The sequence below is a fragment of the Pezoporus occidentalis genome, unplaced genomic scaffold, assembly GCF_034315485.1.
Source record: "Pezoporus occidentalis ecotype Australia unplaced genomic scaffold, CSIRO_AGI_Poc_V1 ctg69, whole genome shotgun sequence".
Lineage (NCBI taxonomy): Eukaryota > Metazoa > Chordata > Aves > Psittaciformes > Psittacidae > Pezoporus > Pezoporus occidentalis.
Genome location: NW_026916041.1, coordinates 1,290,602 through 1,410,253, shown reverse-complemented (window position 1 = coordinate 1,410,253; position 119,652 = coordinate 1,290,602). Strand labels below are relative to the sequence as shown.

Sequence of the window (119,652 nt, the reverse complement as noted above, 5' to 3'; positions counted from 1 at the left end):
GAGGCATAAGCATGTAAAATGCATGAAATTAGTAATTGACAACAGCCAAAATCTGGGGAGAGCCTTTAAAAAAGCTGTGCAGTTCCAATTGATGTTTGTTTTCTCACAGTCCAAGGATGGACTACCCAGAACTCCTTTCCATACCAGTAAGATTATTCAGAACTAGCCAATGCTTTGGAGCAGTAACTTGTCAGAGTCATAGAATCATAGAACAGTTAGAGTTGGAAAGGACCTTAAGATCATCTAGTTCTAACCCCCTGCCATGGGCTGGGACACCTCACACTAAAATACATAATGGCTGATTAATTTTTATGCTTCATTCCATTGCATGGCTGGCACCAGAGCTTCCTTCAAGCAGAAGACATAGCCTTATCTGCAGGGTAGCATGTCACTGCACAACAGCCAGACGCAGAAGTGACCTTGTGCTCCCCGATCAGTTGATGAGCAGGGCAGAGGCATGTAGCAGAATGGATGATGTTGCTCACTGAGAAGGGGGTCAGGAGTTTGCCACCTCTCCTTTTGAACAGCATCTGGTAGACAATTTTCTGTTTAATATTGTCAATCATTCCCTTGTTCTTGAAGGTGCCTGGCTGTCCTCCCAGCTGGAGTGAGAACTTCAGCGATCACTATAAAGCAAAACAAATGCGAAGTTTACAAAGGGGGTGTGGAGAAGGCAGGTCCCCAAATAAAGAAGTTGGCAGGGACTCAAATGCCTGGGATTATGAGAGAAGTGGAACACACACACGGTTAGTGCACATGCTGGATTGAATACTAAAGCTCAAACAAATACATTTGTTGCACTCTGAAAAGTGAAAAGTGAAGGGCTACTCAAGCAGGTTGTGTTTAAAAAAAAGATGGTGATTGAATGTGCAGAAAATTGAGGGTTTCTTTGCTTCCTTTTGTTGCTAGACTTTTTTTAAAGCCATGGAACTGCAGCATAGCATCAGTCTGGGAGGAGGTAGGAGCAGAGGGCATCTTGCCTCTAGTGATAAAAAGCTGGCATTCATGGACAAGGGGAAAAAATATTCAGAGATGAAACAAAATAAATCAGGAAATGTATTTTTTTTGCAGGCACATCAGAAACAAAAAGAAGTGGAAAGAAAAAGCAGGGCTAGCCAAGGCAGGATTCTGGCTGGTCCAGAAAACTGCACACAGCTATGTATCTGCAGGCTTGTGTGAGGCAAACTACAGCACACCCCTACCAGCGCGTGGTAGCCATGGCTAGTGCTTGTTGCTGGCAGCTGCACTGTTGATAGATCAGGTCATCCCTGCTGGAAGCAGTTGTGGGACCAGAAAGCAGGATGGTTATGGAGTAATGCCTGCCTGAACGTTATGGAAGAATCTCTGCTTTCCACAGCAAAAGGAACTCTCCCCAGTGTGGTGTCAGGCAAGCTGTGCCTGCAGTCATGATCACAGTACAAAGGAGCAGTAGCTGAATAGAACAAAATGTCAAACGGATCAGTGAATAATTATATTAAAATGAGAGGAATGCTTAACTGAGAGATGGACTGTATAAAATGTTTGGAGAAAGTATGTATCATAAGAAAACTCTACCAGATTTTAATCAGGAGAAGTCAATGCCAGGGAAAGTTACATTTTTTCAGTGGCTAGCGGCATGGAACTTCCCAGTAGGTTTCCTGAAAGAAGTTAGACAATAATTATTCAAGATGAACTGCAAAGCTGTCACTGTAATTCACCTTTACAGAATGTTCTAGAAAAACTTCTGTAGGGGGATATATACTTACATATAATTATCAGTAGAATTGTCTTGTATGTCTTAGAGACATTTCTTGTTTGGAAATATGAACTGATTGCTAAGGTTAGAGGTGAAGAAGCATCTGAAACACTTGTGCTGTGTTGGAAAGCTGTGTACACGAAGGAAGTGTGAATGTGCACATTAACTTTTAATAAGCTTGGAAATCATTGACATGTGAACAGCTATTACTACAGCCAGAGTGTGTACTTTCATTAGACGTATTATGCTGTAGCACAATCAGGAGCTATCTCTGTTGAGTGAAGTGATACCATATTACTCACACAAGTTTACTTGATGTCAGGATGTGGCTGTGGGCCAGAATTGTTCAGCAGTTCACCCCAAGAGTGCTAAGACTGAGTCTCAGGGAAAAAATGTTGACAGGTACGAGTGGATTATGGCTTGTATTTGTCTCTTCGCTATTTGTGAATGTAAAGACACTGAGGAGAACTGTATCTAGGACTCCCTGACCATCCTTAGAAAAATTCCTCCATAACTTGTCTGGGAATCACTGAGAGGGAAATGGGTTCAGCTTCAGCTCCATTCATACTGCAAGTCAGACAGACTGGAAGAAATGGAGCAAAGTCATTTCTATCTTCTGTGTGTATCAAATATTGTGAGAGAAGCTATTCTTACTACAGCTCCAATCTGGCTCGCCTTAGAAGTGCTAGAAATCTTTAACCAGTCTGTTGTAGAGTTGTCAACACGGGCATCTCATTGCATTTGATAACCCAGCGGAAATAAAAAGCATTAGCAGCTCAGATTACTGATCAAAAGTCAGTATTCCTCTCTGAACCCCTTCCCAGGATTGCCCTGCCTGTTAGTGAACTCTGGACTGCCTTTCCTTATCCCTACTGCCCCCAAAACTCTTTTGCCACCTCTCCCTCCACCAGAATTCAGATGCGCTATTCCTCATCCACGCTGTCCAACTTTTCCAGGGCTCACCTACTCTCCTGCTCTGCTTTGAGAGCTGAGGGGCCATGATCTGCTGGAGCCTTACGGAAGGACAAGAGACAGCATCCCTGAGGAGGGGGCAGCCTCCTGCTGGCCAGCAGGCAGGACTGGGATGTTTTGCATGTCCCTAAGAACCTGCCTGAGCCTCTCTGCCTCCTGCCACCATGCTCCCAAAACAGAGCCCAGCTAGGAGTTTTTGAAACGATTGTTGCTGAACTGACAACTGAAAGCCTGATGATTATTGGTTAACAGTCTCTTTTTATGTTCACCCAGCAAAACCTCAGGGCAAGAGGTGTCAAGTCAGCTGTATTTTACACAGGGTTCCTGGAACCAATGTGATGGAATGGCTGAATACAGAGTTCAAACAGAGGTTGAAATGTGAGCAGTGCTGGAAGTCAACAGACATGTCTGTGCAAGCCCAGCTACTCTTTATCATCACTACTTTCCACAAGAGATCCTTTGGTCTCCATTGTGTCATTTGTGGTGTTCATGCTAGAAAATATAATCCAATCCAGTGATTAGGTGCATAGAATTTCTAAGGCTGGTTCTGGTTTTGCTACAATTAAAACATGCAGAGCTTTGAGAAAGTCAAGGAGTCTCTTCATGCGCATCCCAGTATGTGGCTGATAGGAGTGGGACCTTCAGTAACAGGATTATAATCACATATCACAGATAACTGTGAACACAGGCCTCTACAGATGATCACCATTGGGTTGAAGTGATATTCAAATGACATGAAGTATTTCAAATAATTTTAATACTAGGACGTATCTGAATGATTCAGTTTCTGTACCTTTGAGGTACAAGTCTGAGGGAACTGAGAATACCATTTAAATTCATGGCAGAATTCATGTTTAAGGCAAAACATAAGCATAACTTCACTGTCAAACTGGAAATCTTGGAAGAACAAATGAAAACAACTGGTTTGTGGGGTTGGGTTGACATGTAAAGTAACATATCTTTAAGAATGGGTACTGTATTATCCATCATTTCTCACATAGAACATGCTGCATGCTATATTCTGAAATGAATAAATACCATTACTTTTTGACAGGAACAAGTTAACCCAGCTTTAGAGGTGAAGCATGGCCCCATGCTGTTATGTGTACATTTGGCCTACTGGCACCTCTCTCAAATAGAATGTGTGTGGAGAAAGGCACTGAGCACTGAAAAGGGAATTACTGTCCTTCACTGGTAAATAGAAAAGAATATATATGGCTCAAAAATAACATGTAAATACAGACTTAAAGCTTATATGTAGAGGAACAGGTTAGAAAAAGCATGTGACAAACTGAAGTCTCAGTTAACTCGGTCTCAGGAGGCTTTAATAAATGGTATAGAAGCCGATAATAAATTTAAATAGTGACTGCAGTAACTTAAAACTCTGGAAACTATTAATTTAAAAACACTTTTCAGAAAGGTATTTTAAAGCTTAAAGTGCATAAGTACTACAACTTCAACAGGAAATTATTTCCCTAGCTATTGCGGGTAGTGTTCTCCTCAACAGGGTGTTAATTGTTCTGCTTTTTCGTATTGAACCTCCCTAACCCCCCAGCTCCTTCTCAGCTTTTCCCCCCAAAAGTTCTATTTCTCCCATTCATGTTTTCTGGGGAGAGGTGAAACCATTTCATGCCACCCAGGCCCGGGACACCTGCCCGTCCCGCTTCCCAGCCCTCCTGCCGTTCGCGCTGACTAAACGCGGCGGGGTGCAGGAAGGGACGCGCCGGCGAGTACGGACCTGCACCCTGCTCCCACCAGGGCCGAAGCCGGCGGTCGGCGCAGCCGTTGGCACTCCGCAGGAAAACCGGCCCGCGGTTGCGGGCGGAAGCAGTGCGGCCCCGGCGCTCCGCACAGCGCCTGGCGGAGCCGCGGCCGGCGGGAATCCAGTCCGGGTTTTGGTGCCGGGGACCGGCGGCGGATAGGAAGGGCGAGCGGGAGCAGACCCCGTACCGCGCCCGACAGCCGGACCGAGCCGGGAGGGCAGGCCGGCGGAGGAAGAGGAAGGCGGCTGGAGCAGGTGGGCGAGCGGCGGGGCGGCAGCGCCGCCACCGGGCCCGCCTCGCCGCGCCCGCGGGCCCCCATGGCCTCGCCGCGCCCGCCGCACACACCCACCGCCGCCCCCCGGTGAGCGCCGCCGTCGCCCCTGGGGCTCGGCGTTGCCGCTGCGTGCCCGCGGCGGGGCCGCTACCCGCAACCGGGGCTGAGCGCGGCGGGAGGCGAGGCGGGCAGGGCCAGGCCGGGCCGGGCCGGGCCGGACCGGGCGGAGGAGGAGGCACCATGCAGGCGCGGCGCTTGGCCAAGCGCTCCAGCATGGGCAGCCGGCGGCTGAGCGCCGGGCCGGTCGCCGCGCAGGCGGACGCGGGCCGGCTCCCCAAGCCCGAGAGCGCCTGGAGGCCGCCCCGGCGGGAGGGCTCCGCTGCGGCGCTGGAGGAGGAGGACGAAGACGAGGATGTGGTGGTGGAGGTAGAGGAGGAGGAGGAAGAAGAAGAGGGCGGCCTGGGGAGTCCCCCCCCAGCGGTGACCGGACACGGCAAGGGTCCCCTCCGCGGGAGCCTCAAGGTGCGTCCCCGTTGGGGGGTGAGGCGGGAGTGCGACTGTAGCGGCAGCCGCCCGGCCCGACTCATCTTAGTGCCGGTGGAGGGGTCCGGACAGGGGTGCCGGGCTGGCGGGGCGGGGCAGGCGGGTTCCCTGAGCCGGGATGGGGGCAGTCTCTGTCCCACCGCGGCTGGGTGGCTTGCGGCTGTCCGCGGGGCTGTGAGGGGGTGTGAGCCGGCTGTCGGCGAGGCGGTCCCCGGCGCGGCCGGGTGCTGTGGAGGGGGGCCGGTGAGGACAGGCCTGCGCCCAACAAGTCCCCGGGGAAGCGGGTGTCCGGTGCGGCCCGCGGGAAGCCGCGGCGGGTCGGCCCGTCAGCTCCGGAGCCCGGCGGGGCGTGGGGGGGGAGGGCGGTGCGGGCAGCTGGGCTCAGAGGCGGCGTGCGTAGGGAGTCACTGGTGTCTGGAGTAGTTTGAGTACCGGACGTAAAGACTTTAACTGGGCAAAGTGCGGGGCTGCTGGGGGGGGGATGTGCAACCTGGCCTTTTGCCATGGGGGAGGTTTTCTAGACTCGAGTCGTGCCCACCGGGTGTGTGGTGTACGGGGAGGGTGGCCGTGGTGAGGAGACATGGATGGGCGGCGAGTGAGAAGTTTCTAAATGCAGCAGCACTGTGCGGAGGCCCGAGTGTTATCAGGCTGTCCTCTTGAGTTCGGTGCGTTTTGGAGGACCCTGCTGAGCACAGTCGCCGGCTGAGATCCTGCAGACTAGGCCTTATTTTATCATGATGGGTTTCCTGTAATTATTTTTCTCTTGGGATAACCTGGATAGTAGGGTTAAATTTGTGTGTAGGTAGGTCTGTGGAGGATTTATGTGATAGTTGTTCACTGGGTTATGGAAAATAAATGTGCATAGAAGTTTAAAGGGTGTCCATGTGGATTTAATTTTCTTTTTTTTTAAAGATAGATGCTGATCCTTACTTAACAAGAACTAGGTTTGTTCAGCCTTGAGAAAAAAAGGCTCGGGGAGACCTTATCAAAATGTTCCATTTTTTAAAGGGTGGCTACAAAGAAGACAAGAGACTCCTTTTTTACAAGAAGTCACATAGAAAAGATGGGTAATGGGCACAAGTTACTCCTGGGGAGAGTCTAGCTGGGGACAGGTGGAAAATTTTTTAACAGTGAGAACAACCAGCCACTGGAATAATCTCCCCAGGGACATGGTGGATTCCCCAACGCTGGACACTTCTAAGATTCGGCTGCATAGGGAGCTGGGACATCTAGTTTAGGTCATGCTGTGCTTAGACAGGTTGGACCAGATGATCCTTGTGGTCCCTTTCAACCTGGTATTCTATGTTTCTTTGGTTCTATGAAGAGATCAGGGTTGACCTAGTAGTACTGCTATCTCATAAAAAAAAAACAAACAAAACTGGAACCAACCAACCAACAGAAAAATCCCTAAATTAAAGCAGCAGCAGAAGTACAAGTTATCCCCATATTGTTTCAGAACAAGTTTGTCCTGACAGTGGCAGGATAAATCTGCCCTAGTTGGGTTGCCGTAACCTGTGCATGTAGCTCTTCAGTGAGTCTGTCAAAGGCCATGAGATGTGGTTATGGTCTGGCAGTGTCAAACTGTCCATGCTGAGGCCTGACAGGCTGGGACAATTTTGTTGCTACAAAACCTTTTGACACTTTATTGTTAGCCTAAGGATGAAGGGCACCACAATGGGCTTCTCGTTCCATCAGTCTTCCCATTGCGTGGAAACTCTAGGTGGTAAAGGAGGCTCAGAGACACTTCCCATGTGTACCTAATAGGAAAAAAGTATGAAATTATCAAATGGAGCACAATAATCTGAAATAGCAACTGGATTACATTGGTATAATCTGCATTTAACATGGATTATTGGAGTATACTGTTCTCTTTGTCAGCCCTCAACATGCCTTTGAAGAGTTTTATATATATATGTATATATATCCTGCCACTGCTATAACAAACTTTTTCTGAAGCAGTATGGGGATAACTTGTACTTTCACTGCTGCTTTACTTTACGGAATTTTCTGTTGGTTGTTTGGTTTCAGTTTTGTTTGGTTTTGGTTTTTTTGTTCCTTTTTATGAGATTACAGGGAAGACCCCAGCGGGACCATAGCAGTACTACTAGGCCAACCTTGATCTCTGTTAATACTTACATTAAAGGTTGCTGGTGTTTCTGCTTTGCACTTAAGACTATATGTGCATATAAGAACATCATGCTTGCATGTATTTACTTCCCTGGACAGTGAATCTGCCTCATAGATGAGTAATGTATATTAAGATACTTCTAGTGTACCTAATAAAAAGTCATCTTTGGTTAACAGGTGCAGGTATTTACCCTCTTTAGGTGAATATTTCTAATCATCATGACCTGCTTGGGTTTTGTTTTCACTCTGTATACTTTTCAGTACTATAAAATAAGAAAACTGTTAAAATTTAATATTTTAAAGAAATTGTCTTTGGTTTCTGTATGTTTCTCTAGGGGTTGTTGGTGTAGGAATACATAAAGTTTAAGGGTTCTTCCAAGTAATTTTAAAGCAGCAGATTAATCTTGATTGAAGTTGGCATAAAATGAATGCAGAGGTCCACCTGCAGAGCTACAGGAGAGTAATAGGACTAGCATGATCTGGCTGTGGTTTGTCAAACAGGATTACTTTCAAATGGAGAGCTGGCATAGAGTTAGCAGCACTTGACTCTTGCGCCTGGCCTTCCAAGTTGGGGTCTGGGTGCAAAGGGAAATGACAGTGTGTCCACTGCTGAGAGAGGGCATAAATGATTGCAGCATTCAGTAACCTTCAGAACAAGAGACATCCTGAAGAGCTTCAGAATTTAATCACACGTGAAAGCAATATGGTCTGTGTGCTGGTTTTGCACTATATGCTATCCAGATAATGCAATTAAAAACCAGCACACAATGATTTGGGGTCTGGTATTTTTACAGGTGATGCACACATGCACTAAATGTCTGTGCCCTTGGGTGGAATAGAATTTTAAAGCTAGAGGTTTCATGGGCTCCCCACAAAATCACTTCCATGAAGTGCCCATATGTGGATGAATGCATCATAGGGCCTGCAAGGGAATTAATATGTTTTTAAAGTACCTGAGAATAGTTAAGATGAAGAAAGTACCAGCACCATCAGGTCACAGCTGTGTTGCCTCCACCAGAAAGAAGTCCACGGTGTTGGTTGCACCACTGGTAGTCTGGTTTTGACCCTCACTTTTAAGCATGGGGATAGAGAGGAAGAAGTACTTTATAAAGACAAATCTTACTTCTCCAATATCTACAGTCTTGGAAGGAGAGAACAGATGCAACATAAAAGTGGGTAAGAGAGACTGCTGGTCATGGGAAAGATGCAAAAATTGCTTCTTTATATTGCTGTAAACACATAGATGTCCAGGTGGAGGACACTGAAGAAAACTTTTCTTGCTCTCCTTCCCCCTGCTATTCTAACACGATGCTGGAAGAAGCATGAGCATGCTGTGTGTAGCTGGTGAGCAATGGCAGAAGATAGCCAGAGAGTCTTTCAGAGCCTGTAAAGCCTTGTTGAGATGTGCTGGGATTTCTTACTGCGTCAGATACTAGTTAATTCATCTGCATAGGGAAACAACACTAACGTGCTGATTATACAGACTTATTGTGCACATGAAACTCTATCTGTATAACCCATATTGCTGCTTTAGCTACAGCTAAATTTCCAGCCATTTGAAATTATATGAAAAAGAGTAAATAGCCTAATTACCAGTACTTAGTCTTGAAACGTGGATTAATTTGCAGTCCTGTTTATTTCATCTTTTGTATGGAGCTTGATTTAGATACCACAAGCAGTCACATTAATACCGTGCTGGGGTTAATTCATTCCATGGAAACTGCTGGGTTTGGTGATATGGAGAGAAGGTTTTGAAGTAGGGTCCATCAGTGGTCTGCGATGCTGAGTTTATCTGGTACTTACACACAAACCCCGGTGCAAGTAGCAGAATTACACTAATTTGCCCGTAAACCACTGGAGTGCTGTGATTGAGGATTTGGGCCAGTAATGGCACGGGCTTGTGATAACTTGCCACCATGTTGCAGTGTTTTCTTTACCGTTGTAAATAGTAAAGGAATTCATGCTTTCTTCTGTTTAGCCCAGGTGAGCTGCCACTTTATGTCCAGTGCAGTTGCTGTACGCAGTTTCAGAGTATGGATGCAAGATGTTTCTAACCTAGCTGACTATGGGGACTGCTCATGTTCCTCAGGCATTATGTTGCCATGGTCTCTGCTCTTACCTTAGCATATGCACCCATGAAATTACCCATTCTAGATATTGTCTTGTGTGAGAGCACCTCTTGGTAGTTCAGAAGGATGAATTTCCTGCAAATGGATTTGTTCCTGCAGATATGCAGCTCCCAGAATCATGGGAAATTAGCAGATGAAGAGTCTGGAAACTAAAGGCCCAGAGAGCTGTGCTGCGATGGCAGGAGGAATATGAAAGCCCAGGCTGCATAAGCAAGATATCAATTTCATGAACATTGGGTTCCGTTTTTCCCACCTTGCTAAGAGGAATTTGCAACAAGTACAAAGTACAGAGTGCATGCAAGTCTGTGCCAGAGGTTTCATAAGGGGGTGGTAGGTACTGGTAGGGGTCTAGGTTAATCCAGGAAAAAATATGCTTTTGGACATTTTTGTGGCTTGATTTGTTTTGGGTTGGATTTTTTTTTTTTTATTTATTTTTTTAAGATAGAGACATCTGTGTAATATATAGGATGTAGAAGAATCATCAGGGTTTGTCTGGTAGAAATGAGTTGCCTATTACTTACATGAGTTCTTTGGCTGGATTGAATTCACTCTGCTCCTTTGCTCTTTTTCTCTGCATTCTAAAGCCAGGTGTGAATTCATTGTTGTCCTTTCAATCAGACTTTCAGCTTCAGCTTTACTGTTTGAATGGACTACAGACTTGTCTTGGGCAAAACATACTTTTTGTTTTTTGCTTGATTATCAAAGTGCTATTTAATTTAGCTTGTGTGTGTGTGTGCAAATACATTTTAACAGGCAACTTGCAAAATGCAAACTTCAAGTACCAGATTTGTTTAGTGGTAGAGAGATCTCTAAGGCACATTAGGATCTTGCATGCTAACCTAAGAGTAAACTGAAATGTTTCCTCTCAGACTAATAATGGTATATTTCTATAAATACTGCTAGTTATTAGAACACCAGCACTCATGTTCTCATCTTGGATCCTGTTAGTCTAGGCTGTTAGTCTAGGCTGCATACAAACTCAGAGCAAGCATGATCTTGCTCTACCCTCTTCTGCAAAGTTGAAGAGTAGCACAAGAGATAATAAATGGATACTGGTGGACTCTGGGGAACAACTAAAGGGGGAGACAAGAGAAGTAGATGAATACCAGCAGTTTAGCCATGGTTTTGTAAGTAGATAAACTGAATTAATTTTTAAGTTTCAGACTTCATTTTGTTTCTTATAGACCTTGAGTGAAAACCTGGCTGGTGGAGTTCTTATGGAAACTGCACAACTAGACTTGGGATTTTTTTTTTCTTATTAAAATTTAAAAAAGTTGATATGTAGTGTGGATTACTGGGGGTAGAGCTGAGGGTCTTGGGCTTGCAAGATGTTTTTTTTTCTTAACTCTCCTGTAATAATGAATGGGAGTAATTTGCAGATGATCTTTGATGTAATTTGTTGTTGTTGTTTGTTAGAGCAAGCATAACCACTTTTCCCTTAAAAGGAATTGTATTACAAAACTGTAACTATGTGAGAATAAAGAGGTGCAGTGTAGCCATGAACAGTTTTGATCCTTATTTGCTAGACTGTTTTCAGTCTAGGATGAGTTCAGTTGAGAATGATCAGTTGGCTGCCTTCAGATATGCAGTCCGTACTGGTGGGTGGAGATGTGCTGCTCAGTATTTATCACAGAATGGTTGAGGTGAGAAGAGACCTCTGGGGGTTACCTAGTCTAGCCCTCCTGCCTAAGCAGGACCACCAAGAGCCAGTTGCACAGGAACATGTCCACTTGGTTTTGGAATATTTCCAAGGTTGGAGACTCCACAACCTGAGACAGTGCTTGGTCACCCTCACAGTGAGAAAGTGTTTCCTGATGTTCGGAGGGAACCTCCTGTGTTTTATTGTGTGTCTGTTGCCTCTGGTCCTGTCACTGGGCACCATTGAGAAGAACCCAGTCCTGTCTTCTTTGTACCCTCCCTTCAGGTATTTGTAGACATTTGTAAGATCCCCCTGCGCTGCCTTTTCTCTTGGCTAAACAGTCCCAGCTCACTCAGCCTCTCCTCATAGGACTGGTGTTTCAGCCCTTTCATCATCCTGGTGGCTCTTTACTGTCCTCTCTCCAGTATGTTCCTGTCTCTCCTGTGTTGGGATCTCAGTACTGGATGCAGCAGTCCAGATGTGGCCTCACTAGTGCTGAGCAGAATCACCTCCCTCCACTTCCTGTCAGAAGCTTTTTGTGGTGCAGCCATTCACCGTCTTGCTACAAGTGCAGATTGCTGGCTCAAGTTCAACTTGGTGTCTACTAGGACCTCAGGGCCTTTTCTGCGAAACTGCTTTCCACCTGGGTGGTCCCTAGCATATACTGGTGCCTAGGATTGTTCCTCCGCAGGTACAGGACTTTACATTTCTACTTGTTGAACTTTATGAGGTTCATGTTGGCTTACCTGTCAAGGCTTCTCTTGATGGCAGTGTGACTGTCTGGTGTATCAGTCACTCCTCCCAGTTTTGTGTCATGTGCATACTTGCTGAGGATGCACTCTTCCTCATCATCCAGATCAGTAACAGAGATTTTGAACAGGACTGAATGCAGTTTTGACTCTTGAGATATACCACCATTTACCATTTACTACTTTGTGCTGCTGATCAGAATCCTCTTGGCCTGTCCATTCAGCCAGGTTCCAACCTATTTCACTGCCTGCTTGTTCAGTCCATACATCAACACCTGATATATAAAAATGTTTTGGGAGATGGCATCAAAAGCCTTCCTGAAGTCTAGATAGAAAATGTCCACTGCTCTTGCTTCATCTACCAGACCATTCATTTTGTCCTAGAAGTTCATCAGGCTGGCCAAGCATGAGTTCCCCTTGGTGAAGCCATGCTGACTACTCATGATGCCTTTCTTGTCCTTCATGTGCCTGGAAATGGTGTGTTGGATTAGCAGCTCAGTCATGTTCCTGGGAGTCAAGGTGAGGCTGACCAGCCTGTAGATCCCTGGGTCCTCCTTCTTGAAGATAGAAGTGACATTGTTTTGCATCTGAAAACTAAGTATTGAGAAAGTGCTTTTCATGGTCTGGTAACTAACATTTGTAACGTGTCTTATGACAAGTGTGGACGAACAGATCATCTGTGCCTTTTCTGACCCTGTGCTCTTTCAGCCTCGCTTTTGACCCAAGATTACAGAGAAGCCTAACAGTCCTCTGGGACTCTTGGGTCCTACTTTGTGTTTTCCCAATGCTAGATTAGCAGTTTCAGTGGTATGAGAGCACCAAAGAGATCTTAGCAGACTGTGAGATAAATCTGTGCTTCAAGCTGTGCCACTTGGCCATCTCAAAAGTGGGACCTTTGCTGCTTGGGCATGCACTGGTCCTTGTTGGTGTCTGCTCTGTAAACACTGCTGTAGATTGAGCAATGATGCTTTTTTCTATTGTTTATTTTTCCCTCAGAATGAGAGTGGTTTATAGTTGGCTTTATAATACTTCCAAGCAACTTACTGAATTGCTTATTTCTAAAAATGACAAGCAGCTTGACCATTCCTGCTGCTTGAGGCCAGCCCAAAGACTACAGAAGGGTGGTAGGCTAAGAGAGAAACTCTTATTACTGTTGTTGTTTATTTGATGAAATTGAACAGGAAATACAGATTGAGTAAAAAGAGCTCCTATGGTGACCAGCTTCAATTTCATGAACTTGTACTGCTGTTTTTCACTGTAGTATGTTGCTGAACAGAGCATGTAGGAATTTAATGTTATTGCTGTTACTGAACAGTCTGTGATGGGATCACTTTCACTGCTCTGGCACCTTGCCAAACTTTCAAAAATGATGATTGCATTGACATTTGTCTCATTGTATTGAAAAGTACATGTGTGGGTGGTATTTGTTGTTTGACAACAAAACTAATGAAGACAGGAAACTGAACAACTTCTGTTGCCTGAACTTTGCATAAAAATACAGATTTTTATTTTTTTTTATGCTTTTGCAAAACATAAAGAATCAGATTTCCATGAAATCCTGGCCCAGCTGAAGTTGCAGTGCTCCTCTGGCTTACAGAGCTGTATAGAAAAAGCAGAAAAATGAGAAACAGTGGGAAACACTTGCAGCAAAGAGTCTGTAGAACCTGTAACTTCAGTAAGGTGACCCAAGGAAGGGCTTGTCAATCATCTTAATAGTGCAGAGGAAAAGATGGGATATCACAGCTAAGGCATGCATAGAGAGGAAAAGGAAGGCGAGAAAAGGAGCAAGCCTTCCTCCTTTGGAGGATAGCAGCCATTTGGTTGTTCGGGTTCTTTGTGAAGGCCCTTCTGCCATGCAATGTGGTTGCATCCCTATAGTGGTTTAATAGAGGGCTGGTTTCGGGAGTGGCTGAGGAGAAAGAGATCATGTTTGGCCTCTGCAGGTTTCTGCTAGTGTTACTCCATTGCTTCCAGGGGATAAGGAGATGAAACTCTGTGGTATTACTCTGCTTAGTCAGATCCCAAAATAAACTCTTTTTTTGGCATCTCTCCCACTCTGAACAGGAAAACTGTTAAATGTTTTTGTCTGGAGCCAAACATAGACTTGGGAGAATCTCTTGTCTGAGTGCAACACTCCTTGCTTGTTCATCTCCTCTGGAGGACCATGCTTTCTACTTCCAGGCTTGGAATCAATTAGAGGAGATAAGGATGTGTGCTTGATTCTGATCTTGTAATAGTTCCCCTAGGCTCTCAGCTTCAGGGATCAGCACTGCCCCTTCAAGCTGTCATTCACAGTGCCTATTTAATTCCAAAGTTACAACAGTTGGATACGTCTGTGAACTGCCTTGGTATAATTTCAGTGAAATCCAATCATGAAAAAGAAAACAAAAACAAATGAAAAAGAGCAAAGTCTCTTTATTCCCAGGATGTTAAGGTTTACATTTCAATAACCTTTTAAGAGATGTAGGATATTCAGCATCTTATCTCAGCTGTCTGCTTCCAAAGTCAGACAATTGCTTCTGACCTTAGAAATCTCACACCCGTCTGTACCTTATTTGCAAGAAGTCTTGAAAGTAAAGCTAATATGTTTTTCTTTTCACTGGACATACTTCACTATATGTCTCTGTATAGGCAGAGGAGGGGGGCTTTCAAATGCAGATGAAGTGATCAAGTGTTTCTTACTGAGGAACAGTGAGTCAGCATTTCCAAAATCTTCAAAGTGTGGGGAGTTCCCCACTGCCTCTTGCATGGTCTGTTTTTTGGGAAACTCTGCTTGCTTGATCCTGAATAAGATGATAGAAGTGATGGTATTTCTCCATTCTGCTTTGAGCTGCTGCTGTCCTTACTGTTCCCAACCCCCTGAGCAAAGGAAAAGAGAAACAAGTAGATCTTCAGCAATGAACTCAAAATAGTAGAAATGAAAGATATTTTATTTGCACATGAAATTTGGTAAATAAAGAATAGATCGATATTTCTGTTTGTTTGGTATGTCCATGAGATAGTCCATACACAAGGACAGTAGAGTAGAACACCTGATTTGATGGCACGTATTAATTACAGCTTGTAATTAGAATAGAATCATAGAATAATTAGGGTTGTAAAGGACCTTAAGATCATCTAGTTCAACCCCTCCTGCTGTGGGCAGGGACACCTTATGCTAAATCATGTCACCCAGGGCCTCGTCCAACCTGGTCTTGGACACTGCCAGGGATGGAGCATTCACAACCTCCCTGGGCAACCTATTCCAGTGCCTCACCACCCTAACAGTAAAGAATTTCCTCCTTATATCCAATCTAAACTTCCCCTGTTTAAGTTTTAACCCGTTACCCCTTGTCCTGTCACTACAGTCCCTAATGAAGAGTCCCTCCCCAGCATCCCTATAGGCCCCCTTTCAGATGCTGGAAGGCTGCTGTGAGGTCTCCACACAGCCATCTCTTCTCCAGGTTGAACAGCCCCAACTTCCTCAGCCTGTCTTCATACGGGAGGTGCTCCAGTCCCCTGATCATCCTCGTGCCCTTCTCTGGACTTGTTCCAACAGTTCCATGTCCTTTTTTATGCTGAGGACACCAGAACTGCACACAATACTCCAAGTGAGGTCTCACGAGGGCAGAGTAGAGGGGCAGGATCACCTCCTTCGACCTGCTGGTCTCGCTCCTTTTGATGCAGCCCAGGATACGGTTGCCTTTCTGGGCTGCAAGCGCACGCTGCCAGCTCATGTTCATTTTCTCATCAACCAACACCCCCAAGTCCTTCTCTGCAGGACTGCTCTGAATCTCTTCTCTGCCCAGTCTGTAGCTGTGCCTGGGATTGCTCCGACGGAGGTGTAGGACCTTGCACTTGTCATGGTTAAACTTCATGAGGTTGGCATCAGCCCACCTCACAAGTGTGTCGAGGTCCCTCTGGATGGCATTCTTTTCCTTCCAGCATATCAACCGAACTACACTGCTTGGTGTCATCGGCAAACTTGCTGAGGGCGCACTCAATCCCACTGTCCATGTCGCCGACAAAGGTGTTGAACAAGACCTGTCACAACACCGATCCCTGAGGGACACCACTCGTTACTGGTCTCCAGCTGGATATTGAGCCATTGACCACAGCTCTTTGTGTGCAGCCATCCAGCCAGTTCTTTATCCACCGAGGGGTCCACCTATCAAACTGATGTTTCTCCAATTTAGAGACAAGGATGTTGTGTGGGACAGTGTCGAATGCTTCACACAAGTCCAGGTAGATGACATCAACTGCTCTACCCCTGTCCATAAGTTCTGTAGCCCCATCATAGAAGGCCATTAATTACAACCATTAATGTGGTAGAAATAAGAACAAAAAAGTTTGTTTGAACTTCCCTGCTACCCTGCATTAGCATGCTTGTTTTTATTTCCAATTCCAGGTTTTTTAAGTTTTACCAGAGGTGGCCAGCAATCTCCAGGTGTACCTCCCAACTTCTGGCATTCAGTGCTTGTTGTCCAGCCCAGAGCACATTTCCAGTCTCTCTCATGTGCTGTGCATGGCTGCAGCTAGCCTCAGTGGCACTGGGCACACTTCACACTGCTTTTGCTGCAGGAGAGGTGAGGGAAGCTACCTTCCTGGCAGTTCCCTTCCTGCTTGCACAGCCAGGCATGTAGGTTGCTGCAAGAAAATGTGATAATTGTTTTAGTTCATTCTAAACTCACTGTTTGTGAAATCAGTAGTTGGGAAGGCAATTACGGGTGCCCATTCCTGGCCAGCAAAGCCCTTTTTAGCCTGGTGGAGTACCTGAGTTCTTGATGGTGAGTGTGTTTAGAAAACCTTGAAATGCAGCAACAGAACTGCTAAATGAAAAATGAACCCGTTTTTTTTGCAACTATGAACCTCCACTTTTCTTCTGTTTAAGGCTCTCCAAGATGGTTTCTTAATTTTTATGTTTCTAGGCATTGTGTTTCTCAGGAGCTTCTTTTATTTAAGAAAATGAAAACAGGGCTGAAGCACTTCTGCTGAGATCCTTACAGAGATGCCATGACTGTGGGCTGTTGTCCATTTGAACCAGCTAGCCAGTTTCGCCGAGCAGTGACTGCAAGTTATCCACTTGCATGTGCAGCATATACAGAACACAGAGCAAGGATTTATTTCTGTGAGACTTAAACATTGCAAGCAAATTTTGAAGATGCACACATTCACTAAGTAATATTAATATTTCTAATTGCTACTGATTGGTGTCTGATTATCTTAGAAGTCATGTCATGTACTTTTCTGCAAGGAACTTGCTATGGGTATATATGGGATGAGAAAGGGAGTTGCCATACTTTCACATCTTTATCCCTTCATGTTCATGTTGTAGAGAGAGAAAGGCTCAAATATCTCTGAATCATTTTTGTTTAGATCCGACAACAGTGTATGGGAAGTACTGTAGCTTCCCAGTGTTCCTCACTGTCTCCCCCTCTAATATGAGTAACACCTCTCTGTCCAGTTTTAATAACACATATGCTTCTTGTGCCAGTTAGTGCAGAATTTCGGATGTCACAAGTTGGTTATTGTTTTATTTGGCATTCAACAGGTATCTCTATGGGTACTGAATTTCACATGTGGGACTGAAAGTTTCTGTCATTTATCTGGATAGATGCTCTATATTTCAGTAGCACCTTAGGCTGGTACTGGGGCACATGGTTTTTTGGAGATAAGTTGTATTTGGCTTCATAAACACTGACATACACCTGATGATGAAAAAGGTTGAAGTTTTTTGTTAACATCTTTGTTGCTGACATGGACAGTGGGATTGAGTGCGCCCTCAGCAAGTTTGCCGATGACACCAAGCTGCGTGGTTCGGTTGATACCCTGGAGGGAAGGAATGCCATCCAGAGGGACCTCAACATGCTTGTGGGACCTCACCTGGAGTATTGTGTGCAGTTCTGGTGTCCTCAGCATAAAAAAGGACATGGAACTGTTGGAACAAGTCCAGAGAAGGGCACGAGGATGATCAGGGGACTGGAGCACCTCCCCTATGAAGACAGGCTGAGGAAGTTGGGGCTGTTCAGCCTGGAGAAGAGAAGGCTGCGTGGAGACCTCCTAGCAGCCTTCCAGTATCTGAAAGGGGTCTATAGGCGTGCTGGGGAGGGACTCTTCATTAGGGACTGTAGTGACAGGATAAGGGGTCACGGGTTAGAACTTAAACAGGGGAAGTTTAGATTGGATATAAGAAGGAAATTCTTTACTGTTAGGGTGGTGAGGCACTTGAATGGGTTGCCCAGGGAGGTTGTGAATGCTTCATCCCTGGCAGTGTTTAAGGCCAGGTTGGATGAAGCCTTGGGTGATACAGTTTAGTGTGAGGTGTCCCTGCCCACGGCAGGGGGGTTGGAACTAGATGATCTTGAGGTCCTTTCCAACCCTAACTATTCTATGATTCTGTGATTCTAGCTGACTCCAGTTCTTGGCGCCTTACACTGTATTTTGGATCCAGGCAACATATATGTTTAAATTTGTATTTTAATAACTAGAAAATATATTCTATGGGTAGTTTTGTATACTCAGTCAAATGGTGAAGATAGGGACTTTGTCCTAGCCTGGTTGAAAATAAATACTACATTACTGTAGAATAGTGCATATTATACATTATAAAGATGTCTTACAGTGACCTTAAAATGAATTATCTTCCATATTGTTAGAGAGCAGCAGTTTACAAATGCTTAGAGTGATTAGATTGACATGGTTTATGCGTAATAAGCAACTGCCGGTGAAGCGAGTAATTAAATGCAAAGTATACTCGAAAATGTAATAATACATTGAAATTCAGGGCATATTATTTCCAAGCATCATTACGAGAATCTGTCTTATCTCTTTGTATTCCAGTATGAATAGGGATTTCTGGCAAAATGGAAATTCAGTGCATTCTTTCCGTCCAGTGAGGACGCTGTTTTGGGATGGCAAAAATTAGAGCCATTTTACAGAAAAAAGCTCTGTTACGGGAACTTGAACTGGAAATACTGTACAAAGTAGTAAGAATAAACAAAACCATTTGTCCGTCTGTGGATTTAATTTAAATACTTTTTACTTGTGTGATGTTATCTTGGTAATAAGTTCAGTCTTTCTCATTGCTGCTTGTCATATTTTGCTGTGAACTTTACTCCTGATTTCTTTCTTGTTCAGAAACATGGCTTATCTCTGTCCCTAGAGCATAGCCTAGCTGTTCAGGCTGGCCTGAAAAGAGCCTTGCAGTTATTAAGCTCTTGTTTTGGCTGAAGATTTAAAATGTGTATCATGTTAAATAGACGCATTTAATTCTTGTTTTACATTAATACACTAGGCTGGAATATGTTGATTCCTTCTTTTGCTTTTTTTTGAGCTGCATGTTTGTTCTGTAGTGGATAAAAACATTGCAAAAGCCTTGTTTAAGAAGAAAAAAAAATAAAATCCTGTGACTTTTGTTTTCTTAACAGATGGAAGGTTTATTGGCAGTCCCTAACATTTAGCATGCTTACATCTATTTCAGAAAATGGAAAGAGTTGGTCACAAAGTCAGAAAGAAAAAAATGTTTATACAAACCAGCAGTTATCCAGCACGTTGGCTGGTGCTAAACTGGCTTGTAGCTATTGGTGTTTTTTTAATTGGTGTTTAATCAAAAGAGTTTTTTGGATAGAATTAGACCAACTGGTTACATAGTAAATCAGATGGAAATCTTAAATCCTTATCCTGAACTGTGTCTTTTTTAACAGTTGCATGGTGTCAATAGTGTACATTGGCCAAGGACTCACAATTCATAGAATGGTTTGGGCTGCAAGTGACCTTAAGATCATCTAGTTCTGACCCCCTTGCCATGGGCAGGGACACCTTCCACTAGACCAGATCGCTCCAAGCCCTGTCCAACCTGGCCTTGAACACTGCCAGGGATGGGGCAGCCACAGCTTCTCTGGGCAACCTGTTCCAATACCTCACCACCCTCACAGTGAAGAATTTCTTCCTAATATCTAATCTAAATCTCCCCTCTGTCAGTTTAAAGGCATTCCCCCTTGTCCTATCACTACATACTCTTGTGAAAAGTCCTTCTCCAGCTTTCTTGTAGGCCTCTTTAGGTACTGGAAGGATGCTTATAGGGTCTCCCCGGAGCCACTTCTCCAGGCTGAACAAGCAGAACTCTCTCAGCCTGTCTTCACAGGAGATGTGCTCCAGCCCTCTCATCATCTTCATGGCTCTCCATTCTGTGACCCAGCTTGTGCCTTTGAAGAAGTTTTTGACATGTTTGCACTATTAGGTGTTGAAAAGTCAGAGGAGAGCGGGTGGGAAGGCTGGTGGTGGCTGAAAAGCAGTGGAACAAGTAAAGCCAGATCAGCCCCCAGGTGTGGGGCAGTGCCAGAGCAGAGCTCCAGCAGGGAAGGTGCATGTAATACTGAGCTGTTGTTTCCAAGCAGAGACATATCAAAAGTTTCCCTTGCACAGGTGGTTATGGAGAGAAGTTGTCAAAGGCAGATGAGGGTATCTGCAGACAGGAACAAAGCTAGTTTTTAAAATCTGGACGTGGTTTGTAACTCCTGTTTCTGTGACTGAACTTCCAAGTGATGTCAGTTGCCTGTGGCCAGGTTGCAAATGACTCGGTTGAAATTAAGTTGAAGGTTGCTGATGGCTTAAGGGTGAAAATATGCAATGAATTGCATAGAAAAACTGTTAGCCTATTACAGAATGGTTTATATGAGTGACAATCTAAGTGTCTGGAAAAAACTGGATGTGTTTTTATCAGCAGTTGATGCTGAAGGCAGTAAGGTGGCAAATACAGAGATGTAAGAAAAGCCAAACCAGAAGCACACAGGATAAAAGTGGAGTTTGAGAACAACAAGGGAGAGAAATGTGAAGTATTTGAAGTAAGCTGAATTAAATTGAAGTTACAGTGTTAACATCTGGCTGTCTGCAAGACAGGCTGCTTCTCTTTGGACTAGACCTTCCACAAAATTTCTGATGAAACATGCTATGGACTTACAACACCACAAGCCTCAAAGTGGTTAAAAGAGTGTGAAGGATCTGTCAGGGGAAAAATAATAATTCCTGCTTGGTTATTGTAGAACAGTTACAGGAAAAATATACTGGAAATTGTCCATGTTTTTCAGAACTGTAAGTGATGTTGAAGCAGAGCTTGAAAGCAGCAGGGTCCTGATGGTTAATCAGTGTGTTTGCCAAGAAATGATCAGTCTGTGGCCTTTGGCACTCTGCACATCAATGTCGGCTTGTGTAGGTGATTGGGTTTTCAGCAAAAGACCCTGTATCCTTCAGTTTAGGGCAGGTGTCTCAAGTGGAAATGGCTCCTGTAGACATGGATGAATTAAAACAGAAAAATTGCCTGTACAGCAGGAGAATGCCACAAGAGAGTGGCCCCCAAGGGAAGCTCATGGCTTTCTCTCGTGATCACCTGCTTTTGAAGCAGAAAAGATTCTTTATCTGCAGTTGCTCTCAAGGGAAAGTTTAGAAGGAGATTAATATTTCCAAACATCTGTTGAAAACTGAAGGACTAGAGGAGAGTTAGTCTGAGCATTGGATTTGGTCTTCTGCTATTTTTGGCCATTTTAGCCAGTGGACCTGGGACTGTTTGGCTTTGACTAAGCACTTGCTTCTGTGGTTATAGTCACTTCCGTATGCTTGCATGGGGCTGGCTGTTAATTATGGCATATTGACATATGAAAACGAAGCTGTTATTTGACTATATTTGAACTGTATGTGAATAGGTTATATGGTATCACAGTACAAGTATTCTGCTCTTTACGGTTAGGTTTTATTTGTACAGCTGCAGTCTGAGCCTGCGACCTTTTGTCATCACTGTTTAGGTCTGTAAAGAAAACTTGATAGTGTATGGCACAATATGTTTGCTGAAACTGAATAAGATATTATAGTTCCATAAATTGAAGGGGTTTTGGTTGTTTTGTTGTTTGGTTTTTTTTCGGATTGTTTTTTTTTTTTCCTTTGGTAAAATCATGGATCTATTGGGTTAAAAAAAAATCAAATCATCCTGATGAATACTGTGTTCAGTTTAGCATTGGAGAGTAGGAAATAAGGGAGGCTGCCCCTGTGCTCTCAGGGCTTTCTCCACTATGGGCTGTGCAGAGCAAGGAGGAAACTGCTGGGTCCTGCCTCATACATGCGCACACCAGCACCCTGCCAAGCACAGCACATGTAGCTGCTCATGCCCTGCTCAGCACCATCCTCTGCACTGGATAAGGTGGAAACCCTAGGGAGGGAGGAAATGATGCGTGGTTATGCAATGCAAGACCATATGGCAACGGAATGGATAGAATTCGAGTCTTGTAGGTACCTTCATTTGCATTATATCATTTCTAAGGGCTTGATATCAGAATGTGGCTATTTTCAGGTTTTGGGGGGTGTTTTTTGCTTTAGTGTGTCACTTCTAAGTCAATTCTGTTGAAAATTGAAGGGAACTCAGCATCTGCTAAGATCCTCAGACCCTAAAAAACAGGCTTACTGTAAACCTAAGAATATTTTTATAAAATAATCCTTAAATCAGAATTAAATTTATGTTGTTTATAAGTTTTCTCCTAATTTTGTGTGATCACATGGTGATTGTTTTGTCTTCCAGGCAGATTTTCTTGGTAATGTGTCATCTATTTGTGTGTGAAGATGTGTAAAATGACTAATTCTTTCTACTGTTTACATTCATAAAGGAACAGTTCTAGTTTTGTTCTTTAAGCAATGTCTAAAATGTTTCTGTGGAAACACTAGAATAAGACAATTGGTCTGAAGTATTTATAAGTTAGCAATGTTACATACTTTACCGAACAAAACAAAATTACCTTGGCAAGGTTGTCTTTCCTGTGAACTTAAAATTGCTTGTGCTGTTTCTATACCTGCCAAGGTCTGAAAGCTAGAAACAGGGAGGTATGTGGAGAGAGGACCATATTTTTATACATTTTTATGTGTAAACATATACACATATATTGGTAAACTTTTTGGATGATGAAAAGGAGTACAGGGAAAGAGTATACACAGGGAATTTCAGCTTATTGGTGGGGGTACTTTCTGAGGGCAACACATCCTCGATCTCTCCACTGTAAAGATCAGCAATAATGTACAGGCATCTACAAGTCCAGTTTGCCAGTCCTAGGTGTCTGGACTTCTCCAAGATGGTGCATGTGTCATGGAAGTACCTCTGCTCACAGTGGGACAAGCATCTATTTTGTTGGGTCGTATTGTGTGTGGCTGTTCGGGTTGCCTCCCTGGTACATCTCTTGGACTTACCACAAGTTAGCAGTTAAAGCTCCTGATCTTAAAAGCACAGATATCTAGAAATAACTCTGTTAGCGGGTGTTTCTGGCAGGCAGGGGCATGAGGAAGCTAGCAAGCTGAGGGTCTGGAGGAGTTTGGTTGCTGTACAGCAGAATGAGCGACTCATGACAGTCTGCAAGATAGTCTGTTCCTGTGACCTATCTCAGCATAGTTGGCCAGGGAATGGCATTCCAGAGAAGAGTTTAGGTCCTGGGCTTTGTTTTGCTTTTTGGGAAGACGGAGTGGCTTGGTTCTGTTGGTTTTCCATGCTCTTCACTGCAACCTTGCAAGAGTTTAGTTTATAAACACCAATGCGTAGTATTCCAGAGAGGTAGTGTATTTGTTAAGAGACCTGTTTGCTAAGGAAGTCTCTGTTTATGGGAAGCAGCAGACCTGAAGATCTGGGAAGTGCTGGCAGCCGAAGAGACAACCTGACACTGCTCTTGTCTGTGTCGGTGCTCCTCATTGCTGGATGGGCTCCTCCAGCTGGTGTATCTTCCTCCCCCTTGCCTTCTGGCACCTGAGTTGGATCATAGTGAACAATTTTTCTGCTCCTGGAGAAACCTGTATTTACAAATGCAGCTGTTAAAGAATCCAGTAAGTGACTGGCAGAAGAGCTTTGCTTTCTTTATTGCCTTTTATCTGGATTCTGACTTTTCCTGGAGTTTTAGGAGGAGGGCAGCCGGCATTTATTTTGTGTAGTTATGCAGCACAGATGTGTATACATTCAATGTATATATTCTGGGGTTTCTGATACTTCAAATACCTTTTTGATTTAACAATAAGAGGTAACTGCTTGCTTTATCAAATGGAAAATAATTGCTTATTTTTCTGCTTAGTCTTCAACACTGTTGAGAAATTAATGGCAGGTTTAGACTTTATGAAGGGCAAAGAAATGGTATTCTCTGATTCAAAGAACTAATTAGAAGTAAATGCCTGTGGGTATTGAGTTGTGTGTCGTGTCCATCCCATTGTGTCACACACACACCCCACCCCCCCCCCCCCTTATATTTTTGGAGAATTAGAGGAAAATTTACTAATTGCTTTCAATTTTACAGGCAGCCAGCATCAAGCGTGAAATGACCTTTCCTGCATTTCAGCAGGAGGATGTAAAATATGACGTCAGTCAAAAACTGCCAGACCAGCAGTTTCTCCTGTTCACCACAAAGGAGGAAGATTTAAAAACAGCAGAGACCAAAAAACCAAACAGAGCTCATGAGTATGAGAAGGAAAACACTCGTTCTGTTTGCCTTCTGGAACAGAAGCGCAAGGTTGTTTCTTCAAATATTGATGTGCCTCCAGCAAGGTAAGGACAGTTGGCTTTTTTGTGTGTTTTCTTTAATCTTTTTTTCTGCTTGCTGTTTTAATGTTTTATTTTTAATGGGATGTTAGAGGTAAGTTTGGTAAGCAATACTGTGAAATGATAAGACAAGTATTTGTGTAGAGGCAGTCCAAAATCAATCACAGCTCCACTATTTGAGAGGTGAGCTAGAAAACTGAAAGCAGTACTAGCAGAAACTGAGGCCATCTGCAGTGTAGGACTTTGTATTGCTTTTGCAATGTTTGTGCCTTTAGAATGTGATGCAGCCAAGTTACTCTCAGAAGAGGGCATGTCTTAACAGAACGAGATTGTTGACCCAGCTTAACCCCAAGATGTAATCTTCTAAATTAGACACAGAATCATCCTACCTGATACCATTTTTTAATTATTATTTTTTAGTGTCATACCTGCAACCACTTTATAGTCGTGAATGTGACTTACACTGCATAGAGGGAATGTAGTATCTTAAGTTCCATTACATCCTGGTATAGGCATACAGCTGGGTCATAATCTTGAGAATCTCAGTAATCTAAAGAATCTTGCATTTTGGGCAAGGACTTCACTGCTTTGAGAAAGAAAAGGAATGACTCCTCTAGGAAATGCTGAACATTAATATAAAATAACCCATGTCCAGTAATGCTAAACAGACTCACTTCTATTCACGGTGGGGAAAATGACCACAAATTGGGTATTCTATGTTGCAAGATGACAAGTGCTGTTTCTTTTTGTTGTTCATGATTTGGTGTTGCCATCAGTCTATCTGAAGAGATTTTTTTTCCTTAACCTGCCTGGTAAATTGACTTGCACATAGTATTCAGTGAAACACCTTCTGAGTTTATATTGTCACTTAAAAAATACTGGATGCTTTGTTGTTTTTTGGTTTGCTTGCTATCTAAAAACCAACATAAACCAGCAAGTTCTGCTACATTACCCAGAACAGGATGACCATCGTTTTCCTCTTGCTCTCATAGATGACACTTGTGAAAACCACAGAGTTCATGAGCATTTTGACACCATTTTTTCCCCCATATATATCTAGTAAAAAGCTGTACATTAAAAACTTGAAAATGTTAGATACTTCCTTGAGATTTTCACCAGTAATTAACCCTGTAATGGCTGAGTGCCTTTCACAGTTATCCTTATGTGTCTCTAAGCAAGTAGAAATGTCAGAAAATTCAGGTTAGCGGGGACCTCAGGAAATCACCTAGTCCAACTTCCTGCTCAAACTGAATATTCAAATTTCCATTTTACAATTCAGGTGGCTGAAGCACGGGATTTAAGTGCCTTTTTGTGTTGCTTCATGCAGATAATCCACTTCAAGAAGTGCTGATCTCCCCTTTCCTGTAACTGTAAAATATCTGTCCTTGGAGGGATGGATATTTTTTCCCAAACAAGTTGAAAAATAGGATGAATAAACATCTTTAATGCCTTTTTAAGACTAATTGTGACACCAGTTGTGAGCACAGTATGCTTAAGATTTTAGGAAATAACTTAATTTCACATGTAAAGTTGTCTTCTAAGATTGTTCTTTGTTTCCATATTTTGTTTGGAACAGAAAAGTGAACATATTATGTTGTTGCATATTTTCAGACATACAGGTTGAGCTGCTACATTAGCAGAATTAGAAAATGAAGTAGAAAACAAACCTGGAGTCCAGATTGAATAGCATGATAAACATTTCTGTTACTCTTGCCACAGTTCTGCAGACAAGTTTCACTTTTAATCTGAGGTGAGATATTGGGCCATTTGTCCACATATTCAACACATTCGATGTTCTCCTGCCTCCTTAGAAGCCGCTTCCAGTCTTCTGTCTAGGACTGTTTTGATGGAGTTATGTGTTCCCTAGAGGTGAATTCCTTCTCCCTTTGCCTCCTGGCAGGACTCGTTGGGTCGGCTGTCCTCTGCTCTGATGAGAACATCCATATGCCTTCTCAGATTTTTCATATCCAATTGTGGAAGGTCATCTTGAATTAATTAGATGATGTTTACAAAAACAGGGAAGAAATAAGGGGTTTAATATGACTTTCAGTTTCTTATTGCTGCATTTGCCCTTTTATTAAAAAAAAACCTCTCCCAGCTATTGTTAATGAAGTAGAAAAATGCTGTGAAATGAAGCTTGCTGTTTATTGTTTTAAATCCTTAGCAGAGCTCAGGTTACCCACTTCTCTTCAGATGCCAAAGTAAAGGGTAACATTAAATTCTGCAGTATCCTGCTAAACCCAGGACAATATGTGATTTTGAGACAGAAGGTTATCATACTGCAGAATCCTTATTAGCAAGGGCATATGAGTATCTCTATAAGACTGCTGAAAAACGGACTGCAAGAGACTTGGTAGCATGGATGAGTATACTTCGTTGACCACAAAATGAGACAAAGCCCATCATACCTTATCTGTTTTTTAAGGATCTCAGTGAATAAGAATGAAAATCATTGTGAGGAACTCTATCCAAAATAACAGTTCAAAAAGCGCCAGCATAATAAATGTTCTTCTGAGGCATTCAGCCACAGGGCTTTCATTATTGCTTGCAGATTCTGAAATTTTAGAAATGTGAAAATACCTTAACCAAGTACCTGGTGTTTCAGGTGTGCTGAAATTACAGTAGGTGGAACTGTAGAGCATGGACAGACTCGTGGCCCTCTTGTGTTTTCATGCAGGAGAAGAGAACACTAACGGGAGCATGGACAGTTTAAAATGTGTGTCAGTGATATCTGAAGAGAAGGGGTAGGTCCATACTTGGTAATAGCCCAGCAGTTAACGTGCTTGCCTGGGGTGTGGTGTGTGTTCAGGTTCTTCTGTTGTTGCATTTGGAGCAAGGATCTGAACAGGGGTCTTTGGTGTTCAGAGGTATCTTAGCCGTCAAAGTCCTGATGTATTCAAGGTGCTTCATAGGGCAGCTCTTTACAGTATCAGGCAGAATGTGACAGACCTGAAATAAATATTTTATTGCATGCAGGAGAATTTTAACATCAGAATTAAATTGCTTTTTAAAGTTCATTGTTTACATTTTCTATTTAATTTTGAGAAAGTATTGCAGACCTTTCTCTCTGCATTGTGTCCTGTTCTGGAAGTGTCTTTTGGAGTAAAATAGGAGACGGTGACTTTTCTGTTTGCTGATTTTTATGTTTTGGAATGCAAAAATGAAATGAGAGATTAACAGCATTAAGTCTTTTCAGATTTCTTCATTTGGGCATTTTGAACAAAATTCATAGGAGTTCAATAGCTTTCCTACTTCTGAAACTCAGCATAAATGAAACTGTTCAGCTTGAGTAGACAAATTATTTAATATCATAATAAAATTTAAATTCCTTACTTCCCTTCTAAAGTTTTAATCTGTTGGTAGTTTTGGTGCATGAAGGACTGCTGTCTTGGAGAAGGGGGTCTGACCACTCGACTATAAACTGCAATTCTCACTTGAGAGTTGAGATGTTATCTGTACAACAGAGGAGAGTACGCTTTCGACTGACCTCCAGTTCAAACATGAGTGATCAAACACAGCCCAAGTCCCTAGGATCTGAGTAGTGAAAGGTCATTTACTAAAATGAGAGTGGTATCCCACAGGGACTAATCGCCTTGTCTTGTGGGCAGAAGCAAGCACACGCCTACCAGTGTTCTGGGTAGCTACATCTGTAGAGGTCAGATGTAACCAAAGATTATGTTCCCAGTAGGCAGCGGCGTGGAGTTCACAGACCTGTTTGCTCATTTGTATTTTCATCAGTTACTTACCATAACACACACTTACTCCCAAAGCAAGACAGCAAGATGGGGTGGGCTGCTGAAGAGGTCCTTGCAGGGAATGACTTCTGCCTCTTGGAGGATGAGGTTGTAAGGGTGGGAGAGGGAGAGCAAGGGGTGAAATTTCCTTTTTTTTTTTTTTTTTAAGTAAAATATAAGGATAATTGTCAGGAAATGGTGATGGGGTTAAAGGTCCTTTTAGACAGAAGTGTTTTGACCACTCTTCAAAACTTTTATGCATTAGTGTCAGATGTGTTGTCCTTTCTGGGACTGGAAACACCTGAAAGGTTGTAAGAATTAAAAAAGGAGCTAGGCAGGCATCACTTCTACCTCTCTGATGGGTGGAAGTATTTGAACAGTTGTGCTTCTGTTAAGTTTTTGCTAGATGACCTCAAAATATTGTGAATTTTTTTATTATCCCCTTGCCACATCATTTTCCTTTCCCCCAGTCCTCCTGTGCCCTATCTCCTCTGAACAAAAACCTCCTCTGAAAAAGAAATACAAACTCCGCCTTTTTCTACATTAAGTTTTTGTTCTTAAAGGACAAGCCAAAGCTAAACCTGAGCTGCTTAAGCACTTCCTATAGGGTGAAAGCAGCTGTTGTGCAATAAAACCTTCTAGTTCCTGTGCTCTTCTGGTTCACTGCTATTAAGCTGCGACATTTACCATGGCAGTAATATATTGGATATTGCTGTCTTCTGTTTCTTTTATACATATAGAAAGTTGCTTATTGTGGTGAAATTAATTTTTATTCACTTAACCTATACTTTATCTATTTATATATAATTTAATGAAAGAGTATGTGAAGTAATTGAGCTAGAGTAAATGAAACATCTCTAGGAATTCTCTCCCCCATTGCCTGTTTAGGTCCTTCTACAATAGCTACAGATAACAGGGGCAAAATTAATTGCAGCTGTGTTGTCTGACCATCATTGTAAAGAAACAGTGTAAGCAGTGCTGCATTTTCAGCCCTAAATGATTTTCTTGCCTGGTCTCTCCAGGAACGCAGCTCTGGGCAGCCTTCTGATTAGAGAGTGGTTTGTTGATCTGTAAGGCCTGCTGGGCATGATTGATTATGCGCTGGGCATGATTGATTATGTACTGTGCATTTCAGTGGAAACATTTGCCTATTTTTATAGGCAAAACTCTCCACAAGCCTGACTGCAAGATCAGAAGCAGTATTTGCTTGACTGTGATACCCTCACTAGGATTTCCCTATCTGCTTGCAGAGGGAGGGACGTGATCAAGTTGTGCATTTCTGTTTATCCAGAGGTGGTGTTTATTCAGAGATCGTATTCTGTTATTCTTCTCCATCTGTTTTAGAAGCCTCATCAGTTCTCCTTGGGAGAGCTCCTCTTTGTATCTCTCAAATTTTGGCAGAGAGGATTGATGGGGTAGCTTTAGAAGGCATCAACTATTTGTTGGCTGCTGAGGCTTTTCAGTCAAACTGGATGCAAACAAAATGCTGAGAAACCAGGCTGTGCTTCACATTTAGTGACTGTAGCTCTGCAAGCTTCTGGGCTCTCCAGCTTTTCCTTCTAGTCCAAAAGCACTTAATTGGGGTGTGAGGTTTTCTCCAAATTTTTTCACCATCCTATAGGTTGAGTGCTCCTGTTTCTTAAATTTCATTTTCTGTGCATCCAAGATAGTTAGAAACTTCGAAAACAGATGTTCATCATGTAATGAGAGTTACTTCCAGGGTCATTCCATATTTCAGGGCTTCTGTAGAAATGGTGGTGGTCGGCAATATCATGCATCTAAAAGCAGCTTCTCCAAATATCCACACGAGCTAATTATTGAAGTAGTAAATTGTTGCTTTGTTATGCTAAACTTTAGCTAAATATGTGTGCAGCTTGATTGGATTTCATCCAAGCACTCATTACAGCTTCATTATGTTTCATGTTGCTCATCATGGCCTGCTGCAAAAAGGTGTGGTGCCTTCTGGGATCTGACTGTTCATGGGAAAAAGAGGCTTCCCCGAAGAGCAGTGAGAGAATCTGTTGACACATTTTGAAGTAAAAAACCTGTATTTCTTGATGCTGTTTTTTAATAATAAATTTTCTTTGTGATCTAGAAGGACTGTATATGTGCTTTAAACTTGAGATGCCTTCCATCTGCCTGCAGCATGCAAAAGTATTGTAGCAGAAGCTTATTTGGAAAATGTAGATTAAATTGCAGATTAAAAGCTTTGCAGGTAGCTACCGCAGAACCAAACTAGAACTCCAAAAGTCACCTTGTTCATTTAACTGGACTGTCATCTTCCAGATTACTTGGCTGGGTATGCACAGTGGTTACTGCCATGATAGCTGAAACAGCTTCTCATGATGCTGAGACAGATGACAGCTTGCAGACTGTTGGAAACTCACTTTTCAAGTGGTGAGATGGATCAGGTCTCAAATTCTGGGGAACAGGGGACACACTCAGCGGGATTGTCCCATTCAAAGAAAGCATCCTGACCATAGGGATGGCTGAGTTTGCTGTAAGATTGAATTTCATGGTTGGTGGTACAAACTTGGGCATTAGCATTCAGAAGTCTGCACTGCCAGAGAGCCACAGTGATATCTTGGATTGGATCATTTGTTGGAAAAGGGGTAACATACCCAGCTGTAGAAAAATTTACTCTGAAAGTGTGCATAATATATTTTTATTTTCCAGTGGACTTTTGTCTTCTGATGTGTGCAGTAGTATTACTGGTGGAGGTGGCTGATCTGTTCTCCAAAGTAACAAGTGATAACACAAGAGGAAATGGCCTCAAGCTGTGCCAGGGTTAGACTTCTTCATCAAAAGGGTTGTCAAGTGTTGGAACAGGCTGCCCAGGGAAGTGGAGTCACCATACCTGGAAGTGTTCACAAACCGTATAGATGAGGCCCTTAGTGACAGGTTGACAGTCCTGGGGTAATGGTTGGGCTTGATGATCTTAAAAGGTCTTTTCCAACCTAGTTGATGCAGTGATTAATATTAGGAGAGGGAACTTCTAACGCCAGCTGGTGACTTCAGGCATCTGGATTTTGGCCAGTGTTTTTGTCCAGTTTTTTAACTGTGGACTTGTAATGGCATTTCCAGGGAATGAAATTCCAGTGAAAACAAAGCATGAAAATTTAATTGTGTAATAAATAGTTGTAGTTGTCCTACTGCCTGACATTGCTGTCTGTATTATTTTAGGTAATTATTATTTTCAAGATTTTGCTTGTTCATGTGTACATATATATGCACAAACATACATGTATATATACATAGAATTAAATTTGAATTTCTTTAGAAAATCTCCAGAGCGCTGCTGAGAAATGTTTGTCTTCATCTATAGAAGATGCTCCTCTTTAAAATCATCTTCCACTGGTGGCCAAGACAGAAGGCTAAATAATTTTATCTGTTGCCAATGGACAGTGATCTCATTTCCAGGCAAATTTCAATGAATTCCTCTAATGTCGCACAGAGGAAATATGTGTCCTTAATGTGCAGCGACCATTAGGCGCTGGTTCTTGAAGAGCTGCATTCAGTCAGCATTGCAGTTTTATCTGTTAGCCATTGCTGTGAATACATAGCTTGTTCTCAGCTCTTCAGTTCCCTTAAAAAATGGAGTGTAATTTCAAAACACTCTTCAACAGCAGGCAATATTCAATAAGAGTAATTTCTTTGTGGTTTGTGTTAGCTGTGGCACAAAAAAAATCCTCTTGAAATGCCATCTGTGCTGAGAAAAGAAAAAAAGTCAATGGGTACATGGTTTATAACTTGTGTATCTGAAATGTGCAAGCATGGGCTACTGTGTGTATGGTTACATAGATTACATACATTGTAGCTGTTTTATTTAGATGCTATAGAATGAAAATATTCTAGTTTATGCAGTGGTATTCAATGTTGCATCGTTGATGTCAGCAAAGACGTGAAACTTGCCTCTCTGATAGAAGTTGCGTCATTGATTGTTACATGTAAAATATTTTAGACATTTCCATCTTAACTCCTTAAGTATCATCTCCATGAAAACCTTCATTTTTCACATTTAAAAAAGGGGAGGTAGAAAGAGTGACTTTTCCCTATTTATAGTAATATACTTGTCTTATATGTACAAGAATTTTTCAGTGTTTTGTTTGTATCCCTAAGACCACTACACTACAATGAAAATCAGCTAACCCTATGTTTTTATGTGGTATGTAAAGTGTGTAATTGGTTTGTATAGGTAAAAGGCTATTTTTAAGGTGCCTTTTATTAATTTCTGTAAGAAAGATTTTCTGATCTCTGTTATATGATAGTTTATATACATCAAATACCCTCTGCCTATTACTGCTTCAATTTTTGTGACAAGGGGAGAATTGTCAAAGGATGGCACACTTCATCACTTTCAAATATCAATGTCTAGATTAGGATATGTTTGTAAATTAGGTTTTTCTAATGGGTTATTTTTATTTGAGGCAGAACTGCATCTCCTTGTGGTTTTAGTAATCTGCATGCTTTAATGTAAGTTCCAGGTCTTCTGTTTTTACTCCCTAATCATTTTGGGTAATGGTGGAACAGAAGTGTTGCTATATATACAAGGTCTGCATGAAGCAACTGTGATTTTTGATAAATTGCTAGTCTTTCCAAATAAAATATCCTTTGACTTTTTTACCGGAGCAGTGCTTGATGGCAATGTGTTGCATTGGACATGTGCTGTGCATGACCTGCAGTGTGGCTTTTGTTCCCTGTGGAAAGCCTGGTTCCATACCTGAGGACACTTTCTGGAAGCTTCTAAGAGTTAAGCTGTTGTGTTCAATATATTTGTAACACATACTGAATGACTAGTTCACAGTTTTCTTGAGCCGGCACTAAGAGATAGGTTTTGTTCTGCAAGTACGCTCGTTAAGCTCACTACGTAAGGAGTTTTGTGATTTTGTACTGCTCTGTATTTTAAATTCTGCTGTGGGAATTCCTGCAGGTGATCTGGTACTGTGTCTGACAAGTGACCCTTAGCCCGTCTGTGCTTGGTATCCAGTGAACAGTGCAGTGGTAGTCGCAACTTCAGTGGGCCACAAGGAAGCTGTGCATGAAATAGGAACTTCTGCTATTAGTGGCCCTAGCAGAGAAGGTACATCCCAAAGTACTTTGCTCTTCCATCCATACAGTAAAGATGAAATGAGACATTTTGCTAAAACTATTTAAAATTCCTAAGCAAATGTATGTTTACACTTTGCATAGAACCAACATTTAGAAACAACTTTGTTCTCAATTTGGGGTAAAACATTCACTGTTAGTGGCTGTGTATGTGAAATGGTTTGTTGGATAACCATATCTTCAATATAGCCTCCCTGGAGAACTGACGGAAGAAGTAGAGAATAACTTTACCAGAATAGAGTAGCAGGGTGTTTCTTTTTTTTAATTATACATTATACTAAATTCTAGGTATCTGAGAGTTGTGCTCCCTTCTCTCCAGGGGCATGTCAGAAGCCCACATGGTGCTGGGCATCCCAGCTGACAGTGTTGATGCTGCAGAGGACAGCTGTTTCCATAGGACAGCTGTCATACTGTATTAGAGGCAGCTGCATTCTTCATGCTATACTGTGTTCCCAAACTTGAGCTCCCTGTTTTCTGCTGTTCTCCTTAACTTGGATCGTCTGTTCTGTTTTCACTGTGAAGGTCCATTCAGTTCCTCCCATGAAACCGAGGCAGGCAGTGAAGGAAGGTTTAAAAAAAAAAGGCATTTAGGACTTTTCCATAAACACACACAGTGCCACATGTGGCAGCATGGAGCAGAAAGCACTGTGTGCTTGGTGGCTTGGTGTGAGGAGATTCCACACCTGGCTCAATGAGGAGGGAAAAGATGATGATGATGAGCTGGGCCTATTTTGATATTTCCTTCTAATGAAAAGTGCCTATAAAAAAAAGGTTCAGTGCCACTTCCTGATAAGTCTGCGCTGATGGTTTAGAAAGAATGTTTCGGCTGCTTTTTCAGCGCTTGTTAACTCTTGAGAAGTCATGGACATTTGTTTCATTAATGTCTTCTTGAATGAAATTACTTGCCTTCTCTCTTCTCTCCTCTCTGAATTGGCAATAGCAGGGCTGTTAATATGGGGCATGCTCATGCTATCTCTTGCTTCTCAGTGTTGCTTAGTTTATTTTATATACTGATGGCTGCTTTTATAGGGTTCGTTGGGCCTTTGGCACCAAGAATACAGATGTGTAATTCTCATAGTAAGTGCTGACTAGCTATTAAATATTGATTTTTATTTATATATATATACATATAGATATAATCAGAGGGTAAGAATGTGTTTGTGTGACATACTTGTGCCCTCATCCCTAATACCCTGAGAAATATCTTGCTGATTATTTAACCTTTCTAAACTAGTGTTTCTACTTTTAGTACCTAGCTATATCTTTTAGTACTTTTAGATCACAGGAATAACAACAGCAATAGTAAAAATCTAGTTGATGTTGAAAGCCCTTTAAAATATGTCACATTAAAAGGCTTGTGGTTACAATTACTTGTATTTTTTGGTATATGTTTTCTGATTATGTTGACAGAAATTCAAAGTATTGCAGAGGAAGATGCAGTACAATCTCTTGCTAATCTCTGAAGTAAATATCTTCGGGGAATGCAGCAATTTTGTCATTATTTTTTGATCTGATGAAGAAGCTTGGGGTCAATATCTACATTGAATGTATAATACAGGTCTTACCAAATTGGAATATGCTACACTTATAATAAATCAATAACATTAAACCAGTGCAAAACCTAGATTTCGCATCACAATTTAAGACATAATGTGTAACATTAATAAACAGGGCTTGTATTGATCCTACAGATAGAAGCTTTGGATTTCATTATGCAGCAAATGTTCTTAGTTATCTTTCAGGGTTTTTTTTCTTGGGATTTTTTTTTTTCTGGCAACCTTCTTGTGCAGACATCCAAACTGTTCACAGTATTAATTGAGTTTCCCTGTCATTATTATGGCAGAGGAATTGGAAAGGCAACATGTCTGCAGTAGGGACTTGCATTTACATGCTAGAGAAAAATGTAGTTGCTGTGAAGGAAGCCACGAGGGGTAGGTCAGTAGGTGCCAGCACTGCCCAGCATGACTGAGGCTTCCTTCTGTGGGACAAGGATTGAGGTCTCAGCAGAACTGTTGCCCCTCAGTGTGATGGTTGCAACTGAACTTCCACAGCAATCGATGCTGTCCTCTTTTCACCCATGAGATCCCCCTGAGATGGAGGAGACTGCTTGGGTACCGCTGAGGAGACCCTGGCTTGCACGGAGTTTTTATTGTATGTATTGGTAAAATACAGCTCTTGTAAAGAAGCTCAGATTTATCACATTCCTTCAGTGCCATCTGTGTCTTTTAAAGTACTTTTGGCTCTATCAGTATTTGCCTTTCTGTGATCCTAGAAGTGTGGCTTGTTTACCTGCTATCAACTATGCCCCTCTACTCTGCTCTTGTGAGACCTCACCTGGAGTACTGTGTACAGTTCTGGTGCCCTTAGCATAAAAAGGACATGGAACTGTTGGAACAAGTCCAGAGAAGGGCCGCGAGGATGATCAGGGGACTGGAGCACTTCCCGTATGAAGACAGGCTGAGAAAGTTTGGGCTGTTCAGCCTGGAGAAGAGAAGGCTGTGTGGAGACCTCATAGCAGCCTTCCAGCATCTGAAAGGGGGCCTATAGGGATGCTGGGGAGGGACTCTTCATTAGGGACTGTAGTGACAGGACAAGGGGTAACGGGTTAAAACTTAAACAGGGGAAGTTTAGATTGGATATAAGGAGGAAATTCTTTCCTGTTAGGGTGGTGAGGCACTTGAATGGGTTGCCCAGGGAGGTTGTGAATGCTCCATCCCTGGCAGTATTTCAGGCCAGGTTGGACGAAGCCTTGAGTGAGATGGTTTAGTGTGAGGTGTCCCTGCCCACGGCAGGGGGGTTGGAACTAGATGATCTTGAGGTCTTTTTCCAACCCTAACCATTCTATGATTCTGTGTCAGGAACAGGAAACGCAGAAGATAAAATCTTTAGTCAGACTTCAAAACAGAGAACAACCTGTCTGCCTGTCCATCCCTACATCGAGGAGCAAATATTCAACCACTCTATGTGTTTCTGCCTTCCTTACCTACTTTTTTAAGTTACACCTTGTCTGAGCTACATTTATCCCTTGATGCCATGGGAACTACAAAGCATCTGGCCTAGACTGCCCTCCTGCTTTGTAAAATCTCCTATTGACTCACTGTGCAATACAACCTCCCACCTATTGCTGCGTATTCTCTTCCTCCCACTTGTTCTCCCCATGCTGTTCCTTCTGTGAGAAAATCACCTGCAACTCTCCAAACCTCACCTTCTTTCAAATACTTCACATTTTTCACAGTTGGACTACTGAAACCTTCCCTTCAGTTCCAATGAGGAATGTTTTTTTCTTCCCCTCCAAAAGATGTATTTCCAGATCCTCTGGAATGACTGTCTTCATGCTTCTATGATGTGCTTCATGAAAAATGTTTGGGATAACTTGTATTATACCGAATTGAGGATTTACATAGTTCAAAGCTCCTGTTTACATATTATGCACTGAGTGTATGTGTGTGCCTGGAAGATATCTGGATGACCTCTGCCTGCCCTGCTGCATTGGGAAGAAAGGCTCCTGAGACCAGTGCAAGCTCATGAAGGAAAGGAAGTATCTGGAAGAAAGCAAATCTGGCTAATTAAATGCGTGAACCCAATTGTCATTTTTTTGCTACTATATTTGTGAGGTTATCAGCATTTATATCCATTTATATCTGATTATATTCAATTTTTGTTTGTGGGGGAGCAGTGAACAAGAGTCTGAAGTTCAAATCTGCTTTATTTGGTGGCAAGTATCTTCATTTCTGTGGTCCAGCCAGCAGTAACAAACTTTAATAAGCAAGGGCAGGTGTGTATACATGCTAGGATATGTTTCTGTACAGTACTAAATCACCAACAAGGTAGTTAAAATTTGCTGAGTAATGCCTGTGGTGAGACCACAAACAACATGTATATTATTTCCTTTATATAAAGCAGTGACAGACAAGTTGTTACCAATTTCTGTAAACAGTGCAACCTAAAGAAAACCCTAGGCTTTGATAAGCTTCTCTGGCTAGTTTAAAGAGCAACGTCAAACAAACAGACCAGGAAAAAAAAAAACCTAAAAAACAACCCAACCAAACCAAAAAAACACCAGCCAATTGAAAGGTAGACAACAAAAAGCCAGAAGAAGAACCATTATGAGCAGATGGCTGATTTCCTCTGTTCCTAAACCAATTTTGTCACTACATATTACTAAGTTTAATGAGTGGATTTCTGTTTGCACTATACTTGAGCCCAAAATGTGCATAGTTATCCCTTGACCATTACAGGAGCCCTTTCATAGCAATATGGGAACCCTGTTCTGTCAGTTCTGCACAGTGAGTGCCTGTTACATAAATAATGTTTTACGGGGTTTTAGAGTACCTTGTTTCCTCCCTGTGTACAAAGCTAGGCCCTTTGAAAGCTTTGTTCGTTATTCAGCGGGGGCTGCTACCTCTAGAGGACAGGAACTGGAGGTGGAGTGGGCAATGCCAAGTTGCACATGCAGTGGGCTGCTCTTGCAAATAGTGTAGCTCTGCTGGAGCAAATTGGCTCTGGTACCATACATCTTCCCTAATTGATTTCAATGAAAACAAGGTCTGACCATCATCTGCAGTATCCAACATGCACAGAAAAATTGGTGGGATTTATAAAAGGCATTACAGAAAGCTACTCTGTGATTCGCAAAGATTTATTTCCTCAAAACATCTGTGTATGTATGTACATAGAGTAAATTCTTATTTTATGTTAGAGATTTTCTTAATTGGAAAACTGGATATAATGTCATTACCTCAGGGCCTTGTCCTGTTGATAGAGAGAATTGTTGCAGTTTTAATGGAAAATATTTGAGCAGATTTTAAGAACCTTAAACTCATACAGTGTTCTGTTTAAAAATGTGCTGAATGCTTTCCCAAACTCTGTCTTTTAGGAGATGCATGACTGCGTGTTTTATTTCTGATATATTGCCAGATTTCCGGTATCATCTGTGCCAAATAATTACTCACTTCTTATACTGGTAGCCTAAATACTGTTGAGGTGTGTTTGAAGATATGATGGATGTTGGCATATTTTGATTTATAACATTGGAACAGCAAAAATTCAGGTAGAAAGTCCTCTACAGGTCATACAGTTAGAATCACAGATTCATAGAATAATTAGGGTTGGAAAGGACCTTAAGATCATTTAGTTCCAACCCCCCTGCCGTGGGCAGGGATACCTTATGCTAAATCATATCACCCAAGGCCTCGTCCAGCCTGGTCTTGAACACTGCCAGGGATGGAGCATTCACAGCCTCCCTGGGCAACCTATTCCAGTGCCTCACCACCCTAACAGGAAAGAATTTCCTTCTTATATCCAATCTAAACTTCCCCTGTTTAAGTTTTAACCCGTTACCCTTTGTCCTGTCACTACAGTCCCTAATGAAGAGTCCCTCTCCAGCATCCCAATTCTTCACTTGCCCCCAGCAAGATCAGTGGTGTGTATCCCTTTTGGTAACTGTTTGTCTCATCTGTTCTTAACAATCGATGCCTGTTGAAAGGTCATCGTTCAGAATATCATCAATCGGTTCCAGGGCTTAGATGTTTTCACTGCTAGATTTTTTTCCAGTTGCAGCTAAATCCCCCCTCAGTATTTTGCATCCATTGCTTCTTCCCCATCCCCCGTGGGCATAGAGAACAATATAGCCCCCCCCCCCCCTTTTTTTTTTTAAATTTGCCCCCCCATCATTTTACATAGTGGAAACCAATCTCTTTCTTGTGAATGGAAGTGACTCCTTTTACCCACTTGATGTTTAATGCAGGTTGCATGAATCAAGTTGAAAATCAATATTCTGTGGGTGAATATCGCATTTTATGGTGGCACAGATGTTGAGGCTGTGGTCTTTTGCCAGGGCAAGGGATTGAGGCACCCTCTAGGTAACTGGGTAGTCAGGTTGGAGAAGGGAAGAGAAGGGGACAGGACTCGGGCAAGTCATCAGCGATGCACAGTGGCAGAAACCCTTGAGCACATCGCAAGCAGGAGCCAAAGAAGCCACTTGCAAGTGGCTTCTGTGTTGCTCATAACGAATTTGTGGTCATGCCCTTGTCGTGGTTTAAACCCAGTCAAGCAACTCGTTCACTCACTCCCCCCCCCCCCCCCCCCCTTCTTTTCCTCCCCCTGCTCCCGGAGGGATGGAGAGGAGAATCAAAAGAATGCAACTCCCACAGGTTGAGATAAGAACAGTTTAGTAACTAAGGTATAACACAAATCACTACTGCTACCACCAATGATAATAATGATAAAGGAAATAACAAGGGAAGAGAATACATCACCTCACCACCAGCCGACCGATAACTTGCACCCCCCAGCCCAACCAAGCACTGACCCATACCTCCTCCAACCCTGCAGTCTCCCAGCCCTTCCGGGTAACTCTCAGTTACATCCTGGGCATGATGTGCTGTGGTATGGAATACCTCTTTGGCTAGCTTAGGTCAGGTGTCCTGTCTCTGCTTCCTCCTGGCTTCCCTCCTCCCTGGCAGAGCATGAGGCTCACAAAGTCCTTGGCCAAACCAAAACATCGCTATCAGCTCTGTTCCCGAGCCGAAAGTCAAAACGCAGCACTGCACCAGCTACCAAGGAGGAGAAAAAATGACTGCTACTGCTGAACCCAGGACATTATTAAGCATCAGCATTTTCTGTGGCTTTATTGTTTTTCCCCTTCTGCCTCTGTTCTCTAATTTTAGCACAGAAGGTAAACTAGTGGTGAGGAAGGTGAGAGGATCTCCATAGCTGGTCAAGTTGAATTACCTCTGTGAGGTTAGTGAGTAGACTAACTGGGTGAGACTCCTGGCATTTTCACGTAGTAATAGCAGTAACAGGTTCTGAAAACCGAATCCAGAATTTGATTTCTGGGAAAGGGAGCATAACATTTTCCACATTAATGCGTTGTATGTGCTGAGTGTTGGACCTGGCCCAATCTGCTGTAGCTCATGCATGGCTGAAAGCCCAGAAATGCCTCTTTTGTCCACGAAAGGATGGCACTAAAACTAGTTTAGAGAAGGCGTGTCTGTTGTTCACTTGTAAAAGCAATAGTCTTATCACTGCTGTTAGCTCTGCGATTTAAACTGAGACGTATACTTCAGCTGCTCCTTCTGCTCACTTCTCCTTCCCTCTGTGACCCCCAAAATATACATAGGTTCCCAACAGCAGAGTGCTGCTGGTGATAGGGAGGCTTGGTTTGAGGATTCAGTGCTTCAAAAGTGGCTTGTTTACAGCAGGTATAAAGCAGATGCATCGTTTTATTCTGTAAAGAAGGGGGAGGGTTGGCAACCATCCATCTGTGCAGCTCTGAAACTTGATCACTATTCATTTGAACAGTGATGCTCTAGATAGGTTTTGACAAACTCCAGATTGCAAAACAGTGGTGATGGAGCATTTATTTTGTGTAAGTGTACGTATACATACATATAGTATATATAAAATATATATGTGTATCTGTAGGGTCTTGTGAACATGAATTCCAAAAGACTGTGGTTTAGATGAGTCTCAGTGGTCATTTCTATTTTACTTTACCCTCCCAAGGATACTTTGTTTTCTGTGGGAACTGGATTGAATTTAGACCTGAGAATAGTTGAACAGATGACCTTCTGTTGAAAGTGAATGACCGTTTCCTACTGAGTGTTTTCCGGTACATTATCCAGTTGAAATGTGTGGTGTCCAAAAACTTAATCACTCTGAGAATAACTGCTTTGTCGACTACATTTGATACAAATGGTTTCCCATGTACATTCCCTCATCCATGTATGTGCACTGTTACGTACTGATGTACTGCAGCACTTCTTACTAGTGTGCTGTATAATGTCGAAGAGAAGATGCTTTCTGCTTTTTAACTGAATTTCATGCATGCACAGGAAGATAATTTATTTTGGGGGAAAAGATAAAGAACTACTCAAATGGTGATGTAACTTCAAAAAGTATTAAGTCTGCTTCAATCTGTGCAGGATAGCAACTGTGCTGACAATAAAAATAATAATGCTTAGTGTAGCATTTTTATGATTCAGTGCTCTACAGGCACTAATGTTATAAAATAACAGAGAGCAGTAAGCAAGACCCCTTTAAAGATGCTCAAGAAGTGATTGAGCAGGAGGAAGTGGCCTCCCAGCAAGGCAGGAGCTGTACCAGGATTAGAAGTAGAGACTTCCTGCCAGCCCTGCCTTCCTTCTTCTGACTCCCAACAGCCAGCTCCTGTTTCTGACTTTGATGCACCTTTTATACTTACCATGTAAGGCCCCCCATTCAAAATTGTGCCTCAAAGTTGAGTTGAAAAATAGGGAGAAACCTCTGATCCAAACACAAAACAAAATTCCTTCCATTCCATAGAAAAGCTTACATTGCTCAAAAAATCTGTCATTCCTGCCTTGTATGCCTGATGACCTAAAAAAAAAAAAAAGGCATGATTTCTCTTAGATATTAGAATGCTTTTTCTTTTCTCATGTTTGGATTCAAAGGACGGTCAAAAATATGCATTCTTAAAATGTCATTTATTTATTTAAAACCTTTCACCTTTGGGTGATTAACTCATGTAAAACATGGCTTTTAAAGGTGCTGAGTACCCAGACTTGCAGTTGTCCACGATGGTTTGTGGTGAGACCTGGGCATGAGTTTGTAAAACTCTATCAAAATTTTGGGGTAAGTGAACTTTCTAGATGGACACAATGGAGTTGTTAACCTTAGTAGTGGATTCTGACTATCTGTCCCACTGTACATAGAAGTTTTAGTTCATTGCCAGTCTCTTATCAGTTCAGATGAGCTGTTAAACAGTGCCGTTCATGCACCTTGCACATGCCTCTTCATCCAATGACGAATTTTGGTCTGTGGTCTCGTCCTCCATCACTGGGTTCCCGTGGGAATGTAAATTTCTTATCCTTACAGATGTTGCTCCTTGTTAAGGGATACAGCCCCCATTATCTTCCAGTTTGCATTGGTCTCAAGGCTTCCATTTACATAACTAAGTACAGGTTGTAAATTAAGGTCAGCTTTATCTAGGTGGTAGTTAGCTGCTTGAGGCCTAAGCCTCCAGCAACTTCAGCTTCCCATGCTAAGAGGCTACTGATGCTAAGCAAAACCACCCAGTCACAAGAACTCAGTTAAAGGAGTTCAGCTAACTAACCTTAACTCACAACACCTTGCTTACCTCAAATATAAAAGTGAATAGCAGAAGGGTACAATTTTGGGGTAAGAAAATACATGTTTGTATGTTTGATGTTCCGTACAGGTCAGGCCACAGGAATGAGCTGGATGACTCCTTTGACACTAGATGCTGGTCGTTCAAAGCACCTGTATGTTGCTTTCAGCAGTTACATCCTTATCAGCCTCAGTTTCATGAAGAATTACCAAAAATGGGATTTAGGCTCCCAGGTCACTCTAGCTCCTGAGGAAAACCTCAAGGGAGCAGATTCCACATATCTTTTAGCTGCAGTGATTAATTACATTTAGTTTCTTTGCTTTCAATTAAATAAAAAATAACAAAGGAAACACCTGTGGACATTGATAGCCTTTGAAGTCTGAGGGTGTTTGTAGAAGAGGTGACAGCTGCCAGAGCCTACTTCAGCTGTGTTAGCACTGCATATTGTGACAAGCGTGCAACAGAAGCGAGGTGCAGGCAGTCTGCTGGGGGGACATGCATGGGATCACCTCCAAGGAGCACGAGAGGCTGGCCACTTCCTACAGCAGATAGTCCACAGCCTTTGAAGAATCCGTCTTGTGTTCTCCTAGGAGGAAGGTGGGTGCTCAGACTTCACAAGTTTCTTTCAAACACATTTATTCTCAATGCGATCTTTAAGGCAGAGTAAGTTATATTTATTCACTGTGGGTTTTACATGCGTGTAAATTTTTTTAGTGTAACATGGAAAAAAAAGGTTTGTTTTTATAGATGAAGAGCTCAAACTGCTGAACAGATTTAGCTAAAATGTTCCAGAAAATAACCTGCGTGTCCCTCTGGCTCGAATGCAATCTCACAGAAGCGGCAGTGTTCAAGGCCAGGTTGGATGGGTCTTTAGCAACCTGGTGTAGTAGAAGGTGTCCCTGCTTGTGGCAGGGCGGTTGGAACTAGGTGATCTTTAAGGTCCGTTGCAACCCACATCATTCTGTGATTCTATGTTAAGGGTGCAGTGAATTTGAGAGGGTTTTTAAGAGGAGCTTAAAAAGGCAGGGGACCTTTTAAACTTTGAGATGAGTTTGTGTTTCACAAATAATTGTTACCAATCATCTATTAAGTAAATTGTGGTTCTAGGAGTGTTGTCACTGAGGGATGGGCAATACCTGGGCAGGGAGAAGGAGGAGGAGGCAGTGCCTGCAGTGAGTGGTCTGGTTAGGTCATTAGTCATGCAGCCATTATGTCCAGCTGGACAGAAGACCAAAAGGTGCAGAGTTACTAACCCCACACCCCCAGATCTTATTTAAAAACCAGTGTAACTGGTTCGGAAGCAAAAATTGGTTTGGAAGTGCTCTTGGAAGGTGGTTGCAAGGACTTGCTGTGCAGCTCTGTCTAGGTCGCTCTGCCCTGCCAGCCCAATCGTGAGATGCACAAGTGCACTGGAGGTCTGGGGTGATTGGGTAGTTGAAACTGGGTGAAGGGCTTGATAACTGAGATCCGCTGCATCACATGTAATTTTTCTCTTACTGTTCACCCTTAGAAGGTGAAGAAGTTCTCAAAGCTATATGGACAATATGAATTTTTGCAGAGCAGGCCATTTCTCAGCTGTGTAATGTTCAAACTCTTGTTTTAAATTTGCCATCTTTCAGCTTATTCAGATCTTCCTTCCTCCATTTGTGATACAGCTGCAAATTTGCTCATGCTTTAAATGTCCATCAAAGAAGCACCAACAAGAATGCTTCGGTAGATAATTTTTTTTAGGTTATTTTGCTGAAAAATAACCCAAAACCTTCTGGGAGACTTAAAATATGCTATAAAGTATGTGTGCATATTTTGTAAGTACATATAAATAAATTAAGCAATACTACAGATGATACATGTCAATCACAGTTACAGTAGTAAAATGACTCTGTACAGTGTCAGTGGTTCCCACACCTTACTTTACCAGTCTCTCGCAGGGCTTCACTTTTGGTCAGCAGGGCTCTCCAAACTAAGCACCCTGTCACAAGGATAGAATAGTGTGGAGATGCTTACAAGACTGATCTCATTCTTATAAAGTCCTTTTTCTTGTTCCATACAGTGGAAACCTCTGAGTCCAAAGAAACGAAATTGTATTTGAAATGTGACAGTCTGCTGTTAGTGGAGGGAAGCAGAGCTAAATAAATGGTTATTTAAGTGCATAGTTCAGCTAAAGAAAACGTTGTGTTTAATGATTAATATGAGGATCTGAAGTAGTGCATCGGTGCCCTGCAGTTTTTGTTGCATCATATTAGTTGAAGTTTGGAATAATGAAGCTCCCCAAAATACAGGGTTGCCTTATCTTGTTGAAACCAGAAAATCTGGTTTTGACCTAAGTAAACCTCTTTTTGCAGCAGGTGTTAGGGACAGGCAGAGCTTTGAAGAGCAGAGTTAGCATTCTCCTGATCATGCCAGTGCTATTTAATTGGAGAATAAGCATTTTTAGAAGAGACAGTAACTTGACTTGACTTGACTTTAAAGCCTTTTTTTTTTTATATTGATTAGAGCTGTGCTTTGCTGAGTTCATAGAATCATAGACTCATAGAATGGTTTAGGTTGAAAAGGACCTTAAAATTATCAAGTTCCAACCACCCTGCCATGGGCAGGGACACCTCACACTAAACCATGTCACCTGAATTGATGGTTTTTCCTCTCTAACCAGGCCAGCACAAGACCTGAGCTGATTTTCTCTTTGCTCTTTTATTAGCAGTATTTTATAATGCCTCACTGGCACATCAAAGAGGAGCCATATGAGTGGAGAAATTAAATAGATGGTGAGGAAGAGTGATTTTGTCTTTGCTGGTTTCCAAAATCCTGCGCTGACAGGGAGCTTTTCCACTCTGCCCACGGGCATTTCAGCACCTCTGCTGGTGCCTCCACATCACTGAGCTTTGTCCAACAGATTGCCTGTTTTGTTCCTTGGGGATCTGTTCTGTCTCATTTTCACCTCTGGGTGTGTTTCCTGTTCCACTGGTACCTATGTCAGTGGTGAAGTCTCTGTTCTCTGCTGGGATTTAACTTCTACGTCTCACCTGGTACATAGTCCTCTCCTTGCCAGTTATCCTTCTGCATTGTCCAATTCCTTTTATTTCTGACCATCTTAGCTTTTGAACCTTTCTAGTTATTTGATCCAAAAGTCCCTTTATTGCTTATTCTCCATATACTTTCCCAGCTGCGTGTTTTGTGTGGCTTGCACAACCTGATTTGCTCCATGGGTCTTCAGATATACCTTAAAGTGCCCCTTCTTCCTAGTGTTACAAATTGATCACCTCTATCTGTTTTGGGGGATCCACTTTCTTTTGTAGCTGGAGGCGGTGCCCATAGTTTAGATCTCTGCCTGCAAGAAACTGGCAGAGGTCCTTGGTTCCAATCTTCTGTTATGCAGATCAAATAAATGTAAATTAATACATACTATTATGAAAAAGCCACATAAGCAGTTCTTGCATGCAGTTATGGTACTTCTGTGAGGTTTTTTTTAAATCACCCTTTGAAAAGTTGAAAACAATTTATGCTTGCGGTAGATATATCTATAGTAGTATCATTGAAATGATCTCCGGAAAATACATGTTTTGTATTCCATAGATTTTCAGAATAACTTCTACAGAATTAGATTGTGTAAAAAGAACATTAATAATAAGTAATCAAAGTGAGCCAAACACTTTGACTGTCCAAGTGGGAATCATTTTTTGCATCTTTTGAAAGCAGCAGAAATTCAAGTCTTCTATGTCAATAGTGCTTTTCCATTATTTCCATTTACATATTTTCTGCTTGGAGAGGCTTATCAAGCACTAAAGACTAAGATTATGTGCCATTAGTCACTAAATTACATTAAATCTTTCTGCTGCTGTGTGCGTACGGAAAGAAGATGGGGAAGAGCTTAGGTAAAAAGTAATTTTTCTAAATTACTAATCTAAAATTACTTTTTTTAAGCAGAAGCATTACTGACGTGTTTTGTTAGCATCTTCTGGGGCACAGTAATAGTGCAGAGAAATGAAACAATCTGTTGTTTCATCTGCATTTTCTCTTTTTCCTTAGCCTTTGTCCAGATTATTTCAAAGCATCTCATTTTGGGCGGGAGAAGAGAGAGGTTCTAGTTGTTTGATATTATAAGAAGAGTAAATATTGAAGGATAAGTATGTACCCTCAAACTGGTAGAATGAAGCTACAGAGTTTGGATCTGGGGGCTAATTTCCAAACTCTTTGAAGCTGAGATGGGAAACTTCCAAACAATTCTTTGTCATACAAAGTCTGTTTACAAGATTCAAAATCTGCATTTGGATCAGAAGGGATGCTTTTGCTTGTTTTCCTCTGCTGCAGTTTTATTTTCTGAAATCTTGAGCATATCAATGTGCAATCATTTACATAGGAAAGCTAGGCAGGATTCCTCAGAGTGGAAGGAGGTTCAAGGAAGAGGCAGAGCATTTGTGCAGGCGTTGCTTTACTGTATTCTGTGTTCATACAGGTCCCAAAGTGCCACAGAAATTCCCTGTCTGAGAGGTTCAGGCCTTGCCTTACTGTGCCCTCCTGTGATATGAACCTCTGCTGTTCCACTTGCTGCTCACCAGAAGGACTTTGAACTGTTCCACCCCAGTGGGATATCATAGACTCATAGAATGCCTGCAGTCCTTTGCTTTGGTCTTGGTGTTTTGTCGTAGCTCTGCTTGTACAACGCTATGGCTAAAGTGTGGTTTTGTTGATACATTTATTCTTTTCTGGGCATAAGTATTTTTATTTTTTTTTAAATCTCATGCCTGAAAATGTGTCTGGGACTTGTATTAGTTTGAAATAATGAGGCTTCGTGCTTGTTCATGGAAAAGTTACTTCATGGTTCAGTGGGCAACGACTGTTATTGTCTGAAAAAGGTCCTAGTCAAGGAATGACACCACTAGATACTAAAAATGTTATGCAAAGTCATTGTCCTAAAGTCCTCAAACCTAAAAAGATCTTTTGACCTAAGAGTATGGCTTCTTCTGCTGCTGCCACTCTGGGCAGGTCATGTCAGCTGTAGTGATCCTTTGCCCCTCTGCAACCCCTCTACTTGTGTCCTCCTACCAATTGCTTTCTTTTGGTGTTTTTTGTAAGTGCTCCCCAGACATTTCTAATGCTTTCAAACCACCCTGGTTGTGTTCCCCTCTGAGGTGAGCAGCCATGCCTTCTTGGCAGTTGTAAAATCCCTCTTGCTAACCCCTCTTGCTGTGATGCACATTTTATCTTGGCTTAGGCCACATGGTGCTGACTTCTGAAGTCATCCTGCTGTCCCACATCCTTTATCGCTGTCAAGGGCACCGCTTCTGTGTCTTGTCTGTGGTTTCTTCTTAGTTTCTATTTTTACTGTGCATCTAAAAAGCTATAATAATTTTCTTCAGAGGCCTGTATGTTGCTGTCTGCAGAGGTCTTCAGCCACTACGAAGAACTCACTGTGTGTCTATTTTTGCTCCAGACTGTACATTTTAGATAGCACAGTTCAACAGGCAACATGAAGCCAGGCAGTTTGGAATCCAGCAGTTTGGAATTACGACTGGCAGCTCCATAAACACCTGCAGCGGTATTGTGCCACTCTCACCTGGAGTAGAAATCTGGTCCCTTGGTTTTGATCTGAACCACAAAGAGGTGACACTGCACATTAAAACTACATTACTTAGCTTTGGGTATTTTAACATAGGTTGTTTATATATAAAGGCTTTTACAAGTGGACAGGAAAAAAAGTATCTAAAATGTCAAAAGTTGCAGAAAGCATTTATTTTGTTTTATGAGGAGTACATAGTGATACAATTTCAGACTTTTCTTAGATTATATTTCTTCCCCATTACATTCTCATATGGGGGTTTATATAGTATGCTCTTACTCAATATGAAGAACGAAACCTGATCTTTGTGTGGGCTGTTTACCAGACCCATAGATGCTATGAGGCTGAGAGGTGTTTCCAATTTCGTTTCATTGAGTGGCATGCTGACTGCATTGGGCAACTGAGATCTGCTTTCTGCTGCAGTCAGGAATTTTATGAACTTCTCCAGTAAAATGATAACTTTAGTTACTGAAGAGTATGAAATAGACTTAAATGAGCTTGTTAATATTAATGCTTACTGTAATTACTGAAGTTACGGAGCTTGTTATGGACCTGAGCGAGCATATTCATAACAGTAAACAGATGCAGCTGCCCTTTTTGTTCATGGAGAATTAGCAAAACACCTTGGATTTCTGAAGGTTAGTATCAGAATTCTTCTCAGCATTTCACTCCCATACATTATTTCTATCTGTGACTTCTTACGAACTGTTAAGTTTATCTGTTAAGTTACCTATTATTAATAGGTTCTGACTGTTGACCTGTGTTGCATATTTTTGTGTCTGCCTTGAGTGTCTGATGGCTAACTGGAACAGGTGTAAAGAAATTAAAGGTTTCAACCTTCCTTTAGCATGGCTATATAAAGACTTTCTTTTACAAACACATCTGTTTGAGCCCTGGTTTTGCAAGCTAAAGATTGTGAAGCTGCATGCTTGGTGAAGATCAAGTAAAAGCATTGACCGGCGCTTTGAAAAGTACTTGAGGGTCTTATTCAAAACCACATCTTCAGTGCTTTTTGTAAGTGTTTTTTTTTGAGCTGGACTGATAACGCAGTTTCATTCTTTTCCAAATAGAAAGCTGTGTCTTTTGTGTCTGTGCTGGAGCTGTGACAGATCTAACAGGGCAAACCACATGGTTTTAATGGCAGGTCCTCCAGCTTCTGTTGCTGCTGCCCAGGTGTATCTGTATATAACAGTATTTTTTGGAAAAAAGCTATGTAAAAAACATATCAGAAACCCTGTGTGGGGAGGGGGAGACAGGGAGTAAGTGTGAGCGCAAGGCTTGGCAAGCATGATGTCATTCTAATCTGCACTGCTAGGGGATGAGCTCATCTGGGAGGGGTCTTGCACATTACAGCTGTGCCAATTCATCTCTGGTTTGATTAACATTCTCCCAGCTCCCTCCTTGAACTAAACAACAGGCGCTGCTTTATGAATTATTTAAAGACCTGTGAGAGCTGCTACTAAATAAAAACAAGCATCAGCGTAAAACAAAAAAGAGTGCACTCTAGTTTGCTTCCATGGTGTTAGAAAATGGCATGTCTGCCATCCCCAAAAGGATAGTTAGGTTTGTTTTTTTTCTCCCTCTATTCCTGCTCCTTAACATTTTTGTGCTGTTAGTTTTCAATTACAGTCTGAGTTGCCTTTTTGTGGAAGGTGGGTATGTACACCTAATATCTATATATCTCTATGTTTGTTGTTTAGGTAGCAGTGTAGCATTGACAAGGCTGTACTCTGCCATTCTAAAACTGGGTTTTTATTTCTAATAGGAATTTTAATATAAAACTTGGACTGTTAGGAAAAAAACTAGCAAATTTTTGTATTTCTAGAGGCCACATTTAGACTTATTACTGATTTTTTTTAAATAATCCATGAGGAAATATCTAAGTATTAAACAGGTTTTCCCTGGTTTCAGGGTTTGACTGCATTTAATGTAAGATAGTTAGGATTTTCCCTACACAAATTTTAAGTTCTGCTTCCACTGTGAAGGAAGTTGGCCTCCTAAAACAGCCAAGCATCCATTCTTGGCTTTTGGTTTTGGTTTGCTTCGTGGTTTTTGGAAGGATGTGGGAACTGGTGCTGCTGGAGTCTGCCTCCTGCGTTGCCACAGGCTAGAGGTGTTAGTGGATTTGTATACTTACATTCAGTGAAATTCTGCTCAGAAAGGCGCTTGACAGATTTTCCCAAAGGTTAAGATGCTAAGTTGAGTTGTTGGGTGGAAATGGTGAGAGCAGAATTGTGCCTAGCCTCTGGAATATACTTTGGGACCTCTCTAAAAGGCATAACAGAGGATAAATGTTCATCATTATAGGTAACTGGTACCTTCCCCTTCAGTGCATCACTTAACCTCCTCAGATGAGTGAGAATAAGGCAAACTTCTCAGTTTCTAAAGCCCTAATTATCTCTACTATCTGTAACAGCTTAATAGCATTATTCACTCCTCATGTAAAGTACTTTAACCAATTCCTTTAGATGCATCTGTCTTGGTAATTGTAGTACAGCAAGAGATACAAATACAGGGAAATTTGAGATTAAGTAGAGGTGGGGTTTGAGTTACGACACTCAGTTACTCTACTATCACTGTGTCCCCCTTTCAGATACAGGTTTGGAGGAGAGTGGCTAAATACCCCAAAAGTGAACAAACAGCTGCATATTTTGCTGAGAAGTAAAACTAAAAAGGCTTGTTGCTGGCAGAAGTGCCTCAACCCAGAGGTCAATCTGGTTTAATCAGTAAGTTCACAAAAATGTGGCCCAGTAAGAAAATCATTGTCTAAAAATCACTGCAGCCAGTTAGAGGATGGAAATTCTGCACTAACTGTCCTCTTAGGGAAAAAAGAAGAAGGTTTTTAATACTGTTACTGAAGGTGTAGAAGGACTTAATGTAATTCTTGTAGTCTCTGTAATTCAGACAGATAAGAAATAGGGGTTTATCTTCATTAAAATATTCTAAAAGCGTGGGCAGCAGGTAACAGCTCTTCAGCGCCTATGAAATGCTTCAGCTGGGAGCCTGCTAATGCTCCCTGTCCTTCTCCCAGAGCATTAGGAAAGTCTGGAGTAAAGCACATAGACTTGCAGTTTTAATGCCTACTTCCGTACAATCAGCTTTATCTGCAACAGACAAATTGCATACCATGCTAGTTTCAAAATAGTAATCGTTTAATTTCACACCGTGAATGGGAGTGGTGCCAAAATACGCTTAACCAGAGGTGAACTCAAAATGCCTTCAGCATTTAACAGTGCAGTGTGTTCCATGGAACAAAATGCATGCTGGATAAACACCATTTAGTTTCCAGTATTTTACAGTGCTTTAAGTACAGCTGTGCTCAAGGATGAGCTTAATCTTCAAGATGGCAAGCAGTTTTTCAGAGACAAAAGCAAAAATAAGCCTGCTACCCAAATTTAGAGGTCTTGAGGCAAACCCACACCTTGGTTTTCTTGAAGTAAAACTCGGTTGTTTTGGAAAGTTGCCTTGAAATGTTTCTGGGGATGCTGCTGGTTCCAGGAGTAATGACAAGAGTGGAATCTGGTCTGGGGTTCACTGCTGAATTGGTAGCACTAGCTGATAGTGATGATGTATTTTGAGATTCTGGGCAAACTCCTTCCCTCTTTGACCTTTCTATATGTAAAATTGGGACTATACTATTGCACTTATGGGGATTTCCTGTAAAGAGCTAAATACTGCAGGGTAGTAGGGTATATCTTAATTTTAGGAATGTAGTTATGATTAAGCCTGTCAGTCAACAGCAGGTACCTTGCTTGGTAGAAGCTGTTGATTAAATACAAGAGATTTCTTGTTTTTATTTAGCAAGAATGAGATTTTCCCATGAATGGGAATTTCAGACTGTGGAATTTCACAGTGAGGAATTTGATATGGTGGAATGTAGGTATCTCATGTAAGCTGTCATTGTGGTTGGGATGTCTCCTCAATACAGAAGCCAGTTGACTCCTATCAGTTCATGTTACTCTGATGGAAGCGCTGAGTGGGAGATGGAGCTGTCTAGACATAAGCATCCAGTGCTGTGTTACCTGCCATCAGGTATTTGACATGCCTGTAAAGAGGTCTGGATGTGACTTGTGAAGTGCCAGAGACCTTGCTCTGGGAGTAGCAGCTAATTGCCAGGGGTACATGCTAAGGCATCTCAAAGATGATGGATGCCTAAGTTTAAGCAAGCCCAATCTTTATCGTGCCGGTAATGGCTATTCTCTGTGCTCAGCTAATGATTGTTCTGTAGACCGGGTTTCTGTTTACAGTGGTGGGAGCATGGACATGTAGTCCACTTGTGCACGCAAGTATAAATGTGCTGAACTGGAGGTAAATTCCACCCTGTGTCAGCCAGCTTTGCATATATGTATAACATGTTCTCTAACTGAAGCTCAGTGTTGGGTATCCCAAATTTTTGTTTTAAAAATCCTCAAAAGGAGTGTTTTAAAAACACATTTCTTGTGTATGACAGTGATTTCTTATGACTTACTGATACTTTAAAGACAATTTGTTTTAAAATGCAAAAGGCTTCTGTGAGAGAAGTGCTTCTTGACAGGAACCTGTACTTCCCTTTGTCGGTCCAGCAGATGGAGTAGCACTGGTATTGCACCGATGAGCACACAGTTCTAGGCGTTGAGGTTATGTAGGTTTTTGATCAGGGGGACTGGTAAGGACATGTAGTGCTGCTTACCTGCTAGCCCTGGTGAGGGTACAAAATGGGTTTCAGAGCTGCAACCAAAAAGTATCCTTCTGTTATGGTAGTTACAGAAGCATATTGCATGTGGCTTGTGGGAGAGTGAGAATAATCAGTGCTATCAACTACACCCTTTTTGTTCCCAGGAAACTGAATTAATGTAGCTGGAGGCAATATTTTACTACATTTAAAAGCTTAAATAAAGGCATGGGTGTCCTATATTTGTTACCAAAGCCTTCTGAATATTTTTTTGGTTTTTTGCTGTATTGTTTAAGATACTGCTGTCTATAGGTGTGGTGGGAGAAGATGGGTCTGAGAGTGGAAGGAGGGAAACCACCTCTTAGTTTCATATATTAGCAAACTCAATAGAATATGGGTTTTAAATTCAGAGCTGTTTTTTTATTTCCTGGGGTGCAGCTGAGATTTCCAGGTTCCTGCAGGTGTAAGAGCTTTGCCTGGGAGATGGGGGGATGCAGGTTTGAACTTCCTTAGCTGGCACTGGCATCATTGCCTGGACCTAATCCTGAGATGTCACACTAAGGATGAGCAGCAGTGCCATTGTGTGTATATATTTATTTATATTTATATTATTTCTATTTCTTTATATGTATATTTGTATCCATATCTCTATTCTCTATATATAAACATATTTTATGTTTATATAAAATATATATAATATATATAAAATATAAACATATTTTATATGTTTATATCTGCGCCCACATTTATATACATAGACTATAAATGCATATATATTATATGTCATGTAACCTTCTTGTGCTGTGCTGTACAGATGTATTTTAGGTTGTACTGTTTAGTTACTGAGAATTTCAGGAGCTCGTATTGAAAACGATTATTTACAAGTGACCTGACACATACATTTTCATGTGGCCTTTTCTAGCATGCAGTTTCCAGAACTGAGTTTTAAATGAATGTTTTTTCCTGTTTTGGAAATGTTTTGCTTGGTTTGGAAATGTAAAGCAATTTATCCACTGAGCTACTGCATAATCCTGCATTTCATTTTCCTAAATAAATAAATAAAACTGAAGTAATTCATCACACTCCCTTTTATAAGGCTAAAGTCATAATGCAGCTGCATTTAAGTCCTGTAATAAATGCCGAACAGGCATTTTCTGGGTGGATGGAGGTTCTATTTTAGAGAGAAAAGCAAAACACAACAACTGTGAGGTTTGGTAAGGTTTTTGGCATGAACTCAATTTTACAAGATTAGGCCCTTGATATTTATGGCAAATATAATAAAAAGTAAATTATTTGGAAAAAATATATAGCTCTCATTAGTTGCTCATTCGAGTTTTCTAATCTGAGAAGTTCTCCAAGCATTTCATGCAATGCGCTGGTGGTCCTCTGCTTTCTGGTTGTGTCCACAAGGTTTGGAATAGCCATTCATGCATAAAAACATTGATTTTAGCACATTCAGCTTAACAACAGCAAAGGGAAAAGGATCACTTGGCTAAAGGAAACAAGTATTTGCAGAAACTTCTTGTTGAGTCTTTTGTGTTCCCTGCTGCGAGTTTCTCCAGTGGAAAATTAATGGAAATTAAATCAAGTAGCAGCTCACCAGGACTGTCAGCTGATTGAGCAGAGCAGGTATTTACTTTCTCTTTCTACCAATAACAGCATTCTTGTCACCACTACAGATGATTTTTAAAAGCGTTACATGATCAATTGCTATTGCACATTAACAAGCTGTGGTTCAATCTGTTAAACTTCTCTCATCAAATTACATCTTAACTAAGAGAAGAAAAAGGCAGCATTTCACTTCTGGAGTGAAAATATAAAGGGGGGAAAAAGGGTACCCCTTTTATCATGTCTGCTTTTTGGTAAGTAGAAAGGACTGTGGGCTACTGAAACAAAATTTCAGTTATGAGTTCTGGCAGAAGTCTAACATTGGGAAAATGTGGTCTGTAAGTGCTGAAATCCTCTGGTCTATACATACAGCTTTGCTATGTCATGTTCTAAGGCATGGCTTGAGGGTGCATGATTTTCATCTGAGAAGGTAGTAAATTGGAAAAGTAGTGGAAAATAGGTACTCTAATGTTTGATTTAAGAGTGTAGTTCAAATTCTGGCTGCAAAAAAGCTTCTCTAAGTGTTTGGTTTTTAGAGACTTCTGCTCATAGAAATTGAAGCTGAAGTGAGGTTTAAGTTAACAAAGATAAATGTTTACTGCACAGGTTTTGTTACTGTGATTTAGTTTTGGGAACTGGCCTTAGTCAGGTCACTGCCAGAATTCATTGAAGTCTCTCTCATAGCTGTCGCTCTTCTCAGTTTTTGAAGCAAATATCCCTTTTCAGAACTGACATTGTAATAACCCACAGCCCACTCCTAACAGCTCAGAAAAACTGGATATTACACTTGCAAACATTCTGCAGTGTTAGAGAACATATTGCATATACTATAGAAGTATTGTTCCATGTTGTATTTGGTTGAGAAAATAGCCCTGGCTTGCTGGATTATATTCTAACTGGAGTTACTCCTGAAAATTTTTGTGAAGCAGCTTTTAAAACATCCCAGATTTCTCTGACTCTGGTGAGTCTGCTCTGAATTTTTTAGTTGATGAAAAAATCAACTGAGAAAAACCTGCTTATTCTTGAGAAATAAAAAAAGAATCAAAAACTGAAAGTTGCAATTACTTTTTTGGTTATCCAAAATCCTGACTGTTTACTACATTAATAATATCGCAGCAAGGTTGCACTAGACATTGGGGCTTCCCTGTATAACTCAGCTGCCCTCTAGGCTAAAATGCGAAATCAGTTTTACTTCTACACATCTCTGATTCCAGAGTGGTGCATGAGGCTGGGTTGATCACGTTGTCCGATTGCAACAGCTGATTACAGTAACTTCTTTTTTTACTTGTTTTTCTTTTTGGAAAGTTGCCACCTTAACACTTTCTGAAAAACTGGACCTTACCAGTTGCCAGGTAGCGTGTCCCGAATTACTGGTTATTCCAGAAACAGCATGACCTGAACACACATGCAGCAACATGGTTTTATTTTGGTTTAGATTTTCATGAAATGTTTGGGAAGATGATTATTTTTGACAGGTGTTCCAACATTAAGTGATTAAGGTGGCTCAGCTGTGCTCCTCTGAATCTGGGTACCAAATAACATCTGTCTCCTGGAGTTTACAGTACACGGATGCGTTTAAACAGCCTTTATACATTTAGCCTTACTGTCTGTAGATACGATTGTCTGTTCTCACATCAATAGATAAATGTTTAAATTTGTTGCTTGGGAGGGAGGTATGCTGAAGGAAGGTGTGAATTACAGAAGCTGGCCACAGCTTTTTTCTTTCCTTCTTTCTCCCCACCTCCCCCCAGTATATTTGAGTGTGTGCTTGCACCCAGCACTATCCAATTGAAAATCTGTGTTCTCTAATTACTCATTTTTGGCTAAGGTTACTTAGGTGTGTGTTTATCTAAACACCATTAAATTGGGGGCAGACCTTTGCAGTTACCAACAGTATCATTATCCAGGCAGAAGCACAGAAACCAGTCCAGTTCAAACTAGTGAGAGACTTGTACATTCCAGTACCGAGGTACTCAGGATGCTGATGGACCAGTGGGAGCGGGAGGGAGCAGCTTTCCTTTTCCCCTCCTGGGCTGGGGTCTTTGCTTCAGCTCCACCATAAACATACTTGGTCATCAAATGTGAGCCTGGATGGAGAGTTAGGCAAAATAAAATGGTTAAGGATGAGGCCATTGCATTTTTACCTCCCATCCTGTTTTGTTGGGTTGGGGACTTTTTGCTGGATTTCTGCTGCAGAAAGATGGGATTTTCCCGGTTCTTTATGTTGCAGTCCCGAAAGGCCAGTGTTGTACTGCCAGCGCTCCATGTGCTGCTCTTCGTGAGCTAGGAACAGCAGTGAGGAGTCACACAAACATTGTCCTTAGAGTTATTTAAAGAAAAAGGAGAGCCTTTTAAATACAAAGCAAGGGTGCTGACACACTTGGCTCTCCGAAGGAAGGCAGTCTGAGCTGCCGGAGGAGCCACAGATGGACACGTTGTGTAACAGCCTTGCTGGTCAGGGTTCATGCATCTCTTGTGACAGAGCATCCCTTCAGCATGGCGCAGAGCAGGCAGGGCAGGTGGGAGAGTGGGGGTATGGAAACCGTCAGTCTAAATCTGCCCTTCAAAAAATCCCTCCTAAAGCATATGTTTTCGTAATATTTTGCTTGTGAAATGTTTTTTTGGAGGCTATGACACTACAGGTGCTTGCTTCAAAGTGTTTTATCATGCTCTGCATATTGCTGTTTATAGCTGAATACCTTTTGTTAGGAAATCCCATTTTTGGATCTCATACACAAGTGTGTGACTTGTGATTTTTTTTTTTTAAGTTAATGAATCTCTTTCTAAGATAGTCCTTTAAAATGATAAACAAATATGCATCTGGTATGTGGTTCTTTAACTATAAGGTCCTATGCAGGAATGTGAAAGATGAGATGTAGAACAAAACAAAAGAGTCATTTTGAATTATGCTTTTCTCATAATCTATGTGAATGCACACATGCTCTTTCTCTCTCTTCCCACTTACTGCAGTTTAATTATGTACATTATCAAAACATGAGTAGAATTTCCAGGCATTGCAGTTAATGCACGCTCTGTAACAGGCTCTGTCCTGTGACAGGCTCTGTCGTGTATTTCTTCACCATTAGAAGTAATCCCTGAAGCACAGAAGTTGCACTTTCCTGTCCAAACTGCTTGTCATGAATGTTAGTTTATTCAGTTGGCCAAGTTTTGAGTCCCGCAGTTCATAAAGTCCCAAGTCAAACAGTTCAGGGTCCTTTTCTTCCCCCCGCCTTTCCCTTCTCTATGGAGTAATGCCTGAAGCACACTGGTACTTTTTGTGAAGTCTCTCTGTTGTCAATGATCAGTAACTTTCTGATAATGCAAACCAGTGGGTGACTTGAACCTAATACTGCAACTGCAATGATCTGGGCTGTAAGAATATCATCTTCTTTCCCTGAAAAAAAAACCAGAGATTTGGATAATTCACAAAACTTTTGCCGTCATCATCAGGACACTGCTGGTGGGATTGGGGGTTGGGAGGGAGAAAGAGGGGGGTTTAAAAGTAGGAGGAGATGGGATGAGTAGTGCATCCAGGAGAACTATCCTACCTACATCTTTTCCTTAATGTCGAATTGTATGCAGACTTGCCTGGAGGTGAAATAAGGTAAAGATTATGCTAAGCAAGCCGGGGAAATTGGTGACTTGCTGAATTGTGCTTAGGAGGGGAAGAGAGTCAATGTTGTATGTGTGCAAGAGGAGACTGCTGATGGGAAGTAAGAGAGAAATAATATGATCTATCTATTCTGAAAAGCCAAAGGAGAAGGGACTGCAGTTAGGCTGTGCTCTCAGCTCCACTGGGGACTTGCAGCTACACTGCATTATTTTATGTCTGTTCTGAGATGTGCAAAGGAGATAGAATTAGTTCAGTCCTCTTACTTTTTCTGGAGGAAGAAAAAAAAGTCAGAAATTACAGATAAGGCTTATTCCTTAAATAAAAATGGTAAATTTCCAAAACCCAGTAATGCCCTGCAGAGATAGCATTTAGTTGCAGTGCTGGAGGTTGCAGAAAACTTAGCGTATCTACAAGATAGTAATGTAACCTGTCTCTGGAAGTGGTCATGTTCATATTAAAATCATACTAAAAAGTATCATATTAAAAGCTGCTGTGAGGTGCATTATGCTTTCAGACTGAGACTCGTGGAGAAGTAACTCATTCTCTGTGAAAGCCACATCTCTTTTGTCTGAAGTAGCTAACGTACTTGGGACCTCCCAGGAGAGCAGCAAGGAGGATGGCTGTCGGAAAAGGTAGATGTGCTAGGGGAAGTCCAGCATCAAGAAGAAAAGGGAGTATAGGAAAAATGGGGCAGAGCATCACAAGGCAGAGGGACTAAGATAACAAACACAAATATATGTATTACCAAGAACAGAACAAACTGGAGAACGAGATGGACCTAGCCAGAGGCAGGGCAGTGTATGCTCAATTTCCCTTTGATACCTGCTGGCCACAGTTCAGGTTGTATCTTGTAATGAAAAAGGTTGAATTTAAGACAACACTAAAGCTGACAGTAGGTTTAAGCCAGATGTGTTTTTCTGCTACCGCATACTACGTCAGTGGTTTCATTCTTTTAAATGGAAAGCATTCAAGTAATTAAAAACAAATGAAAAAACACCCATGGACTCATAGAGCAAGCTTACTATAGAGCACAGTGAATGTTTAATGTTAAAAGCATCTTGGAAAAATATTTAGATCAAGACTGCTTTTAAATATTCCTGATACCTCCTTTCAGTTTTAATCCATCTAAATTGACCATCTTGTATGTTTACAGTGTTTTATCAAAAACCCAAACAAGTTTCATAGGACTTCCTAGTCCATTTTTGTTAGCTGTAAACAAGTGATGAAGAGAATAGAAGTGGGCTCATATTGTTCACTGCAGGTAACTGAGCTATCCTTGTGAGCCAAATCAGAGAGATTTTATCAGGGACAGGGAAACAACACTGTCCTTACAGACATGGGTAAGATCATATCAATAACAGCCACAAGAGATGAACACGGATTTGCAGGATGATCATGGAAATGGGAAAAAAAAAAAGCCCATCTGAAGAGGTGTACTTGGGTGTTCTCCATGGAACATGTATGAATAGACAAAATAGCTGTGAGCTAGCTATCCCAGGTACTGTTGTCAGTGTAACCCTGCAGAACTAGTCCAAGAAAATGAAGATGTAGGGGAGGCAGGAGTGAACAGGATGGCCTAGCTCTGCGCCTTCCTTGTTCTGAAGCAGGTTTCTAATGGATTGAGAGGGGCAAAAACTCAACCAGTTGTGAGGTGCACCGAAGTGCGAGTCTCCTGGTATGCTACAATAGCAAGGTTGACCTGGAAGATACTTTACAGTGCTGTGACCTGTTGCCTATGTATGCAGTAGCAACAACGGTTTAATTTTTGGAAATTCCACTTTTGGGGATATAGTATCTCACCTTGGTGGGAAGCAGAGGGTAATCTCAGAGGTGTTTCTGCCTCTAGTCTGCAGATCTCTTTCAGCAGGACTGGTGGCCGGTGGAGAGCCTTGTCCAGAATCTTGAATGTGGCTTTTTTTGTTTTCAATGCTGTTTGCTTCTAGCTTGGGAAAAAAAAAAAAAAAAGGAACTGGAAAGCTCGGAAAGACCGACATATAAATAGTAACAATAAACTGAAACTGACCCTGAGGGTCAGTTTTGAGACTGATTTGATTTCAGCAAACTGCTCACCATTTTGTTCACATTAGTAGCTGTACATAGCAACAGGACACCATGCTTGTGGCTCTTTGATTTGGTGAGAGGAAAACTTGTAGGCTGTTTCAAGAGGTTCATTAATGTATACTTTATCAGAAAAAATTATTTTAATATAAATATTAATGCAGTTACATATTGTTTTGAAGTAGACTTACAGCAGCTTTTTAGAAGTAAATTGTGCTAAACAAGTTACCCATGTAGATGTGTTAGGACTGTATATAGGTATTGATATTATAAAACATATTTGAGAATATTAGAATTAAATTCATACAAGGTGGGAATCACAATGGATAAGAGGAAAGAAGAAGGAAGAGCAAAACATTTCTGGCCTTGTATTTAGTATTTTACTTTGGAAAAAAGACATCTGCTAAAAGGATATTTTCACCCAATCACTGGTAAAACAATTCTTCTCAAAAGTTAAGGAAGATTTACAGAGAAAACAGTTTTGTAAAAGGCTCAGTGAGAGCATTCTGAAAAAGAGATACTAAGGCGTAGAAGTGTTTGAGTGGCTCTGACTGTGGGTTGGGTGAGGGTGGCAAAACGTGCTGCTCTTTGGCAGCAGACTTTGTAGTGGGAACGCCAGCTACCTGGAGGCAAGGTAGCATCAGGAGGCATCAGCTGTCCTCTTAGCGCATCACAGAGCATCTTGTTACATTTGATGAGCTTGGACCACTGGGTTTAGTTGGTTGGGTGTTTTTTTACTTTTCCACCTTTAACCATTTTCAGCATGACAACTTGTGTTGCACTGGGCTGCACAGGACCTCTTTGGGCAGTGTAGCAAGTGGTCTAGCCCTTTTCTCTGAGGACGGCATTGGAACTGTGAAATTTTCTCCTGCGGATAGTACCCCATCAAAGCAATCCCATTTATGAGAGGGAATATGCCTGTGAACAGGCTAGAACAATAGCATCAGGCAAAGGCAGGAAAGGGGATGAACAGTAATAATTTGGGTAATGTTTGGAATGTCTGTTGCTTCAGGGTGCTATTGAGACCTGGTTTGAAGAGACTGAATTATTTACTCCATCAGCAAGTGGCCTTTAAAGTAGAGGAGATGGAAGAGAATATATTCCTATAAAGTCTTCAAGGTTTGTCCATAAGGGATAACCATTCTCTGCAGGGTTCTGTTATTCCTTTCTGAATTTAATTTTTGCCTTGCACTCATAATCTGTCAAGTGATTACCATTTATTTGATTGCTGTGTTTTGAAGCAGACGATTTCTATGTCATATCCTACTTCAGCCTCTGTGGTTGCCTCGAGGGCTCTTTGCCAGATCAGTTCTCCTGATATGTCACAGCTGTTTGAAAAGTAAAAGTTATTCATTGAATCTACGTTTTCAATATATAGAATAAATTGTTCCTGTGCACTGCAGCTTATCTCCCAGTGTTGAATTTGGCTTGCTTAACTGCTCCTGTTTATGCAGAGCATTTGAAAACTATAGATCATATCACCAGCCAGTAATGAGAGCAGTGTTTTACTTACCCATCCTCTCCCTACTCATCCCCCATGCACTGCATCCTGTATCCTCTGGTTTTACATCAGAGAGCAAGACCTAGAGTTCAGTCCTGTTCCCATTTGGATAGGTTTGAAATTTCAGTTGCCGTTAAGGAAGTCAGATGAGTTGCTTAAGAAGCAGTGATAAAAAGGCTGCTATGAAAAAGGCATTTTCCATCTGTTTTGCAGGCTTTGCCTTAAACTTTTCTGGGGAGTCTTGGAGGGCAGAGAATCTATTGCAGCCATTGGGCTGCAGAGAGGACAGCAGCAGCACAGCACATCCATGAGCTGTGTTTACACCAGACCACAGAAATCACAGTAATTTGGCATTCAACTTGTTACTGGTGCAGCTCTGCCAACACCCCTGAAGGAGAGGTCTGGTGTGGTTGTAGCAGCCTGCAGAGGTGCCAGGGACATCACTAGGTTGTAACCCATAGGGAGGAGAGGGACACTGGGAAAGGGTGCTTCTGAGGACATGCCTGGCTTGGGAAGCCATCTGTCCAGTGGTTTGAGGAGCAGGCAGGGATGGCAGAGGGAGAGACATGCTACAGCCCTGTATGGGAGAGCACATCAGCCAGCCTTTAGAACCTAAGTACTGCATTTTCTTGGTTTTCTAAATCTATAAAATGGTTGTGAAAATGAATTTATTATTATCCATCAAGTTTTAGTGCTTTTAGTGATAATGGCTGGAAAAATACCTGTTTTTACAGAGTCCTCTTTTTGTGGAGCAGTGAAAAGTGATGCATGGACTGATGCAAATTAAAATAATACTTTGAGAATCACACTTGCATTACACATCCCTTTCTCTTCAGTTCTGTTAAAAGTATGTTCTGTTCCAGGATGCTGAGAACCACTCTGTGAATGTCTCCCATCATCTCAGCTGATATGACTAATTTGCAGAGATTTTTTTGTTGTCTTTAAACCATTATGGTCCAGATCTGAAGTCAGTACCTGCGTCACTGATGACTCTATGGTCTCTTCTTGGGCTCTAATACACCAGCCAGACTTCCAAAGGTCCTTTGAATGAGGAAATTGCAAAATCTGTCATCTTGGCCAGGAGGAAGTGGAGAGCTTTGAGGTGGCCTTTGATGCATTTTTCCTTTATAGTTCAAGTTTAGTTCCTCTTTAGTTCAGGTATATGTGGTTTTTAGAAGAAAATTTCCTGTATTTGTGTAATAAGGGTTTTGATCACAATTAATTTCTAGCAACTGTTGGTATCCAAAAAAATTGCTTGTGTATAACAAGGACAGCAGAGACCAACAAAGAAAGGTCAGTTATTCTGTATGTGAATTAGTCTGCAAATACCACAAAGTGTGGAAAATGTTAATTTTCTGTTTTGCTGCAATGAGCAAAGGCAGAAAATCCCTAGCTTCTAATTAGTTCATTGTATCATTGTAGCCCAGTTCTCTCTTTAGATGTGTAAATAGTAATGCTTTCCTCAATACCACTTGAAGCAGCTCTGTTCTGCCTTGTCCACACTCATGCTGTGTTAGGGCAGCTCGGGAGCATAGGAGAGCACTTTCTATAGGATGAACCTCAGTGCTTTGAGAATCGCTGCACTGGAGTTAGAGGCTTCTGGTCAGTGGATAAACTGAAAGCTTTTGAGTTGCTGGCAGGGAAAATAAATTTGTCTGGGTTTTAATTTGCTTAAAATAGACTTAGTTGTCCTTTTGAATAAGGTCAGTTTTGTCAAAAACACCTGCTACCACTGTGAGTGTGTCTGCTCTAAGAATATTCTCTAGAAGCCTTAAAATATGCTTCAGTAAAGTACTGACCTAAGTATTTCCACTAGGAAGACCTGCAGGCTTTCTGATCTAAGGCAGGCAAATAATAAAAAATAGACTAAAGACTTCAAAACTAGAAAAAAAAATTACATATTTCTAAGGATTTTTTGAGAAACAGTTGAAAAAAAAAAGTTACAACCATAGATGATGGTGTAGCTGATAGAATAAAACCAGAAGTGTGGTATAGGTGTGTCCAGGTGGGAATAACACTTAGAAGGAGTGTGAAGGTGACAGTGGCCAGAGGAGGACCTGTGTGTCTTTCCCAAAGGGAGGACAGGAAGACATCCACTCACCAGGAGGTTGCTAGGAGGGAGGAATTGCATCAAGAGCTTTAACCATGGGTTCAGTCCCATAAGGAAACACAGGTTCTAGAGTGAGTATGCTGGCTGAGGAAACAGGACAGTGGGAGACTGGACGTTGTGTTGGTTTGGAGTTGCATAGCCTTGGAGTCATCTTGGGTCCTCTTCTGCTCATCCTTTGGAGCTTAAACCCAGCTTTTCTTCACAGAGAGCTCAGATTGAGAAAGATGGGCTAGTTTCTTAAATGATTATCAAAAAAACAGTGAATTCATCAGTCAAACCAAGGAAAGGATTGGGGCAGAGTGAAGGTAGTAACCAAGTTTAATTGGAGCTTGGCTATTAAAGCAAATGACAATTTTAATTGTCAGGCTAGCTAGGTTAGGGTGTTGCAGGGATCAAGCGAAACTGTTCTCCCTGCTGAGGAAGCAGGGAGACATGAAGTTGAGAGACATGAAGTGGTGGTAAAAGATCTGTCCCCAGGGTTCCCTAACTTCTGCTGCTTATGCCTCAGCTATTTCGCTACAATTCAGCTGTTGGCTTGGGTTTGGATTTACAAAGACTTGGAAATAAAGGATCCAGACATGCTTGGTCTCACATGGAGACTGGGCTGACACAAATATATCTGTCCAGGAGCTGGGAGATGGCATTTTGAGCCTGGGGTGTGGAACAGAGGAGAGAATAATCTTCATAGCTGATGTAGTAGATGATCTTACAACTGATTTAGATTTCATTACACCTAATAACAGTATAAGCAACTTCAGTCTGCAGAAAGTCACCTTAGCAATGGTGGATCAAATGGTTTGTGAATAGTCAGAATCAAGTAGGTTGGAAAAGACCTTTAACTTAAAGTCCAACTGTTACCCCAGGACTGCCAAGTCCACCACTAAACCATGTCACGAAGGGCCCATCTACATGGTTTGTGAACACTTCCAGGATGTGTAACAAACAAGTTGTTCTCCCCTCTGAGTGCAAGTACTGTTGAACAGTTGTGTACACGTTCAGCTTTCCAGCAAAGAAGGCTGGAAAAGACTGGAGTAGTCTTAAGGCATCAACTTTCATGTGATGCTGACTAAATGCAGATGGCTTAAGTGGTTCCTGTCTTCAGTTTTATGCTTTGCCTCTGTCTTGAAGGCTGCTGCTGCTGCAGTGGTGCTGGCTGAGTGATATATGAAGTATGTAAACATACATATTTCATATATCACATATTTATGAGCCAAACTGTAAAAACGTGTTTGGGAGCAGTTGCATGAGCCAGCTCTTGTAGCGGCTGAAATTCTTGTGGCTGGGAAGTACGAGCAGAGCATTCATTATTTGCTGGATGCAGCTGAGGAGCAGCAAGTAGTAAAAGTTACTGTGATTCAAAATGGGCAGAGAAAAAGCCCAAAGCTTTATTTACTTGGGCTTTCCATATTAAAAATCTGTTAAGTTGGATCAAGTAGAAAAAAGGGATCCAGTAACTGCAAGAGTGTGGTTTAGCATGGCTAGAAATGGCAGGGATTTTCATGATTTTTCTTGTCCTTTGCCAGCCTGTGAAGACTTCCATTTTGGGCGCGGATGCCAGTGCTGGCAATTATGGGGCATTATTGACAAAATTATTTGGAGCAAAGTTTAGTTTTTCAGAGCAGCAGTCTGAGTCATGGTAGAGGGGGAAAAAAACATCAATACAGAAGAGCTAGAATAAGTTAAAATTATAGACTCCTTGAAGGAACTTTGGAATTAGCTCTAGGTCTGCACTCTGACATCTTGACGCTAACTTCACAAATGCTTACAACTGCTGTAGTGTGATTTTGCAGCTCTGCAGAGCCCTGGCCAGGAGGGTGTTGGTCCTGTTGCCACACACACATAAGAGCTTTGTCGGAAAGATGATTGCAAGTGCTAAGAATCAGCTTCTCCAGCGGATCAGGAGCCTGTGGTCATTTTGTCCCCATACGTTGCAAAAGAGCAGATATTAGTGCCTCATCCACAGCTGGATAAGGGAGAAGGAACAGTTGGTGTAGTCTTGCAGGAGTGCGCTACAGAACAGCTGAATCCTTCTCACAGCAGATTTTCATACTGGGATATTAGGTAATTGGAAAATGATCCGGCAGCATTGATCTCTAAGAAATGTAGCTTCTTTATGTCATCCCTGAGGAAAGGTCTTCTGAGCCCAGAGGAATTAGGCATTCTGAGAGAAATACTCTGCAGGCGACAGGACCTGATAGGTGACACATTCAGGTATTAGCTGATTACAGCAGATATCCAAGACCTTTCCAGTACTTGATGATGACCATACGGCTGCTGTGCTTTTTTGCAAAACACTTGGCTGAAGGAAAGGAGGGTTTCCATGGATATAATTAGAATGCAGCAGGAACCATCATCAGTGTTTCAGTTCCAGGCACTGATGTGTTGCAGAAGACAGTCATGAGAACTAAGCTGTTGTGCGGCATGTAATATTCATTGTATCTGCATGGGTCCTTGCAGCCGCCAGATAGCAGCTGTGAACCATTTCATGGACAAATTCAAGGTTTGTTTGCTAAAATATCAAGAGGCTTTGACTGTTGAAGTTTGCAGTTAATGAGCCTTCCATCAGGTGGGTGAAATGAGATTCTGGAAAGGGGACTACAACCAGCACGTCCTAATCCTCATGGTGACTTACCAATCAATAGCCAATAGAAGACATCAGGTAGCTGAACACTTCTCATATTGGGCTGTAAAGACAGAACCCGATGGTTAAATAGAACTCCTGGCAAGCCACAGTGGAAATTTTAGAAACCCCTCAATGCAGAATAGAGGGAGGGAAAGCATCCTTTTGTAAGAACAAATTTAGTTTCATCTCTAGTAAAGAGCAGATGGTCTTGGATAATCAGTCATATGTCTGAAAGCAAATGTTTGTAAGAAACTATCTACTTTGATTCCAGTGTCCTGCAAGGATGGAGAGCAAAAGTTTGCTGAAACTAGTGGATTTAGTAGTTTTATTTTGGTATGTTCCCCCTTCAGAAATTTTACATTCCCTGTGCCTTCTCCTCTGACTTAGAGCTGGTTCCCAACAAGACCAAGCTAAGGCAGCGATGGATTCTTCTCTTTCCACCATCCTGCTTGCTGAGGGGCCCATTACACCTGCAAAAAAACCCTTCTCTCTGTCTCTATTTCAATTCCCCTGCATGGGTTTTCTGCCACTTTGATAGTTATTTTAAATAATTGGTTTATAATCTGACCAGGGAAAATTAGGATCAGCGTTTCAGAGAGTACGAGAAGGTTATTAGTGTTAAGCAGGAGCAACAAAGAAAAAATTGCATCCCTTAGCTCCAGTTCATAGTTATTCCTCACCACGGTGTAGTGTATGCTGTTAATTCTACTAGTAATCTTACCTGGTTTTGCATCTTTATGTCTTCATCCAGTAATTAAAAAACAACCCTTAAGTACACACTTAGCTCTAAGGATGTGAATAGCTGGAATTCTGAAGTAAAAAAAAAAAAAGAGGGGGGAGCAGAGTTGACCTTATAGGAAGATGCATTCTCTTTAGCCACAGCTTTTCCTATTTACCTTGAGCTGGTTTGCTTAAAGTAGCCACTTGCTATGCTCAGGTTGCCAGAAAACAAAAGCTTTGAGAACTCTGCTTGGTAGCTTGCTTCCACTACTGCACTGTTCTGGCTTAGGGTTTGGGCTGGTGTTAAAAAGAAAAAACAAAAATCACCACTTAGAAAAAGTTAAATATTTGCTAATGTGTTTCCTGCGCCCCGTTCACTGTGTTTCAGAAAATCATCTGAAGAGCTGGACATGGATAAAGTAACAGCAGCCATGGTACTCACCAGTTTATCCACCAGCCCCTTGGTCCGCAGCCCTCCTGTCCGACCCAACGGTAAGCCTGCAGAGCTGGCCAGAACAGGGGCTGCAGGGAGGGTGCAAGGGCTCTGTATGTGGGGGCTTGTTCCCAGCAGCTTTAGCCATGGTGGAGGACAGAGGGTGAGTGGCTGTCTTTTGGCAATCCCCTTGCATGCTGAGAGCCATACTGAGCTGTTCTCCAACCTAGTTAAGGTCTTTGGTGAAGCATTAGCAGAAATAAGAAGAAGCCTTTTCTGTAACTGTAGAGCAGCTCCAGTTTATAAAATGGGAGATGCCCCATTTCATAAGTGGGAGATGAGTGCTGCGGAAATTCTCCTAAACAATTGAAGTGCTAATTTTTCTAACAGTTTATTTGCAATTGCACATAGAAAATCATAGAATCATAGAACGGTTGGAAGGGACCTTAAAAGATCATCCATTTCCAACCCCCCTGCCATGGGCCGGGACACTTTCCACTAGACCAGGTTGATCAAGGCCCCATCCAGCCTGGCCTTGAATACTACCAGGGATGGCTCATCCACAGCTTCTCTGGGCAACCTGTTCCAGTGCCTCACCACTCTCACAGTAAAGAACTTCTTTGTTATATCTAATCTAAACTTTACCTGTTTAACCCATTACCTCTTGTCTGATCACTACAGTTCCTAATGAATAGTCCCTCCCCAGCATCCTTATAGCCCCCCTTCAGATAATGTAAGGCTGCTATGAGGTCTCCACGCAGCCTTCTCTTCTCCAGGCTGAACAGCTCCAACTTCCTCAGCCTGTCTTCATACGGGAGGTGCTCCAATCCCCTGATCATCCTCGTGGCCCTCCTCTGGACTTGTTCCAACAGTTCCATGTGCTTTTTATGTTGAGGACACCAGAACTGCACACAACACTCCAAGTGAGGTCTCACGAGAACAGAGTAGAGGGGCAGGATCACCTCCTTCAACCTGCTGGTCACGCTCCTTTTGATGCAGCCCAGGATACGGTTGCCTTTCTGGGCTGTGAGTGCTCACTGCCAGCTCATGTTCATTTTCTCATCAGCCAACACCCCCAAGTCCTTCTGTGCAGGGCTGCTCTGAATCTCTTCTCTGCGCAACCTGTAGCTGTGCCTGGGATTGCTCTGACCCAGGTGTAGGACCTTGCACTTGGCATGGTTAAACTTCATGAGGTTGGCATCAGCCCACCTCACAAGGGTGTCAAGGTCCCTCTGGATGGCATTCCTTCCCTCCAGGGTATCAACCGAACCACACAGCTTGGTGTCATCGGCAAACTTGCTGAGGGCGCACTCAATCCCACTGTCCATGTCAGCGATGAAGATGTTGAACAAGACGGGTCACAACACCCATCCCTGAGGGACGCCACTCGTTGCTGGTCTCCAGCCGGACATTGAGCCACTGACCACAATTCTTTGCGCGCGGCCGCCCAGCCAGATCCTTATCCACCGACTGGTCCATCCATCAAATTGATGTCTCTCCAATTTAGAGACAAGGATGTTGTGCGGGACAGTGTCGAATGCTTTACACAAGTCCAGGTAGATGAAATCAACTGCTCTACCCCTGTCCATCAGTTCTGTAGCCCCATCATAGAAGGCCACCAAATTGGTCAGGCAGGATTTCCCCTTAGTGAAGCCATGCTGGCTGTCACCAAGCACCTTGTTGTTTTTCATGTGCCTTAGCATGCCTTCCAGGAGAATCTGCTCCAAGATTTTGCAAGGCACAGAGGTGAGACTGACTGGTCTGTAATTCCCCGGGTCATCCATTTTCCCCTTCTTGAAAATGGGGGTTATATTTCCTTTTTTCCAGTCATTGGGAACTTCACCTGACTGCCATGATTTTTCAAATATGATGGACAATGGCTTAGCAACTTCATTTGCCAGCTCCTTCAGGACCCGTGGATGGATTTCATCAGGTCCCATGAACCTGTGCACGTTCAGGTTCTTAAGATAGTCTTGAACCAGATCCTCTCCTACAGTGGGCATAGGGTCTTCTTTCTCACAGTCCCTGCATCTGCCTTCCAGGGCTTGGGTGGTGTGGTCAGAGCATTTGCCAGTAAAGACCAAGGCAAAGAAGTCATTCAGAACCTCAGCCTTCTCCAAATCCAGGGTAGCCAGTTCTTCTGATAGCTTCTGGAGAGGGCCCACATTGTCCCTAGTCTGTCTTTTATTCACAGTGTACCTATAGAATCCCTTCCTGTTATCTTTCACATCCCTAGCCAAGTTTAATTCTAACAGGGCCTTAGCTTTCCTAACCAGGTTCCTAGCTTCCCAGACAACATCCCTGTATTCTTCCCAGGCCGCCTGTACTTGCTTCCACCTTTTTTAAGCCTCTTTTTTCCTTCAAATTTTCCTCAGCAGCTCCTTATCCATCCAAGGAGGTCTCCTGGCCCTCCTGCTGCACTTCCTTCTGGTCGGGATGCAACACTCCTGAGCTTGTAGCAGGTGACCCTTGAATATCAACCAGCAGTCTTTGGCCCCCCTGCCCTCTAGGCTGTATCCCATGGAACCTTACTAAGCAGGTTCCTGAAGAGGCCAAAGTCTGCTCTGTTGAAGTCTAGGGCAGTAAGCTTGCTGCACGCTCTTCTCACTGTCCTGAGGATCTCAAATTCGAGCATCTCATGATCGCTTCATCCAAGGCTGCCCTGGAGCGTCACATTTCCAACAAGCCCCTCCCTGTTGGTGAGCACGAGGTCAATTACAGATCACATCCATAATTTCTTAAAAGACTACTCATGGTATAGCAGAAGACACACAAAAAAGAAAAAATCTAAAAAGTTAGTGGTAATAATGTGATTGGTAATCAAATATAATGAATCTGGCAAGCCTGGCTGGAGTTACAAAAAATGTTTAAAATGTTATATTTTAGGAAATAGTTTAAATTAGGACACCCTTGTTAGGATGTCTCAGCATTATGTGGCTCTTGCTTTTCTTACTCACATGTAACTCTTAAGTAGACACTATATGCCCTCCAACTGTAAATAATCAGAGGACTTTAAGGAATACTTACAGATACAAACTAATAGGGAAGTAGTCTTTACTGTTCTTCATGGAAGCAGAGGCAATCCAGTGAGTAGTGTTCTTACAAGGTATTCATACCAAATGTCCCAGATTTAAAGATTTTTGGACAAATTGTGTGTTTTTTCCATTTCTTTCCACAAAACATTTAGCTTGAATTATAGCCATGAACACCCACGGCTCCTGTTTGTGTGCTTTTCAGTGCTGAAAACAAGACGTATTTAAGGAGTGCCACTGCTCAGAGGAGCCCTGGGAAGCTTCCAGTAGTGACATCCCCAGTGACCATCCTGCCTCAGGGCTGGAGGTTGCCAGCCCGGAGGGAAGGCCGGTGGAAGGGTAAAACAAACCTGTTCTCCAGATGCTCCGCCACAGCCAGAGCCACAGACAAAGGTGGATCTGTGCTGATGTGCCAGGCAGGGATTTGGAGTGGCAGAGGCACGCGCATGTCCCATGTTGCATCTTTGTTCAGAGGGAGCTGCTCTGCTGTGGGGCAAGGCAGTATCTGCCGCTGTAGACAGTTTGAGCAGACAACACTTGTCAGGAGCAGCAGTGCACATTAGCTAGCACCTGTTGGTTGGAAAGATGTTCCAAACAAGTCCTTTTGAATTGATAATAGGTAAATGGTAGCTGTTAACTGCCTTTGATACTTCTTCATGCAGTCTGAGGCTCTTTGATATGTCTTCACATAGTTTGTCTGTTTCTCTGAATCTGGGAAGACTAGCCTGAGAAAGTAACACATGTGTTTTCAGTAGTCGCAGGCAAGATTTTGAAGCTGTTTCTGGGCACCTTCTCCCTGAATATCCTGAGTGAAGACTTAATAGAAGACTTAAAGTGTAAAGATTTGATAATTTAAAGCTCATGTGGTGTTGCAAGGGTAGGCTCTGATCTTAGTAATATGAGCTACAAATGCACTAATGATTAATTCTGTCTACGTCCTTTTCTAAAAAGGGGCAGTAAGTAGCAGTGAAATTAAAGGAATATTTGTTTAAACAAATGGAATTTTGCCTAAAAGTATAAAGAGATAACATTAGCATATAGTATTAAAGTCTGATCTGTGCTGGAATTACTGGGGATGATCACCCATGTAAACTGTATCAGAGTTTGGCCCGTGTTTCCCTGCAGCTGAGTAATATTTGGTCTGGTTCTCTTTCACGCAACTCCAGCAAAGTGAAAAGAGCCCCCAAATAAGAGTAAGTTACATTTATTTATATTTTAAATTTATTTATATTGATAGATTTGTTAGTATTAATGAGAACCAGTGTTTGTTTTTTCCTGTTGTCAGCTGTATTCAGTCTTTTGTGTACTACTTTAAACATATTCTTGATTTACATCTCTTTCTCAGCAAGTTGAGGAGAAGCTGTAAACCCTGAGAATATGAAATATCACCATAAATGTGTCAGAAAGTAGTAGTTGAAGGAGTGCTGGTTCCTTTGCTTTTCTGAAGAAATGGACATTTTGACCTAGGCTAAGGTCACAAGTTGATACCAGATGTACTGCTTGGCTTTGGCACAAGACTCAAGTACAAATACTTACAAAACCAAAACCCACCACCATTACAGTCACATGAATGCTGTAATCATGAAACAAAGTGTGACATTTTCATGCGTTAACTCAGTAGGTACCAGAAATATTTATGTCCTTTTCCAAAGTGGAATCTGGGAGGGCAGGAGGAGATTGTATTTATGCTCTGTGTAAGTACGGGGCCATTTTTATGCATGTGTTTAGATGATGGAGCACTGTGTTCTGTTTTGTTAGCAGCTGATGTTAATGATTAAGGGTTTAAACCAAAATCAACTGAACTAGGAGAAAGGAAAAAAATAAAAATCATTGGTTTGGGTTAAGCTTTTGGTAGCAGGTGGTAGAAATTATTTTCTTGCTGATGTCATGAGTTAAATTTGTAAGAAACTGAGAAGGAATGAAGGAGTGACTTCTGCAGAACTCTTCAAGGCAGGTGCTGGCTTGAAAAGACTCCTGTCTCACACTTAAATAATGTTTCACAAAGAGATAAGATGTTATTTGCCTGCCAAGTCCAAAGTCGGGTATTGCACAATATGGTGTCATTGGGAAAAGTTTCCAGTGCCTGAGTTAGGGAGAAGCTGCACCTAAGCTATCCTTGCACATGTGCCCGAGCCCTGTAAGAACCTGAAGCTTCAGGCAGAGCCACCCGTGGTTGCACTTCTGGACACATTCCAGCCATGCCTTTGCTGAGCTGATGATCTACATAATCCTTTCCTGGCAAAACCCCTTTAGGGATTGGGAAGAGTGACATGCAAATGTTACTGTCACCCACCATGTTGTAGAGTAGCATGTTAGTTGAAGTGTCTGCTTGCCACCTAATGTCAGGGGAACGGCTGCATGGAGGAGGGGGTTCCTCCAGCAAGTAGGTGTGGAGGTGATCCAGCATCTGTGTCTGCTACTTCTGAAACCACATTCTTAATGATGCACCTGTATGAAGACAAAGGGATATCCATCTAAGGATACTTTCCACCTCATTTAGGCATTCAAGTTATGCAGAGGTGTGTGCAATGGGGGATTATGAACAGAGTGTTAATTATGGTTTTCTTTGGTGTCTACTGGGGTGTTGTATCATGGTTTTGCAGATCTACTTAGTGCCCTGGAACTCAGAGTGTATGTCCCCTTCCCAGGGGATCTCCTGTTGTCCATGCAGTGGCTTAGAGCTTGCTCTGATGCCCCACCAGCGTCCCATGTTCCTGTTGAAAGTTGAGGATGTATTTGAATGTTTTTCCTTGAGGGTGCTTGCAGTATCTGACTGCTTAGTGCAGTTTATGCTCCAGAATAGGTTATTTTTCCAAACCCAGCATTTCTTTTGGGGAAAATGTTGCTTGGTTTTAGTTTTGTTATTTCACTTTTTATGAAAGATCAAGTGTGGAATATATAATTTATATGCAGTAGGACAGATGTCGTTCCCCTCTCTACTTCCAACACTTTTGCTTTTCTTTATTGAACATACAGTTAATTACCAATATGGCATCTAAGCGTAAGTTAAGAGTTCCTTAGCCCTAACACATACTGTTGTAATGATGGCTGTTGTTGTCCTTGACAGAATCCATAAATGGATCTTGGAAGGAAGGAGGATTTGTGCCTTCTAGTACCAGCAGCAGTGGATACTGGAGCTGGAATGCTCCCAGTGACCAGTCCAACCCATCCACCCCATCTCCACCTCTGTCAGCTGATAGCTTCAAAGCTTTTCGGACACCTTCCCAGACAGATGATGGTATTGACGAAGCCGAAACAAGCAACCTTCTCTTTGATGAACCCATTCCTAGGAAGAGAAAGGTTAGCCTCATATTAAATTCCATACCCATGGGGAGATAGGATGTTGGTAGACTTATTTTGCTGTGAGAAAAGAACCAGTCACCCTAACAACTCTGTATTCGTGTCCCTCGTGGCATCCAGTTGGTGTAGATACTTGGTTTAGTCACTCTGTCTTGTTCAACCTTGTCACCTCTACACACATATAGTGCCATCAGTACTGCATACTTGCTGGCAGATGGTGAGGTTGTACAGATCCTCCTGTTCAGAAAGCACTAGAGTGATTTCCAGGTGTTGCCTCTGGCCGTCCAAGGGATTTCTGTCCTGTTTTGGCAAATCCTTTGTATGCAGGATGCAACAGGCAGACTTTACATGTTAATGTTATCACAAAAATGGGATATGGCCTTAATATTTCTTGTTCCCTGGAAGTGCTGTTTGTCTGATAGCATGTCAGATACCTTAATACTGTGGAGCTTTCTCTGCACAAACATATGGAGTGAAAAAAGGAAAGAGGTCAAACCTGATGGCTTTTGATACTGGTCAAGTTTATCCTTGGTAGGAGTGCAAAAGCAGATTAAATGAACCACAGCATAAAAACTAACCCCCCAAAAGAACTGTTCCACTAGCAAGCAAGCTCTTCTCAAAGAAAAAGAAAACAGATGGCACTAGTCCAAGTTTCCTTCCCTCCCAACACAATAGGACTGAATTTACATAGCAAGATGTAAAAGGGCTTTTTGTAAGGAGACCAAGCAGAGAATTTATTCTCCTTAGTGGCTGTTTCTGGCTCAGTCTGAGACAGTTAATTGCTTCATCACCAGCAGGAAGTTTTAGTGATTGTTTAAACCTGTTCAGATTTATCCTTCTGCTCCAGAAGCTGCTTGTTTGCTGACCCACAGTGTTCTGCCCTTGTCTGTGGGAGAGGAGTGGGAAATGTTTGTGTTTCTTGCTAAAGAGGAAAAAAAAAACAAAACTATTTTGGAGGACATTTTGTTATAATTAATTAGAAGTTAGAGCTGATTGTTAAAATAAAGAGATGATTCTTGGGGGTTGTGAGACAGGAGGAGTAGGAATGCAGAAGTGTGCTGGTTTGCCTCATACTTCTCAGTTAAAGTTCAGCTTGCTAGCATCACTTACTGCTCGGCTGTGATGAGACAGATGGGTTTGCAGCTGCCATCTTCATTGTTTTCTAAGTTGTCTTATAATATTTCTATTTATGTACCCACCACAGATCTATTACACTGTCTGTTCTGGTTGGCAGGGATTTTGCTCTGTATTGCAAATGTTTGAATTAGATAAATAATGACATTACCTGCCAAACTTTGTTTTATAAATGAACTGTGTTTCCTGCAGGTTTTTTTATTCTGTCCCCAGCATGGTACTTTATCTGAGTACAGCTTTACACGTTTAGAAGCTGAAATAAAAATGTTCAGGTTATTTCTTCTTCAGGGCTGCAAAAGTCATCAGGAATAAACCTGGAAACAGAGCAATTGATAACCTCACTTTTCCTCATTAAAGTTTCTTCCATTTCATGTTTGGAAAATGTCATGTTTGCAAGCACTTCCTGTGAAGAAATTTGTTTGCTTAGAAGTTTCCACTAATGTAGTTGTTCCTCACCAAAACATTTGTGTTCCATTGTTTTCTTAAGTAAAACCTTAAGCCAGATTAGGCTATTTTTGGACTAGTCAGAAATGGAAGCATAGTTTATGTTCTGTATTTCTACTGAGTGAGATTTCATTTGGTTACATTAAAAACCATGGGGTTTTGCAGACTTGTAGCACTGACAGTAAAACCAGAAACACAGTGCAGCTAGGAGACAGGTTTTGCCTTCAAACTGGAGACGGATGTTAAGCCACTCTGTGTTCATAAAGATGCACATGGTGTTCACAAGGTGATATGGGATTCTCAAGATGTAAATGATAAGTGTAGTCTTCATCTTGTCACTGTGGCTGGTGGTTGGTTGTAAGGTTTTGAGATGATGATAGTATTTAGTATTATATTATAAAAGTAAGAAATGTATTTATGAAGATTGCTAGATAGGTTATATTTAGGGAAAAAAAAGGAGTTCTGTATCTATTTGAATGGCACTTGTATTGTTAGATTAAAAAATTACAGAGGGGATTCACGTGCAACTTATTCCAGGGTAGAAGGTTTTCATACAAAGAGTATGATCAGGTGCCTCAAATCTTAAAGCCCTTAGCATCTGTACTTCCAAAGAGGTGTTAGACTGCCAAGAAACAATGAGAACATGCTGCTACAGTCAGCTTAAAGTCCATCAGCTAAGGTTTGTTACAATTATTTTCTTATCATCATCTTTCTAGCAAATGCTGAAACTACCATGCGGTTCCAATGGTCCAAAGTGTCCAAACTAAACAACTTTTGTTCAAGACACAGTGAAGCCATATATTTAACTCTTCAGGATATGCTTGTTCCCTCCTTGTTTTTCTCAATTGAGCATTATATGAAAACGTTCATTTAATCTTACATGTAATTAAAATTGTAAGACAGTAATAAATATTTTGAAGCTCTTCCTCTTTTTAATAATGTGTTCTGTAATAATAGAGAAAATTATTTTTGAGAAGTAAAAATAATTATTTTCTTAAAATTCATAAAGTATGATTTTGTGGTAGAAATAGCTTTAAAAAAATCTATACAGTTCTGCAACATCTTCATTGTTTGTTACCACATACTGGGCTTTAAATTAAGACTGGTTTTCTCTAGAGTCTTCAAAATATTGAAGATGGGGCTGCTTACATCCTTGTTGGCTGTGCTCCAAATCAGTGATAACTCAGTTTAGGCCAATGAAGTTATATTAAATAATATAAGAAGAATATTAAAATTACATTATACATGTATTCTGTTTAAAACGTTGAACACTGCCAGATGGCTTCTCACTCTCTTGTCCAAGTAAGGGTCACAGCAGCTTCTGAATGAAATCAGAGCAGGTTTTTGCCAACTCATGGGTGAATATTGTCACAGCAGAAGCTACAGTTTCCTGGCACAGTATTTTTTATGTGTTGCAAAATTCACAAGCAGAAATATTCATAAGAGTTTGCTTTAGGAAGATCTTAATTTAAGAAGATGCTTTGCATGAAGTGAGAAGTCCTCATCAGCTGTTCTTTGAAAGGCTCCAAAGAAGTGTTGGAAGTTTTTATATCATCTGTCTCCTTTAGTGGGTAGACAGAAACTGGAACTTGCAAATGAAAACGCTGTGCCAAAGAGTAGAGAGAGATGAAGTTTTCTCACAAGCTGCTCCTGCAGCTTTTCACTGGGATTCTGCTGAGTTCAGTAGGATGAGCCTATTGACAGAGACTCTTACATCATTACAGATTTGGAATTAGAGACTCTGAACCTTCACAGTGTTTTGTAACTGTGTATCTGTTTGGGGTGGTTTGGGTTTTGTTCTATATTCCATATGACTAACGTTGCTTTACTCATAATTTTCAGAACTCCATGAAGGTGATGTTCAAATGCCTGTGGAAAAACTGTGGGAAGGTACTGAGCACAGCTGCAGGGATTCAGAAACACATACGGACCATTCACCTTGGGTAAGAAAGCAGTCTCTTCAGAAAGATTTGATATAGAAGGGGGGCAGTCACACTTGGCTGGGGAGATGATCTAGATTGCCCTTGGCTATTCTGTCTCAGATCCCTAGGTTCCTGAGGAAATTGTGGAGTGGCACATCAAGATGAGCAAGACCTTACTCTACAGTGAGGCACTTTCTTTCCTGAACTTTTGTGACCTTTGCTAGATCACATACAGCTCTAAGTCACTGCACTGCCCTAATAATGGCCACACAACTCAGTGGCATTTACTGCGTATCAAGTGCCGCTCTCTGCACGTCATGTCCAGGCTGATGTGGTGTGAAAAACAGCAAGTTTCAGGGTCTTGCACTAATACTTTCCATCCACATCACATCAGATCAGGTGCTTGAGCTAGTTCTGAGTCAAATACCAAAAGAACCTCCAAACAAGCCACCTAAGAAACACAAGGAAAAGAAACTGAATTGCAATTCCGTGTGTATGTTACTTGTACTAGGAGCAAAAGCAGACAAATCTTGTATGACACAAGCTTGTTTCAGAGGTTTAGTTTGCAACTGAAATCTCCAGCACAGTTTGCTGAGTGACCTAGCTGTCTCGTCTGTATTTATAGTGGGGACTCATGGTCTTCAGCTGTTAGGTACGTGAAAATGCATCTCTGTTGTGTAGTCTGTTACCCAGTGCTTAAAACTTAAGTGACTGTGAGGAAGTAGTCTAGTGCAGAGCTCAGGAGAGTCTTGCAAAGGGCATAGTAATTGCTGATGTGATCTGAAGAGTGAAGTAATCAGAAACACAAAATGTCTCTCAAAATGGCATTATGGGTGTTGCTTTGTCCTGTGTATTATGGGGAGATCGTTTTTGGGGCACAGAAGATGGAGAAGTAAACAGCAGAACTTCTCTGGAATTTAGAGTTTGTAACTTTGCCTGAAAGAGGAGCTTTGGTGAATGTGACTGCAGTTTGATGTATAGTACTTCTGGTAGAGCCTTTCAAACTGGTGAACACATGCTCTCTCAACAAGTTCTGCTGGGTAAGGTGGTGAGAGAACCACAGAGAGAGGTATTGGAGCAAGCAGGCTAAACAACTGGTTAGGCGCTGGTTTTGTGGTGCTTGCCTGGAGAAGGAGAGGACCAGTGTTCAGCCCTGATATGGATATGCAGCCTGGAGGATTTTTAGGGCTCTCAGATTTCCCATATGGAAGATTCAGGAGAAAATACGGATGTATGAGCTGTGAGTTACCTCTGTATAGCTTGTGGGTTATTAATGTGCTAAGAGAGTGGTTTGTTTTGAACTTCGAAATGGACATGTAGCCTACTGAGAGCTATTGCTTCTAGCACTTGCACTCAAATACACAACAGATAGTGCCAGGGATGCAGGGGCAATTAAACCTTTTACATTTCCTTCTTCAGTAATTCTGCTTCTGGAGAGCAGGACCAGAAAGTCTTACACTGGCAAGCAAACTGATATATGTCCCTTTTCTGCCTGTGTCTGAAGGAGTTGCATGGTGAGACTGCTAGCAGCTTCTTCTGTTATGCCAGAAGGGTTATGGTGAACCACAGCCATGGCTATATGTGGTTTAATTAAGTAACCTATGATAAGATTACATACTGTATGCTATGACATTAGTGAAGTATATCTTGTCCATGTTTTTTATCTTTTCCTGTCCTTCTGTGACTGCTTTGTCTTTCTGAAGTCAAAGTACACTGAGATTCTTGTTAACTTCAGTAGTTAGGAATGAGAAGCTGATATTCAAGCTGAAGCACAGAAGTTAAACATCTACTTTAAGGTCAAAAAATTAGTCATGAAGAACACAGAGGGGAAAAAATCTAATTCTTCTTTCCCCTCAGACAAGATGATTTTCTCTTCCTCTTCCCCTCTCCTGCAGTCAGATTGCTGATAAAGTAGGTAGTGTTGAAACTGGGAATAGTAGTTTATTGACAGTATGAATATATTTGCTCATGTATCTAGATCTTAAAATTTACCGTGGGGTTCTTGCTTTCATTTAATCAGTCTTTCATTCTTTGTCTTGATACAGACGTGTAGGAGAGTCTGACTACAGTGATGGAGAGGAGGATTTTTACTACACAGAAATCAGGCTCAATACGGACTCAGTAGCTGATGGTTTAAGCAGTCTTTCCCCAGTCTCTCCATCTTTAGCATCTCCTCCTGCCTTTCCTACCCAAGATGCAGTCCGTCCCGAAACTTCCTGTGCCAAAACTGAGACTAAATTGATGACACCTCTGAGCCGCTCAGCTCCTACCAACCTCTACCTCGTACACACGGACCATGCTTACCAGGTAACGCCAGTGAGAGCAAACTCAGCTGATTACACTAATGCCATTAATGCATAAAGAAATGTCAGATCACAGTGTTCGGAATTTAAAAAGCCAAGTCTAGTTTTAGGTCAAAAATTTGAAAGGTTTTCAGGGCAGTTCAAGAGGTTTGTCTCATTTAAATTTAGATGTCTGCTTCTGAGCTAGTTGTTTGTGCTCCCACCATAGCCAGTGGGTATTGGGGTGCTATTTATCCAGCCACACTCAGATGCATACTTAAGGCTGAAAAGAGCTGCTCTGTCATTGCCTACCTCAGTTAATTCTTCACTGACGATAAGGAGAGCCCAAGGTGACGTGCTCAGATGTGGTGTCATGCATTGTAAAAACTCTTAGTCAGCTGAATCCCTCCCAGAGTCTTCATTTCAGCTCTGCTTGTGCTGTTGGCAAGTACTCAAGGGATGCCAGGAAATTAGTTTCCTTTATTTGTACAGTGTGAGATGTCAGTTTTCATATATGAAGCAGGGAAGGATGAATGAAAAGGCATATATCGTATCCTCCTACTCTTAGAGCTAATGCTTTGCAAATGGCAAAAATCCAATCAGATTCAAAACCTGTTGTTCCCAAAACTTCCAAGTTCAGACAGAAAACATTAATTTTAAAAGTGCACTAAAACTTGACACATTTTCGTCTGGATACCATATGAGAAAAGACAAAAAAAGGCTTTGAAGTAGTGTGGTCTGTGACCTGTGTATGCACTGGAGAACTGGACTCTGTTAAATTTATCAGAAGGACTAATTCTTTATATACAGCATTGTACAGCTGAAACCTTTTTGTTGTGTGTCTGAAGCAGACCCACTAAAAAAGGCACCACAGAGAGGGAACCACACAGAACTCTCAGGGTTGTTTCAGGCTCTCTTGCATGGCAGAAAGCATAGGTGGAAGCTTGGCATCTCAGGTGGGAGTTGCATCAGGTATCACACCAACTTGGGGACTGATCAAGCCAGCTAGGAGAAAGACTTTAAGTCTAGCTTAAGCCCTGCAAGTCTAAGCTGCTGAGAAGAGTCTTACTTCATTTGGGATGTGCAGTAGCGACAGTCTCCCCTGCAACTTGGAGGCTTACTTGATTCTTTTTTATAAGCAGCCTTTGAGTAAAGCACTTGTGTAAGGAAATTGCAGTTCAAATAGGACTTAATGGACTAGAAGAGAAGGTGATAACATACCATCGTATTTCCTGCAGTTTGCTTGCTGGGGTGAGCCATTGTGCAGAATTTCAAAACTTTTTTTTACTTCTTGTATTATCCGTATCAAACCTGAAAATATCGAATGGGAATGTAGCGGTGAAGGTCATATCTCATGGGAATGAGAGCATGAAAGTGGCTATTACTTCATTGGGAGTGAAAAGGCAAAATTCACAGCTCAATGAACTCAGATAAAGGAGGCTGAATTATGTTAACAGGAATCCCAGTATTCCTGTTAAAAAAGGGAAAAAAACGCAGAATCCAAAGCTGGGTCACAAGAATCCAAACCAGATCTGTTAATTGCTATTTCCTGTACGACATGAGAATGTACTATCTGTAGTAAGAAAAAGTATAAAGCGAAAGCGAGCAGGCACGTCCTGACTTTCTTCTCTGACCCACTTCTATGGAGGAGGAAGGATTTAGAATAAATGAAGAAAATGTGGAAAGTACAGCAAATGGGGTGAACTGCAATGGAGGAACCCCAAAGAAAGATTATGCGAGAAGAGTCTAACATCTTCTTTGAACAAGGTAGCTTTGTAAACAACAAAGAGGCAGTACAGAAGAACAAATCCCTGTGGATTTGAGGAGAGCATTTTATCTTACAGCATCTAAGCAGTATTTTTTAGGGTAGAGATTAAATGTAGTGTAGGGGAGAGAGCTGGGGAGTCAGGGAGAACAGCACTGAGTTATTTTGAAGGAGCTATTGAATGTTATTAGTGGAGCTGAATAAAAAGCTGTTTTGGTGCCTGATCTCATTTTCATTAAATCACTTGGGTACTACACAAATACTGTAATAAACTTGGGAGATGTCAACAGTACAAAGATATGCTTACATGACTGGGTGATCTTAACAATAGGTAACAGATCAAAAGGTTTGAGCACCATGGCATTTTAGGAAACAAATTATGGCAGTTTTAAACTTCCTGACGTGTCATTATGAAACTACTGCCCGTACCTGTTAGATTTTGCTACAGAGGAACTACAGCTGGGCTCTTCCAGCATCTAGGGTTTCCCTTGCAGGTCTTATTCAAATAGGTGAGGAAGGCACTTTGCTGATCACAGCTTTGAGCTGACAACCCAAAGGGTGATGAGCGGAGGCAGTGCCACCTCGCTGTCCACCAAGCACCCTCCAGTTCTTTCTGGTGGGAGCGCTGTGGTCAGTCACTGCTTCCCATTTGATCAAGGTTGTGATGCAGCGCTACTGCGCTACTGGTACCATTTGGAGTTGCCAGATTTTTCTTGATGCCTTTCAGCAGAGTTTTTGTGTATTATGGAGCTCAGTTGATGTTTGTTCCATATGTCTGTGTGGATTCTCTTGGAGATGTCAGCAGGCTCAGCAGCCTGCAGAGCATCGCTGCCACAGACAGAGGCATCCAGTGGTCTTAGTTTCTCTGCCCTGGGGAGACTGCAGGGATTGCATCAACACTTGTTTACTCTGAAGATTATCTTTAATGGCTACTAGGAGGCTGTGGTTTGTCATCACTCCTCTCTGCCTGGTGGTGGCTCAGGGAAGCACTCTTCCCTGAAGTGGTGAGATAATTTCAGCAGCCCCAAACACAAACACTTCTGAAGTGTATTGCATTATTGTCAGGCACAGGCAACCTGAAGGCAGAAGTAAAACTCATTTTTAAGAGCGGATTCTGTGGAAGTTTAAAGCAAGGAGCCTTTTCTGTGGTGACAGCTTGAAATTCAAGAGTCAAAGGGAGGCTATGTTTATGGTGGCTGCTAATGCTACTGCTACCGTTACCCAGGGTAGCTGCAAAGGTATTAATTTTCTGACTCTGTAGATTAAAGGGGATTCAGAAATTGGCAGGGAAGAATTCCTGAGGGCTCACAGCCCAGTGAGAAAACCAGAGGGAAGGCCCAAGATGAAAGATGCTCAGCAGTCTGAGCACCCCAGATGGGAAGAACGTAATTGTTCAAGGGGCCCAGGCATCCGTCAAGTATTTACTTTAGCTTAGTTGTGTAAGAGCTGTTTTCTGAATCCCAAGGGTGATTTTTAGCTCTGTGTTTTTAATAGGAAAGACTGTTTTAATTGAGATGATTCTTAATTGCATTTATCTAATAAACAAGCCCTTACTGCTGATCATTACCCCTGTTGTCCAGAAAACCTCACTATCCAGTCTTCCGTTTAAACTGGCTGCCATCAGTTTAAACCCTGCCTTGCTTATTGATGCTACCTGGCATTATTTTAAGTTATTTGTAGATGATGTTTGATTTTGAATGGGTTTTCATCAGATCAGGCTTTAAAGGGTTGTGCGTGGATTCTTCTGAGAGCTATCGTGTTTCTGTAAAAAAAAATTTAAGATGTAATTATGTCTTTTCCATACTGGCTTGTCCATGATTTTCCCTCTCAGAAGGGTAAAATGCTTGTTGCCATGCAGGTTTTTTCTGCCTTGGAAAGTCTCTTGTAGATTTACAGGTTCAAGGAGCAAAAGACCCCTTGAAATGCTTTGGGAGAGAAGTGGTTCTTCTTACTGGAATAATATTTTCTTTCCACACAGGCAACTCCTCCAGTGAACATTCCAGGGTCAGCAAAATTCACTCCCAATGGCAGTAGCTTTAGCATCTCTTGGCAGTCGCCTCCAGTTACCTTCACCGGCATTCCAGTAAGTGAATGACAGAAAAAGAAAGACATTAAAAGAATAAGTTTTTTAGGCTTTGTTTTGTTTCACAGTGCCTCATGATAAAAGTAAATTTGACATAGCAGATACCAAAAAGAAACCAATTAAATATATTTGGGTCTCTACAAGCAGAGAATTGGATATATGGTATCTCGTCTTTTAACAGTATGTTGACAAAAGAACATTGTGGTAGGTGCAGAGCCTGGCACTATGTGTTCTTTTTTGTGCCACTAAGGTTCCTTACAAAACTAGATGTAAAGTCAGCTAGGTGATGGTTATGTTAACAGGCCAACTGGATTCAAGCAGTAGAGCTGTTACCTCAATGAACTCTTGACAATGAAGCATATTTGAAAGGCAACTGAAAGAATAAGAAGAAATGCAAAGTCTGATTCTAGGAGGCTACATATATATAAACCCTATTGATAGCAGAAAATTTATACATAATATAGGTTCAGTTCATACTGCATTTTTATATTAATATGTATTTCAGTTTGACAGCTTTCTAATGAAGATGTATTAGATGCATGTATTAGAGGTAAAGTCAGCTCTGACTCTTTTTTAAATTCAAAAAAGTTGGTGTACAAAGCCTCATTTCATAACTGGGACTGCAGAAATACGATGTTTGCTTGTCCCAAACAATGCAATACAGGTGTGTATACTGTAAGGAGAGTTAGAAACCTTTATGGAGAGTTCAAAGGGATTGGGCCTTCTAGTGCCTAGCATGTGAATACTGAAAGTAAATGTAAATCACTATGAGTAGTGGAAGATCTTCTGTATAATGAGTAGAAATAAATATTAATGTAATGTATCCTAATTCTTATTGGAAAGCATTTTTCAGTATAAATTGAAACTCAGTAATCAAAAACCTTTTTGCTATCATAACATCTCATTTACTATTACACTTCATGAATTTATGAATTTTTAAAGTGTGATATATAAAGCGCATTGCTCATCTAGAGAACCATATAGCTTTTTTAATCCTGACAGCGACTATTAGACATGGCAATAAGAGATGCTATTTCCCTCCCTTCTCTTCACCAAGTAAATCTCCAAAGCTTCTTACTGTCAACTTTTGGCAAACCTTGGAGATTTTCTGCAGAGGCTGTGGCACCCTGCAGGGCTGATAAAAATGACAGTGGCTGAATCAATTACATTGCACTCTGCCAATGAATATTTATTCAATTCCATCAAGGAGCAACTAACACTAAAAGACATCACGCTGGCAGCAATTTCAGCAAGGGTGCCTTGACAGAGCGTGCTATCCGTAAAGTTCCTCGAGAATTTGATTTCACAACAGTGGGGTTGATACAGAGCAATTATGAAGCTGGCTCCTTCTGTGGAGTAGCAGAAATTGGTACCAGGAGTGTTGAGAATCTAAAAATGCAATTAGGCACATTGTAAATCAGACTCTTAAGAGGACAGGATTAGACACTTACGTGTTCAGTTTACTTGTTCAAGCAATAACTTTGATCTGTGGCTGTAGAGTTGAGAGTTTTCAAAAGAATTTAAGAAATGCCAGATCACTCTCTGAGAACTGTATGGAGATGCCAATGATTTAAGTACAATTTCAAAATAATCTCAATACAAAAGCCTGGGGAAGCAGTGGTGATGGCAGCATTATAAACCACTCAAGGAACCGATGAACTGCCTTTATATCTCTTGTGTAACAACATTTATAGGCTGTTTACCAAAAAAAAGGGGAAGAAGAAAAAGCCTTCTAGGTCGGCACACACTTGACTCTTCTGTCATCAGTGAGATTATATATGAATTACTAAGACTTGCCTGCAGTGAAGAATCACGTGCAGTATGTGAGGGTGCGAATGCAAGGTGATGTTAAATAACTGTACATTAAATGAAAGTTTTGTTTTTCTTGTTTCAGAGTAAATTTGATATTGCTTTATAAAAAAAGGTCTCTCTCAATTCCCACCCTTACACTGGATGTAACTACTTTAGGAAAGCTATAGGTCAGGGGACTTCTTCCTTCTCTTACGAGGTTCATTTAAGCCTAGACCATGTGAAAGAGCCAGCATACTATAAACTCATGCAGTTATATATGTACGTTGTCCCTGAGATTAGATGCACGTCTGTAGCACCCAAAGGAACTTCAGAGAGTAAGTCTAAACTTTTACTTTTTGCCTGACCCTTAATATTTATTCAAGCAGTTTCCTACAGTGGCTTTTTTCCTACAACACTTTTTTGGCCTGGCCAAACCACTGAGGAGCAAAGGATTAATTACAGATTTGCAAAAGTGCATAGGTCTACACATTTCTTGATGTTATTGATGATATGGGAATGGGGCCATTCTGTCCCTGATTCCTGAGAAAGCTGTTGCATCCTGGTTTTGAACAGGCTTCTTTCTAGACCTCTATGTCAGAAGCTGAGTCCACAAGACAGACAAAATAGTCTTCTTTTTTGATTGGGGTTTTTTTGACACCTACCGTAGGTGTCTTCCCATTCATTTCAGTGACACTGACCACTCACACCATAGGCATTTATCTAGAAGTCTTGTAGTCATAAAGGAGGAGAATAAGGGGAGCCTCCAAAGTCCTTATGCTTTGTGCTCTGAATCATGCATAAGTTAGATTCCCAAGGCAAATGGAAAATACCCTTTTTCTTACCATTTTCCTAAGATAACTTTGAAGGTGCAAGAGAAGGTTGAATGTTGGCACAGCTATTAGTTGTTGGGTGTACTTCTCTGTAGCAGTAAGGACAAGTTCATGTCTGCTGTACCACTTGAGACTGAACTAGAAGAAAAAATACAGCACAGCATGGAGATATAGAAGGAGGGTGAATTAAATGATGTGAGTGGGATGAGTGGCAGTGGGTTCTGTATCTCTTGGTACTGGAGGAGTTAACCACCATATAGTTCCACTTTTATGTCATGTAGGATGGAAGTCGTCTTTAATGCCAGTGTGATCTCTGCTGTGTGATACTGTTTTACCTGCCCATAAGACCCCAAAAGGTTGAACAGGAGAGATCTTTAAGTTTCATAACCTGATGTTTACAGATCACAAATCTTCTCTGTAAGCACAGTTTCCCCCAGGAGATGTAACTGGAAACTCCAGGTCCTTGCTTCAAACAGACACTTTCATTCCACATTAATTTTCTGTGTTAGACAACACTTCAAACGTGAAAAGCCTCCGAGGGCAAAGGTTGCCTTCTCACACCCTCCTCTTAATCTTCTCTGCTGTCACCTACAAAGGAGTACATCTGCCTGGTATTGTTTAGACCTGCTGCAGAGCATATCAGAATGGACTACAGCTCAACTTCAGTGCAGTTTAGCTGCCTTGGCATGCCAATCTGTGCAAACCATTGTGCAGAAACCCTCTCTGGAGCATGAGAGGAGGCACAGTGTGCACGCTACAATTACTGCTCAATCCTGTTCTGTGTTTGGAAGCTTTCAGGGTAATTGGTTATAACATAGGAGGCCATCAGAGTACTTTTTTATTCAGTGATAACCAAGGAATATATTGAGTATCAGTTAGTAGTGGTAGATATAAAAAAACCCTGGAAGAATTGACTGGAGGTCTCTGGTTGCTGGTAATGACTAGAAAACTGCATGGTATGGTAAATGCCAAAGACTAGAAAAGTGTAACTGCTTTGCATTTTGTCTTCAGTATTTCAATCATTCTTCAGTAAAACAAGAGAAGAAGTTGATAAAAGGTAGACGAAAAAAGCAGTAGACAACAAGCTGCCCTCGACATTCTGGAGTGATAGGACAGAAGGAGCTGGTGTGGTCTCTGCATGTACAAAACATGACTGATGGTAAGCAGGCAGAGGCAGAAAGTAAATTTCTTTCAAATTTTGGAGATATATTCCATATATCAGTAATGGTCTAAACTAGTTCAGTGTGAGCTGCACATGGAGTTACAGCAGAAATTTCTATAGTTACCAGCCAAGAGTAAAAGTTGAAAGAGTGTCCACACTCCGTTAGGAGTACTAGCTTTTTGCTGCTGTGGAGTAGCTATAAAATAGGCTTTATATTAAGGATCAAAGCACATTCAGTAACTCTCTTCAAGTCAGGTCAGTTCTCATTCTTCCAAATACTGTGAGACTTCAAATGGGCAGGAGTGAAGTCACAGCAATGCAGGTAACTCTTGACAGTATCTGCAGCTGTCGCTGCAGGAGGCAGTGACTCCACGCACCAGCTGCCCAAATGAAGCTTTTTGTTCTGTACACAGCAAAAAATGAGTGTTCATAAATTTTTCTGATGCTTTAGATGTGGCCTTTACCCAGGAGCAAAATAAGACCCTGGCAGTAAATAATTCAGGAATTATTTAAGGCCAAGTTTTATGCTATGTGGTTACTCGAATAATGCTGCCAACCCCCAGGCTCATGCAGGAGGCTTATTTGGAAAGTCTCAGAGGACCAAGCTGTGCCCTTTGCTCGGGAGCATTGACAAAGGAGGACAGACACCTGCTGAGGAGGTTCACAATGCACAATAAAGGAAATAATGCAGTACGTGTTGCTAGCAGTCTTGATCAGAAGGGCTGCCTTGTGCTCCCATTAAAACCTTGAGGGCCACATCGTAACTGCCCTGCAGCAAATCCTCTTTCCCAAGGCTGTCTCCACAAAGAGTGACAATTCACAGACGGGAGCAGCACATGAAATCCCTTTGTTTCACAAGGGGTTGTTGGTATTGATCTCAGCACAGGATGGAGTTTATTCTTCCATTTATTTGCTCTGCTTAAATTGGAGCAAGTTTTCGTAAGAGCTGTTCGGAGTTCTTAAATAAGAATTAGTATATTATTTTCCATATTGACAAGACCTGCAGTGATGCTGATCTATATTCTGGTTTGCTCTGCTAGGATGACTGATACAACAGGAAAACACAATGGAGCTAATATAATGTACCTAGTGCTAAATGAACATCTTTCCCAATAGACCTACAGTAAGTTATGTGTGTATGTTATATAATGACCTCTCCTGGGTATCCTTGCCACTATGCATCATGAATTGCCTTTCCTGGGAAAAGTGTCGATACTGCATTCATATGTGTATGTTCTTCGTAAGCAGCTTTTTTGTTTGTATTGACAGGTCTCACCAACTCATAATCGTCCTGCAGGGAGTGGAGAGCAGAAACAGTCCCACACAGTTCTTTCATCACCGCCTAGAGTAGCATTTGGCTTGAGGTATGGCACCATTAACTCCTGCTGACAGACCAGCAGCCTCAGAACCCAAAAGACATTTAGTAAATAAGATGTCAATGGCCAAAGAAACAGAAAACCTCACCACCAACTGCGACTGCAGTTGTTGGGCAGTTCATTACTATAGCACTTCAGAGTTAAGCGTTCTGGACCTGTTTTGCTTTTCATTCCCATCAGAGGTAAAGTTCAGGGGAAAAGTGAGTTGCTGTGAAATGAAAAAGGCAGACTGTGGATCACAACCGCAGGCCTTATGCCAGCATGTCTGGAATTCAGTTGCAGATCTGAATTGCCCTGCAAAGAAACGCTGCCCAGATTCACTGCTCCAACTGAAGCATCCTGGGCTGCATTACGTGGCTTTGCTTTTTTCTCCTGAAAGGCTAGGCTGTCATGTGTTCATCACCATTCAGTCAGTCTGGTATTTGGCTTCAGTTGAATTATAAGCAACCATATCTTATAGTAAATCAGATCAAAGCAGAGCTTCTTATACCTTGTTTTCCTAGACATAAGCTACATTCACTTCCATTAAAGCTAACTGATGAGTGGAGTCTGCTTTAAAAGCGTTCAAAGAGTCATATTAAGAAAATCAAACCATGACACTAAATTTCTTACAGTAAAGAAACTATTTCTCACAGTTTTGAAGGTGACTGTACTCTAAAACAAAATAAAAGGAAGATTTCATGCTTTCCATTTTCTTCATCACTCTCAGATCATTGTATATGCTACAAACCAAACTGAGGATCTTCCTAATTCATGGATTGTACCTATTAACGAATGTTTAGTATTCAAAAAATGTGTAGGTATGCAAGACAGGAATCACCAGGCAATTCCCATGTGTGACATGCAGCACGTGATATGGGTGTAAAACAATTCTGTCTGTGCAGTTACTTTTTAAGGACACCGGGACCAGTGGCACTGCTGGTGTGAGCAGTGAGTTACTTGCTGCAGCATCACTCCTCAGAGTTGCTGTCTTGCTAAGTGCTGAGTAAAAAGAGGTTCCATTTTAACAGTTACTTTGATCATTTTCTAAACCTGTGAATTTTTGAGTGCAGTTTTAAGATGGAAAACGTGACAATTATTACAGCTCTAAAAGCGCATACTGTCTGCCTTGCTGACAGTGGGGACAACAGAGGAGCACATGTAAATGTGCTGCTAAGGAGGGCAAAGGTTAAGACTAGTTCTTGATCACTTTGTTGGTTTTTAGTCAGTGAGCTCAGAGCAAACAATGCAGGAAGGACAGGCAAGCTTAGGAGCTGGTAGCTTTTTGCCCTCTTCTGCATAGCTGCTACCTGCTGGTAGTCAAGGTCTGCTGCTCAGAACTATGCAGAAGACTGGTAACACAGCTCTACAGCAAAGGTGACTTCTGCCTGACATGGCCAGGATGTACCGTAGAATAGCTGTGGCTGCCCGTTACAGCTGGGCACTTAGCCTGGATAAAGTACCATTTATGCAGACTGGGTTTAGTTTCTGGCTAAAGTCAGGGCTGTCCATTCCTGGGGTCATCCCTGGTGCAGAGGAGCAGGCTCAGAGGCTGTAGAAGCCAGATGAGGAGAAGGACTCCTCCCTCAGAGCTGCGAAGTCACGGCTGTATGTCTGTCTGCTTCGTCAGCTCCCACTTGACTCAAAGAAAACCCAAATCCCTTTGAAAAGCTGGGGTGTTCTCTGCCTACTGTACTCCTTTGAGATTGTTGTCCTGATCTTACAGTGATAAAGCAAAGCTACAAAAGCATGTCATTAACAAGCTTCCCTTTCTCTCTGACAGGAAGCCTAGAGGGGAGGGGAAAAAGTGTCGGAAGGTCTATGGGATGGAGAACAGAGATATGTGGTGTACTGCCTGCCGATGGAAGAAGGCCTGCCAAAGGTTCATCGACTAAAGATTGAAATTGTGCAGAGGATTTTGGGATGGGGGAGGACAACAGCAGAACCAGATTGCTCAGCTGCACTGTATCACTTCCCGTTTTCCCTCCAGTGATGTGGTGTTGGGGGTTTTGTTTTTTCGGGGTGTTTTTTTTAAAGAGCTTTGTATTTCAAAGTGAAGCACTTGTAGCCAAGGAAAAGCACTAATCAAAACCTGTGTGGAGCAATAGAGAAAAAAAACAAGGCAAGCGAAACCAAGAGCATAAGCAGAAATCTAAGTATGGAAACCAGAGCAGCTATTAGTGTTTTTCTGTAAAAGAAAGGAAAAAGTTAATTTTTTGCTAACTCTATGAGCTACTTGCTCCCTAAGATCATTTTTAACCATTTCAGTCTCTGTGCCGTGAACGTCTGTATTTGCTAAACTGAACACTTTTACTGAAACAAAGATCTCTTTTTGAAAGCTTTCTAATAAACACTTCAGAGTCCTATAAGCTACAGTTTTCTCAGCAAAAGCTGTACTAAGACTGGAGACTGCTAAATAATTTTCCTGATACAAATCGTCATGATTATATTGTATTTTTGGAAAGGGCATGTGGGGAGGAGTTGGGATTTTCATTTGTTTGTTTATGGGAGCCAAGCAAAGTCTGAATTCACAAGAAGGACAAGCAGTGCTCCTGGAAGATTCTTAAACCAGGCACAGATCAGTGGAGTGGAACAAACTTATTTAAGTACCAAATTGGATTTTGATACTCTAGACGAAGAAAAGCAGCAATGGAAAGTCACCAGCAGATACTGTCACAACAAGAAGTTGAGAGAAGAAATCCAGGGATGCTTGCTTGAACCTGTAAGAATAAAATGGGGGTCCAGTAGCTTGTCTTGCCGCTCCCCCATTCCTGAGGGAGGATGAAGAGTTGGACCAGTGCGCCTGTTCCTGCAGGAGGCCTATAAAGAACTGGTAAATGCAGCCACTAAGATTATATGTAATACCTGTTCAGGGACATGATCCAGCCCAGCAGTTCTGCTCTTTGCTTCCTTTTCTCTTATTTGAGAGATTGTTGTTAAGATAAGGTTTGCTCAGCTTTTTTTTTTTTTTCACCTTATTATAGTTTCTAAGGTTTATTTGATGCAAAAAGTTGGTAGAGAAAAGAAAATGCCCCCTTTCCACAACATCATCTCATAAATAGAAGTTCAGCAGCAAAGGAGCGATGTATTTATGGTAAAAAAGTCCATTTCTTAACTAATCTTGATACACTAATTAACAAATTTCTGTACTTGCAGGGCTTGGAGAGATCTGGGTACTTCAGTTTCTCTGTCTGTGAAGACAGACAATTGTCTAAGATGTCTCTAAGGGGACTCAAAGTATCTAAACAGCTAAAATCTAGTCCAGAATTGACTTGATAGCTTTATGAAGTGTGCATTGCTGCTTATGCCTATGTAAAAGCACAGAACAACAATGCAGTCGTTTAGAATATACACTGTGAATTCAGTGAAGTAGTACTGAGAAGTAAAATCTATAATAGGAGCTACTGAAGCTTATCATCTGATTTTCTTTGAACAAGTTAATTGGGCAATCAGATGCCTCATTTGAGCACACTATTGCTGCAGTTATTTACAAATGGTGTGATTTACATGCACAAGTGGCAAGACACACTTGCATGCACCCAGTTATGTGTTTTTTTGCCCAATGTGTTCTCTAAGTCATTAAAGAAAGAAAGAAAAATAAGATTGAAATCTAGTAAGACCTTGAAATATATACGCGTGTGTGTATGAGTATATATATCTATATGAAACTAGATATTGTGTAGTTACATATACATATATATATGGGATCACCAGGGAGGAGAAAGATTGTTTTCTTTATAAATACAAAACCCAAGACACTAAAGGTCAGTGGGTATGCATAGCCACTGTATTATCTTCTTTACTCTTAGTAAAATGTGGGTCATGGTATTTCTTTGGATGTTGTATTTTTTTCAATTTCCTTAGTAAAATACCTCATAGTAATTTGTAGTCATTTCAGCTTCAAACACTGAGCTTACTGATGGTTCTACTTTGGTAGAACTTAGAAAATGTGGGATCTTTCCAAGATACTCCTGCCAGTTTCCCCCCCTCCCGCCTCAATTTTTACAAGCACTCTGAGACTAATTATGAAGTGTTCCATAATTAATTTTACTATCGTTAGACTGGCAGTATTTGCCTCTATATTTGTTGTTCCCCTCCTTTTATATTTTCCCTTTTTGCTTTGGAAGATTTTATTGGAAAATAATGTATCAAATTGTATATTGTTTCTGTAATGTCATGGCATCGTGAGCACCTTCCCGAGGGCACTTTACAAATTATTGTAATAAGATTATTCTTTATGAATTTCTGCACGGAAGAATGGTTTTGTTGCCAGACCAGATTGCCCTCTGGTACAGATTTGATACGGATTACACAGAGGCACAAAAGCCACAGATTGTCAAAGCGCGATAGGAAGCTGGTGTTAACGAAACAGAGGACAGAAGATACTTGGTAAATCCTGCCAGGACAAAGCTCAGTTACCAGTGTTTTTACACAACATTTAATCAGCAGTTTATATTAAATCAGTTTTGCATCTTATGGCTGTGGCATTTTGATTCAAAAGCAGGCACTTCTCCAGTTACCATGGATAGCGGTAGAGAGGCAGCGTGGCCACCTGGACCCACATGAAGCGCTCACCAGTCGCTTCGTGCCTTGAACTCAGATTACTTCATGTTGCACGAGCACTGCGGCTCCCACCAGGATCCCCTTCACCCTCCTGACACACCCAGCAGAGAACAGAAACGTCAGCAAAGCCTTTCCTGTGCTGACAGCGCCAGCATAATTTGGAATAAGCTCTTCTGGTTTTCAGTCTGTTGCTTCTGTGTTGCTCTAAGCTGTGTCACTGTCCTTCTAATGTCCATGCATCTCAAACTGCTGCACCAGCCTCTCTGGAAGAGTCAGATTTTTCTGTTTTCCCAAGAAAGGGCTAGCCTGAATGCTGTGGGCATCTGTCATCATCAGTACATGCCATTTCCCCTATTGTGGTTTCTCTGCAGGAGGTAGGTGATTGTCTCTAACTCCCAGAGGAGTGACCCGAATGCATCACACAGCCTCTGTGTGCTGCAGGGATTTGGATGTGGGTTTGTTCATGTCAAGAGCCAGAGCTTCCCCCTGAAATACAAAAAATGGCAGGATCTATTTTGTTGGCTTTAACCACTTACTAGTATTGATGCTGGTAACAGAAATCACCAACATCAGTATCAGTGGAGATCAGCTGTACAGATCCCTAATACTTTTCTTCAGGCGTTGTCTTGCTTAACAAAGCTGTTTCCCACTTCCCCCTCTACTCCATCCCCCAAAGATACAGAAAAAAAAGATAATTTTAGAAGTGAAAACTTATAATGGCAATTTTTAAAATGTCACTGTGCTCCAACTGCTCCTATATGAAGCTATTGGATGTTACAAACTCAGATCATCACAGTCATAAAACAGTTTCCACCCAAAACAATGTGCCTGATTCTCTAGTGCCTTGCACGAATATAACAAGATGCAAAGGGAGCAAGAGCTCTTCTATTCCAATTAGCAGGTTTACACTGACTTTTAACCAATGCCACTTGTCACCTGTTGGGTATCTGTTGTTGTGTAAACCAAACCTGTATGCCCTGATGGTGTGAATAAGCTGAGCAGAATGCCTGTCTGTTGAATTGTTTTTTCCAAATCATTTGCCTGGTATGAGCGTCAGCTGTCAAATGATCCCAGACTACTTGCACCCATTCACTGTCCCCACCATCACTTTGTTCATTCCTTCTCCCCTTCACTTTTTTAAGGTAATGACCAGGTGGGCAACACTACAGGAGGCAAAGCTTTGGCCAGAAGTTCTTGTAGAACTGCATGTAAGAACAATTCCAGCTTCATGCAATATCCCAGATGTTCTTGTCACTCACTTTTTCAGTCATTCTGACCCAATGAGGCAGGATGGTTTTCTCCCTCTTGCTATGGTCTGGGACCAGTGAGAATGACCCTGCCAGGAATTCAGGACAATCACTCTAACTGTGGCAATACAAAGTAGTTTCTTCTTCCCCTGCCTGTAAGTATGTTGAAACACCACCTCAGAAATAGGACATGAAATCAGAATCTTGTTAGCTATGTACAGAGACTTCAGAGGTTACAAGTGAGGCTTGTTTCTGTTGGTTCAAACACTGGTCATCTGTTGGAGAAAGTTGTGCTGCACTTTTTCATAGAAATATTTTGATAAGGAAACATTTGTAAAGTGTCATCTTGGTTTTATATTTACACTTTATTCGATCTTCCTGTAAGGTGGTAGCAGTCAGTTGCAGCACTGGAACTGAGACCTGTATGGAGTATGGGATTTAATCTGCATTCGTCAGGGGTTTTCTCACTGATAACTGTGGACTGTTACAAAGCATCATAGGTTAGATTTTGTTCTAGTATAAGTTCAGGAGAGTTTTATGGCACCTTTAGCAAAATAGCTAGAAAGTAAGCCACAAGAAAAATTAATCAGGCTGAGGGTTTAAATACATTCTGCGTCTGCTAGATACGAGCAGGCCTTGTCTGCATCTGTGAGGAGAATCCAGAACAACCCTGAAAATCAGTCTCTTTCCAGTGACACCAGAAGGTGTTTGCCATTTGCCAGTCCTCTTGAAGAAATCAGGTTTTACTTTGGAGTCTTTATCTCAGCAATTAGTGTATGATGTGTAATGCTCAGATAAAAGATGTTACTAAAATGCTTGTAAAAACTGCCTTTGGAAGACAGGAAAAGAAAGAGTCAATGCAGATTTCCTCAGGGAACATAAGAGGGATGTAAAGGCAGGGTATAGTTTTATTTGAATGGAAGATGGCTAAGAAATTCATTTTTTCTAGACAAAATTAAAGAGCAATATGTCACTACTTGAATTACTGAAATTAGAAGAAAGCAGTAATTACTGAACAAGGTCTTAATGCTACAGCTTATAATGTTCCAAATAGGGAAAAAAAAAACATGTTTGATGATATAAAAATACAGAAAGTGAGCTTGAACCATAACCTAATTATAGTGTAAATCTATACATTTGTATAAATCTTTTAGGAAATCTACTGTAAATATGAAGGCTTCTTGTTTATATAGCTGCTTGGTCAAAGGATACTTTGTCTGTAATTGTGTCTATATAATTGTATACTTCATACCAAATTACTTCAGCAAGCAAAAAAATACTACTTTAGCATGATATCCTGGAGGTGCTGAGTACCCACTTTGCAAAGTGCTCATTCTACATGGAATTAAAAAAAAATGTGGCACCATGGGTTTGGTAGGTTTTTATCATATCTGCAAAGGTATCAGCTTCAGGAAACCTAAGATTTTATTAAACCCTGTTAACTGGTACTTTGAAGGAATACATATGCAAATTCTCATTTTTTTCTTTCTTTGTATACAAAGAAATTACTTTGGGTCCATAATAATTTTTCCTGTCAACTCTTTCTCCTGTATCCAGGGACTCCATTCTGCAAATTCCCAGATATTTATACTGAAGTGAATGAAAATGAGGATCTTCAATATTAGGACCTAAAAGTGTAAATAGCACCTGGCATCAGAATTTGTAGTATCAGTATTTAGCTGTAGTAATTAATTCTTGCAGTGAAGCCAACACATCTTTCAGGGAAGGGGAGCACCTAACCTATAAACCAGCAGGTTTGGCTGTGCAGAGGTAAAGCTACTGGTATTCCAGCAGTAAAATGTAGGCTCACATAGATCAGAGCACTCAAGTAGGGGTTTAACTCTATGTGTGAGTTCTCCGTTGATGAGACTACGTGTGTTTCTAAAGTTAGGCACACATTTGTATGCTCTTCTTAAACCAGGCTTTTGGCAAGAGCACATACTCTTATAGCTTTGTTTGAAATATGCACTTTGTAAGACAATCTATCTTTCTCTGCTTTTATGCAATTTATCTTGTATTTAGAGACCAGACAAATATAGAGAATTTTGTTTTCTAATGATTTCTTGCATTGCAGAGGGAAAGAGAGAATGAAGACAGGTTTAACCATACACTTGAGCATGTGAAAGCATTGCCTAGGTTTGTAAACGGTGTCCATTTGCCATCAAGTTCAAAGGAACTAATTTGAGCATGTCAAAAAAACCAGCACATGACAAGCAGGTCACGTTACATAAATGTATATAGTTCCATCTGTATTCCCTGTACGCTCAACACTCCTCCAGGCAACTGGAGTCATCGGAGCTCTGAGTGTGCAAGGAAATACATGTTTCCCTAAAAGCTTTAGAAATGCTGTGCTTTTAAGCCACAGATGATGTTGTCTGTGTAATTTGTAGTGTTAAAAGGAAATAGATGGTAGCCTTATTAACAAGGTGCAATACTTACAAAGGGCTAAATTATGGAAACAAGTCGTGTGTGTCTGTACAACACTTCAAAATGTGCACTCTTTTAAAACTGACTTTTATAGCACTGGGATCTTATTACCTCTCTGAAATTATAATGCTGGTATAATTTTATAACCATTTTATACACCATGAAACAGGATTTGGGATTGCTTGGCTTGAAATTGTATTCTTTTGAAAATAACTTTTAAAATAGAGAGATTCCTTCATCACAGTATACAGCCTGAATGGGATCATACAACATGATCGGCTCCATCTTATATGGAGAGTTCATGCAAGTTTATGTAGCTTATATACCTACATAGAAGTATGTAACATCAAGGAGGTTATACAGGAAAAAATTACATTAAAGGTTTGTAGTTCAGTTATGAAAAGGGTTTCAACAATCAAACTAAAAGCTCCACTTACATTTTTTCTCTCCATCTGCACCATGGGATCAGCAGAATACAAGTTGCCAAGTATGGTGTATCTTGCTATCATACACCTTTTTTTTTTGCTGTTAAATAATGACAGACATGCCATTTTTCCATTGCTGTTATTGTTCTGTCTTAAAGTCCAGAATTAACTAAAAGGCAGAAATAATCTCATCTGTTAGACAAAAGTTCTTTGGTTGTTTCGCTGTTTGACTGACTTACAGCAAAGGCTGAAAGGACAGGCTCAAATTCAGGGACATCAGTTGAAAGAGGCTTGAGCCAGTCAGGTAAGACTTGAAACAGAACTGCTCAGAATCAGATCCCAGTAGGAGGAAACTAGTCTTAAGCAGTCAGTTGCAGAAGTTTTTTGGTTTGTTGTTTTGGTTTTTTTTTTATTACAAGCCTGATGAAAAGTCTTGTTACGCAGTTAAGAGCAAAATGCAGATAGTGGTATAACTAGCTGGGCCCTCGAAGCATTGCAGATTTCCTCAAGAGAGATGCAATTACTTCTGTAAATAACTGCAGTGACTAGGACTGCTCATACGGGTAAGGGGTATAGAACAAAAGCACGTGGGTTTTCCTCCATGTGACTATTTCTACTGTAATTGAGAGTGTGAGTGCTTGAGAAGAGGATTTTGCTGATAGGCTTTGTGAGAGGGATGGATAGGCACCCAGGCACATTGGTGGTGCGGTTGGAAGATGTTGGCCCAGTTTCTAGCAGTACCAAAGCAGCAGTACTTTGGATGTGTCACTTTGTGACAGATTTAAGAGCTGTTAAGTACATGGTATTCAGCCTGTAATCTACCCTACTGATAGCAGGCCCAGGGAGAAGGAGGATTCTTGGGATGGGATCCAGTATAGCAAACCTGTTGTGAAGTGAGTCACTACCATGATCATTTGCTGTCAGCTGGAGCAAGTGCTGCACGTGTTATGTCCAGCCTGAGGGAAGTGGTTGTCTGCATTCATTCATGACCCACAGTGCAGAATGCTCTTTTGAAGAATACTCTTTCTTTCAGAGCTTAAAATAAAACTTTTGGAGGACTTTTATGTTATAGAAGGTCACTAAATAAATTACAGTATTGCCAGAGCTGAAACCAGAAGTGGTGGTTTCCCTCCTTCCAGAGCCATGCTGCAGCTCCCTGATCAGCTGGTGGGAGCACGCTCCTGTATGGGCTCTTCAGACCCCCATAACCTTAGCTTTTTCCCCAAGATTTACTGGAACCCTAAAGAGCCCTACACCAGGCCAATGAGTTTGACCCTCAGCTAAAGGAAGCTATTTCCAGCTCTTTCGCAACTCCTCCACTTCCTAAACAAGTGTTTTATTAGTAGACTTTTGTAAAGGGGGCATTGCCCCATGATTTCCCAATGGCATTGCTAACACAGCACTAGCAACCCCTGCATTTGCAAGGAACCAGACATCATCTTTGTTAGTCATGGAGTTTAGGCCATATTATTTTAGATTTTATCTCTACATTTCGCCTAACAACTGTAGTTCCACAGCAGATTAAGTTGGCATAAGCTTGTGCTACTGTTGAAAGAGCTGTTCTACCCTGGCAGAGACATTTCTAGAGAGAAATATCCTGGGATATGCTAGCTTGAACCACTCCTAAAAGTGTAGGTCTGTATAAAATGCCTAAAGGCTACATCAGGATATGGCTTGTTGGGTTGGTACCTCTGCTCTTCATGTGGTAGACATGACAATACTGCCTTTATCTCACTCTGTCTTGGCTGGAGTCTCATTAAGGGCCTGGACTTGCTCATACTCTTCCAGTATTTAGCTCAGGAGAGCTCCACTAACACATGGTTGCTTAGCACTAATAGAGTACCATAAAAACAGCACCGATTTTGATACGGAGTCTTGGAGGTGGTGGGGGGAGAGTTAGATCAATAATCCTACGTGCAGTGAGTCTTAAGACTGTTAACTGTGCCATGGTTTTGCTAAGCAGATACTGGAAGAGTTAAGGGACATGAAAAGCAATCTTACTGGGCCGTGTTCCTCCCTGGTCCAGGAGTGTCCTGGAGCCAACTTGATGTTATTCAGGGTAGTCTCAGGCCATGCAAGGTTTACTGGGGAATGTGATACCTGTGCAAGATCTGTGGGCCACAGAAAACCAGGGTGTACTTCTTACCCAGACATAATGGCAAGTAGGAAAGATCCTCAGCTGCTTTGCTAGTGCAGTTTTCCAGCCTCTCTTTATTATAGGATCAGTGTAATGGTGATGGGACTGCTGGGAAAAGGTAAAGGCTCATCAGTTAACTGAAGGAAGGTAACTGCCAGCATCAGTTGCACTATGTTTTGTTAAACTCTGTGAAGAAAGTAAGTACGTTTTCTTCTCCTCTGCTAGTCATACTGTTTCATATAAGAAAAGTATTTCCATCACAGAAGGGGGTGAATTTAACACTAGTTAAGCAGCTGCTGGCTAGTTGCCCAGTTTTTATTAATATGGGATTTCTAATACACTCTGTTTGCGAAGTGCGAGTAAGCACTACCGACTAAGACTGCAGTACTTAGAGCCGTACACCCTTCCATCTCACTTGAGTCACAAAAGGGAAATAAGTGCCCACATACATTGTTCTTCCTTTGTTTCCTATCAAATATGGTTTTAGAGAACATAAAGTAAATGTAAGTTCTTTTTTTAATTTTTTTTTTTCTGAATTATTATTTTTGGAACCAGAGCATTTCTCTTTCACTCAGTGTAAAATTACTGTACTTTTATTTGCTCTGCATTGCACTTTATGTATTCTTTTCACTTGTTGGGCTTTTGTTAATCTAGTTTTAACTAGAAATTAACCATGAAACGAAGATGTTTTTATAAACATGCAAGTTCCATAAAATACGGCAAATAAACTATTTAGGTCAGAGATGTTTTTAGTGATATGTTGAAATACTATAGCTTCTGTAATTATTTACCGTTTGGTAAATTTAATACATTAATGGATAGTATGGTTTAAAATGGAATGTAAGTAAGCAGAAGACAAAGTTCTAGACATTGGATCTGCTTATTTGCATTAGTTTAACTGATACGGGTCTTAACAAAATTAGTCTGATCTAGATTAAAGAATTATAAAACTATTTAATAAACCAGGTTCAAATGAAAAGAGGTTACAGAAAAGTTGAAATTGGATTAACCTAATTGCTGAAGAAATAGTATTTTCCACCAGGCTAGTGCAGAGCTGTCTAGTGGGCAGTCTGATAAGCCCCTTGTCCCTGGAGGGACTGAATTCATACAAGACACTACCTGAAGTCAAATGGGAGTATGTATTTCCCTGCTATAAGCAGTAGCTCTCCAAACTCTTGTGATTACAGATGTGTTTCCAGGGTGACAATAGTACTTCCATTTGTTTTTTTCCTGCCTTCATCCCCTCTAATTATGGGAGCCAGTGTCATAAAGACAATCTTCTTGTTCCTAAATGTGCTAATGAAGAGCTTACTTACCTTCTCTCTGATTTTGGTGTTAAACTTGCAGCCCTAATACAACGGCATGTAGTTTAGCTTAAGAATTTTTAGATGCCAGTTAAAAGTATTTAAACAAAGAACAGCTACTCTATCCCAGTACAAAATTCATTTAAATCTTGTGGAGCATACTGAAAAATAAAGACCTGTTTTACTTTTACTTTGTCCAAACTCTTTATTCCAAATCATACCTGGGAAGATGGAAGTCTGCAGTGACTGGAAAACAAAGCATACAGTAGTGAAAGAAGAGAGAGATGGTGAGACTCTCACTTTCTTCATGGGCTCTCTTCTCCCAGGCTGATGTGTGTGTGTGCACAGACCACACACAGCTCTGAAGTTCTCGACACCATGATGTGAAACCCTTTCAAAAGCGCTTTGTCAGCCACCTCCCGCAGCCTTTTAAAGAGGCTTTCAGACATCCTGCTTTTTACATTTCTACATAAAACTAAAAGCTAACCTCTGCTCCAGTAGCATGATTACTGTCTCACCTTGAGCTGCAAGTAGATCATCCTGCTAATTTTAATCAAGCTACAGTTTTTGCCTACAAAAATGGGCAAGATCTGGGTATTTCTGCATGTTGTAAAGCGGTGGTGTCCTTTTAGGGAGTAACAGGAGACTCTGGAACATGGCAAGTGCACCGCCAAGTGACATGCAAGCTTCGTGCTTGGCATTAGTGGGCACTGGGATACCTGTGCTGAAGATAAATTGTAGGTTAATGTCACCTATACAACCTACCACAGAACTGAGTGCTGCACAACACTGCTCAGGTCTTGTAAGTGTGGAAAAACGAAGCTTAAAAGCTTTGCCCTAAGCACAGAGTGTCTCTGAATACTCAGTTTGAGCTGGAGGAGCAAGAGCAGTGACAGGCCTACTCCAAGATGGCAACCCATCAGGCAGCACAAATAACAGATCTGTTGCCCAACTAGTTTCCCTATTTTCATGTATGTTTGAAGGAAAGCTTAAAAAAGACTTCTACATGATCACAATCTGATTTGATTCTGCCCTCTGGGGGCATCTGTGGGTCAGCGCAGCAGATTTAGATAAGGTACTTCCACTGCCAGTGACTTGCACATAGCAAAAAAATCTGTTTCTTAGAAGCAGGTGCTTTTTCTTTTTCCTTAAGATAACAAACCACAATAAAAATGCCATTCTGCAGCCTTTTGTTAAATTCTCACTGTCTCCCTGTAGCAGCTGCAGCTGGGGAGAACTCTAAAAGTTCAGAGAACCATGGCCATAACTCATAAAAAAGCCTCTGCAACCTATTGCTACTGAAAATGTTCTTGTGCTAGACCAAGAACATAGAGACTTGGGCTCTCCAAAATTTCCTGTTGCTGTTCCTTTATATGAAAATGGTGTTAAAATCTTTGTGTCTGCATCCAAGTCAATTCTGCCTGCTGAACCAAAAGCACTTCCAACAGACTTCAGCCATGCAGGGAGTCATTCTCAGTAGAAGTCATGATGCTCCAAACATTCTGAATGTTTTTCTTAGAAATATTTGCAAAATTAGCAATGTGAATGTTAATGCCTAAAAGTCTATGAAAAGAACTGAGTGAAAATACTGAGAAGAATGTGCTTGCACTTGAGATGTTGAAGAAAGACTACTGAATTACTAATTTGCTAAGCACTTGCTCCTGAGTTTGATTAATGCACTAAACCAGCTTTGGACAGAGTTACTTGTAAGAACCAAGAAGGAATACTTTTTTCCTCGAGTTATCCAAGTTATTCATAGACTCATAGAATAGTTAGGGTTGGAAAGGACCTTAAGATCATCTAGTTCCAACCCCCTGGCATGGGCAGGGACACCTCACACTAGACCATGTTCCCCAAGCTCATTCACTTCGGTAATAGTTTGTTTCTATTTACTGGGTTTTAGAATGAGCAAATCTTGTCCTCTTGCACTTCTAATCTCCATTGCTTGTAGGGAAAGAATCTTTTCTGCTGTTTCATTTCCCAGTGAATGATCAGGTCACTAGCTACAGGCAATGTTTCTTCGCGTAGATTGAAAAATAGGCTTTGATGAATTTACTCCTCCGTGCAATTCCTGATTATCTGATTATTTTTTCTAGCTTCAAAAATGCTTTTATGCAATTTTCATAGATATGGTTGAATAACAATTGCAAGGAAGAATTTTAAGTAATCTAGTAAGTGTTTTAACCACTTTTTTTCCTAAGTAAAAGTTGAGAACATGAAGAAACATGAAGTATCATGAACAAAGTCGATTCATTGCTGAATTAAATATTTCTAGAACATCTTGATTAGTAAAAACAGTGATCTTTGTGGAAGTTACCTTTAGGAGCAAATCACTGTGTTTTAGTAAGCATAGCAAGCGCGAAAGCAGGTTTCTTCAGAAAAAAAAACACAAATGGAAAACAAGATTAAGGTAGATCATTTAAACCAAGGTTTTCTCCTTGTCTTTAAGCCAATCCTGCCTGGTATGTTACTGTTGTACATTCCGGGATGCTCAGGACAATAGACATTCCTCAAGGGAAGCAGCTAGGTTCCAAAGTGTTAACTGAAAGAAAAAGTGAGCAAACTCGTAAGATCTTCTAGCACAGCGATTGCCAAAAAATGCCAAAAATCACTCTTCGCCTCTGAACTAGAATTCAGCATTTTAGAAGAATCGTGCTTTAATGTAGCTCACACACCATAGTTAAAAGCAGATTTCTGTTGGTTTGCTTCTTTGTCTTACAGGGCTTGTGCTTGGTAATAAACCTCAGAATGGGGTATGCCAGTACCTCAGATGACCACAGTTAAATTGGAATCTCTCAAAATCCCCAGATCTATTACACGTTATTACAGAAACAACAGTCTTTGAATGAAAAACTACTTAAAATTAGCTCAAAAAAAGTAAGAAGAAAAAGAAGCTAATGCTTTATTTGGGAAATGCCATTCAGCTACCATTAACTCCTAGGCTGTGTGCTTAACTGGTCTCCTGTAGCTTTTTCAGGTTGCAATTTTTGTTGAAAGCAAATGCTGATAAAACTACATAGCAAAGAACTTTCCCTTGATCTTTGTAAATGAATGTATATGTGCGAACTATGCATTTTCATACAGGTACATACTGTACCTTGAATCAGTTCAACTCCAACCTCTTCCCCTAGGTTAGTAATCGCCAAACTTCAGGAGCTGAAGGTGCTCCTATCTCTTTTAGCGAATGTTTGTCTCCTGTCTTGTTTCTGCTCTCCAAAAGCCTGAGGTGCAGGACAGAGGTGTGCTGAGCTACAGCTCATCAGGAGCAGAGTGGCAGGGGGCTTGTGGCCAAGCAGGGGTCTGGCATGCTCTGGGGAACCAGTCTGGAATCCCAGGCCCAGCATATCCAAGCAGAGGGATGGGTTACCTGTGCTTATTCAGCACCAGCATCTCTTGCACTTCTGCTCAGTGTCTTGCATGCTTGGGCAGAAGTGCGGGACCAGGAGCTGCTCTCTCACACAGGGTCAGTAAGAGTCCGCAGCAACACTAGAACAAGCTATGCCAAGGAGGTGGCCACTGCAAATAGGGCTTGCAGCCATGATCCTCCCCCTTAAAAGAACCTTTTCAGCCACCCTACCAGCCCAGGTTTGTTCTTGCCACCACTCCTCCACAGTGCTCTGCAGCACACCACTTAGGATGTGTGGATGACTCCTTAGGGGTTGTAGACTCACGGCTGAGACCTGATGCCCCAGATGATGTTATGCTCAAAACACCCAATCCTTCATCCTAATCATTGACTGGACTCCAGGGCTGGGATGTGTAAGAGACAAAAGATCAGACCTTGTTTTTAGTGTAACATCTGTTGGAAGAGAGTAGGAAAGATGGAAAATGGGTATCTTGTTCTTGTAGTCTGTGCAATTAAATTAATGAAAAAGGTATTGCATGTGACATTCTTACTTAAACTTTGGGTTGTTGCTGTACTGTACATCAACCCAGCCTGGTCAGTTAATGAAGTGTGTTTCTTACAGCTTATCCTATGGCAAGAAAGAAAATTGGAAGTATTAAGAATATCCTTGCTTTAGAGTAAAGCAAGCCTGGAGAGAACAACAAAGAAAGATTCTGTTTATATGCAAACTGTTTAAACGTTTGATACCAGTCTGAAGGCAGTAGTATTCTTATCTATCCAGAGATGTGCACTGTTCTAGGTTGTGTTTAATTGAAAAATATTTTTGCAGTATGTATCTGTATTTGATAGGCTAAGGCTTCCACTTTATATTCTTTACAGGAATTAGAGTGGAAATTATGTTTTCCCCTTCATTGAACTACCTGCCCATGCTAGATGTTCATTTGTGTAAAGAATATTTCTACTACTTCAGAGGGGTTTGGGTTGGTTTTTTTTAAACACTGTCCTTTTCAAAGAATTCAGTGCTTTTTGTATGTTGCTCAATAGAAAAACATACTCCTTGCAGGGCCCTGACCACACCATCCAGGAACTCAGTGACTTGAAAACAATGCTTGAGGGCAGGGCTTTGGGTTTGTCAGCTTCTGCATCTCCCATAGACATGACTGCTTCTGTCAGTGGGGGCCCTGCCCAGGAGGGTTGGGCAGAGGTGGCTGTAGGGATGCTCAGACTGGTCCAGGAGGCTCTCTGGAGCTGACACATCTCTGGTACCAGGATGCACCAGAAACAATATAACAAATAACAGCAACAGAAAGACACTTTCCATTTCTCTGCAACTGTCCAGTGCGCTCAGTGTAGCTCCAGCTGCAGTCCTTCAAATCAAAGCTTGGACTGCAACTGCCAGTTCTCTGCTGTCCCTTCCTATCACAAGGTTAACTTTCTAAAATAAGAGGGAGCTTCCAACTCTGGCACTGATGGAAATACTGAATACTTTTAATATATATATATATTTGGAAAGTATTTGGAAAAAGCATTTTGTCTTTTTTTATACAACTTTTAGCCAAATAGAAGTATTCTGATTATTACTTCTGTGGATACCTGTCCACCTGTAAATAAACTCACATATTCAGATACATGAATCTGAAGAAAAAAGATAAAGACTGTTCAGTGGCTATGCGCTTTGCTAGCTGTTGGTTCCTTTGTACATAGGAGATAACTGTTTAAATGTTGGGTGGGGTTGTTTTTTTTTATTTAATTCTTGTTCCTCTAAAGAAAGAAGAAGAAAACCTTTTGACTTTGTTTTCTCTTTTCTGAGTTAATACAAAGATTTTCTAACTTTTTACTGCAGAAATGGATAAATACCTGGTGCTATGTGAATTTGAGTCAAACTGGCCATAGCAGACACACCGGTTAGAATGCACTTTTCCTGTGGCACACGTTGTATTTTCTCAGAAGGGACTTTCAAAGTACCATGAGATGTTTACATTTCTTCTTGTTACCCCAAATAGTTTTGGTTATTGAAATAACTCCCCAAAATAAAATCATGATCCATTACCAATGCGCTGAATCCTTACATTTAGGTATCTACAACAGGTTTGTACAAATACCATTTTAGAGATGATAGTTGAAATATTGGGCTTTCATACTTTGTAATGCTTTGATGTGACAATAAATATGCTGTTGCTATCTAGTCTAACCTCATTGTAGACCTGTAACTTCCTGTGTATGGTTATGTCATAATTTGCACTGGCTTGAATTCAGCCAAATACTGACTGTTCAGCTGAAATACTCCGACTGTTATGATGTCCACAAAACATTAATTAAATACACTTGTTTCCGACTACCGCAGAGTATGTCAAATTATTCCTGTAATAAAACCCTTGTGTATAGCTTTTTCTACTTGTTTATGTGAACTTTAGTTCTTCTGTAACCACAAATGTCAGTGCATCAACCAAGGACTAGCTCCAGTCAGTGTTAGCCTTTGCATCGACTTCATTACAAACAACACTGAGCTCCTTTCCTAAGGCATATATTTGGACACCGTAGCATGAGCTGAGACACACAAGACAGGAACACGGCCCTTGTTTTTTAAGTTTTGGCCCTGTGAATGTGAAGTACAGCCTTTAGCTAGTGACTGTGGTTTCCCACTCCCAGGTTCATGCTATAGAACTGCATCTTCTGATGCATCAAGCTAACAATGCTTTTCCTGTTCTGCTCCTGCCTGGCAGAGGAGGAACAGCCACCTTCCTGTGCACGACAAGGAACACTCCCGATAAGCAAAGCTTCATTTGAACTCCATATACCTTTCTCATGGTATGAGTAGCTCATGAAGCTACTGCTTTAAACTTGCAAGCTGGAGAGACATTCCTGAAAGAGGGAGTAGTTTCTTAAAAAAAAGAATAAAAAGTATAAACTACTACCATTTCTGTCCAAGTTCTCAACTCCCTTTCTAGCTTTGTTAAGTCATATTTAGATTTTCCTTTGTTTAATGCGTTCCTACCCACTGCTGCAAAGCCAACTCCAATATAAATAGCAAGGCTATTAAATTTAATGAGTGGTTTAATCACTCTTCTGTTTGCATTTTCCTCCCTTCAGGCAACACCTCCTCACCACACACATGCATACTCTGTCATCCTTCTCTGGTAAGGAAGATCTCTAAACTAATCTGTTCTCTAAGCCAGAGGCAAAACAGTTCAGGCAAAGACCCTGCCTTGCTGCCCACAACATGTATTGTCACCAACAGCCAGGCTTGTCCAAACAGCCCCTTCCTGAACATGCATTGGATGAAGCAGATCCCAGGTGCTGCTGGAGTGGGCAGCACTCCTTGTAGCTTCTCTTAGAGGAGTCTGTTGTCTTCATAGCCCCACTCCTGCCAGGCAGGTACCCAGAGCTGTCTGGCTTCATAGAATGATAGAGTACAAGGTTAAAACGGACCTCAAGAATCATCTGGTCAAACCATTCTAGGCAAAGCATGGCCTAGACTAGATGTCCCAGCTCCCTATCCAGTGAGTCTTAAAAGTGTCAAGTGCTGGGGAACCCACCACTTCCCTAGGCAGATTATTCCAATGGCTGATGACCTGCATCATTAGATTAGGTAATCTTATGGCCAGTTCCTCCAGATCTAAAAAGGAAGCAATCCAAACTCATGTAATTAGCAGGGAAGTGTTTTGTGGTATTTCAGATTAAATTCCACTACTGAAATGCCACTTACAGAGATGATAATCTGTTTAGTTGATCTTTCTGAAGACAGGCAGACAGGCCATTAAAGTTCCCTTTATGCAAACATGTTTTCTACTTTTGTACATTACAGAAAAGAGATTTCATTTTACCTCAACATTCAACCCCTACACTCTGCTCTCCAGGCTTTGTCTTCCTGAGCCAGTTCTAAACAGTTTTAAGAGTGACTACCTTAGGCACATTTGGTTTAGAAACATTTGTCACCTTCACGTCCTTCCATTAGAAAATGTTGGGACAGAATTATTCCTTCCCTGCCTGCATCAGTAACTTCCTCTACCTCATTTCTTTCATCTAAAATAATTCACTAAATTCAAATTTGGGTTTCAAATACTCTTAGCTGCAAGAAAACATATTTTGTTGAAATGTCTTGTGCATTTTTTATTTCAGATGCTGCCATTGTCTTGTTTTATGCCACCACCTTTGAAAGCTGTTCTCCAAATGTGGGGTTAAAAAATCATTTTGTTACAATCTTACTTCTTCTGTGAGGTCCTAGTGGAAACCTGGGACACCAAAAGCAACTTTTTAGCAATGAAAATACCACTTAGAGAACAATAGCATTATATTAGTGCCTTTAATTGAACGCATTATTTTCTAATTTATTTGCTTAAACTGCCATTTTTTTTCTCACTTTCCCACCCACTCTTTATTGTGCCAAGACAAATATTTAGGTTATAAAAATTGCCACGCTGGTTTGAAGACTGTGCTACAGTTCTCTTTTTGGCTAACAAAATACAAAGCAAACATTTTGCTAAGATTTGTGTTCTAAATTTAGCTTTGGAGAAGAGAGAGAAAGAACTTGTACCTTCCTGAATTATATTTTCCTGCTTTATCCACAGATGATATCACCACGAACAGATGCAGGGTTTTTTTGTCTACAATTTTGTGGGAAGGAGCAGAGTTTTCAAACACTGTCGTTTCAATGCAGGTGTCATGGTTTAAGCCCAGCAAGGCAAATGACAAGAAAATTTCTCCTTACTCTTTTTCTCATCTTTGTGGTCTTCGTGGTCACCTTAGCACAGCAGCTTGCTCTGAAACAAGATTTCATTGCCTTGGGGGACATGGTCTAGTGTGAGGTGTCCCTGCCCACGGCACGGGGCTTGAAAGTAGATAATCTCAAGGTCCTTTCCAACCCAAACTGTTCTATGATTCTTACAATTTTTTGCCAACTTGTAAAAACAAAACAAAACGTATGGATGGGGAGAAAGGAGGCACCATTACCAAGGACGGGCTTAAACAAGGAAGCTTGTTTTTACCCAGCCTTATGGCATAGCTCCAAGTATCTTAACCTGGCTCTACAGAGCACTGGTTGTCATGGTTTAAGCCCACCAAACAGTAACTTCAGTATTTTTCAGTAATACGTGAACATTTCATTTTGGCTAGAAGCAGCTGACTTACCCCCCCGCCCAGACTGTTAGCTTTGCAGGCTTTTTAGCTTTCCTTCATAATAATACAAGTAGCATTTTTCATTTATATATATATAAAAAATATATATAATACAGGTATAATAATGTGTGTGTGCGTGTACATGGTTTAGAGACCCTTTTCACAGAGTTAATTTTCAAAATAAGAACATGTAGCAAAAGGGAAAATAACTAGAAAATCATCCTTTTTAGGAGAGACAAAATAAAAAATGGGTGCAAAATAAAACTGTATTACATACAAGTGTTACTGAAAGGAACTCGGCGCTCAACAGTTTCACTGAAACAGGAACTGCACATTCTCGGGATCTGAAAAAAAATTTCAGACCAGTCACTGGGGGCGCAAATTTATCCAGTGCTGACCTCTTGTGGTACGCAATGAATCTGCAGTGGCTAAAAATCGGTGGCAAACGTCAACACCAGGACGAGGTAGGAGAAATACCGATAAACTGGTATTCCCATCAGACCCAGGCTGGGTACCCGGCGAACACAGACAGCTCACCCCAGAGAGCGCCCACACACGCGCACACACACATACTCCCTTCAAATCTGACCTGAGGGTCAGGATTAACCACTTACAGCACTCTGAAGGCCAGCTGCCTGCAGGAGGCACCCTTTTGTACTGTTGCACTGTCTCACTAGACCTGATCATTACTCTCCAGCCGATATGGGGCATCCCCCTACCCTGAGAGCAGCAAGGCTTTCACTAACATTCATGTACAAGCATTCAATATAAAGGACACTTTGAGCCTTACCTCACAAGAGAGAACAATTTAATTCCTGCAGCCTTGCCCTTTCAGTGTCATCGGAAGAAGCACTATTCACAAAGCAGGCCTTCCTTGTGCACCCTCAGAAATGGGAGTGAAGTGAGGATGCCTTCATCTTCCCACACAGCTGGAGCTGCTACTCAAACACAAACACTGGCGTCCTTCTAGCTGAAGCTCCTGGGCTTTGAAATCTCACCCCCTCAGAGTGAGCTGGGAGCAGCCACCCCCAGAAATCACTGCCAGGCATGCTTTTCAGTCCTTTTTAGGCCATCAACACACCTTCTAGCCATCTTAGAGCAGAAACTGGCTCTATTTTTCCCCTTTTATATTGCTTGCAGGTTTCTTGCTCTCATGTAAATTAGTATCACCACTGTTACTTCCCATCATGCCTGAGGTAAGAAGTTAGTAAAGTGGTGACTCACATAAGCAAGTTTAGCCTGAGCTTTTAGCTTCGATTGGCCAGGCTCTCTGAAGTGCTGTGGTGCAGGGGTTTCTGTTAGGGGACTCACATAATGTCCTCTTTAGAAAGGGCTGTTTCCTTCCTTCTGGTCACAGACCTCTTGACCTGTGAAACCAAACAGGATGCAGAGTAAGGGAAGGAAGGAAGGAGGAAGGAAATATTTTTTTTTACTTCTGCAGCTTTGGTAAAAATAAGGAATTTCCAAAACTATCTGCAAAATTCCACTCCCAGGCTGCTGCTTCCTTGGGTTCTCTTTCCTTTAAATGTTTACATTTTGTCCCAGAAATGCTCAGGAGTTCTGGCATTTCAGGCTGAACTTGCACCATGTGGCTCACTATGGGGATGGTTCTCAGAGCTCCTCCCTCTGCCAGCTCTGCTGCTTCCCAGAGTCAGCAGCAAAATGAGAAGTACCGTTTCTCACTGAAGATGTTTCATATTTAGAATTGGCACTTGATAAAGATGCATCCTGCACTGCTCCAAGACATGTGGAGGGAGGCAGACACAATATAGTGTCAGGACAGGGGAACTAGAAAGCTGTCAGAGGAAAGCAAGATGAAAGTGGAAGGGAAATTAGGTAAGTGGGTGATAAAATAGTTCTGCTATATAGACAGAAACGCAGAAGGATCAAAGGATCTTTGTATTTGCATTTTATCCTCATTTCTATTCCTTGCAGCTTCCTTCCCCTGCTGTATATTATTATCACCTCTATTATAAAACTTTCTGGTTGCTTGCAATTATCCCCCCTTTAATCTCATGCTAGGCTCTTCCCCTTTGATCCAGTGCAGTACACGCCTCCTTGCCATAGTACTGATTGTGTGACTGCTGCATATATACGTAAAAGCATACTTTTTTTTTTCTCAACCTGATTTCGCCATTGTGTCCCCAGTATAGTCTAGGCAAAGTTCCGTGTTCTTCACAAAAACTTTTCTGCTTACCTCACTTAGGGTAGCTTCAGCTCCCAATAAAAATGTTGCAAATCAAAAGCTCCTTCTAGCATCTTTTTGTTTTATTTTTGCACTTAAGTTACAGTTATAATTGTATACAATAAAAGAACAACTACAGAAAGGGACACCTAATTATGCCCTTCACTGAGAGGCTGAGCTGAGTTCAGCTGGAAGAGACAAACCTATTACTGGCAGACCGTTGATTCTTTCTCTTCTATTTATTGAAAATAAAAACCAAAAACACAAAACAAGCACCGTCTCCTGCTTCTCCCTCCCTCCTACCAGCCTGCCCTGAGACCACAGCTTGCCCTGTCCCATGTCCTTGCAAACTGGGCTTGACGCCAGGACTGGCAGGGCTGAAGAAGGCTGGGAACTGAGGTCCCAAAGAAGAGCTCAGAGAAGACAAGGAACAGAGCAGAGTCTGTCATAAAGTCCATAGGGAAGACACTCCTTCTCCAAAGGAAAAGCCAGTGCTTCCTTCACTGTTGGGAAACAGGAGGCAAAGAAGAACTGCCGAGCAGCCTGGCCCTATCCATCCCTCTGCACAGGGCAGCTCCCTGCTCAGAGGCAGCCATTCTCACACAGGGCTGACACCAGGTGAGACCAGGTAAAGTCCTATTCTGTTTCCTCTCCTCGTCACTGGTTTTAGGACTGTCACACATTTTTAGCTGAGCTGCACCCTTTTGAGTGTATGAAACAAGCTGACCTGGGCTGGCCAGAAAGTCTCATCTTCATTCTTCTTCAAAGGGAACACTGAAGGAACAGTGTTTGGATAGTATGAGGTAGTCAAGTGTATTTGTGAATGCTATAAGGAGTGTCAAAAAAATACCAAACCCCACATAATATTTAAGCAGTTTGTAGTATGGAAATTGTTAATTAAACCTTCTGCTTTTATAAGGAACACAGAATCATAGAACATAATGGAAGATTTCTTCCTTACATTGCTCACACAGGCTGAATTCCCCCCAAACAGCTACAATAAGCACTCTGATAGCTCAGGAAAAAAGAGCCATTGAAAGGAGCCATAGAAAGAAGGAGAGTACCTGAGCTGTAACTTTTATCCTGGCCTACACAAATCTTTCACAAAGCAACACATCTTCCAGAAAAAGCAAGCTTTTATTCTCCTTGGCTATAAAGAGTATCTGCTCTTCATGTCCTCCAGAGTATCAGTTCCCCCTCCAGATTAATTTTCTGTCATTCCTTGACTTCCATATCCACAGTTACAACCTCCTATCCATCATCACCACCATGCTGTCTTCCCTGCCACCTTCCTTGTGAAGATGAGAGCTAGCTGAGATTTTTAAAGAGCAACAAGTGCTTTCATTTTGTTTTCCCTCATGTGAGTTTGGTACTAATAAACATCGAACAAAGGATCTGCAGAGATGAGAATGGCAAAATGTATTTAGATGTTTTTGCCTAAAGCTCTTGCACATGCAGCATTATTTCTCTGAATTAAATGGGAGCACGGCTGTTTCTTACGCTGCTCTGCATTCAAATAAATTCACTAGTAATAAAGCAAGATGCAGCACTTCATTTTCTAGTATTCTCAGATCACAACATGACCTTGATCATCTTTCCACTGCCACCTTCACAGACAGGACTGCAGAAACACAAAGGATTTCCATATGTTATTGAGTTAAAGTCCTCAAGATCTTGCTACTCACATCCTTCACATGCTGTACTCTACTTAGATGATGCAAGTACTGCCTTCTATTTCTCCTTTTAAAATCTCAGACAATGGTGAGTTTATTCATGCCCCATGCCCTGGTGATTAATTACGTTCCCCTCTCAGAAAAATATTTTGCTTGATAGATCAGGAGCAAGAAACTGGATCTTGCTAGCAGAACTGAAAAGCCCTGTGCCAAAACACCTTTTGCAGCTGTGAGCATCAACACCCACTCATCACTTTGCCTTTTTCAACCTTCTCTTCAAGTAAGGTGCATTAGTCAGGCTCCTGAAATAAGCACCTTCAGGGCATATTTTCCATTCTTGTGGTCCTCCTTTGAACTGAAGCCAGGCTGTGCCTTCCCAGAACATGAACAACTATGGTAATAAATATATCTGATAAGAGTTCAAAGAACATTACCATCAACAAGCCAAGAAACAGCTACTAAGTGTTGGAGAATATTACATGCAGGGGATATATAAGACTGTGGAGGCCCTTTAAGGCTTCCAAAGGGCAGCTGCCCCTTAGGGAGTGTGGATGGGCACAGCTGACATGAATTGACTCATAGGGCTGAATACCCAGCTCAGAGACTTCAAAGATTGTTTGCCTTGGTGTTTCAACTTTCTTATGATGGACTTGATGAAAGAAAATAAGCAAATACTGGAGTCCCTTGGATTAGTTTTGCTGAGTTGCAGTGTTCTGATTTCCTAGGCTTTAGGAGACAAATAATGTAAGTATTGCTGCTGATTTATAGTGGTAGCAGCTCTTTTAGTAGGCTGGTAAGAGGTACGATGTGTGATCTACCTGGTAGCTCACAACACATAATTGTGGGACTGGAGTTAGAATATGTAGATCACTGATGAAATATGTTTGTAAATGTACTCTTTGTCTGGTGTGGTGATGTGTCTGACGTTGACAGAGGGGGGCTAGGGGTAACTTTTGATGTTGCTTCCATGAGAGGTGAGCTCTGGGTTCTCCATTCAGCCTTTCCTGTCTTAGCAGTGCAAAGCAGAAGGGTTCTCACAGGCTATTCTGGCAGCTCAGATTCCCTGGGGTGTCAGAACTTTATAGGTAGCCTTCTGCTGTCAGAAGCCCAGAGCTGTGGTGTGCAATGAAATCCTTTAGTGGCCTGTCTCCTAGGCTAAGCTGGAGTCCAACTCCCTAAGTGAGGTGTCCCCCATTATAAGGGGAGAGAAATTAATCACTAGATACTGAGGTCTGTCTCAGGTTTTGATGTTTTTTCTTCTGATCTTAAGGTGTGATATTGAGTCTGTGTGATGCATGTTTCATCTGGAATCAGGTTTCGGTAGCATATGTAAGGGTTTTTCTTTTTTCATAGCCTAAAGACTTGAGGCTAGGCTCAGTCTGTTCAGATGCTGTTTTCCGTCAGAGGCCCACAGTCTGTGTTTCATCCAGAATGACTACAGAACGTTTCAGGTGCACAAAGGCTGTTCACCATCTTCTTGCTGAACTGTATCTTAACCACCCAGCAAACCACATGGCAAGATCTGGTGGGAAGTGAACTGTGCCCTGTGCCTCATTTAATCTGCAATGGGGATAGACGCAAGCAGGATGTAATTATCCCAAGTGGAAGCTGGCCAGAGCATAGGGCCGTAACCCCTCCTTGTTACTCCATGTTACTTGCAAGGGAAGGGGAGAGTGTGCTGGCAACTGCAGTTCCTCAGTTCAGACAGGAGACTGCAGTGTGTATTATTCACCTGCTGACTTCAAACAGAAGAGCACGGATACAAAGGCTGCTGGGGAGAAGGGTGCACATGGACTTCAAAGGAAACACTTGGTTGCCATAGCTCTTCATCCAGACAGACTGGAACAGTTTCTGAATTCTCATTGCAGGGGTCATAACTGCAGGTGTTGCCAGGAAATTTGGTGCAGCAGCCTTAAAGCATACACAAAGACAGTAAATTAGAAAAGCAGTACCTCCAACTGAGGTACAGTCCACAGTAAGGCTGTCTGAACAGGAACTAATATTCCTAATGACTTGCGACAGAAGATGAAAATACTGAGTTTATATTGTTAAAGCTGCAGTACTGAGGACTTCTGCTTCAATTCACACTAATGCTTCCTTGCCATCAAATTAAACTGGCTTCTTGGAATTGCTCAGTGGTGTTCCCCAACATCGGCCTTTCTTCTGAGGCTTCAGCTTTATTCTGAGGTGAGGCAGAGCTTGTGGCTGTGCTGATTTTCTTCTTTCACAAGAGAACTGATCTTCTGTTGTGCTGCAGACAGCAAGAAGTTGGTTACTGGAGGAGAAGATCAACATCAGGGAGGAATCAAATTGGAAGAGACATTTCTGTCTAGGAAAATGATGTTAGAGGTTAATCCAGTTGATAGCAGTCCTGTTCAGTAAACATTTTAACACTTTCTTTCCTGACCAGAACTTTGAACAGTTGAGTCTTGGTGCCCTTAGTCTGTATTGAGGTCTGTAAATAAGAGGATGATTGTCAAATATATTGCTTTATTGCTTTACAATTGTTTTAAAACTTGATCTAAAACACTTTTTTTAGGAAAATGCAACTATCAACAAGTTAATATTTTTTTTTTCCTAAAAAAGCCCAAAGTATTTGATCAGTGACTTGTACAGGATTTGGGTTAGGTGTCCAAGGTACCTATCTTGTTTGTTGTTATTACTCTGAAAACACTTCTATTCCATTATTTGTGCCATCCATGTGAGTATAATTCACAGCTTTGTGCAATTCTCTGTTTGCTTTAGGGAGACAAAACAGGAGGCACCCTTCTGTTGATCCTACTTTTTGAAAGGCTGGTGCTTGTTAGCCTGCTGTAAAGATGAACTGAGCCCTTCTAAGTGTACTTCATTATACCTTGATAGCTGGATCCTACTTTTGGTACAAGCTGAGGTAGAAAATTCAAAAATGGGGGAGTAGGGACAGCAGCCACTGGAAAAGAGCAGACAAAAGATAACACAGTCTGTGCTCATCACAGAGCTGTGCTTACACTGAGTGGAGACATTTTTATCTCAAGCTGGCAATGATTTCTGCTTCTTTGATCTACCAATGTACAGTTGAGGGAACTGTAACAAGAGAGGCTTCAAAACTGGAGGAATATTAATGTGGTATTTTCTAAAGTACCTTAAAGTTATCCGAGAAATGTGATTAGACAGTCTATAGCATGGAAGGGAAAAGGGCTAGAAAGTAGTGGACAGCTAATGAGCACTTCGCGTGGAAAAAAGGGAGGGAGAGGAGGAACTTCCCAAGGAGGGAAAGCCAGTGAAATGTTTGGCTTAGTTGGCAACAAATGAGTGGGGTGGAGGCCAAGACTTTTTAAAGGTCTGGCTTATCAGTGTGTAAAGCACAGCCACAAAGCACAGCACCATAATACACACACAAGTATTTTGCCAAAAGTATCTTAAAATTTTCTTAAAAGAAATTTTTAAGCCTTTCTGTAGTCTCTTACCCATTGCCTATTATCTACACTGTTGTGCACTGCAGTTCATCCCTTTACCATGTTCAAGTCTCTTCTTGCTTCTCCCCTTTAAATGTCATAGAAGCTCACAGAAAGAGTCTGACAAGTTCAGCTCCCCAGCCTTTTTAAAGTGGGATAGGGGAGGTTATTAGTGTCTAAAGTGTGGGCTGTTCCAAGGGGCTGGTGGCATGTGCATGTAATGTTAAGGAGTGTTATTTCTGTAAAGGACAGAAGGCATCAACTCAGGCCTGGAAGGCAAGAAGCAAGCAAATAAACAAGATAAATGAAGGACAAGTTCTATCATTTTGCTTCTTTCAGTTCAGTGCCTAGTACACTAATTTCACCACACAAAATACAAGCAGTGGCAAGTACCCCAGGAACTAAGGAAAAAGAGGAACAGGGACGTTTCCTTTTAGAAGTGGTTTTCATGTGAAATTCCAAGGGTGAAGTGCATTTTTAGCTACTTATTGGCTTTACAAATATGTTGTATGAAAATCCACTTGAATTTTCTGTGAGATTCTGCTGAATTTTCTGTAAGATTCTGCTAAACGAGCTCCATCTGCCTGGATTTGAAGTCAGAGTTGTCCTTCTCCTAGGATGGTTGCCCAAGGCTAGTGAGCCCATCCTGCCCATGGACACACTTTGTCTGACCATTCAGTTGAGACCTGTCTGGCATGGGAGACCCTACCAGAGGCATATGCCACCACCAGCATAGCTCCCAACCTCACAAGGGCACACGAGCTCTTTCCCCATAACAAGGGGATATCCGTGAAAGAGATTTATGTTTACATACAGATTTTTATACTGTTCTCCTATTTAATTAGTGGAATTGTTTGGGGAAATGTAACCTTTTTTCTATACTCCACAGTTTTGGGGAAAGACTGAAATAAAAAAAGGAAATACACAGTTGTGTAGCTGTAGACCTGTGTAGGTCAGAGACTTTCAACACTTACAACATCAAGCACAGAAAGCCTTCCACTTAAGAGTGATGAAAAAGCAGTCACAGCTCATTTCAGAAACACTGCAGACTTCTTCGGGTCAAGCCATGATGCCCCTCCTGTAAGAAGCAGGATCAATAGGCATTTCAAAAGAGGCTTGTCCTCCTCCATATTGATCAGGAAAATCTAGAACCTTTTTAAGCCAATTTACAAAAGTGGAATGGCTGGTGTTGTTCAAGGATGACACTCTCACTGAAATGATGCACGCCTATAGCTGCTTCATGGGAGCTGGGAGTACACACTGGCATCACTTTGGGTGAAAAAAATGATTACTCAGTCACTTTGCTCTTCTCTGTGTCTTCACAGTAAGTTTGTACTTACGATTACTGCATTTAAGCACCCTGGTACCACTACAGATTGGATGCCTAAATCCCAAAGGCACCTTTGGAAATTTCAAACTCATAAACCAGAGGACTGTACGAATTCAGCATGTTACCTGCAGAAGTCTGGATCAGCACATCCTGATCCCACGCACATCCAACTTTCTGCTGGAAATAGCTCTCCTCCTCTACTGTATGCATGTGTATAACCTTTTCCTTAACATCTTTCTTTCCTACATTGAAAAGACCTGTCTTAAAATATGTAGCAGGTGAGCTCGTCACCTGATTTTGAAGGCTCATCAACTTCATAACCCACTTGCTCTTCTGCAGACTGCTCTTTTCAGGGTATAAGGGTACTGCTCTGATGAACCTCCAAGTCAGCAAGGCACTCCAGTGAAAGTCTGCGTCTTAAACTCCTCAGGTATATTCATACAGTGTAACAGGAGGAGAGAGGAGAAAAATCTCAGGGATTTTAAAGCAGAGCTGCTTGAGCAGTGAGAACTTACATTTGTTGTTTTGTTTTTAACAAAGGCAGTTTTTAGGTACACTCTGTTTCCAAGCTTAACTGGACTTCCCTTTTTTCAGGTGTGGCAACCTGTGAGTCAGACAAAATAGAAGTGCTTAGAGTTACCTGCACAGGCAGCCTTCCTGCCTGAACAAACATCAACCAACCCAAAACATGGTCTTAACCCTGTGAAACTGTCACAACTTGCTTTCAGTCTTCACTGACACAAGAACTCGGGATGAAGGACTGCCTGGCCTTTCCCCCATTCCCTACTCAGGCTATTTGGTAAAAGGACAGTACTAGGCAAAGCCTCTACTTTCCTTTGGTCTTTTTTCCACTCCCTCTTTCTTCCCTTATTATCACAAAGCCATGTTCTCTAGCACTGAAGGAACACACTCATTCCTACAAAATTACTGTGGTAAGTGGAAATTTTTGTAAGTAACCTAAATAGGTGACCACAGACATTATTTAGGGAGAACCCTGGGAGTTTGGGGAGGGAGGAGAGGGAAAGCTGGAATTTATTTTGTTTTACTGCTGCTGTATCCCTAAGTTTAGTGTTTGAAAAGCTTAAGTAGTGTGCTGAAGGAAAAGGTTCCTTGTGTCTCTCTTCTTCAAACTCATGCTGGTCTCTCACAGACAAATGCTTAGCAGTAACGTCCTAGGCATAAACACACCCAGGTGACACAACACTTACTGCCAGAGGTTACAGACTTCTTGTAGGAGAAAAAAACCACCAATTTCATCCTGCTTCTTCCTCCCTTTACCTTGTAGATCACATTTCACATCCTACAGGATACATGCATTTTCCTGATGAAAAGAACACTACTCAGATATATCTGGTGCAGCTGAAGTCTGCATTTTGCTGCTTAAATTCACTCTGTAAAGAAACCAGGCAAGCACCTCCATGCACCCCACAAGTTCCACCAGCCTGAGACCCTCCTAACAGATTGTGCAGAGGACCAGGACCATTATTCAGGAAAAGGTTAGGGCAGCTAAGCACTGAATGAAGCTGAGATTTGTGGCAGTGCTTCATACTAGTTACGTGATTATAGAAACCTGAAACATCAACATTGTGAATTTACGGCCCTGAAACTTTACAAAAAGATGTGTTGTATCTCAAGCTCTTATTGCTTGCCCTAGCTGCTTCACCTCACTGCTCCTCAGCCTTCCACTTGAAAATGGAGAATTGCCTCCTTCATAAATCATTCAGTTATGTCTGTATTAGCAACCTCACCAGGTTCAGTGCCTGTCCTCTGGCTCCAAGGGCCAGTGATGCTGCCCAGCTTGTATCCATGTGGCAGCACTCTCCTTCTCTTGTGAAACAAGTCTCCATGCTCCCTACTGGGAATGGTTTCTGCCTTATGCCTGGGCATTGCCTGAAGAGCACCAGCTGCATGGACCAAAGCCATCTGAAGCAGCATGCTATCTGCATGAACAGTCACTCATCAGTCACCACGTATGTCCTCTTTAGCTCATTATTTTTCTATCATAGTTATTCCAAAAAAAGGGAAGTGTTCTTCATATTTTCTAATTAAAGAGAATAAAGTTATGAAAGTTATTTCTTTGAATACA

At 41.6% G+C, this 119,652-nt stretch overlaps 1 protein-coding gene and 2 long non-coding RNA genes across 3 annotated transcripts; 2 read left to right on the top strand and 1 right to left on the bottom strand.

Annotated features, from left to right (window-relative positions):
- Positions 1-605: 605 nt before the first annotated feature.
- LOC134175515 (uncharacterized) lies at positions 606-3,299 on the top strand. Its single transcript, XR_009969036.1, has 2 exons — positions 606-746; positions 2,981-3,299. It is a non-coding gene; the product is annotated as an uncharacterized LOC134175515 (long non-coding RNA).
- Positions 3,300-4,922: 1,623 nt separating this feature from the next.
- On the top strand, positions 4,923-106,164 carry ZNF704 (zinc finger protein 704). Its single transcript, XM_062641555.1, has 9 exons — positions 4,923-5,266; positions 24,219-24,466; positions 67,236-67,339; positions 73,380-73,612; positions 77,033-77,133; positions 79,158-79,419; positions 83,138-83,242; positions 88,295-88,389; positions 90,164-106,164. Exons 1-9 carry the CDS (start codon positions 4,985-4,987, stop codon positions 90,273-90,275), a joined length of 1,542 nt encoding a protein of 513 aa, XP_062497539.1. The 5' UTR covers positions 4,923-4,984; the 3' UTR covers positions 90,276-106,164.
- Positions 106,165-110,082: 3,918 nt separating this feature from the next.
- LOC134175523 (uncharacterized) lies at positions 110,083-118,525 on the bottom strand. The gene is made up of 3 exons (XR_009969037.1): positions 118,082-118,525; positions 117,211-117,314; positions 110,083-110,311 (listed from the first exon to the last, which is right to left on the bottom strand). It is a non-coding gene; the product is annotated as an uncharacterized LOC134175523 (long non-coding RNA).
- Positions 118,526-119,652: the final 1,127 nt, after the last annotated feature.

Excerpts from the sequence above, each read along its gene's own strand:
- ZNF704 (XM_062641555.1), top strand. The coding sequence starts at position 4,985 with ATGCAGGCGCGGCGCTTGGCCAAGCGCTCCAGCATGGGCAGCCGGCGG. Across the intron at positions 73,613-77,032 it reads CCATTCCTAGGAAGAGAAAG|AACTCCATGAAGGTGATGTT; the intron begins GTTAGCCTCATA and ends CATAATTTTCAG. Across the intron at positions 79,420-83,137 it reads ACACGGACCATGCTTACCAG|GCAACTCCTCCAGTGAACAT; the intron begins GTAACGCCAGTG and ends CTTTCCACACAG.